This window comes from Callorhinchus milii, unplaced genomic scaffold, assembly GCF_018977255.1.
Source record: "Callorhinchus milii isolate IMCB2004 unplaced genomic scaffold, IMCB_Cmil_1.0 Scaffold15, whole genome shotgun sequence".
NCBI classification, from domain to species: domain Eukaryota; kingdom Metazoa; phylum Chordata; class Chondrichthyes; order Chimaeriformes; family Callorhinchidae; genus Callorhinchus; species Callorhinchus milii.
This window is the reverse complement of record NW_024704756.1, coordinates 9,279,242-9,423,420: the sequence shown is the minus strand read 5'-3', so window position 1 is coordinate 9,423,420 and position 144,179 is coordinate 9,279,242. Positions and strand designations below refer to the sequence as shown.

Genomic DNA, 144,179 nt, shown 5'->3' with positions numbered 1-144,179 from the left:
AGCGTGAATGTTTGTGGAAAAGGGGAAAATCTATAGCCTGCATTTTACAGAGGTCTGTCACGCAATGCAAGATTCTGCAAGAAATTTTCACACTATTGTTAAACTTTGTGTTGGAATGAAAACAAAGTTTCATTCCCATCTGTGCGAACACCGGATTCTGGGTGTAATTTGTTAAGGTTTATTATTATCAACACGATCAGGGATCATATAGATGGAAAAGTTATTCCACTTGAATAAATGTTTTCTACCTTATTCTGAGATGTGACAGTCCTGACTGATAAGTGAAAACAAGTGAAAAGTGAATAGCATTTCAATGCTGCTTCAGCAGATACAATTTCATTTATTTAAGGACAAATTAGATATATTTCTGTTAAGAAATAATATCTCGGGATATAATATATAGTTTGGAACACATGTCATGCAACTGCCAGGAGGGTGGAAGACGAACTGGATGGACCTTGATCTTCTTTCAAAAGGCAAAATACTGCAGATGCTGGAAATCTGAAATAAAAACAGAAGTCGCTGGGAACACTCAGCAGGTTAGGAAGCAGCTACAGAGAGACAAAAGTGAGTTAACTTTTCAGGTCAATGACCTTTTGATCTCGAAAAGAAAAATGTGATTTGTTGGTCGACCATAATGGTTGGTGATCAATGGTCTAGGCTGACACTCCAATGCAGTGCTGGGTGTGTGCTGCCCTTTGGATGAGATGTTAAACCAAGTCTGCTTGTACAGATGGACATTAAAATCCTATGACACTATTCGAAAATAGAAGGGAGTTTCTCCCAGTATCCTGGCCAACAATCCCCCAAATAAAATTGGTCACTCATTCCAGGCTGTTGTGGGACATTGCTGTATGCAAATTGGGTGCTGTATTCGCCCACAAAACACAGTCATTGCACTTTACAGTATATCCTGTGACGTCCTCCTGACTTGAAAGGAACGGTACCAAATGTAAGGATTATTATTAATCCAGGGCGAAACCTTGGGCAAGTTTCCTTACTCCACATGCTTGATAATAATCCGTCAAGAAAAAAACAATAATAATTTGGTCATTTAATCTACAACTATTTGTGGGACACTGCTGTGCGCAATTGGCTGCCATGTTTCACCCATAAAAATATAGAGTCAATTCACTTTAAATTATATTCTGTGAAGCGCTTTGAGATATCTAGAAGACATTAAAAATGCTATATCAAATGCAAGGATTATTATTATACTTCTCATTATTATCTTGCAGTAGACAGCTTCATGTCATCTGCAAAACATACAAATGAGTAAAATGAAGAGATTTAAGCAAAAACTCAAAGATTTCTAAAACAATGAAAAGCAAGCTCAAAAAAATTAATTAATCTGAAAACTCCAATCCCTCCGCGCCTTCTTAACACGATTCAGCTTCATGCTTGTGAACAAAAAGCAAACAATTCTGATAGAAATGCAGAGTGGAAGTTTGACATATTGAAAAGCCTTGCTCAGATCACAAAAAAGTGTTTAAACTGTGGTTATGTGTAAGAAAGCGAGCAAGCAAGTAAATTAACTGTATGTCCAGTTGTTGAGGACTAAGCCTTTGCGCACTTGTTGTGTTAAAGTCTTGGTTGGACAGATTGTGTTCAATAGAACTAGGTACTGCAGCAGCAGATATTTATCTCTCTGTAATTTCCTGGGCTTAGAATACCTACAACAATCGGTCACCATCTCTGTGGCGCAGCTGTTCATAGATGAAATAAATAATTGTGTAATAGTTTTATTTAGGGAATATAAGTGTATTTATCACGTGAGCAGTGGCAGACTGGCTCCCTGAAAGGTCTTTGAATTTTCAGTTAAAATGGGGGCACCGATTTGGCATAAAACCTCCGTACGTTCAAAAACTTTGTTGAGGCTTAAACAGGATGGCAGTGAATGGCTATTGTAGCTGTCGCTGATTTAGGGAGGGCGATGATTGCCAGATCCAAGCTATCACACGCCGGGATGGAGGGCGTGGGGTGGTAAGTATCGCGAGCCAATCGGGGTGGGGGGGTATTTGGGAAACATCCCGATTTCCCACATAACAAGTCCACCCATGACAAACGCAAGCTTATTTTTGAAGGGAAGGGTTGGAACCAGCCCCACATTTCTGGGAATTAGAAATTGCAGGATAATTTATATGCATGCAAATCTCCTGTCCAATTCCAAGAATTTAATATATATTCCATTACCCAAACCAGAGCTATTCAATCAATCTCACTAAATCACCAAGAGCAAACAATGAAAATGGGAATCAGTTGAGATCTGTTTTGGGGGAGAAATTCCACCTACCTATATAGCTTTAACGACAACAACAAATCACATTTGCCTAGTGCCTTTCACGTCGGTAGGACATCCCAAGGCGCTGGACAGTCAGAGATTTGGACCCAAGCAGGGGGCTGGGATCAATCAATCAACCAATCAATACACTTATTCTACGTATCCAGCCTTTACTATCCAGAATTTGGCAAATATATACAGCTTTAATTTTTACATAAACTCTTTTAAAACTACAGGAAACCGACTTGAAAGCAAGACTGAATTTAACAATTTGTTAATTGCTCTGAATGCTCTGAAATGTTACATTAGAGAAAATCTTGAACCAGGTGGAATTCTCCTTACTTGATTATAACCCCAGAAGATGAAACTTTTTGCATTTCATAATGCATAATAATTATCACATCAAACACGTTATAAAACTCTGCAAATTTCATCCCAATTTGTCAGCTGTCAGAAAGGAGTTACAGCTCTTATGGAGTAATAAGAAAAATGTGAAGGCTTGCCTGCATTTTAATGTCATTTTTACTGTAGTTCTTCACCTTCTGGATTGTAATGCTCAGTCCTAATATCTACCTTTCACTGTATTGCAGTACACTGATGCCTACCTTTTGTACTATTGTTGCCAAGCCTGTTAGAACCTGCTCCATCTCACTCTAAGCACTTAGAGCTCCCCAACAATCTTCTTTCTGTTGAGCCTCATAATTCAAGCAATCATTCATTCAGGCTTAATTCAATAGAAAGGAAAATTGGAAGAAAAATGCAGGTACTTAGAATATTTCAATTTCTCTATAGATAAATAAGAAATACCAGATATAATGGAAAGTGAAGATCCAAACATTTAAAATAATTTTGTTCCTCTCATCCTTGATAAGTACTGTACTGGAACTCAGAAAATAGTTCAATTTCACCAATCCCTGCAATTTGTGGATGGAGGAGATTTAATGCTCGATGGGATCCATTTCCAAAATCGTTCATCAATCAATTCCTACCTGAACAGCATGGTGAGCAAAGGCAACTCAGCTCATGTATCAGGAAGCAGTTATGTATATCACTACTTAAAACTCCAATTCTGCTACGTACATAGGCTTTTTAATGTCATTTTTACTGTAGTTCTTCACCTTCTGGATTGTAATGCTCAGTCCTAATATCTACCTTTCACTGTATTGCAGTACACTGATGCCTACCTTTTGTATTATCGTTGCCAAGCCTGTTATAACAACTCCACTGATAAAGCAGGCAAGCCTTCACATTTTTGTATGTGCTTGCTTTGATTTGTGTAGAGTATTTGCTCTGAATGAAAGTTTGCTTTGTGAATGTAATCGTATAAATGAAATATTCCTATGTTTAGATATGCATTGTTGAAATGCCATTATTTCTCTTACAAGCTTATGGTATGACTACGGCGAATTAAAAAATTGACATTAGAGTAACAGGCACATTGAGATATGGTTTGACACACAAGGAGAATGACACTTAACAACAACAACAACAAAATTACATTTGTATAGCGCCTTTCACGTCGGGAAGACATCCCAAGAGACTGGACAGACAGAGTTTCGGACCCGAGCTGGGGGTCAGGGAGGGGGAGGGTGGAGGGCGGGGGGGGAAGCTGGGAGATCGAAAGCACAGTCGAAGAGGGGTTCTTGACTTGGGTCTTGAAGGTGGCAAGGAAGGGGGCGAGACGGAGGGACCGCGGGATGGAGTTCCAGAGGGTGGGTGCAGAGTGGCGGAAGGCCTGCCCACCAATAGTGGGTTGAGTAAGATGGTGGACGTGAAGCAGGCTGGAGCCCACTGAGCGGAGGGAGTGAACAGGGTGGTAGGGGATTAGGAGGTTGGAGAGGTAGGGGGGAGCAAGACCATGGAGGGATTTGAAGGTGAGGACCAGGATCTTGAACTGTATCCTCTGTGTGATGGGAAGCCAGTGGAGTTGGGCAAGGATGGGGGTGATAGGGTCATGGAGCCTGGTCCAGGAGAGGACAAGGACTACAGAGTTCTGGATGATCTGCAGCCTGTGGAGGGAGGAATTGGGGAGGCCGACAAGCAATGAATTTGAAAGCCTCGATGTAATGAAAGCATGTATGAGGGTTTCAGCAGCCTGCTTAAATCAATGAGCTGCAGGGAACAGCTAATTAACTTCATTGTATTCTCTTTGGAAAGAGGGCAAGTGGAGAGGAGGAACAGGGAGGGAATTTTCAAGATGGATATGGAGAACAGAGAAAGGGACACAATCATAGAGTAACAAAACCTTGAGGCAAATGTAACTAAAGAGCTCCAATAGTTGATTAATTGTACAACAGATTCACAGCTAGTGAATGTAAAATAAAACATTTCGGTTCAACAAGGAGTACAGCACCAGTACTTTTGCACCATGAAAAATGAGAGCAGTCTGTGCATCAACCCAAATGAGGCAAATAATAATAATAATAATAATAATCCTTGCATTTGATATAGCGCTTTTCACGTCGGGAGGACGTCCCAAAGCGCTTCACAGAACACACTGTGAGCCTCAGGTCTGTGCATAAATAACTCACCAAGACTGTAAGATAAATTAAAGTAAAATCAATGAACCTAAATCAATGGCCACAATTATGAGGTTTGCTAAATCTGGACGAGGAAACCAACTGCCTCAAATCAGTCCACTGTCACTGAAGTACAGAATCAATCAATGCGATTGCATTGGAAAGAGAATGATTACAATTACACTCTCAAATGATGTACTTATTCATTGGATTTTAGCTGAAGAATTTAACTAGTACTTTACTGACATTTTTTGAATCACCATCCATCACTCGCTGCTTCAAGCACTTTGCACTTAACCATAATGACCAGCTTCCCTCTCTGGAGAGGAGACGATTGAGAGCAAACCTGACAGGGGATTTAAAATTTTGAAAAGAGCATGATAGGGTGGACATTAAAAGGTTGTTTCCGCTTGTTGGTAAGTCCTAAACATGAAGGTATAAATATAAGATACTAACACTAACAGATTCTAAATGGAGTTAAGGGGGAATTTCTTAATATCTTATCTGGGACTTCTGCTCCGACAATGCAGTACTGCACCAGCATGGAATGCTAACATGTGGTAACTTGAGACTTGAATGATCAGCCTTCTGGTTCAAAGGCAGTCAAGTGAACCAGGTTGACATCTTTGAACAAATACATGAATGAACCTTTGTGTTCAACATTTATTGAGTGCAGCTTCGTAGTAAATCTAAAATTGAAGTAAGTTCCCCAACCCCCTTCTCCAAGTTTTGCACTTTTTTTTAATCCTCTCCGACCTCTTAAGGTATGCGATTATTACAATCTCAGAAACAGGAATGAACTGCTCGTGTTACAGAGCAGATGGTCAGAAAATAACAAAGGAATGCCAATTCTCAGGAGCAGCAATTTGGATAGTTATCCCCATCCATTATTTTTATCACAGTCAATATTTCCTGGAATTATTCTGAGGCAGCTTGATTTTCTATTAAGGAACCACACAATCATCACAAAAACTTTCAAAAGCTTTAGCTGACAGTCATGCTCAGTTGGTGACACTCTTTACCTCTGAGTCAGAAAGTTGAAGGTTCAATCTCCACATCAGAGCTTTGAAATCAATGTCTATTGTTTAGGCTGATAGTCCAGTGTAACTGAAGTTGCCCACATAAGTGAATTTCTTTCAGTACCTGACGAGGCCTCACTACCACACTGGACTTGTGAACTGTATGTGTCCTAGTGAAAAAAATACATTTCTAATCCATTGCAAAAACAATATTAAACATTATGTAGATCACATCCAACATTCAGTGAAATCAAGGGGGAGTGTCAGTTGATAGTGTAGATAAGACGTACGTTATAAAACACACATCTGTGATACAAATGCTCATTACTTGTAAGAAAAATCTTAGCTCCCATAGTCAAATACTTTTCTGGATGCAAAATGAAGATTGGGAATACTAAAGTGTAGAAAGGTTTATGAAACCTATGATGTCCTGCAGTATGGGAAGCAGATAACTACATGTACACGGTCACAACAGGGTGACATACAAGCTATTAATATTTGCATGAAGGGAAATGTCAAGGTGCATGCTGAGATGAATATTGAGGATATATAAAGAAGTGTAAAGCCTCGCGGGAATGAGCCATTTACTCCCCAAGGACTCCAGTAGCATTCCTCCATTTCACTCTCTATTTACATTTGTTTATTTAAATGTCATCTTACTACATTAATAATGTACAGCAATGTGTGCCCTTACTGACAGGTGGAAAATATGTGTGCATATTTCAAAATAGCAGCAGACATTCAGCAGCTAAATAACCAAAACAAAGTCCTGTATATATTTAGAATCAGAAGAAAATCTAATTCAGCAGGTGCAATTACTGAAAAAGTAGTCATTGTAAGAAGCTCAGAATTATGCGTTTATCTGGTTTGTACTTTTGTTGCTGGAAAAATACAACTCATTTATCAACTAATTGTTTGAAACTGGGTTTCGGTAGCATTTTGCATAATTTTAATACAAAAGTACATTTGCGGTACTTAACATATTTGTCCAGCTTCAAACACTGAGTTATCATTTTGGGAGGATGTTCAATGGGTGTTGCAGCCTATTATTCACATAAAACAATCTAAGGTTAACAAAGCAAGAGTCAGTTTCATAACATAGCTCAATGCTGAATATCAGACTTCTGACTCAGCCAAGTTGACACCCAATGATATAATTGGAAATTGATTTGGGAGAAATTAAAGCCAGATCTAAAATGCTGAACACCGCAAAACCACAGTATGTTGCCAAAAAAACTAAAATTCGCAATTGCATTCACATTTGATGCCAGTGATCTGCAGGCAACTGCTCAGCTATCAGCTATTCTTCAGTGCGTATCTTACAAAGTAGCTGTGCGGCCTAATAGAACAGAATTGTGCATGTTACTGTGACTGCTAAGCCTCAACTGGTCATACAATCTGACCCATACAGATTCGGAAGGTTACTGATCTATGCTGGCTGAGAGACTTAGCCAGACAACAGTCAGGTGCTTTACAATGACCTCAGTGTCTTTGAGAAAGAGAAAAAAATAAAAAGTTATATTCAGTTGCTATTCAGTATCTCGGCTGGAAGCGCCCCTGATCTACACATAAATGAGAAGACGAACCTCCTGCTACTCGCTGCCCAGGCTCATGAATGAAAAATGGCCCATACGCAATGGGCTATAGTACATTAACTGTCATCCAGCATGAATCACCACCTTCAAGAGCAGAATAATAATCCCTCCAAAACCAAAAACAATAATAAAATTGGTCATTTTCAATCTACGACTGTTTGTGGGACATTGCTGTGCGCAATCGGCTGCTGCGTTCGCCCACACATATACAGTCAATTCACTTTACAGTGTGTTCTGTGAAGCGCTTTGGGACGTCCTCCCGACGTGAAAAGCGCTATATCAAATGCAAGGATTATTATTATCATTATTATTATAAGGTTAAAAGCGGAACATTGGAGAGGAACAGGAGTTACATTATTTGCAAATTGTACTCACCATTAATAAACCTAAGTAAGTAGTGGTAATTATGTGATTAACAACCAATAAAATAATTAGACGTTAATTGTACACCTATAATTCCCTCCGTGCACGTGTTTAGCAGAACCTGTACATGAGATCCCACTATCACCAGTTCAGGTTACAAATCATACAGAGTCCTTTGGGTTTTCACATAATGAACACCATATTCTGATGAATCTGAACCTTAGTAGTATTTTGTTTTATAATCTAAAATATCTGCCTACTATAAAAATCTTTCTGCACTGACTCATGTGAGTATTTCATAGACCAGTATTTCATAGACCAGTGCAAATCCTGGATTACATCCAACATCAAAGATACGAAAACAATCAGACCTCTGAGTAAATAATGGAAAGGTGAACGAAGCTTTGCATTCAACCACACACTGTGTGCAGTCTCATAGTAAAGGTCATTATCTGACTAAAATCAGTGCGGTTTGGAGCACTTGCCAAGCAAGCGTGAGACCTGGGTTCGATTCCCAGCAGGGCAAAACGTTGGGCAAGTTTTCATACTCCACACGCCCAGCAGTTAGTAGGAAACCGGTTGTTAGTTGAATAGCAGATCACTTTTCTGTGGATAGTAATTCCTTAAAAAAATAATAAATTCGTAACTCCATCCACGACTGTTTGTGGGATACTGCTGTGCGCAATTGGCTGCTGCATTTCGCCCACAAAACATACAGTGAATTAATTTTACAGTATATTCTGTGAAGCGCTTTAAGATATCTCAAAGACGTGATAAGACGCTATATTAAATGCAAGGATTATTATTATATTAATAAGAAGAATAACGCAATAAAACATGAAAAGCAGGGATTTTTTGGTCTAGCGACAAATTCTCTCAAACCACTGCTATCCAAATTAGAATTTATAATGAATTACATCCAATATTTTATTAATATGATTTAGAGATTGTACTTTTGTGATTCAACTATTCCATTGCTCTTTAAAGAGTAAATTAAAACTAATGTATTTTTCATAATATTGATCTGACATCGTAAAAGAAGCAATGTATTATAATTAAAGCCAGGTGGTATTCACATCACAAAACCTCAATACGCACTGACCTGTACACTGATGTTTTCCCCAAATCTTTCAGAACTATGTTGTACACAACAACAAGAAATTACATTTATAGAGCGCCTTTCATGTCAGGAGGATGTCCCAAGGCGCTACATACCATCTAAAGACGGTCTTTATTCCAGAAAGACCAGAAAATATGAAATTACTTCCAAAAAATTCAAACCTCACAGAAGTTTTTGACGTTTTAGAATACAAGCTAAAGCGCAAGATGCATTCAAAATAATTATCAGGCTTGAACATGTTTTCACACTTCAATTATCTTTTTAAATGATTGCTATTCAAGTCAATATAAAAAGCACAACAAAGCCTAAATGCCTGGATCCAGGTGTTATAACTGCACTTCTTGGAAACATAGCTATACAGTAGTACGCAGGACTACATCTAAAGCAATGCCTTACCTGTCTATAAACTGTCTATATCTCTCAAACGATCCACAGGAAAAGCCTGCGTGAAGTGGTCACGTAGAGCAGTGAGATACAGTCAATTTATCATCTAGTAATCACCACAATGTGATAGTAGGTCAACTCCAGCAACACATTTCACTGACGACCGTGTTTAAATGTCTTCTGATTGAATGCACAAATCTCAGGCAAATTCGATTCGGGCCAGTCGAGAACAACTCATTACACCCTCACAAGCACTTGGTCATTGTTCACTGTGCCATTGACAATGAGATGTTCTTTCCAGTGAAACTTCCTTTATTATTAAAAAAGTTAATTTTTGAAATGTAGACATCAATCAATCTGGAAATATTTTACTAAAAAGATTGGATCATCAATAGAATGATTTCAGAATAAATGCATAGAATAAGAATTAAACTGTAACGATAGATTGCACTTGTGTTGTACTGGGGAATTAAAGACAGCCAGCTGATTGAAAGAATTAAACTGCAGTACAATCCTTCCTCCATCTGTCCTCTGTTCCCTGGTACAGCACAGAGAATCATCTGTTATTTCTGAATAATAATAATAATAATCCTTCCATTTGATAAAGCGCTTTTCACGTCTTTTAGATGTCTCAAAGCGCTTCACAGAATAGACTGTAAAGTGAATTGACTCTATATTTGTGTGCGAAATGCGGCAGCCAATTCCGCATAGCAGTGTCCCACAAACAGTCGTGGATTGAAGTGAGCAATTTTTTTTTTTTTCTTGAGAGATTATTTTCCCTCAAGAAAATGCAATAACACTGCTCTCACACCACTGTGCCTTTTGTTTCTGTTGGAAAAAACTATACTTTCAAACAGTGATGTTGCGCTTTGCTAAAATGCTAGCAACACATTACAAAGAGATTGAATTGTGCATGTGCTTCAACATTATCGATCAAAGAAGCATAACAAAGCCTAAATACCTAGATGCAGGCGTTATTTCTACACTACTCAGAAACCAAGCTGTACAGGAGTATGCAGGACTACAATTAAAACAATGATTTACCTGTCTATAAACTGTCTATAACACTCAAAGGACCACAGGAAAAGCTTGTGTGTCATGTAGAGCAGTGAGATACAGTCAATTTATCATCTAGTATTCATCACAATGTGATAGTAGGTCAACTCCAGCAACACATTTCATTGATGACCGTGCTTAAATGGTCTTCTGATTGAATGTACAACTCTCAGGCAAGTACTGAAATAGAATGAGCATTTAGGGCTGTCAGTCCAGCTAAAATATTGCTTTTTCTTGTCAAGCTGAAAACTGATCTTGCAAACATCGGTTTGTTAGCTATTTCATACAGTGTAAATCAATCTAGATGTATACAGCCTACAGGATTACAGGAAACAGAACTTCGTCTCTCCCCAGTCAGTCTCCAGATATCAAACACAATGTAATTCAAGCACAAGATAAAGTCACATTTTCCTTAACCAGTTGAGTAACTAAAACTCAATGAGATCAGTACCTGAAGACTGAGTATAGAGTCACTATTCTATCCACAGGGATTAATCTGAGATAATGAGTAATAGATTCCAAAGATTTATTTTAAGTAAACTTTAATCGGAAGCAGTTTAAACTGATACATTTTGAATCGTTTATTTTAAATATAGTCCAGCATTTGTTTTAGTTCTGTCATTCTGTATAGCTACTAGAAATTAAAAATAGAAATTAAGAGCTACACTGATTGTTCACCATTAGACAAGGTAGAGCTGGATGAGCAAACATTAGCTTGCTTTCTACACAGGCTTTAATATTGTGCTGGAATGTGAGATTTCATTTAAAAAGCTGGATTGGTAAAATCAGATTGGCAAAATGAAATTCAATAATTTGCCAAATTCTGAATATTTTGAAATGCTATGTTAATAGAGTAAATCTAGACCTAGGTGGATTTTTACCCCATGCGTGTCATGGTTAGTGTCACAACAAATGTGTGGAGAACCTGACATATTCACTGGAGAGCCGCAAAAATAGTACTTTTCTCATTTTCACGTGATTTCATTTGCTTCTCATGGCAAGCTGAAACATCTAATTGAAAGCTCACTGGAATCATTGCAAGTCTAATGATTTTTTTAACCAGAAAAAAAACACGTGACGTGTGCATGTGATAAAACAAGGAAAAATCTAGGAAATAGCATTGAAACCCAAAGTGGGTTGAAAGCTGTGTTTTAGTGGAAAGGATTTAGACAAATAATTCAAGAAATAACCAGTTAACAAGTCCATGTTGAACATCTTCCTAGACTTGTGTCAGACCCTGCATCCCCAGGTGAATCAACTGATCAGCAGTTGAGGAACACCAGCTAGTTTTTTCATTAACAATAGCCTCAAGGTTCAACTTCTGACTAAACTTGGACCAACAAAGGTTTTAGATCAAATAGTTTGATCACTGGAGAGGCACATTATCAATTTAAATGTAAAGAGAATGTGGGATTAGTTGTGTCCACTATGTAATACTCAATTAGGTTTATTCAAGGTGAATTGTCTAAGATTTATACAAATTTGAGATTCGGTTCCCGACAATAGTCTTATGCATTTACCTCTTGTAAAAAATGTGTGGCTGCCATTGTTTTATGCTGTTGACTGCCTTTTACGTCGTGTTTTTTTATTACTATGGAATATAATACTGTCATTCAGTGAAAACAATTCCATCGTGTACAGTTCAAAAATTGAAGGATTGCGATAAGGAGTTCCACAGATTTGGGGCACAGTTTTCACCCACAAAATATACAGTCAATTCACTTTACAGTATATTCTGTGAAACGCTTTGAGACGTGATAAGGCGCTATATCAAATGCAAGGATTATTATGTATTATTATAGTGGCTGAAAGCAAGGCCACCAATTGTGGAGCAGAGGGGACGAGTGACATTGGAGTCAGCATCATACTGAAACACCTAAAAGAAGGGCAACATTACTAGTGCATAATCTGCTGAAAATAATTTCACAATAAAATGAACAATTAAGTTTTTTTAAAAAAAATTTACACTGTATATTAGGTCAATATTGTGATTGAAGACTAAAATTGTAAATTAGAGTTTGTTGATTAAAATTAAAATTCAAAATCAATCTGGGATAATGGATGCGGGATTGACTGTTGCAAAATTATATGAAAGAAAATCCAGAGTATAATAAAGGACAATGACATTTGTCCACCCGTCATTACCAAGAACAGTCTGTGCACATTAAAAGGAAGTATCTCATAATTTTTCAGTGCCTTTAAGCCATGCAAACCAAGGTGTCTGCAATGCTTTATTGTGATACAAAGACAGTCAACAATGTATATAAGGGTAGAATAGTATAAAATATCCATTTACTTTATACTGAAACCCCACATTTTTTAACTTGCATTTATGATTACTCACATGTAGGTCAGAAGCTCATAATCTGAAAGTCAGTACTTCTGAGAATGCCGAGACTATGAGCTTCTTAAGGATCATGTGAAAAATTAGGATGCACTTTTCAAAAGCAAGTTCCAAAAAACAAGCATACAAAGATAAACATTTATTAATATCCTTCCAAATTTTGGGGGAATGGTCTTAGTTCAGATGTAAATTGTTATTACACAAGCGAGAGATCTGAGTTCGATTCCCGGCAGGGTGAAATCTTGGGCAAGTTTCCTTACTCCACTATGCCTGATAATAATCCCTTAACAAAAAAAAATATATAAATTGATCCCTTCAATCCACGGCTGTTTGTGGGACACTGCTGTGTGCAATTTGCTGCCACATTTCGCCCACAAATATGCAGTCAATTCACTTTACAGTATATTCTGTGAAGCACTTTGAGACGTCTAGAAGATGTCAAAAGCGCTATATCAAATACAAGGATTATTATTGTTACCTTTGTCTTAGATTTGCAAATGCATAATTGTATTCCAAGGATAGATCTGATTAAAAACAGTCAATTAGCATGCCAATATCAATATTTAACAATATTTTTTTCCTCTAGATAACAGCTGTATTTTCTCAATGCACTGTATATACACAGTATAAAGTGCAAAAGGTATTTTACATAATGCATAAATGTATTCACTGAAGAATATTACCAAATGAAAACCTCAATGTCAAGCATTTTTCACTGCCTCCTTGAGTAAAACTCTTGTCAATTGTGTTACCTGTGGGGGGGAAAAAAACAAAATCCTAATTATATGAATTTTAATTACATACAGCATGTGGAAGAACTATTCCAGCATAACAATGCTTTATATTTGTCCCAAGGTGGCAATGAATTTACATCTGATACAATGAGATTAAAATATTTTTTAGGAGAAACAAAATGATCTTAAGAGCAAATGCACATGCTTCTTTTTTTTAGAGTGGATCATAGGAATATTACAGATTATTTTATTTAACCAGCTCTCAAATTGGTAAGAGCTAGAGAGATCTAGTAAATAAAAAAAAATACAACATAGGCTTGGAATTAAAATAATAATAATAATACTTGCATTTGATATAGAACCTTATCACGTCTTCGAGACGTCTCAAAGCGCTTCACCGAATATACTGCAAAATCAATTGACTGTATATTTTATGGGCGAAACACGGCAGCCAATTGCACACAAATGTCAGTGAAATTGGTACGTTGGAAGGATAAAACCAATCCTTTGAAACAGTTGATCTCATCCAACATACCAACTCCACTGTCTTCGCATTACAGCAATAAATGGTTTATTAAGTGTCTTGGCTTCAACTATATTAGCCGGTGATATATATATGCATAAAAGTTGAAGATTTACTCAGACAGTGTGAGTGTAAATCCATCCTCCCTTATTATTAAACAAGTAGAATGCTTCCTCTGCATTTTATCCTTTTTATGTATTAATTCTACTTCTTCCCTCTATTTTAATCCAGTTTGCACAGATTGTTTCTATTTCAGTATTTTCCTGCAGGTCTGACTTCCATCCACCAAAGTAAAGACAGATGGGGGGGAAAGGAAAAGGACAGATGTGAAAGGAGCTAAACACTGGATTGCAGCAATTGTGGAGTCAACAATAAGAGGGAGAATGAGGCCATGAAAAGAAATGCTTTGAAAAAGATATTAAGCCATGGGGTAAAAATTATTTGATTTGTTTCACTTGAGTATATTTCTGGATGAGCTTTGGAGAAAAATAAATTACAGGGTTATGCAAAGTATTATAAGTTATATATGGTGATGCTTAAAAGTTGTGGATTCCTTACGCCTATGTAAAGAAAAGTAGCATTGCAATACCAGAGACACTGTGTCAAATTAACTACTTCAAACAACTGTGTGGTAGGTACAAAATACTGTGAAATTACAGCAATATCAGAATTGTCATTACCTTCCATTTCCTAACTTAGTTTTCAGCAAAAAAAACACTAAGCTGTTTGCAACTCAGTTTGCAGATGCACCATAGACTGGCAAAGAAATATTCAATGATCGCCCCCCCCCCCCATTCTGAAAGATCCCACAAAATACCTTTGACTATTATCTATTTACAGTCAAGAGGATCACACGGCACATTCAGACACTTTTACTATCCGTTACAAGAGGATGTCTGAGGAAACTGGTGGATTCCAGGCATCTGTTTATTGATGTTGCCAGTAACATGGCTGTCAGTTTTATTGATATAAATTCTGTAACAGGAGCATAGCTACAGGCTGTTGCAAAGGCGGCAATCTTGCACTAAAATATGTGCTTAAGTACACTTTAAAATAATTAAAAGAATAAATTTGCAAAGTAGGCTGTAGCTGAGGACAGTTTAACTGAAGAACCTGACTTGTGGTCTTTTAAACAAGCTGCTTATACTCAGTTACCTCATCTACTACAGTAATTTACACCATGTGTAATATTCCTTTATTCATAGAATATAGCAGTGCTCCAAGTGATGATTGTTTTTCAATCCACCACTCTGGAGAAAGCAAATATTTTTCTCTACTCATATTATCTTTTCCAGGCAGATTTTTTTGGGCGGGATTTTTGAAGTCTACAAGGTGGTACAGTATTTTCAACGGAATTCAGGAAGGGTTCTTAGGAAAACTGGAATGATGGGTGGGAACTCTGCTCTGAAGAGCCTGGAGGATTGTATTGGAGAAGTATTCCCGTGAGACAATTAGGCAAATTAGGATTGAACCAAATAGAATCAAATATGAGGAGAAGCAAGTTGATGGACCAAACTACGGCCCTCTGGCCAGTTCTGTGGCGTCGTCAAGAAGCAGCCCCAGAACAACCGCACTAGTCTGGGTAAATTGATCTAGATAAATCAAGAAAGATTCAATCAAGACACCTTATTTTTTTTGGCCACCACTGGACTACTCAATATCCAAGAATACAGTACTTGGTGAATGTACGGATACGGTCATAGAATTCAGCTTGAGATTATGCAATCTAAAGGCTGATTACAAAGCAGAAACTACAACAATGACAACAACAAAGGTACATTTGTATAGTGCCTTTCATGTCGGGAGTCCCAAGGTGCTGGACAGACAGAGTTACAGACCCAAACTGGGCGTCGGGGTGGGGAGGGTAGAGGACAGGGGTGAAGCAAGGAGATCGAAGGCAAGGTCGAAGAGGAGGGTCTTGAGGTGGGGCTTGAAGGTGGCAAGGGAGCAGGCCAGAGTCCGTTGAGAGGAGGGAGCGAGCAGGGTGGTAAGGGCTTAAGAGGTCGGAGAGGTAGGGGGGAGCAGGACCGTGGAGGGCTTTGAAGTTGAGCACTCAAAATAATTGAGCCATTACATTAAAAAGGTGAGCATCCAAATGACTGCTTTAGACCATTTCCAGTTTCTTTGAAAATACTGAATCTTACCCAATTTAAGCTATTTATTGTCTTGGCCCTTTTTTGAAGATACAAATAAGTAGATAATGTTCTCCTGTGTATTCGTTTATCATTCCTCCTGTTCGAATGGATGTTGAAGATTTCATGGCACTATTTGAAAAGAGAAGGAATTTTCTTCTGGGTCTTGGCCAACAATAACCCTTGATAAAATTGGTCATTCGTTCCCTTCTTGGTTGTTTGTGGGGCTTTGCTGTATAAATTGGCTGCCGTGTTCCCTCACAAATATAGAGTCACAACACTTTACAGTCAATCATGTCAAGCTCTTTGAGATGTTTGACAATGTTATAATGCACTATATCTAGTTTTATATCTGTTAGTTTAGGAAAGTATTCCATTGGCAGATATTTTTATTGGATTCATCCTCCTGACATGAAAGGAGCTATATGAAATGTGAGAATTATTATTAGTATTATTATTATTAGAAACCCAAAGGTAGGTGAGCTTGTGAATATTGCATTTGCAACTCATATGAAATATTTTAAACAGATCCCTTCATAATCATTATGTTGACAACTGGATAAATGTAATAATAAGTGAAACTTGGAGGTGAATATGTACCACTTTGTAGCTACATTGCTTGAGCATTGGATTGGATCAGTTTTGTTTCAACAGCCTCACTAAAGTCATTTGGAATGTATAAAGCAGACAAGCATGCTAACAGCTGGAAAATTGCATCTAAAATACATAGCACATTTGGCCATTTAAGTTAGGTGTTTTTGTTTAAAAGGCAGGTTGATCTATAGGGAAAGCTTATAAAAATATTTCTGTGAGCTGCCCTGGAGAACTCATTCGAAACCAATAAAAGACTGAAGCCTCAAAATCAAACCATGGATAGGAAACACTTTGCTAATCCCCATGAGCGTATAAATTAATGATTGGCAGCAGCAAGCTTGATCTGTGTATTTATCATAGATAATGAAAATAAAATAGTTTGGATAGTCATATCTGTACGGTACTTTTGGAGCTTCAAGATGTCTAAGCAATGAGGTTTCAATCTGTCCATTAAGTGCTTTCTTTAATATGGTGAAGCCAATATGATTTGCTTTGGACCAAACTAAAAGGCTGCTATTTTGTTTAATTTCATGGCTGTTTGTGGGATACTGTTATGGGCAAACTTGCTCCAGCATTCGCCTGCAAAATATACTGTCACTACACTTTACAGTATATCCCGTGAAGCTCTTTGAGATAGCTTCCTGCATGTATTTGCTATATCAAATACAAGGCTTATGATTTTTATTACATGAAAATCTGCTGAAAAATGCAAACTTTTAAGCAAGCCTACCTTTGACTAGATACCATTATACTGACTACATCAGTGTATTTTCGTCTAATCTCTTGTCTAATCAATAAGATAAAAGCTGTCAATGTGATCCATCATTCCATTACAGACTTAACACCAATTCTGTTGGGCTCATTAGACCAAACCACATAATGGTGACCTTAAGTAAGATTAGGTACACTTCATTCTCAATCTATCCAGTGCTGTAAGTGCACCTACATTTTCATTATCCACACTTAAAAGGCGCTTCGTGGCTGTACACAGAAAGTGGATAATAGAAAAGAAACTACCTTTATTCTGTTCATCAGAACATATTAAAAAGTCACAGGACACAAGCAATCATACGCTGGCCAAAAAAAAACTGCAGTGAAATGCACTAATATATGAAACATTTAGAGAAAACATTAGCACTTCCTTTCTACTCTGTCAGATCTATGGAGAGAATTTGTTGATGTGGATTAAATACTACTTTGCTCAGATTGATGTTTAGCAAATGAGTCCCTGGATGCTTATAAAGAACTTTAAAGCAATTTTGAAAATATAATTTGATTTTACAGTATAATCGCATGCTATAATTTTAAAATTGCATTGACTTATAAACACACTTGAGATAAATCCACAAAGCTTCTCAAATGATGCTTATTCCACACCCATAAATTTGGTCCATGGAGTACGGGAAGCAGAATCAGGCATCAGGTAAGGTTTTTCCTTTTGTCTGCATTGTTTCTGACATAGAATTTCAAACACTCTGTGTGTAGCACTGATAGAACATTTTGTTGCAACGTCATAGGACAAAGAAATGTACAATTGTAGAAATGACAAGAGAATATTTTTAGAAAGGGAAAGTTGCACTTCCTAGGAAAAGCTGGATGCAAATGTGAAATCGTTTTATAAAACAATAGCATACAGGCTGACCATAAAATAAACTGTCTGCTCATGCAGAATGCCTCCCATTCTGGTTAGCTGGAATTAAACATCCAGCAGTATTTTTAGATTAGACTACGATGATCTATTTATCATGGAGCTGCATTTTTTAATTCAACGTTATTTTACTTCGCAGACTGTGAGATGTGTGAAACTGCAAAACTTTCAAAAGATGAGAAAATACTCAGAGAACAGTACTCCACACTTCATTTGAAATGACGACCTCTGCAATTCTGTAGAGGTCCATTTCGATTTCTTATAACTCAGTTGCTGATGCAAAGCTATAAACCATCAATGTTGGCTAAATGTTACAGAGGTTTTGAGGATGTGATACTTAATAAGTTTTAACTTGAAGCATTTACCTGAAATTTGCTGAAAGCAGGGCATTTGCGTCCAAAACGTTTCCCCTCTTCCTTTCTTCAGTAGAATTCCAGAGAATCCAACTGGAATTCTCTGCTGTCTCTTTAATCCCTTTACAAGACTTCCTCTCAGTGGAGTGCAATGATGAAGCCAGAAGCTACCAGGTATCCAGCCCCCATGCATTACTGTTTTCTTGCAGAACATCTTTAACACACAGGGGGCTCTGTGGCAAAATATGAAGTGGACTTCAGCTTCTGAAACAGGATTGAGATTTCAATAGATTTACTGCTTTACTGTTATCCCTGCAGAAGACTTTCTAACCAATGAAGAAGATCTATCCGTTATTTCAGAAACCAAGTACAGAATATTTACAGATTTGAATGATCTAGATAGGAACAGTTGCGTAAACAGTTCCATTTATTACGCTCTCTCTTTTATGCACAACAACAACAAGATTACATTTGTATAGCTCCTTTCACGTCGGGAGGACGTCCCAAGGCACTGGACAGAGTACAGCATTTCAGACCCGAGTTGGGGTCAGGGAGGGAGAAGGGAGGGGAGGGGAAGGGGTTTGGCCGATGGCATGGTCAAAGAGGAGGGTCTTGAGGCGGGACTTGAAGGAGGCTAAGGAGGGGTCGAGGCAGAGTGATTGGGGGATGGAATTCCAGAGGTTGGGGGCAGAGTGGCTGAAGGCTCTCCCGCCAATGGTGGGGCGGGGGACGTGGAGCAGGCCAGAGCCAGCTGAGTGGGTGGAGCAGGCGGGTTGGTAGGGGTTTAGAAAGTCGCCGAGGTAGGGTGGGGCGAGGCCATAGAGAGCTTTGTACGTGAGGACCAGTATCTTGAACTGGATCCTCTGAAGGATAGGGAGCCAATGGAGTCGGGCGAGAATGGGGGCGATGGGCTCGTGGAGTTTGGTGCGGGAGAGGTCACGGGTTGCAGAGTTCTGGATTATCTGCAACCTGAGGAGGGAGGAGTTGGGAAGGCCGACAAGCACGGAGTTTGCATAGTCGAGCCTGGAGGTGCTGAAGGCATGAACAATAGTTTCAGTGGCCTGAGGGGTGAGGTAGTGGCGGAGTCGGGCGATGTTACGGAGGTGAGGGAAGGCAGAGCGGGTCATGGCTTGAATGTGGGGAGAAGACAGTGGAGGGTCGAACAAGACACCGAGGCTCCTGACTGGCTGGTGAGTTGTAGTGTGCAACCATGGAGGTTGATGTTGCCGGAGCCTGAGGTGCTGAGGCGCTGGCGCGAGCCAATCAGGAGGGCCTCAGTCTTGTTCACATTCAACTGTAGGAAATTTGCCCTCATCCAAGACTTGATGTCTAACAGACAGTCTGTCAGGATAGCAGTGGTCCTGGAGTTGAGGGTGGAGGCAGAAAGATAGAGTTGGGTGTCATCCGCATACATGTGGAAGTTGACCCCATGTTTGCGGATCATATAACACTGCACTCAAAGTATCATTTTATTATAACAATTTATTTCAAGGATCAAGCAGTATTTTGAATTTTCTTTGCTCCTGCAGATGTTCTTGATTCTCATCATTTTTCTTTTGTGAGGCTATTTAAGTGTGAGTGTCAATAACGCACTCCTGTGCCAAATGCTCTGCAGCTGTGTGTGTAATATTAGCACTTTGAGATGTCTTCGCGACATGAACTGCAATACAAATTGTATTGTATTACGTTACACATTCTTTCACCACCTGTCATTACATGTTCCTTCTTTGACTTGTGAAGTCGGGCATTGTTAGTAAATGGCAATGAGGTCAGAGGTGACTCTGGCCTCACCTCCCCCGCAACACTGCCCGACTCCGCCACGCATTCGTCCCCTCAAGGCTCAACTACGGAAACTCCCTCCTTGTCGGCTTCCCCAACTCTTCCCTCCACAAGCTGCATATGATCCAGAACTCTGCAGCTCCTGTCCTCTCCTACACCAGGCTCCGTGACTCCATCACCCCCATCCTCGCCACTGGCTCCCCATCCCTCAGAGGATAGAATTCAAAATCCTCGTCCTCACTTTCAAGGCCCTCCACGGTCTTGGCCCCTCCTACCTCTCTAATCTCTGACCCCCTATTAACCCTTCCCGCCTTCAAGGCATGACTCAAGACCCTCCTTTTCGACCACGCCTTCAGTTGCCCTCCTACCTCTCTGTTCTCCCTGATCCCAACCCTGCCGCCCACGCTCGGGTCCTGATCCCTGACTGTTCAGTGCCTTGGGACGTCCTCCCAACGTAAAAGACGCTTTAGAAATGTCATTTTGTTCTTGTCACTGGAGGCAACAGAGATGTCTTACAACAACAACAACAAAATTACATGTATAGAGCGCCTTTCACGTCGGGAGGATGTCCCAAAGCGCTGAACAGTCAGGTGTCGGGGCCTGAGCATGGGGGAGGGGTGGTATAGCGGTGAGGGAAGGCAGAGAGGTGGGAGGGAGACCAAGGTCACGCTCGAAGAGAAAGGTCTTGAGACCGGCCTTGAAGGAGGCAAGGGAGGAAGTGAGACGAAGGGACCGAGTTCCAGAGTGTGGGGGCAGAGAGGCTGAAAGCCCAGCCATCAATGGTAGGGCGGGTCGGGCAGTAGACATGGAGCAGGCTGGAGCCTGTTAAACGGAGGGAGCGGGCAGGTTGGTAGGGAGTCAGCAGATTCAGAGAGGTCCAAAATTGACACCTGCATATTGCTAAGAGCGTAGGGAAAAAATTATTGGATTATCTTTACAGTAAAATTATAATGAATGCTTGTTCTTACGCCTGGTTTGATTTCATGCAGACATTGCAAACTTATAGAGATGAATAATCATAACATAGATTAAGTTGCCAGAGCTGGACAATCTTTTTCTTGTCTATTGCACAATTTTGTGTTTTTTTTTTCCAAGTTGTTCTTAGGAATTTACAGGCTCAATTTTGTAAGGATCTGTGTGTTTGTCCCAGTTGCCTCTAGCTGCAATCCATCGTCATTCATGAGCAAAAAGAATCAGGACACATCAGTTTGTGATGGACTCAGATAAAAACTCACCTTTGGATTTAACACAGTTTTTTTTAAAGTAAGATTTTTTAAAAAAAAACTAACATAAATCACCAAAAAGCACACTTTGCTTTATTTCAATATAAACATTTAAATAAAACATTTAAATTAGGAAGTCATCAGTTCAGTGCTGCAAAACTGCTTTGTGTAAACTGGAATACATCTTACACATGGAAACACATTTTATACCAGATTGGCATCAATGAACATTTGAAAATTTAGTACAGCCTAAAGTGCCTGAATTGTGCAACATTCAGATCTTCTTTGGGTCAGTTTTGATTTGGAATTTGGCTCACACATCCATATTAAACTCTCACCGAGTCTTTTGGTGCACTTTTATGCTTTTGTTTCTCTGTTTGCGTATTGCATACTCTCCATTTCTCATGTATGTGACTGGTAATTATTTTTGCTGGACCATTCAATCTGTATGAGAAACAGTGCACAGTGAGAAAAGTTACTCTAAGTTATGTGGTAGAGACATTAAACTTAGCCTCAGCATCTCAGCTAGGGAATATGGACCAGGGAGTGAACAATCAGCTTTAGCTGCACACTTGATCACTATTATGTGGGAAATATATTTGAACGGAATTTGGGTGAAATGACAATATCTGTTCAGATACTTCCTGAGTATTTACACTACCAAATTTCCATTACAGTATCAAGCTGTATCTTAAATGATTCTAGGATCTTGGCCTCAACCACCCTTCTTTGTAACCCATTCTAAACACTGATTACCCTCTGTGTAAAGAAATGTTTCCTGGTGTCTGTCCAGAATTTACAACTTTAAATCTGTGACCTCTTGCCCTGCTATCTTGGAGTAACCAAGAGTGAGGCTCAGTTAGGTTGCTTCTTTTCTCCTTGTTCGAATAATTTGCTGACGAGTGCACCGCCAGGGCCAAGTCATCAATTACATTCACTCAAAAAATTGAGTAAGCTACCAGAGGGCTGCAATTGTCAATCAGTCAATGCCTTTCCCATGTAATTTGAAGGATTGCTGACATTTGCTGTTGCAGGCAATGACCTGGGCAAAATCCACAGATCCATAAGAACATAAGAATATAAGAATTAGGAGGAGTAGGCCATTCAGCCCCTCTAGCCTGCCCCTCCATTCAATAAGATCATGGCTGATCTATTCTAACTCCACCTACCCGCCTTATCCCCATATCCCTTTATCCCTTTAATCAAGCAATTTATTTTTGGCACTGAAAGGTGTCTAGATACGTACGTGCACATGTTCAAATTGTACAGGATTTATTCTAGTTTAACTACAATTATTCCAGACCAGTTAAATGTACTGGCAAGAGTATATTTTAAAATAAGGTTCAAAGGATTTTTCTTTCTGAATGTTGCTCTGAAAACTTGGGAAGAAAGTTTTAGTTTATGTTTTTGAGAAAACTGGAAACTTTTAGCATCTTACATTTATTAAACTCTACTATAAATGTAATAAATTACATTTACCTCGAGTGAATATAGTCAATAAGTGACTGCCAAGGGATTAAAGGGTACATTTGTACTTTTAAAAAAAAAGATTTCGGGAGTGATTTATTTCCGAGGACAATTCAGCCAAACAGACAGACGGTATTCATTTCTATTATCCCATATTTTAGGAAGAGTGCCTGGAAGATCAAACAACTTTGGAATTTATCTTTTGGCAATAATTTATGTCATAAGGTGGTCAGTGAATTTGAAAATTTTAAAGTTGAGTGGAACTCAATTCCATTAAAGTGAAAAAAATCCGAAAGGTACGGTATGTCCTATGCATTTCAGCAGTGCTCATGTCTACAATTTTGACTACGATTCAATAGTGAGGTTATTGAATTCATACTAATCTCAACACTTATGATCCCATTACACAATGCAACTATTTGCACAATTTCTCTTAAATAATTAATCAGTGGTTCACAGAATTTTATTAACCTTCACTAAAAAGCACCAAAAACAGTGATAATAAATATCTCTTGCATTGGTCTTAAATATTATAGTTTTCCCAAAATGTTTTACACAACTATTGTACATAATTTACAGGAAGATGGAAACTAGAGATTTCCATTGTTTTTAAGTGCTCTGAGACGCAACCCTGCATGGAGGGCGCTATATAGGTGCAAGTTGTTGTTGTTGTTTCTAGTCATACATTTTCCTCAAATGTTTGTCAAAATTTGTAGTTCCACAATGCTGGATATCCTTTTGAAATCTATGATTCTTTTTATATTTTTTGTTTGGTCAGACAAGTGTCTGACACATGCGGAAACCCATCACCATGCATAAAGAGTACCCAAACCAGAAAGAGTTCCACATGTGCATGCCACTTACACAAGGAAGTTTCCCTTTTATTAGCATATTTATACAGAGGATGAATAAGAGTTGGAACCGGTTGCTTGGAATTACGATGAAGTCAAGGACCTGTTTAATAAACAGCTTTCATGTTACTATAGGAAGATGATTGGTATTCTTGTAGGATGAAATTTATATTTTTAAGATAGGACAAGAAAGCATGGATTTTTGGCAGCAAGTCAAACTCAAACTAAAATTATCAAAGACAACTTAAAATGTATTTCTTCTTTAATATAATAAATTAACATTCTATGCATTCACAATTGAAAAAAAATCTTTCTCTTATATTTTTTGTCTCGAATATTTGCATATTTTTAATATCATTTTAAATGGAGCTTTTATGCTAAGTAGGACTGAATACGATAAATGAATGCTATGAAAATGGATCAAAGATCTGACAAAATTTAATTCTAAAAGTCTTCAATTTGATTTAGTTGAAGAGGAGTTAGTTATTGTTTCGATAATCTCATATTGACCAACTATCTGTCTTTATCCTTTAATCCCAAATCCAAACTGTTGCCTTCATGTCTAAATCAGCTCAAATAGTAACAAAAACAAATTAGCCCTATGATGAGGTATGGGAGGCCAATCCACACCTGTGAAACTGCCCCCTTGGAGAAAGAAACAAGTGCCTTAAGTGCCAACTTAAGGCACTTTGAGAAGAGAGGTGAGAAATTGGAGGAAAATAATTTGCTCAAAACAGAAGTGAAAATGCAATTCAGGTTTTGAGTAGACAAGAGGTAGTCTTTCTTCTAATGTACTGTTTTTAATGTGTCTTTGGTATTGAGGCTACTTCATCTTATTGACAATCAACACAATTATCAAACTCTTTCCCTTGAAAGATCTGTCAGTAATTGTGTAGCAGCTCTGGCATTTATCTATAAACGTAACAACAACTTGCATGACGGGATCTGAAAACAAGTGAGAGGAGTTTGAAATAGATCCATTCAGTAATTGGGAGCCAGTTGAGCTTGGCAAGCACTGTTGTGATGGGGGTGTGGAGTTTTATGCGAAGCAGCGGAGTTTTGAAATGCACATTTAACATTTAAACAATTAAAGGGTCCCAAGCTATAAACACAACACAGATAGCAAATCATGTTAGAAAAATGTATATTAAATCGATTGTCATAGTATTTAAACACTAAGACAATGCCAATACGTGGAGTCCTGTAGCTCAGTGGTTAGAGCACTCGCTTTGCAAGTGAGAGACTTGAGTTCAATTCCAGGCAGGGCGAAACCTTGGGCAAGTTTCCTTACTCCACACGCCTAATAATAATCCTTCCAAAACCAAAAACAGTACTAAAATTGGTAATTTTCAATCTACGGCTGTTTGTGGGACATTGCTGTGCGCAATTGGCTGCTGCGTTCGCCCACAAATATACAATCAATTCACTTTACAGTGTGTTCTGTGAAGCGCTTTGGGACGTCCTCCCGACGTGAAAAGCGCTATATCAAATGCAAGGATTATTATTATTATTATTACTTACCACTTTTTTGGGTCTAGGTCAAGCAAACATGCACTCAACTGCAACTCAGGAAAATGTGATCAGAGTGTACACCCCCTAATTGAGCTCGCACTCGCATAAGCTAATTCACGAGCATAATCAGTTATGAGACATCTGCAGGTTCATAAAATTTAAATGAGGGCAAGGGGGAGTCATTTTCTTATCTGAACAAGCAAGCTAATAGACACTTTGTGAATGATGTAGACTTAATATATTTGCATCTACATCAGTATTGGCACCTTAGGCGATGCGTAGCACTGCATATATGCTGCCGAGGAGAGGGATCCATAAGGTATTGCAAGCTTTTGAATTAACTGGAGTTACCTACCGTTCCAGTGAAAGGAAATGTAGACATATTCAATCACACTTCTCTCTACCCTCCTCGAAGTATTCACTGTAGAGGGAATATCAATTCATCTTGTAAGAGTATCGTTCAAGATTAATTAAACAATAAAATAAAAGGTAGATCACAACAAAGGCTGCAGTTGAAACAATTTTAATATCAAATACCAGGAGCAGCTTCAATAGTGCAAAATTAATCTTATACCAAGGTGAATATAAAAAAAATTAAACTCTTGTGATTCTAGTGGAATAGTTGGTACTTTGGTCAGACCGAGATCTGTGTGAGATGGTTATATACTTGGTAATAGCGAAAAGGTTGGCATAGGAACAGATAATTCAGTCAAAGCAGAATAGATACATCTGGATAAACATCTGGTTTATCCGCCAATGGGTAGAGCTCCTATAGAGCTGAAAACATTCTTTCCTCTGAGTCCGCTTTCAAGATGTTTAACATATATAATAACCGAGTCCCACTTTCCAGAGCTGCTTCTTCAATCTGAAAGTATGCTGTGTAATTCATCTCTTTTGTGTTCCTCGCTGACTATTCCACCAGAGTCAGAAGAGTTTAATATTTTTACTTTCAGCCCCAGATCCGGAATGCCAAGCCAATCATTTTATGAATTTACTAGTTTTAACTATGTTCCATTTTATGCATTTAATGCTTTTATCTACTGAGCTAACAAAAGCCAGTGTTCTGTGAAAATACATTATCTATTTTCTTTCCCTTTAAAGTGAAATCAATTTGATTCTGCCGAAAACATTGTTAGTTTTTCTTACTTTAATGCAACACAAATAAAATGTAGTAACTTGCTTTAATCTGCAAATTACTGATCTGTGCAATAACATCCTGCATTCAGAAAAAAAAATTTCTAGTGTGGCACATAAAAATTACATGTGGGGAATAATTGGTTTAGAATAAATTGTTAACCTCTTGGGGATGTACTGAGCAAGGGTAGAGATGTGTAAACAGATTCCAAGGTCACAGGGAATAATGATTCTGCTTCTAGCGATCTTTTCCAGTCAGTTTCGAACAGTGACAACACTTCAAAAAGCAGAAAATCATTCCAGTAAATTCATCCTGCTTGTACATCATACCAAAATCTGATAAATGATCTTGTGCTAACTCTGGAGAATTATTCAGTTCAATTCACAAAAAAAACACTAATGTGCTTAATCAAGGTTAATGTTGTGTTTAATATTCAAAATCCTGTGACAGTATCTTTCCAACACGTACTCAAATATTGACTGTTACTGGAAAAAGTTTATTATATTGAATTACAAACTAATGTAAAATCAAAAGGTCAGAGTATTATTTTTCTAAATCAAATGTTACTTTTTTTCTCTCACAACTGCTATTTTTATTGAAAACTCATTGGTTTTGACAGGAGTTGAATAAATCTTAATACTAAAATTCAATATGTAATGTAATATTTAATGTCTACAGAAAATGAGAAAAGGTTTCCAAATAGCAACGTGCAACTGGTTATTGGAAGAATGTTCTTTCATCTTGAACTGGAGATAGAGAGTCTCACTCACTTGCAATTTTTAGTTTCAATTGCAGCGTGGAATTGACAAGTTGTATCTATTATTCTGATGAGTACGAATGGAAAGATAAAGTAAAGAAACAATTTAGAACTGGTTACACACAACTTGTACTTTTTTAAATCTCCAAACTATGCTAAGTGATTGAAAATGTGCTTCTCACAAATAAACACATAAACTTAATGTTCTAATCCAACTCCACTGGCTCCCCATCCCTCAGAGGGTAGAATTCAAAATCCTCGTCCTCACTTTCAAGGCCCTCCATGGCCGTGCTCCCTCCTACATCTCTGACCTGCTGACCCCCTATCAACCTGTCCGCTTCTTCCGCTCAGCAGTCTCCGGTCTGCTCCCTGTCTCCCGCCTGACCCGCCCTACCATCGGCAGCCGGGCTTTCAGTCTCTCTGCCCCCACCCTTTGGAACTCCATCCCACAGTCCCTTCACCTTGCTCCATCTCTTGCCTCCTGCAAGGCATAACTCAAGACCCTCCTTTTTGACCGTGCCTTCAACTGCCCTCCTACCCCCCCCACGCTCGGGTCCTGATCCCTCACGTCCTCCCAACGTGAAGGCACTTTACAAATGTAATTTTGTTGTTGTTGTTGTAATCATTCATACAAAATACACCACAAGCTTCTAATGCAGGCAATGGGGCAAAATACCTTTGCTTATTTCTGCAGAGTGTTTTGAAGAATCCTCAAGTTGCATGTAAGCACTGATAACAATGTTAAAAAGGGGATAAAATGCGCAATTACTTGATTGTGCCAAAACTATCAAAATTATTATTCCCAACAGTACAAAGATTTATTCTGAGCTAGTAAGTGTTCAATAAAAGGCCCTTGCTAAAAGATGCATTTGCCTTTTGTTTTGAGTAGTTGCATGTTAATTTCTCCATGACCAAAGAGAGCATCTCTATGTAAGTGAGGCCAATGTTATTCAGCAAGTCTGACACATTCACATCAGTGATGTATCAAATATTTATGAACTTTAACTATTTATGCAGCACCTGGGACTCTGTGGCAGAATGGTAAAGACACGCAACCTTATTTGTTCTTCACAAAACAAAACTCACCATCCCTAAATCAGTAAGACAAAGAAATGTGTTTTAAAATGCACTGGAAGGGATTACCTTTGTGATTCATGTGTGCTATCAATTTAACTTTAGAGCAAACTTTGTAATCTATTTCAAATTGTGACACATTAACAATCACTGAAATTGTTATTCTATTATTTAATTCTAAATTAACTTTGGATAAAGCACTGTTCCTGACATCACATTCCTAGTGTTGATTACCCCTCTGTAAATACATATTTTGTGTTGTCTGTCAGAACAGGGATAGACTGAGGTTGTAAGGTTTTATCTTACAATAGAATTGTGAATGATCACAAATACGAATACTGTGAAATACATAGGAGCAAAAAACTAGGAGGCAAACACTTTGCTTGCCTATGTTCAGGTACTTAAGTGTCAGGTTGTCAGAAACCAAAACTGAAGTAGGGAACAATTCCAGTGAGTGTTACATAGCCTTTGGCAATACACGATTATGATAAAAAATCCAATTAGTAGCTGACATTGATAAAGATGATGTGGGTAACAATCACCGAAAGTTTTCCTCACAGGAATCTTCACATGTGCTGGGGTATCATTGGAATAGAACCAGCTCAAATTGCAGATTAATTTGCTATTTGGACCACCCTAACTATTTAGCTTCCAGGATTATTGAGAACTGAATGGGAAAAGTTCCAACTTCCAGTGATAATATTTATGTCTCATTGTTGAGTTAGGAAGGCTGGTCATAATGCCACTTTTGATTTGTATTTTATCCTTCTGCAAATACAATACATTACCATTTTGAATCCTTAATAATAATAATCTTTACATTTGGTAGAGTGCCTTATCACATTAGAAGGATGTCTCAAAGCACTTCACCGGATTTACTGTGAAATGGAGTGACTCTGTATTCGTAGGCAAACATGGCAGCCCAGTTGTGCACACAGTGTTCCACAAACAGCCAAGAAGCAAGTGATCATTCTTTTTATTTGAGAAGATTCTTGGCCAGGACACGCCAGGACACCAGGAGAAACTCCCTCCTCTTTACGAATAGTGCCATGAGATTTTTAACTGTCTGCTTGGACAGGTAGATGGGACCTAAATTTAACCTCTCATATGTAGGACGGCACTTCTGACATTCGACAATCCAACACACCTCTAGCACTGGGGGCTCATTGCATTGGAGTGTCATCTTAGACTATGTTAGCTCAAGTCCCAACATGGGTCTCAAACCCACAACCTTCTGATTTAGAGGCAAGTGTGCTACCCTAAGCCAGGCTGAAACTGACACCACTTCAGAGAACAGATCCATTCATCTGTCCGAACCAAAAATAGACTGTTAACAAGAATAGCCATGAGCGAACGACATTAAATTTTGTAGAGGTTAAAACAAAAATCTCTCAAAAATAGCTTTTCCTTTAAATTAATCAACTTCACCAGTGCTTCCCACGTACAAAAAGCCACAAGTTAAAATGTAACCTCATTATTGTGAGAAAAATTCAAGTCTTCTAATTTTAGCTAAATAACAATAATAATCCTTGCAGATTCACTGTAATGTGTAGCGACTGTGTAGTGCGTAAAAGACTATCTATTCAAGATTATGCTTAACTTATAATTTGTTAGAATCCCCAAGAAAGGATAAACCTGGAGCCTGACATATAATTAACTCAAGAGATATTTACTGTCTCGTACAATCATACTCTAGACAAAAGAGTATCACCAGTAATTTGATGACACCACTTTCTCCTTGTCTTCAGTCATCCTCTGCCTGGTGCACTTTATTTCTGCCTGCCCCCGCAGTTTTATATATGTATTCTTAGAAAATATGATGTTTCATAGATTAAAAAGCAAGCACCAAATATTCACCAACAGGCTATGACCAATTAAATAGTTTTTGATAAGCCCATCCAAAAAATTCACCCACAAAATACACTCAATCACACAATAAATTCTGTGAAGCGCTTTGAGATGTCGATGACACGATAAGGCAATATATCAAACACAAGGATTAAACACTCCAAGATGCAATCCAACATGAAGCTCACTATATAAATGCATAAATGCTGTTCTTGTTATTCAAAAAATGTTGCCAAGAACCATTAATACAACCACAATAATCACAGAATGATTACGCATTCCAGTTTCCCATACAAATTAAGCCAAATTAAGCTCCATTTAGCTTTAATCTGGAAAAGATTTCAATATTTGATGCAAGGAAACGAATAAGTGAAAGCATTTAAAGGGTACAGGGATGACATAGATCACCATTAAGTGTATAAATTTGTACTTTTACAGCTCCATGGACAAGACAAGGAATTTGCATAGTTTTATGTTTGTGAGATGCATCCTTCATTGATTTTCATGGCAGTTTATTGTGCAAGCAATTCACATAAATAAGAGTGGATTTCTTCCAATTTATTATGGGTGGTGGTGGTCGAAATGGGGCAGAGTGGCAAGGGGGGAGGTTGAAGGGGATTGTTTCATGAGGAAACAAACTGCTTTGTTGCAAGCGTAGCTGTGAATGTCCCTAATCACCATTTCTAGTACTGTACTCTGTAGTTTATGTGGATGGAATGTATAATTAAGTGACAGTATTACAATTGTTAGCATGTATGCTTTAGCTATGTAGCTATTTTAGTTGCCCAAATCAACCAGCTAATGAAAGGTCCTTAATTATGTTTCTATTTTATTCATATTCATTCTTATTATATTACTCAGAACTGCATAATATCTTTGCCTCGTCCTCACCTTTAAAGCCCTCCACAGTATTGCTCCTCCCTATCCTTGCAATCTACTAAAACCTTACCAATCAGTCCAATGCCTTGGGGCGTCCTCCTAATGTGAAAGGTTCTATACAAATGTGATTTGTTGTTGTTGTCTGCTCCCTCCACTCGTTGGGCACTGGCCTGCTTCTGTCCCCCGTCCTGCCTGCAACAGGGGATTTAATTTCTTCCAAGAATATGAAACACACCTGAACAAGACTATCAACTGACATAGGTATTGCTCATTGCTGCATTTTCTCTCTCTTATGTTTGGATGAAAATTTTCCAAGCAAGGGCAACTTTGTGAGTAACAACTAGCAGGGATTCAGAGGTTAGGTAACTGTGGCTAGTACAATCCTGTGAAACTAAATTTATTGTTACCGAGAAATCCAAATACAAACAATAAGCAAGATCTCCAATAACCTTCATCAAATTTGTGCACTAAATTAAAATTAAATATGAATACATTTGGCTTCCTTTGAAGAACAATGTTAGTTTATAAAATGCTTTGATTCCATGGATCGCTTTAACTCTACCTCATTAGAAATGTCTGGAAAATCAATATCAGATGTTTCACTCGATTAACAGGATATCTACTCCTGACTTTAAATAGTATATGATGAATGCTTAGTTGTTGAACCTATCATCAGCCGATTATAGTACAGTAATACAATCCCAGAGTGTTCTAGAATACATTAAGATTCACTCTTCAGAATACTGCTATTGCTGTACACAGGACTTGTCTTTCATAGGAGGTTAACCATCACAGGAGCTTTTATCTGCCTTCTGTAATTTTAAAAGCTTCAAATCTAGGTTAACAATGAGGCATAATTGAAATGGCTCTTATTTGTGCCTTGAAGGAGAGCATAATTAAATCGTAAAGTAGTACCAAGTTGAAAATTAAATTACTGGAAGTGTCTTATAGAGCGCCTTTCACATCGGGAGGACGTCCCAAAGCGCTGAACAGTCAGCTGTTGGGGCCCAAACATGGAGGAGGGGTGGTGTAGGCGTGAGGGAAGGCAGAGAGGTGGGAGGGAGACCAAAGGCATGGGCGAAGAAGGGTCTTGAGACCGGCCTTGAAGGATGCCTCCCACCTCTCTGAGCTGCTGATTCCTATCAACCTGCCCGCTCCCTCCATTCAGCAGGCTCCATGTCTCCCACCCGACACACCCTACCATCAGTGGCCGGGCTTTCAGCCTCTCTGCCCCCACATTCTGGAACTCCAACCCACGGTCCCTTCGCCTCACTTCCACCCTTGCATCCTTCAAGGTCGGTCTCAAGACCCTTCTCTTCGACCGTGCCTTTGGTCTCCCTCCCACCTCTCTGCTTTCCCTCGCCCCTACACCATCCCTCCCCCATGCTCGGGCCCCAACAGCTGACTGTTCAGCGCTTCGGGATGTTCTCCCGATGTGAAAGGCGCTCTATAAATGTAATTTTGTTGTTGTTGTTATTGAAAAGTGGGGGGAGGGGGAACTGTGAGTGAATATATCAGCCTATGTTCCTTCGATGATATATATTCCATTTCATAATCATATGAAAGTTTTAGGTGAGTGGATTGCACTAATGTAGCACATCATAATGTATAATGCGAAAAAGCTATTTTTTTAATAGTCTATCAAGACAGCATCTTCCACAGCAATGAAACCATTTGTGCCCACCCTATTAAACAGGATGACTTTGCAATGAAAATGAACCATGGCTCATCTATTCTCCAGGCAAAACATCTGCTCATGTAGTCTATTGAGGAAGCTTTCTGAACTCCAAAGATAAATGAAGGAAATGCTCCACCTTTTTGATGAACCCCACTTCTTCCCCATTCTTCCCACTATTCAACCCCATTCTTCCAACCATAGGTATTTCCCACCCCAACCCATTAACAGTTCAGCTGATGACCAAGACCATGAAAGTGAAGTCAAGCAATTTAGAAAATGTTCGGATCCCTGAGATTGAGCTAGATTTTATTTCATTTCTGGTTTTATATTTAATGTTGACCACATATAGGATCCACTGGAATTCACTTATAGGACTTATGAGATGTCATTACAAGAAAATGCTTTGCAGCAGATTTCAAAGAAGCTCCAGATACAGCATTTGTCACTTTCAATATTCCTATGACTTATTCTTCCATTCTTCATCTCAAATAGTCTGAGAAAACTTTCAATTTTTAACTACATATAGAACTTCACCCATTATGTTTCTGTGATTACATGCCTCTATAAAAAAGGAATCCAATATATTATATATTTCTAAATATAACAAAAATATTCCAATCCCAAATTACTGTTTTTATTATACATGCCTTCAATTTCAGATATATGTAAAGAACAAGATCTTTCTGATAATGGCAATTGAATATTTTTCCATAATTCACTCCCTGTTTTATTCTCTCAATCAAGTTATCTGAGGAAAATTAGTAAGTTTAGAAGTCTGGATTTGGTAGAATTGAATGAACTGACAAATTTTTAGTCTGCCAAGGAGTTGCAATATAAAGATAATGCTACCAGCTGGATAGAAGCCAATTCAATTTGACAATAACAAACTCTGCACCTTATTTGTAAGGTGTTCTTGTTTAAAAAACGCACCTGTTCACTTTCTTATCAATGCTATTAATTTGAAAATGCGGCTGTTCAGTTTAAATTGATCAGTGGGAGGAAACAAGTTCAATTAAAAAACTTAAACACAAACCAAAGAAGCATTAGTTATGATTTAACTTTCTACCTGCATAGGTCTCTTTGCTTTTGTCAGTGATTGAACTACAATCAATTGTGGAGTCCTGTAGCTCAGTAGTTAGAGCACTCGCTTTGCAAGCGAGAGTCATGAGTTCAATTCCAGGCAGAGGGCGAAACCTTGGGCAAGTTTCCTTACTCCACACGCCTAATAATAATCCCTCCAAAACCAAAATCAATAATAAATTGGTCATTTTCAATCCACGACTGTTTGTGGGACATTGCTGTGCGCAATTGGCTGCCGCGTTCGCCCACAAATATACAGTCAATTCACTTTACAGTGTGTTCTGTGAAGCGCTTTGGGATGTCCTCCCGACGTGAAAAGCGCTATATCAAATTCAAGGATTATTATTATTATTACAAGACAATTCTTGAATGACTGCATTATGCTAGTAGAGATGGCTTATGGATTCAGTCATATTTGACTTAATCATATATAAAGCATATACAATATATGTGTATAATATATAAATATACCTAGAAGATCATAAGATCCTCTGAGTCTTCAGAATTCATTTTGAACATTAGCAACTATCCAAATAGCAAGCGTTCAACAGCAGTTTCAAAGATTTTGATCTGTGTAGACTGATTTGGGAAATAATGTCTTGGCAAGTATTCAGAGAAGGTAACTCAGTGATGATCAGATCTTTGCAACAAATGAATAGTTACATCATTGATTTTACATTCACATCACTTGTGTTAAAATACAATGAGCCACTGTCGGTCTGCATATTGTCAGAGATTGTGTATGATTAATCACAGAGACAATCAACAAGGCAGAACAAATTTGTTTTGCAATACTTTTTGAAAGCAGATGAAAGCAGAAACATCAATTGGTTTAATCAGCAAGCCCTCTAAGGGCAAAGATTCCGAAAGTTTGGTGTGCCACTTCATCAGAGATTGACTTTGGTATTGATTGGACTATAAAATGTAATATCTATTTGCTGCAATTCGATGAATTCTAACAGTATTAGGCTGAAGTGGCAGATCTGATATGTATAACATTTTCTAGATACATCAGTGTTGGTAATCATCTGAAACTTTCACACGATAAAATAATAATAATAATCCTTGCATTTGATATAGCGCTTTTCACGTCAGGAGGACGTCCCAAAGCGCTTCACAGAACACACTGTAAAGTGAATTGACTGTATATTTGTGGGCGAACGCGGCAGCCAATTGCGCACAGCAATGTCCCACAAACAGTCGTAGATTGAAAATGACCAATTTATTATTGTTTTTTTGGTTTTTTGGAGGGATTATTATTAGGCGTGTGGAGTAAGGAAACTTGCCCAAGGTTTCGCTCTGCCTGGAATTGAACTCAGGTCTCTCACTTGCAAAGCGAGTGCTCTAACCACTGAGCTACAGAACTCCACAAAGAAGCCTCTTCTTCAAAAAAAAATAGCCTGTAATAGACTTATCTTCACTCTAGCTTATTGAATCAACTGTTGAGACTTGGTAATGGGGCGGAGAGAGGATTGAGGGATTTACTCTTACAAGTGTAAATTTGTTGGTATTTATTACAATCTGCTACAGATTAGGGCCATGGAACCATCTGGAATGCCCTCCGATACCACTCTTCTGCTGCTTAAGTTTATGATTTTTGATGGGCATTGCTTACTGTAACTGTTGAAAGCATTAAAAATAGAATATCCCACTTCATTTAACTCACAATACAATATATAAATTTACATTCATAGAGCGCCTTTCACATCAGGAGGACACCCCAAAAATATCACATGTTTACGTTTAATAACCATTAATAGTCAGTACACAAGTGTGTTCTATTTTGAAGGTGATTTGAACAAACAGTTAGTTTAATAATAAGCTTCTTTTCATACTCTGGGGGCAAATATGAGGATTTCTCAGACAGTATTAATTTATAGGCTCTAAAATAATGTTGAAAGCTTTGGACATAATCTTCAACCAAACTACAACCATCAAAATTAGTTTTCTTCATTTCAGATGCTAGAAAGCCAACTCTATTCAGTTATCCATTGAGATATGGCTGTTTTTTCCATCCATTTTACAAACTTAACCAATGGCATATGGCAAGAATAACCTTTCATCTGACTCTTGATCTCAAGATTTGAGGTTTCTGCACAGTGCGTGCATTACAAGACAAGTTGAAATGGGGATGCTCCTTTTTGAAAGTCAAAATGTATTCAGAAGCCCAAGGACTTGAATTTACATCCTAAGAATTTAGAAAGGTCTTGATACAAGACTTATATTCCGCACAATTTCTATAAATTTGTTTATGGCACCCAGAACCGATGCTTGATTCTCCCATCTCCCCTTAATCCCAGCAGAACGAGACTTTCTAGGACACAGCTAATACAGCTAAAGTGGGGCTGCTCCCCTCACAACCCTCCACCCTCAATACATAGGAACATAGGAACAGGAGTAGGCCATTCAGTCTCTTGAGTCTGTTCTGCCATTCAATTAGATCATGGCTGATCTGTACCTCAACTCCATTTACCCATCTTTATTCCATTGTCCAAGATACCCTTACCAACCTCTGTGTTGAAAATTTTGATCCAGCAAAGGTACAGGCTAAGGCTCCTTTATGGGGGGAACAGCAGATCATACATCAGAAATGTACATGCCAGTCCCAAAATCTGTTGAACTATTATAAGTACAGCATGTGGGAGATAGTAAAAAAATATATGTTTCTCTTCTTTTGGAGTGTAAAAGGGTTTATCCTGTTGGGAAACAATGTACAAAATAACATCTTGAGGTGAATATGGTCACATTCAATGCAATAATTCACCAAGGATACAAAACAAAACACTGGGTATCCAGTAATGAAAGGCACAAAAATTATAACTTCCAGTCCACTAAGGTGATTAAAAGCTTGATTTTGTTTAAAACAAACCTCAAATAGTGTAATATAAACAGGGACCAATATAAAAAGCCTTTCCTTCTGCACCACATTGAGTTGATTTTCCAAACATGACTGCCAGCAATGCCTCTGGCAATGAAAATAAAAGTAACGCCCATTATAAAAAGAAATGGCAAACAATTTTGTCTTCTGTATATGTTATGGTTAATAAAAATGCATGAGAGGTGTTGAAGAGCTCACACTCTTGGACTTCAAATAACATTTATAAACTCCCTGAGTTTCATTCTTTTACACTTCAATCACAGCCATCAGTTATTCTCCACCGAACATGTTTAATCATTATGCTTCTGTCCTTTGCAAACCGAAGTCAACTTTTGAATAATCAACTTGGGAAAGCACTTAAATGCACTTTAGAAACTCCATTATGTAGAAAGGTTGCATATTCTCTAGGAGTCCAAATTGATTCAACGCAGCTCTTTCTTTCCAGTCACTTGATTTGAAAAACTGTCTTGCTATTTTTAATGTCAGTGTAATTTTGTTCTGCAACTGCTATTTCAGCTATTTATCTTTCTTCCTTTCTTTGCTTCATTAAATTCTTTGCTAAAAGCTCGTACTGTCTGGAAGTTTATAAAATGATTGAACCCCATTGGGCCGACTGGATTCTGATCGGACAATCAGCATTGCATATTTTCCATTCATTAGTAAATTCTGCAGACTTTATCAGTCCAATTGTCACTTGTTCGAGTCATTGACTTCAATGACTCAAAGTCACTTTTGCTCAACCGTACACCAAATATCATTTTTAATAATGTTTCATAAGTAGCCGTAGTGAAAGTCCCAGGTGTATACGAAATTAAGCTTTACAGAAGAAACCCGGCTTTACTGAAAGTTTACTCAGGTGACAGATTTCTGTTATGGCATCATGTTCAGTGCATGAAATGGATTTTTGCAGCTTCAACAGGTTTAAGGTTCACAGGTTATACTTGATTGCCAGACAAATGATACATATAGTTGATGGTGAACAGATGAAGGAATGTTGGACAAATATTTTAATTTATTTTTAATTTATTTTCATACAACAACATACATGTGGGGTAAATTTCCAACTCTACCTCTCTGCCTCCGCCCTGAACTCCAGGACTACTGGCATCCTGACCGACTGCCTGTCCGACATCAATTCCTGGACGAGGGCCACCTTTCTCCAACTCGACGTCAGCAACACCGAGGCCCTCCTGATTGGCTCACGCCAGCGCCTCCGCATCTCAGGCGCTGGCAGCATTAGCCTCCTCGGCTGCACACTCAACCTCATTAAACCAGTCAGGAACCTGGGTGTCTTGTTTGACCCTGAACTGTCCTTTCTCCCCCACATCCGCGCCATGAGCGGCACTGTCTACCACCTCCGCAACATTGCCAGACTCCGCCACTGCCTCACCCCTCAGGCTGCCGAAACCCTCACCCAAGCATTCGTCACCTCAAGGCTTGATTATAGGAACTCCCTCCTCATCGGCCTTCCCAACTCTTCCCTTCACAAGCTGCAGATCATCCAAAATTCTGCAGCTCATGTACTCTCACGCACCAGGCTCTGTGACTCCCACCCTCGCCCGACTCCACTGGCTTCCCATCTCCCAGAGGATCAAATTCAAGATCCTCATCCTCACCTTTAAGACCATCCATGGCCTTGCCTCCTCCTACCTCTCTACCTGCTGACTCCCTACCAACCTGCCCGCTCCCTCCGTTCACTAGGCTCTGGCCTGCTTCATGTCTCCTGCCCGACCCACCCTACCATCGGTGGCCGGGCTTTCAGCTTCTCTGCCCCCACACTCTGAAACTCCATCCCACAGTCCCTTCGCCTCGCTTCTCCCTTGCCTCCTTCAAGGCCGGTCTCAAGACCCTTCTCTTCAAGCGTGCATTTGGTCTCCCTCCCATCTCTCTGCTTTCTGACTCCCCTACACCACCCCTCCCCTATGCTCGGGCCCCAACACCTGACTGTTCAGCGCTTTGCGACGTCCTCCCGACGTGAAAGGCGCTCTATAAATGTAATTTTGTTGTTGTTGTTGATTGGTTTTCTCCACTGCTACTGCCTATTGCAACAGGAGAATTCCATCTGAAATCACATTGGTCTTTTGGAAACACATCAAAAAGGTGTAATCTGTGAACACATTTGAATGAATTAATCATATGCTTGTTATATAGTGGATTAATGGTGATTTTGACTGGGAGTAGTGTAGACAGACAGAAGGCCAGCATTTGAGTAATAGGGAGAGTTAAAGTGGCAAGTCAAAGTGACATCAGCATCAAAATGAACTGACTGATGGAAAGGAGATATCTGCAAAAGAATCACCTAAATTTACGTTCATTGTGCTGTGAATGATGGTAGATGAAGAGGCTGGTGGGAAAGAAGGAGAGGACAAGAACTTTGTCACTGTTGTGAGACAGGAGAATGAGAGTTGAGGCAAGGGGAAAAAGTGGACAAAATTAAGGAGCTTCTCAAAAATAGAAGAAGAAACCATTTAACAATATCTGGGTCGGAAAGTAACAGATACTAAGAGATGAAAGGACTGGAGAGTTTTGCAGCAGGAGAATGTGAAGATTATTAAAGGATGTTGGGAGGTAGCAGAAAAATAGGATTAGACTGGGTGATTTATGTGAAGAAAAGTATGAGTGAAAAGTTGATGGGCTGAATGGTCAATTTTTGTGTTGTAACCTTCTACAATCCTACAATAATTGAAAATTGTAATAGGTGGATCTCATATCACCTCATATTGCAGCATTATCAAACACCATGTGTATCGCTTAATAGAGCCATAAACAGATTTAACTTCCATTACATTATCAGTTATTAAATAGCTTTCTAATGTTCATTAATTACCCAAGCATATATCTTGTCTGATTGAAGTTATGCAGCTGTAATGAAGTTATTATGGAACCTTTATATTGATCTTTACCAGACCTTTGCATTATTCTTTTATGTACATTGAACCGAACGCAGAAAACTGTAATGCAGTTTCATTTATTAGGTTATGTACATAAACTATTTAGAACATACAGGAATCGATAGTGCAGCATGGATTAAGATTGATGTTAATTAAACCAACACTGAATAATTAAACATTTCTTTGGTGCTCTCTTTTTGATGACTAGTTTTGGTAATGTCAGGCACGGGTTACAATCAATGAATGAGGATTGCAAATAAGCCCATCAAAAAAAAGCACTCGTTAAAAAATCCTTGCATTTGACATAGTGGAGTTTTACTTTCGGATGATATCTCAAGTCTCAAAGCGCTTCATAGGATATGCGATAAAGTTTAGTGCAATTAGTAGATGAATGCAGCAATATTTTGAACTTAGCAATGTCCACACAAACAGTGAAATAGTGAGTAACCAATTTTATTTATTGTATAGGTGATTTGATGTTAAAGAGCTACGGTTTCTGTGAAAGGAGTCTTAAAATATTGATTTCAGAGGGAGAAGAGGCATGTCCATCAGAAAAGCATTTTGCTGATTTCTGCTTATCCAGTTGGATGGTAAAGATCCCGTAGCAGTATTCAAAAAAATAAGTAAATTTCTCCCAGTGGCCAACAATCTCACTGTTTGTGGCACATTGCTGTGTGTAAATTGGCTCCCACATTTGCTTACAAAAATACACAGGCACTACACTTTATAGTGAACCCTGTGAAGTGCTTTGAGACATCCTGCCATTGTGAAATACATTGCATCAAATGCAAAGATTATTATTATTTATGCTATTCATTTTATAAGGTAACATTAACCCTGAGTTCTTCATCAATATTTACATTCAAGTGAAAACAGCTCACAACTGCACATCTGTATTCCCAAATGAATTACAGTTTGAAATCCTCAGTTAAGATGAAAACATGAAGAATTTAGTTAAATTTAAAAAAACACATACATGTCAGATTAAAACAGAATCAGACATACTAGCCTGGAGGGGAAGAGGTTATTTTCCACTCACCTGTAAATTTACCAAAATTTGGCAGCGAGAAGTTTTCATTTGTCCGCTTGATATTGAATTTACTAACTTTGTTGCCAGCACTTAGAATGCAAAGTCTCAAACTGTTATTTGTCATATAAGAGAGGGACTAATTAATTAAATGAGTGGAATATCCTGGGAACTCAATTTGGTGACTGGGAGATGAATGGAGCATCTATTTCTTTCATGTAGCACAGACTAGATGGCTAAACAGCTGGACAAAATATTGTTTCATTAAAGATTTGACATCTAAAGTGTATTCATTCTGGGAAAGAAACATTCTGGTGGTGATCAGTTTCTGCCTTTACCCAGTTTCTTCCTTATATAAATGGTTTATGTATTGATTCAAGGTTTCCCATTTACAGTATATTATATGTAAAATCAGAATTTTACAAAAATAACAAAAAATAATCTACCACATATAAATGGAGTTTGGTTCTGAAGAGATATTGTAAATAATGCTCAAATGGCAAATGCTAAATTTGTTTCCTATTGACTGTGATTCCTTACTAAAAAATTGAATGTTCAAAAAATCTATTTGGGTAGTAACTTAACGTCATTAATTCGTTTTTTTGATTGACCCTGTATAGTTCCTTCAAATAGAATTCAGTGAGATACAAGAACTGTTCTCTCTATTTGGATTATGTGTAATGCTGAAAAGGGAACAGTAAATAATCAGTAAAAGATTTTGGAGACACTGAAAAAATAGTACCATACAATAGTCTTCAATCTTCATCATAAAATTAAAATTAGTTAAATAGTAATTCACTTTTCAAGAAGATAGTCATGTTCGTTGAAGTCTTCCCATCACCTATATTTTCATGAATCAAAATATTGTTTTTTATAACAGGCAAACAGAGCTGACTATAATGAGGTTACATTGGATACTACTTGCTGGAAAAGCTGTGGCTGAGTTAAAATTGGGAAGATTAGAAGGTAAATGCTTAAAGCCCAGAATAACAATAATAATTGCTCAGCATTGCTGCAGCAAGGACCTTTGTATGTGCCACTCTGGTGCCAATTATACAGTACAACCTTTGTACTTTCATAGTGGTGAAAATGATACTGACATCACAATCTACACAAGAGATTTCTCCATAAATCTCTTAGCCGGGGATGTTATTAATAAGCAAACTTTAAAATGCTCAACATTAAACTATGTATAATTGCATTTACAGCTCAGCGATCAGGGGACTAGCAGTTGTTTTTACCAAACCCCCCCCTGTTAGAGATGTTGAAAGACCTAAAGTATGAGGAGTAAAATAAAACAGTAATACAAATAATACAGTACATGTGTGGATATTGACATCTGGAATGACTATAAATTAAACATGATGCTGGGTGAACTCAACTAGGTTCAGCACATTCTCTTACAGTATACTATATTTTATTTTGACACATTAAGTAAATACATTCACAATTGGAAAATATATAAAACGTATACCCCATTCTGAAGAGATCATTGAACACCTATGAGGGACGATAGATAAGGAAGAATTCCATCTGGGTCTAGATTTACTTCATGTAGAATTTCAGAGCCATTCTAATTAGTACTCTCTCTGCACCCCTTTCCCCCCCACCCAACCCAACACTCCAGTGCAGTGCTGGGGTTGCACTGCATTATTGGAGTTTCCGCTTTCGGATGAGGTGTTAAACTGTATCTCTGTTCGGGTGAACATTAAAGATTTTGCTACTCAAAAATAGAAAGAAGTTTCTCCCAGTGTTCTGGCTTAACAAGCGCTTACATAAAGTGGTCAATCACTTCATGGCTGCTTGTAGGCCACTCTGCACAAATTGGCTGCCGCAGTCGCCTACAAAGTGCACAGTCACTACACTTTACGTAAATCCTCTGAAGTGCTTTGAGATGTCCCAGTTTACTTTATCACAAGATTAAAATCAATCAAGAAAATATTGAACAAACAAACTACATCAATATCCACATAGAAAGTTTGCTGTTAAGTACTCAGGCCCATTTGGCAACTAGTTAAGGAAAACACTGTGGTTTTAATTGACTGTAATTTTCAATGTGCTAGGTTTAATGTCTGGTGCTATTGAACTGGACTAAACTACAATGCCTGTTGCCTTTCCATCAACCTCTCAAACACTGAAACTGTTAAATATATGCATTAGACAGCATCTATACTTGAAATTGATCTCAATAAAAGTTTACAGGTTAATATAAAAAAGAAATGGTCAATACAAACTGAAATTGCCCATCAAAATTGGAAAATAAAAACTATAATAAACATTTCAATTTGTCAAGAAACCTCCCCACAACTTCCGTACATCTGACATACTCTGGCAGCTTGCACAATCCTTAAATAATTTGAGAACTGACAGTACAGTAAATCCTCTTATAAGGGAGAAACTTCTTTCTATTTTTGATGAATAATCACAAGAAGATTTAGATGCAGATAAATCTGTTTGGAGATTAATTGAAGGATTTCACCTTGGATACTATCCAAAATGCTGGAGATTAATATTCAAAACAAGGGATGTCCAGTTAGATTAAAACATCAAAGTGAAATCAGATTACAGTATCTCAAAGTTCATTTCTTTTGTTATTAATCCAAACATAGTGTTCCTGAATTGCTTGAATTAAAACATGTCAAGTAGCATTATGTAGAGTGATTGCAGAATAGGATAGAAATTTTTGAGTTCAAAACTTAAGGGGTATTCTTTTGTGGTTTTTAATCTTCAGAGTTTGTGAATAACAAATTCAGAAGGTATTTTGTTGCTTCTTTTATATTTGTAGTTTCAATGTTGGTTATTTAAAAATGTAGCAAATGAAAATCCTCTCGAGTGTTATCAAATCAAGATTTAAACAATGACCCATCACTAGTTATCCCAGTGTCTGGAAAAACATGAGGAATTCAGCTGAATGATCAGCACGCCACATCTTGACAGCCCCATGGGACCACTTTCACCCATGGGTTGGTCACCACAGCTCTGATCGTATTTTACTCAGTTCATATTCACGAATATCTAATAATTTTAAAGAGGGAAATTAGTAAATTACATATTATACATTGAAGAAAAGAAGGCTAAGAAGAGACATATCCCAGGGTATTATAATGTGGATAAGATGGATGTAAGCAGGTTAAAGTAGTCTGAGATAATTGAATTAGATGGCATAAGTAGAACAAACATTGGCAAGGCTCAAATAGGACAACAAAATAGAAAGAGTGGATATGTGGAACAGAACTAGCACCAATGCTTTAAATGAAGAGCTGAATACATATCCGTTCAAGATTGAAGGTTCAAAAGATAAGGATACATACATAGTCATTGAACATAATTCTTTGTGTGCTGAATATTGGTAAAATTCCTGCCTTGCCATATAGTTATCAAAATAACACAAAAAGGATACAACAGTGTTTGAAGGACTAAAACACACCTCTCTCTGGTGCCACATTATGCTTATTGCACCATGTGCTTGATCCATTTCACAGGACAGCCTGAGCTTCAAGTGCAGAGGATATGCTAAGCCAAAGTTGTTGATTTGTGGACCAATGAGCCACATGTGATTTGTGAAGGATCTCAGTGTGGCTCACAGACACCTCAGCTTCAGCAGAAAGCATGTGTCTCGCATAAACCCACTGACATCTGCTTACAGAACATGAGTATCTCATCCGGCTTTTCGAACATTCAATCGAAATAGTCACGTAAAAATAATACTCATGTGAATAATCGAACAATACGATACATGATGCATGTTTCACACACAATTCCCACAAACTATTTTCCATTTATTCAATTGAATATAACTTGCACCTTATGATATCACTACTCTCTTCATTCTACATGTTGACTGATATGTTGTTTGATGCATGTTGAATGCTCAAGGGTGCGATAAGGCCAAACATGGCCAAGATGCTTTTACCACATACATTACAAAACAAGCGATTAGAATCTTTATGTGGTGTGCCCGCACCCAATTAGGGTGTTGGTTAGCAACAAATAATAACATTTGATGCTAGAACGCATGAGAATTCCAAGGAAACTGCAGCTTACATTGTTGTTGATGAGCCATGTGCAAATCAGGATTTGACAGCACTTATGTGGTAAAAAAATAAATTTCTTTCATCAGGAGGAACAAAAACAGTCAGGGTGGTTTAACCCAGATAATAATCAAATAATCCATGCGTTAGATCATATTTTTATCCAGAAGTTACAGAGTAGGGTGTGGCTGAGTTATGGTTTGTGTCTAAAATATTTGTTTGAAAGCAGCAACCAACACTACAGAAAGTTTTCCATGATACAAGGTTTGAGTAGTTGTTGCTTCCAACAAGATATTCAGTTAAGTAGAACAATTAAGTAGAACAATCACAATGGGGATACCTCTTTGAGGCAGTAATATTAAGGGATAGATAAATGCACAGCAAAAAGCCAGCAGCTGCAATTTTGGTCGTGTCAGTTTTTTTTTAAAATCCTAAATCTGAAATCACATACATCTCTTCTTGAAAAAGAATCACTTTTAATTGGGATGATAAAATAAGAGCGACACTTTCAATTATTGCTACAACTACTGAAATTAAAACTCTAATGGACAGGATTTAAACTGCTTGTGTGCAATTGACCAGACGGATTGGTTATAGTAAGCTTCAGATCTACCATAATAGAGGAAACTGCTTGAGAAGACAGTGTCTTAAAAGCCAATTAATTTTCACCTGACAGCGATCATCAGGACATCAAATAATCATCTTCATGCATTGAATGTTAGCAGTGTAGGTGTGCAGTTCAGAACATTTTCAATAATAATTTGAGATTCATTCACACTAAGACTTCAATACACATTGAAACAGGAGCTTATTAACCATTTTCTGCAGAAACATAATTGTTTAAATTGATAAATCGGTGGATGAACTTTTACCTGCAAGAATAACATCTGCCTAAAAACTGCTCCCATTCTTGGATATAACCAAACCAAGTGCGATTTAAATATTGCAGTCATCAGATTAATAGAACAGTAGAAACAGTTGGGTATTGGTAGAAAGATGCACATCGGGAGAATATGATTTGTTAATGTGTTCTTTGATTGCACCAAAAATCAGGTCATCAACAGTGCAAGGCTAGGACTGAGATTATTCTGTGCATCAGAGCATTAGCTTGTTGTGTTGGCACCGATAGAATTGAGGTGCAGGTTTCTTTAATATAAATAGGATTCCTCTGGACAATTAATATATTTTTACTTTACTTCATTTTGATAGCTGAATTGGAAAACCACAGCTAAGGGCAGCAATGATTATGTTTTTATTACAGTTTATTTGAGACCTGCTGTGATGTGGATTGGCATCCTATGCTGGTAAAGAATAAAGTTGGATTGTTGATTTCTAACTTTGAAAATGTAATTTCTTGGAGCTCCTTAGGGTTAGCAAGCTCAGCTACATCTTTTTATATATAACTGGCTCCATAGATTACAAAGAACTATTCCCTAAATAGAAAGAGGTTTGAAACAGCAGGTACAAATGTTGTGCTAATTTGTTTTCGCTGGTCAGCTCAGATTCCTGGATACTGTGTGCAACTCTTACACTGAGGAGAAATTGCCCCTAGCAGTTGATTATACACATTATACTCATGATCAATTTCCATCTCTCCCCAGGCAAACATCATTCTTATTACAGTGCTACTTTTATTACCAAACCAATTGTCACCCCCCATGTACTCAACATATACAGGCTCAGCCAGATGATCACTGCTAAAACTCTTATTATATATGCTACAATTGAGGGTCTTCTGTTTTACAGCCGTATTTTACAGGTACTATAACTAGTAGCTGAATTCACAATCCTTGCCATACTTAAAAAGCACAAAACTTTGTAGATGGCTAAAAAGAGTCCTGATCTCTCACTAGTTGGTCAGAAGTTTGATATCATCTATTCCCAGTAATTATTTCACTAGAACATTAGAAGATGGCAAAGCAAGAACATTTTCTACCCCTCCCCACAGATTGAAAACAATCTCATTGGGGAATGGAGCAAGATTGATACAGATAGTAACCGATAATATAATACTGTATAATAACATAATTATGTTCACCTTTAACATAATAATCCTTTCATTTGATATAGCACTTTTCATGTTGTTGAGACGTCTCAAAGCACTTCACAGGATACACTGTAAAGTGGATTGACTGTACATTTTGTGGATGCAACGCAGCAGCCAATTGCGCACAGCAGTGTTCCACAAACAGTCCTGGATTGAGTGACCAAATTATCATTTTTTTCTTGAGAGATTATTATTATCAGGCGTGTGGAGTAAGGAAACTTGTCCAAGGTTTCGCCCTGCCGGGAATCGAACCCAGATCTCTTGCTCGCGAGGCGAGTGCTCTAACAACAATTACATTTGTAAAGCGCGTTTCACATTGAGAGGATGTCCCAAGGAACTAAACAGTCAGGGATCAGGACCTGAGCGTGGGGGCAGGGTTGGGATGAAGGAGGGCAGGGAGGGTGGTTGAAGGCACGGTCAAAAAGGATGGTCTTGAATCATGCCTTGAAGGAGGCAAGAGAGGGAGCAAGGCGAAAGGATTGTGGAATGGAGTGGGGGCAGAGGCTGAGAGCCCGGTTGCTGATGGTAGGGCAGGTCAAGCGGGAGACCTGGAGCTCGCTGGAGCCTGCTGAGTGGAGGGAGTGGACAGGTTGATAGGAAGTCAGCAGGACCGAGATGTAGTAGGGGGAAAAGCCGTGGAGGGCCTTGAAAGTGAGGACAAGGATTTTGAATTCTATCCTCTGAGGAATGGGAAGTCAGTGGAGCTGGGCAAGGGTGGGGGTGAGGGGGCCACAGAGCCTGGTGCGGGAGAAGTCTGGATGATCTGCAGTTTGTGGAAGGAAGAGTTGGGCAGGCTGACAGGGAGGGAGTTTCCGTAGTCGAGACTTGAAGTTTCAGCTGTCTGAGGGGTGAGGCAGTGACGGAGTTGGGCAATATTGCGGTGGTGGGGGGAAGGCAGAGCAGGTCAGGGTATGGATATGTGGGGAGAAAGAAACAGTTGAGGGTTGAACAAAATGCACAGGTTCCTAACTGGTTTGGTGAGGTGGAGTGTGCAACGGTGGACACTGATGCTGCTAGTGCCTGAGGTGCTAAGGTGCTGGCGCAAGGCAATCACGTGGGCCTCAGTCTTGCTGACATTCAGCTGTAGAAAGTTGACTCTCATCCAAGACTCGATGTCACAGTCAGTCTTTCGGGACGTCAGTTGTCCTGGAATCGAGGGTGGGGGCAGAAAGATAGAGTTGGGTGTCATCTGTGTCCATATAGAGGTTGACCCCGTGTCTGCAGATGATGTCACCAAGGGGGAGCATGTAGAGGTTGAAGACGAGGGGACCGAGGACAGAGCCCTGAGGAACACCACACAAGACTATGCAGGGGCTGGAAGAGAAACTGTTGGCAGAGACAAATTGGGAGACGGTGTGAGAGATAAGACCTGAAACATTCAAGGACAGAACCTTGAAGGTTGAGGTGAGAGGAGAGGCGGTGGAGGATAGAATGGTCCATGGTATTGAAGGCAACAGAGAGGTCAAGGAGGATGAGGAGGCAGAGGGAACCCTGGTCACAGATGGACAAAATGTCGTTTGTCACCTTGACCAGAGCAGTTTCGGAAACCCGATTGGAGAGGCTCGTGAAAGGAGTGGTAGGAGGGGAATGAGTGAAGCTGGGAAGCAACGACTCTTTCAAGAACCTTCAAAAATAAAGGGAGGTTGCAGATGGGCCAGTAGTTAGAGGGCAGGGATGGGTTCCAGGGAAGGTTTTTTCAGGATGGGTGTGACTGTAGCTGTTTGTAGTGGAATGTGAACGATGCCGACCACTGAGTTACAGGATTTGCCTGTACATGTACCGGCAAAAATATTGACTGATGCAATCTTTCCAGTGTTATCTTTCACTTTGTAAATGTATTGTGTAACAAAAAAGTCCTTAGTTGTAAGCTTAATATGTAAATAAACATAAAACATATACAGAATGATAAAATGCAATTGTGCCCTGACATCACTTTTTGAAGTTTATAAAATAGTATGCATTAACATACATGAGGGTCACGTGAAGCAAATCCAAGGCAATTGTTTGCATTTGCAGCACCTAAACAACAACAAGATTTCATTTATAGAGCGCCTTTCACGTCGGGAGGACTTCCCAAGGCACTGGACAGTTGGGTCAGGACCCGAGCAGGGGGGAAATGGTCAGGGTGAGGGGAGGTAAGGGAGGGAGTGAGGAGGGGGTAGAGAGTCGAGAGGGGAGCTGAAGGCACGGTCAAAGAGAAAGGTCTTGAGACCGGCCTTGAAGGAGGAAAGGGAGGAAGCGGCGAAGGCACTGGGGGATAGAGTTCCAGAACCTCGGGGCTGTGAGGCTGAAGGCCCGGCCACTGATGGTAGGGCAGTTGGGGCGGGGGATGTGGAGCAGACCGTAGCCAGAGGAACGGAGGGTACGGGCGGGTAAGTAGGGGGATAGTAGATCGGAGAGGTAAGGGGGAGCAAGGCCGTGAATGGCCTTGTAGGTGAGGATGAGGATCTTGAATTCGATCCTCTGGGGGATGGGGAGCCAGTGGAGGCGAGCGAGGGTGGGAGTGATGTGGTCGCGAAGCCTGGTGCGGGACAGTACACGAGCTGCAGAGTTCTGAATGACCTGCAGCTTGTGGAGGGAGGTACCGGGAAGGCCGGCGAAGAGAGAGTTCCCGTAGTCCAACCTTGCTACCGTGCAGAGACTGTGTTCTAGGCTGATGTAGCAGATAATTTACAAGTAGCAATATCCCACAAACATCCTTGAAATGAATGGTCTTTATGCAGGCAATTCTTGCCTGGGACACCAGAAAGAACTCTTGCTAGCTATGGATTTTTAAAACATCCAGCTGAATGCAGGCTGGTGTCACCTCAGTTTAATGTCTCATCCAAAGAACTGTATCGCAGTTACTGCACTGAAATGTCAACCAATTATGTGTGCCCAAAGTCCCAGCATTTCCTCCACAAAATATACAGTCAATTCATTTTACAGTATATTCTGTGAAGCTCTTTGAGACGTCTCGAAGACTTGATAAGGCACTATATCAAATGCAATTATTATTAGTGATACCGCAATCTTCTGACCCAGTTGGAAGTGTGCCACAAATTGAGCAAAGCTGACACATAGAAAATGTATAATGAAAAAATAACTCTTCAGGTTGAGTATGTGGGAGGAAACCTAGCCTTCTATTAACATTCAGACTCAATAATTATGACTTTTGAACAAAATTGAAACAATAATCCTCCCAATTTGTAATCCCTGCACGAAATGAAGTTAATATGCTGATTGTTTTCCTCAGGTGGTAATGCTACTCCAAGGAATGCAAATAAAAACCTGGTAATTCCCCTTGTTGCACATTCCACCTTGTTAAGCCCACCCGCAACCTTGGGGTCTTGTTTGACCTTCAACTAACTTTTCTACCCCACATCTGCGCCATGACCCGCTCTGCCATCCCCCATCTCCGCAACATCGTCCGGCTCCGACACTGTCTCAGACTGCAGGCCGCCGAAACCCTCATGCACGCCTTCATTACATCGAGCCTCGACTACGCAAACTCACTGCTTGTCGGCCTCCGCAAATCCTCCCTCCACAGGCTGCAGATCATCCAAAACTCTGCAGCCCGTGTCCTCTCCCGCACTAGGATCCGCGACCCTATCACCCCCATCCTTGCCCAACTCCACTGGCTTCCCATCACAGATACAGTTCAAGATGCTGGTCCTCACCTTCAAAGCCCTCCACGGCCTTGCTCCCCCCTATCTCTCCGACCTCCTAACCCCCTACCATCCTGTTCGTTCCCTCCACTCAGCAGGCTCCGGCTTGCTTCACATCCGCTGCCTTGCTCGCCCCACTATCAGTGGGTGGGCCTTTTGCCACTCTGCACCCACCCACAGGAACTCCATCCCACAGTCCCTCCGTCGTGCCCCCTCCTTCACCACCCTCAAGACCCTCCTCTTCGATCGTGCTTTCAATCTCCCTGTTTCCCCTCCCCTCCCCACCCCGACCTTCAGCTCGGGTCCGAAACTCTGTCTGTCCAGCGCCTTAGGACATCCTCCCGAAGTGAAAGGCACTTTACAAATGTAATTTTGTTGTTGTTCATTCTTTGATGTGATCTCATCAAAGTCAAATCTATAACTGATCTCAGTGCCCCTAGATTAGGTATAGTAAAATCACCCAGAGTTCCTGACCTCTGCTGGTACATGTCTGGAAATTGGTTGCGACAAAGCCAGTTGGATAACCTGCCAAAATACGTGAATTCCCGTGGCACATGAAGAAATGCCACTTGTGCAAGGTACATAAAGGCAGCGAATGCTAACAAATCTGCAGGACAACATGGGTCAGCCCTCGAATACAAATTCAGCCTACTCGTTCTCTAATGAATGCAAGCAGCGAGTTGACTGAGCATTGTGGACGTGTGTATTGGATAAAATCCAAGCTTCGTTTTAGAACTCATCATGAATATATTAATAAAACAAAAATAAACTGTGTTACGATAATGAAAGATGACAGTTCAAATCATTCACATTCCCAAGAGAACATGTCAAACTAAAAGTGAGTCACAGAAAAGGCATAAGCTGTCTCGGTTGTGAAACAAATTCAAGAGGCTTGGAGACCTTTTGAAGACGTGATAAGGCACTATATCAAATGCAAGGATTCTTATTATAAATAGTCAAGTGTCTTAGCATCAATCTTGTAATAATTAAATAATAAAAGTACAAACAATTCCAACGATTATTACATCAACAACCATTTTTATGGTGTTCAGTTGATATAAGTGTGGCCAAGAATGGGTCTCCACTAATCTATGTGTGATTTAAAAAGGACATTCTGGAGGAAGGCCAACAACAAGAATTTACAAGCCATAAAGTAATATTTTTGGAAGTGAAACAAACAATTTTGGGAAATCTCACCCTATCCTATCTATCTCCAGCAAGGAACTTTTGCAGACAAATAAGGCAGTTCCTTTAACAAGATAGCAAAGAAACAAAGCTTAGAGTCACAAAGATTAAATTATTTTATTTTGGAAACTGCTTTAAAGAGTGACCTTCAGAGGAATGGTTACACAGTTGAAACAAGATGATATTGAGCCCATCACTGAATTCAGACTTCTATTAAAGGCAAATGGCAGCACCTTTGAAACCTGATTTTTTTTTAAAAAAATCATTCAAGACTCATCAGTATTTCTAAGTATTATTCTCAATAATATGTTGACAAAAAAGATCAAAATCTATGCTATCAAAAGAAATGACATGAACACCAATTCCTGGTGCAAAACAGCCCAATTATTACAAAACCAACAACAACCAAATACATTTGTATAGAGCCTTTCATATCGGGATGATGTCCTAAGGCCCTGGACTGTAAGGGATTTGGACACGAGCAGGGGATTGGGACAGTGAGGGTAGGGGTAGCAGGATGGCCAAGGGCACGGTTGAAGAGTAGAGTCCGGGGAAGAACATCACCAACAGAGCAACCTTTGAAGGAGGACCTAATGTATGAACACTACTGTGTTTCACAAAAAAGTGAAATACATTAAAGCCATGCCCTCATACCCTCCACACATCACATACAATATCTAGTTCATCAGGGACACAACAGAATTAAAGTCTTAACACAGAACTTGTGCAGAAATGTCTCTGTGCTCCTCTAGATACTACAGGTATATTTTGGTGTCTGCGAAGTTGAGATGCTTATTTGTGCTATTCCTTGCAACATAGTACACTTTAATTATGTCCGAGTACAGTACCTGCACAGCAAATGCATTTGAGACATCCAAGTAGATCTGTAAAAGTAACATTACAGTATATCCCCATGTAAAGGCAACATTTACAATGTTTGCAACTGGAAAAATATAGATTTAAAATAGATTAAAAACGTACATCAGCAATAATATAGTGACTCACTTGAATACTAAAGTACTCCAGAGTAGAATGTTATCTTAGTAGCTAACTAACATGTTATGCCAACATTATACAAGGTTACAAGTGGTTATGGATACTCAAAATAACTAAATCAGCAGTCCTGTTCTTGTGACAGCTAATGCCATTGTGCTACTAAAAAACCGTATATATAGTTGCGATTATGTAAATATTAAACGTTTAGATATTATTACTAATGTTATTCATTTCACTATGCTCTTAAGATTGTAGTTTGACATAATGTCCAGTTTTTTTTAATATTCAGTTGCTATGAAAACAAATCATATGATGGCATTGTCATATCTGAAAAGCATATAATTGCCCTTTGGTAAAAGAACTTTCTTCAATATTCAAGGTTATAATTTTGAATTTGCATTCTGTAAGATCTGCTCCATCTCACTCTATATTGTGACATTTGACTGAAGTACTCAACCCTTCAGCTTTTACTAAAAAGTAATATAGTTCATTTCTGTATTTGTAAAAAATACTTATTTCACTCTGAATAATTACATCTTACTGTTAAGTGTAGGCACTAGTTATAAGTGCATTCAAACTTAATTACAACATGATTCAAGCAATTTACACCCAAAATTCATACAGATACGAGAACATATACTACTACAAGCTTTTGCTTTGCTGTGCACATTAACTATAAATCTAAGATAAAACTTGAAATGGAAAGGTAGTTTTCAAAACAGCATGACTTACCAGAAAATCATTTGGGTAAAACAATGGCCATAATAGAAGCCCACAAAATACAACAACAACTTTCACTTATATAGTGCCCCTCATATAGGGTAGCGTCCCAGAACACTTAAAACTTTACAGTATATCCTGCAAAGTGTTTGGGATGACTATCCGATGTGAAAGGTGCTACATCAAATGTACGATTATTAAGAGAAAGCTGAGAAGGGAAAGGAAAGCACAAAGCGACAAGGGGTAGAGAAGGAACTTTTGGATGGAATTCCAAAGAGCAAGGGCTGAGCAACTGAAGACTTGCCCAATGGCGGTGGGCGGAGGAAAGTGATGGAGGCCAGTGTTTGCTGGGCACATAACCAGGGCAGTATGGAGCAAAGGAGGTTTTGTGGGGTAAGGAGTTATTTGAATGGTGAAACCCTCTTATTCACATCTCATGGCAATGAACCTAATTTTTACTGTTAAAATTTTTGAATAAAATGTAAATTCTTAATATAATTGAATTTCTAAAAAATAGTATTTAAAAGTCAAATATCCTATGCTACTTTTCTTGTCTTTCCTTAAATAATACTAATCTGTTTTTAACTGTTATGAGAACAGAATTAGACTATATTCTTATACTGAATGTGTAATTTGATACTTCTTTTAAAATCCAGTTATTTTAGTGATAAGCGAAGAGTTCATGGCATCCTGCATTAATATATGCTTTACAAAATGCATTTTTTAAAATATTCCTATTATTCTGCAACATTATTATATTTAGTCTATGCTGGTCATGAATAAGGACAGTTGTTTCCTTCAGTGTACTTTTTCTTCATAACAAACGTTTCAAGTAATATCTGAGCTGTTAAACATGCTTCTTTTATTCAGAAACTACGTGAAGAAACAAAAGTACGTGAAAAATAAATTAGCTGTTTTGTAATTGTTGGAAGACTTTTGTTAAATTGGCAGTTGGAAGTTCACATTGATGTGTGCCTCTTTTGCCAGCGAAACAATTTCTGAAAGTTTTACAACCTGAAAGAAAATAATAGAATATAAACACAGATGTTAACCAAATTCATATGGTACAAACTAAAATGGCAGAAACAAATCGGTTGAAAACAAGAATATTCAATTCAATTGCACAATAGTTCTATCTTCAGACCAAGCATTTTATTCTGTAAACACAGGGGAACAATTTACATTATAGAAATATAAATTACTTCATGATTCTATGTTACAAAAAACCCACTGACCTTTTGTGCGAATACATTATGCAGTAAAACTAAGTTCCCCTAAGCCTCTTCATAAAGATGAATGTTTATTCTCTTCTCTATGCAGCATATTTTAAAGTGTAATCAGATAGTGTAGTGAATGCATTTACCATTCGAGCAGCATCTCCCAAATCATCACAGGCAAGGATCTTCAGGCTGCTTGAAGCAATCAATGCCTTTGCATCATCAACACGTGTGCCTGAATCAAACAAATTTGAGAAATGAACATAAATTTATAAAAATATTTATAAAAGCTAGACATCGTGGGCTATATATGTAAGGGCCTACTTTTAATGTTACTAAAGAACCGTTTAAAAAGATTAAAATTGGAGAGCGGAACTCTACAGTAAACCCTGTGAAGCATTTTGATAAGGCCGAATAGTGAACGTGCTATATCAAATTCAAGGCTTATTAGTATTATTATTATTATTTGTGCATCCACAAAGCTTTGTGAGAATAGGGCCTGGGAAATGAAACCCACTACCCACTCATTTGACTACTAACTCCTGTTAGCACAGATGACTAGCTGCAAATCAGGACACAATAAAAATGAACAGTCAATGATCCTACCTTGTAACCGGACAACAATGGGAATTTTCAGATGCAGATCTGAAACAGCAGCAATGATTCCTTTAGCAATTATATCACAACGCATAATGCCACCAAATATGTTCACCAGAATCGCCTGAACCTATGAATGAGTAATAAAAATCAAGTAATCATAATCGATCATGGGCATTACATGGGCAAAGAAACATGTGGCCTTCTTCCTGTGACGGCTCATCGCCAGAATGGTTGAGAATGGAGAGAGATCTGAAATAGTAGGTTTCAATTAGGCTTCAAATTCAGTTTGTGTTCAAGTGTGTATTCTTTTCCACAGATTGGGGGAATACTTAACAGAAAGTTAAATACCACTCTCGTTGGCCAGTGCCACCAAGAGGAGTGAGCGGCCAGGTTGATTTGGTTTTAATAGGTTGCAGTTAGGGAGGAGCAGAGGTTCATGCCATACACTCTTTTATGTCCAACATCCATACCTGTGTTCAAAAGCTCTCTCTCTCATATAGTCCATCATGTTTCCACTTAAAAAGTGCCAAAATGCTACATAAATAAAAGATCACATCTGACATACACACAAGTACGAACATTTAGGAAACGTTATGTTCACTTATTTCATGCCAACATTCCTAAAGTTTACAACTGCAGCAGGTGTGCCTAGGCTGTTATTCGAGCAGCCTGTGCAATCTCAAAGTAAAGATTAAGACTCCACGAAACAGATCACCTATGTAAACTTTGTTTTCATTGCTATCCTTCCCCAATCAACAACCATACATCTGTGAACTGAACATTCACATCCTAAATGAGCATTCATATCCTTTGATAAGGCTTCTTTTCCCTTGTACAAAATTACAAGTTGACAGATAAAATATATCCGATCTTACAAGAATACAAAATACTACAATATGTAATTATCAATAACTTTTTAAAAAAATATTTAAATAACGTTTAAGTAAAAAATACTTTTGGATAGTTATACTGCATATTAGACCCTTAAATCTGTCACGAAAACTTTTACAGTATTTCAAGATACAAGATCTGAAAAACTAATAGATTCTAAGAACCTTATTTTTAATTGAAAGTAGGTGAAGGAAGAAAACTATAGTAATAATAATCTACGTATTTCATACAGTGCCTTTCGTGTTTGGAGAATGTCCCAAGCGCTTCAGGAGATTTTACTGTGTATTTTATATATATTTTATATATGACTGTGTATTTTATAGGCAAATGAGTATTATCTTTCAAGTTTAATGATACTTGGCACTATAAAAGCGGTTCAGATTTGCTGTTATGTTTCACGATCATTGCTGGTTTTAAACATACTCAAATAAAGGGCAAGGTGCTCATGGCTCTTCCAATTAAAACACATGCTACTATAATTTATAAATTAGAGACAGATTTGCAAGCAAAGACTATATTGACTTCCATATTCTACTACGAAGTTTGCTTTGCAAATAGGCATTGGCATTTTTTTCCACATCCTTTGGCTTTCTCTTAAAAAAATCCATGTTCCTTTACAAAAAAGACATACCTGACATGTTAACATGCCACCTCGATAACTTGCCCACTAAGACAAGCAGGGCAGTTAATGAACAACCAAGGGGACATATATTCCGATATTAGGGGAAAATTGGATTTTAGAGGAATGGCACTATGTCCTGTGACCTCTGAGGAGGGCTTTCTTTAAATCCCAGTGGAAAATCTACCGCTTTGACCACACCTCCTCCTCGCTTACAACAACAACAACAACAACAAGATTCCATTTATAAAGCGCCTTTCACGTCAGGAGGACGTCCCAAGGCGCTGCACAGTTGGGTCATGACCCGAGCAGGGGGGAAATGGTCAGGGTGAGGGGAGGGAAGGGAGGGAGGGAGCGAGGAGGGGGAAGAGAGTCGAGAGGGGAGCTGAAGGCACGGTCAAAGAGAAAGGTTTTGAGACCGGCCTTGAAGGAGGAAAGGGAGGAAGCGGCGAAGGCACTGGGGGATGGAGTTCCAGAGCCTGGGGGCTGAGAGGCTGAAGGCCCGACCACCGATGGTAGGGCGGTTGGGGCGGGGGACGTGGAGCAGACCGGAGCCAGAGGAACGGAGGGTACGGGCAGGTAGGTAGGGGGATAGTAGGTTGGAGAGGTAGGAGGGAGCAAGGCCGTGAATGGCCTTGTAGGTGAGGATGAGGATCTTGAAATCAATCCTCTGGGGGATGGGGAGCCAGTGGAGGCGAGCGAGGGTGGGAGTGATGTGGTCGCGAAGCCTGGTGCGGGACAGTACACGAGCTGCAGAGTTCTGAATGACCTGCAGCTTGTGGAGGGAGGTGGCGGGAAGGCCGGCGAGGAGAGAGTTCCCATAGTCCAGCCTTGAGGTGACAAAGGCGTGGACCAGGGTTTCAGCAGCGTGAGGGGTGAGGTAATGCCGTAGTCTGGCGATGTTCCGGAGGTGATGGAAGGCGGTGCCAGTTGTGGTGCGGATGTGAGGGAGAAAGGACAGCTCAGGGTCGAACAAAACGCCGAGGTTCCTGACTGGCTTTGAGAGGTGGAGAGTGCAGCCTTGGATGCTGATGGTGTCAGCGCCTGAGGTGCGGAGGCGCTGACGTGAGCCAATCAGGAGGGCCTCGGTTTTTCGCACGTTGAGCTGAAGAAAGTTGTCTCTCGTCCAGGACTCGATGTCGGACAGGCAGGCTGTCAGGACATCGGTGGTCGTGGAGTTGAGAGTAGAGGAGGAAAGGTAGAGTTGGGTGTCATCCGCATACATGTGGAAGTTAACTCCATGTCTGCGGATGATGTCACCAAGGGGGAGCATATAGAGGGTGAAGAGGAGGGGACCGAGGACAGAGCCCTGAGGGACACCACATGAGACAGTACGGGGGGTGGAGGAGAAGCCATTCGTCGAGACAAAGTGAAGACGGTGAGAAAGGTACGACCTAAACCATTCAAGGACAGTGCCTTGAAGGTTGAGGTGGGAGGACAAGCGGTGGAGTAGGATAGCGTGGTCGACCGTATCGAATGCTGCCGATAGGTCGAGGAGGACGAGGAGACAGAGGGAGCCCTGGTCACAGATGGTCAGGATATCATTGGTGACCTTGACCAGGGCAGTTTCTGTGCTATGGGCAGCACGGAAACCTGACTGAAGGGGTTCGAAAAGAGAATGGGTGGAAAGGAAAGAGCGCAGTTGGGAGGCGACAACTCTTTCCAAGACCTTGGAGAGAAAGGGGAGGTTGGAGATGGGCCGGTAGCTTGATAGCTGCGACGCATCAAGGGAGGGTTTTTTCAGGGTGGGCGTGATGGTGGCAGTTTTTAATGGAATGGGGACAGAGCCAGAGGAGAGGGACAGGTTGATGATGTCAGTGATATGTGGGGCAAGAAAGTGGAGCTGGGAGATAAGGAGTGGAGTGGGGATGGGGTCAAGGGAGCAGGTGGTTGGTTTTAGGGATAGGATGAGTTCAGTGACAGAGGGTGGGGAAACGGGTACGAAGGTGTGTAGGGGAGGATGGGTAGGAGTCGGAGTGTGGGAGGGACGGGGTGGGTGGTGGTGGCTTAGCCCAAATCCCACCACCGTATAGACATCCAGGCGTTATCCTATGTGAAGGGCGCTATGGAAATGCAACTTGGTGTAATTTTATTGTCTTGCAGTTGTTGTTCATCCTCACTGGGGCCAGAGTTCAAATCCAATGGAGAATGAAATAATTATTCTGAAAACCACTGGTTCTATACTCAACGTGCAAATGTTGAATATTAAAATGCATGGCTGAGGTAGGAAAAAGGCATTTAATTCCCTAGCAACAACATCCCTCATCATAAGAAGCAGAAAAAAAACATTTCATTTTGCTTGTTCACATTTGATTACCAAGCCTGGGATTGTGCCAATAAGTTTCAGTATTAGCAGAGAATAATAATTATGACCTGAGGGCAAAATAGCACAATATTGGCAAGTCTCTTTGTTGGGACCTTTTTCAGTCCTGCAGCTAGGTTCAGGCATAAAAGTCATACTCTATAGTCCAACCACTTTAATATTCTTGAAATTCAGTCAATCTAGAGGCCATGGTATTCACATTGGAATAATTCTATTCTTTTCAAAAGTCCTTATTAGTTTGATGAGCACAGAGGTAGAAATAAATTAAAAGAGAACCTGTATCTGGGCTCAATTAAAGGCATCTTTCAAAGCAATCACAATATCCCTGAAGGACCCCAGTTTTCATATTAATTTAATTCCAAATATAGTTTGATAGTTTATTTTAATTTTAATTATCCAGACTTTTACCATTTTGCTATGTATCACTTTCTATCATTTTCCTGATCACTCCTGTATTCAACAATTTTTATTTTTTCCTTCTCTGAATAGTTCTTTCCTAAAGGTAGTTTCTTAATTAAGGTTACCATTATCTTAGAATTAATTCACGTATGTGGTTTTGTTTCCAGTACACCAGTTATTTAAATGCTTTAATGATAATATTTGTGAAATGTAAAGATTCATTGCCTCACAATTTGGCTTCAATATCTCTAATTTGGCTTCAACAATTCATGTTCATACTTCAGTGATGCCCGTTAGAAATTGTCCATATATGTAGATGTGAATATCTGGTTAGGATGGGACAAATCTTGGATCTGATACCTTTCTTCTGGTGGAAGAGCCTGCCAATATTCACTGCCTAGGCTCACACTTCAACAATCATTACGCATGCAAGGCACAGTTGAGGTGCTAGTATCTATGAAACTGTACTCCTATATATGAATCAGTGCCTTCAGGAGAGGATGGGGTAAAAAGGAGAGAAAAAAAGTAAAACTGCTACCAATTTTACTACCAAAATATTTCATCATATTTAATCCTGACCTTTATACTTACTTTGTTGTCAGAAGTTATAAGTTTGAAGGCCTCTGTGACTTGCTGGGCTGTTGCTCCACCACCAACATCCAAAAAATTCGCTGGAGTACCCCCATGGAGTTTTATAATATCCATGGTTGCCATAGCCAACCCTGCACCATTCACTATATTTAGAATAGATTATATTTAAACCATTTAAAAAAAGACACTAGAATTAACAATCACAGATAGATAGACACAAGGTGGACAGAGTAAGTGTTAAGAATTAAGAGAATGAATTATCCTGACGTACAGAAAAGGGGAGGGAATTTAGCCAAAGAAAATCTGCAGTAAAAGTACAGTACACATACACAACAAAATTACATTTGTATAGTGCCTTTCACGACAGGAGGACGTCCCAAGGCGTTGGACAGTTAAGAGTTTCGGACTTGAGCTGAGGGTCGGGATTGGGAGGGTGGAGGGCAGGGGGGGAAAGCAGGGCGATTGAAAGCACGGTTGAAGTGGAGGATCTTGAGATGGGTCCCTCACCTCCGTAGCATCACCCGACTCCGCCACTACCTCACTCCTCAGGCCGCTGAAACTCTTGTTCATGCCTTCATCACCTCCAGGCTCAACTATGCAAACTCCGTGCTTGTCGGCCTTCCCAACTCCTCCCTCCACAGGCTGCAGATAATCCAGAACTCTGCAGCCCGTGTCCTCTCCCGCACCAAACTCCGTGACCCCATCTCCCTCATTCTCGCCCAACTCCACTGGCTCCCTATCCTTCAGAGGATCCAGTTCAAGATCCTGGTCCTCACATACAAAGCTCTCCATGGCCTCGCCCCACTCTACCTCTGCGACCTCCTAACCCCCTACCAACCCACCCGTTACCTCCGCTCAGCCGGCTCTGACCTGCTCCATGTACCCCGACCCACCCGCCCACCATTGGCAGGAGAGCCTTCAGCCACTCTACCCCAACCTTTGGAATTCCATCCCCAGTCACTCCGCCTCGCCCCCACCTTAGCCTCCTTCAAGTCCCGCCTCAAGACCCTCCTCTTCAACCCTGCCATCGGTCACCCCCCTTCCCCTCCTGCCCTCCCCGCACCTCCGCCCCCCAAACCCCAGCTCAGGTCTGAAATGCTGTACTCTGTCCAGTGCCTTGGAACGTCCTCCTGACGTGAAAGGCGCTATACAACTGTAATCTTGTTGTTGAAGGAGGCAAGGGAGGGGGTGAGGCAGAGGGACTGCGGGATGGAGTTCCAGAGAGTGGGAGCAGAGTGGCAGAAGGCCTGCCAGCCAATGGTGGGCTTGGCTTGGTGGGGGACGTGAAGCAGGCGAAAGCCCACTGAGTGGAGGGAGCGGGCAGGATGGTAGTGGGTGAGGATACAATTTAATAATAGTTTTGTAAGTTAGGGGGTTAATATACCAGGAGACCGCGAATGTTCTGTGTTCCCAGACATCTGTTAGTTCTTGTAGAAATAAAAATCAAGCTACGACAACCTCGATGATAAAGAGGTTACAGCAAATAGCAAAGCTACTTCTCCCCCAAATGTTCCTACCCAAACAGCCGATGTTGCCATCTAATCCAATGTAGTTAAGGTCTGCTCTTGCTGCCTCTCTGTCCCTTTCATCTTCTTGGCTCCAGTCTTGCAAGTCAAATACTTTCTTTTGACGGAATGCAGCATTGGAATCAAATGTTATCTTTGCGTCCATGCACATTACTGAAAAGAAAATCGTGGAATTTAAAATACCAGATATTAAGCAGTAATTCCCACCCACACCCCCGGTTCAAAATATTAAAAGTTACTTTACCTACTCCTGCCGAATCCTCCACCATAGGGTTTATCTCAATCAGGGTGGCATCGTATTTCATGAAGATTTCATACAGCCGCATAACAACGTTAGCAGCATCCTCTATCAGGACAGCTGGGAAATCCATCTTTTGGGCAACCTTAACACACGTGTATATAATTGAATACGAAAGTCATAATCACGCTGAAAATGTTACCCCAGACTAGTAATTATGCAAGAAAAGGTCGCAATACAATACAATTCTCTATGTTTAAACCATAAAGTTTGGAACATTTGAAAAAACATAACCGCTCTGCAAAATGTATTACTCCTGCCAGAAGCACCTTTCATCAATGCCATTGCCATGATTGTGGATGATGTAATTTCTGTGAAAGTCTGTGCTTAATTTCAATGTTAATTACCTAGTGACATATTTTAAAATGTTTTCAAGCAATAGTGGGGTCTAACACAAAGTTTTTTTTAAATAGAGAAAAACAGAAGTACGTCACTGACTGAAAGTTACCTCCACGGACCCCCATCTACTCTCAGAACTGAATCAGCATGTCATACTTCTTGTTACTGGAAGGAATTGCTGCTCAATTCCGAATTAAAGAATCCAGTTCAAATCAACATTATATTAGACCACAGTTGAGAAATACAAAGCAAATTCTCCTAATACCCAATATTATTTCAAAGATATTTGATCCTGACTTCACATTTCTTGGACATTAATATACATGAAAATCCATCATATATAGCTCTATCCTATAATTGAGGGTAGTGTTACTGTGGAAATATCTCGAAGATAATAATAATTCTTGCATTTGATATAGTGCTTTTCATGTCTTCTAGATGTCTCAAAGCGCTTCACAGAATATACTGCAAAGTGAATTGACTGTATGTTTGTAGGCGAAATGCAGCAGCCAAATTGCACACAGCAATGTCCCACAAACAGTCGTGGATTGAATTGACTAATTTATTATTATTTAATATATACTGTAAAGTGAATTAACTGTATATTTTGTGGTATATATATATATATGATGATGAGCTTGAAAATTATGGCCAAAATCTGTTGATTTAATAAAGAAAAAATGCTAACAATTTACTCGGTAAAACATATGCAATAGTACCTTGATTGCCTGTTCCTTTTTAATTCCCTCCATAATGTCAACTGGTTCTTTGATAATAGCATCTGGGTTATCTGCTGCCACATCTTCAATGTTAACTCCTCCTTGACTGCTACCAATAAGAACAGGACCCTTGGAGAAAAATGTTAATGAACACACAACATTCAAAAACATTTCTCAATCACGTTACTCCCTTATGTCTGGTTAGGTTGCAGCTAAAATTATTACATACAATTTTGGTCCCTGCAGAATAATGGGATCCAAGAAAAGGTCGCAATACAATTGCACAAAGGAAAGCAAAGCAATGTTCAGTTCTTGAGGGAGTAAAATGTTTTGGAAAACCATTTTACTCTAACTTCGACAAGACATGTGTCACAGGGGGTCTGCACGGAGAATTAATAACATGCTTTACAAATAGCCAAAGCAAACCTGGAACAATATTTTCAGGCATGCAAAGGCACCGATACAAACGTCATAAGTTCAGGGTTATGGAGGGCATGTTTAAGGCAAACAGAAATGTCTATACAACAGCTGGTTTATATTGTGAACTTTGCTTTAAGATTTAATTTACTCTGCAGCTGCAGCCAGTCCTGTACCAGGCTCTGTGAGCCTAACCCCCTCCATCCCTGCTAGGCTCCATTGGTTCCCCATTCCCCAGAAGGATCAAATGCTAAATTCTCATTCTTGCCTTCAAATCTCGCCAGAGTCTCATCCTACCCTACCTCTGTAACCTCCTTCAACCCCACTGATTCAGCAAACATCAGCCTGCTTCATGCCCCTCGATCTATCCATTCCAAATTGGCAGGCTTTCAATAATTCACCCCACCCCCAGACCCCCTCCTCGGCTACGACCCCCACATTTAAAATTATAACCCTTATAAAATTCCAGTCAAATTCTAATTTGAAACTATTGGAACAATCAAGGTATCCGTTGTAATTACTGATCTCATATGCTTGGTTTTCTAGACTTTTTCCCACCCTAATACACTCCAAGAACTGTTCATTTATTTAAATATTATATCAATTAAAAACCATTGTAATATTTGCAACAAAGTTGGAATTTTGCAATTCACTACTGGGTTCATTAAACAAAGCAACACAAATTGTCAGGCTCTCATACGTTTTAAAAAAAACTTTTAGTCAAAACAAAATATGATTACATATAAAGGCAGGAAATATTTGCTTACTTGATGTGATCTGTCCATGGTGATAGCAAAATAGTATTCTCTTCTAGGATATCTGCGCTCACAGATAAACACCTGGTTACACATCCTCCCTTTTTTTCCAGTTTGTTTGGTAAATAATTTTTTTCCAATCATCTGTGAAGCAATTTCCTGGACTTCCTCTGGGCTGCAAAACAATTTAATGAAGAATTTTCACTTTGCGTGTGTGTATATACGTAAATACTCCTTGCATTTCTATAATAATTACTACTTTTTCTGAACTATCAAAAGGACAACATTCAATGGCTCATCTCCACCCCTTATTTATGCAAACAAATGCTTTATACGCACAAAATAACAATGCTTTGTTCAGTTACATTAGCAAATTTCATAACTCAAATGCATACTAAATGAATTTACAACCCAGACAATTTCACACACTTCTGTTTTTCAGATGGATAAAATCAAATGAAAACATTCACTGAGTTCAGCTTGCAACCGATACTTTACATTTTGAATAGGTCAGAACGAGTTGTACAAAAGGCTATATATCCTAATACTATATCAACCACAGCTATCTAATTCGTTCCCTCTTTTACGCATTTCAGTATCTTTTTTTTTAAAAGTTCCTACTTTTTTAAAAGAAGTTTATTTTATACAATGTTGTGTTGCAAAGGAGACATTGAAAACTTGCCACCTATTTTGTAAATGGATCCTGGCAATCTAAAAACTGCCCCAGACCCCAACATTAACCAGACAAAAACAGGCATTGAATTCAGCCAACATCTTCTACCTATCTTCTATACTAATAACATTTTAAGTTGTATATACGCCAATCTTGCAAGGATTATTATAAAATGACAATGTCTGTCTATGCTTCAAGGATTTCAATAACCGACTGACGTACAATCATGATTTATACCTCATCGAAAAGGTCTTGCACTTGGGATTGACATGGGCATATTTGTTTTCTGGTATCTTCTATCATTCATGAGTTACAACTTAAAATGTATTTCAGTTTTACGTTTTTCGCCGCAGTTACACCTGGTGTCCGCTGAGTCAAAGTGGGGCTGTGGCATCATGCATCACAGAGCACGCACACAGCCAACCCAATAAAGAGCACAGATAAAGCTAAGCCGTGGCAACAACAAATTATTACATTTTTAAAGTGCCAAGTCCTCCCATTGACTCCTCCCAAAAGGAGACCTCCCAGTTGAGTAAAGATAAAGATGAAATGTCTGTCTGTGTGTCAATCTACATTCCATATTGGATCCTTTGGTTGCAAGCGTAGCTGCAACAGGTACAGTTAGTTTACTATAAAAGCAAATAGGCTTTTGCCAGATGTTGCCGCTATAATTCTGATCAACACCACGCCATAGTAGGAATTGGGTACTACAGTATAACTTTTAATTTTAAACATTTGTATTAACCTGGTCTTGAGAGAAGAACAGATATTACTGTAAGCTAAAAGCACTCTGCAGCCAGTGCCCTTACTAGGTTCCCCAAGTCAACGACTTCCAACCTCATTTGGCTCCATTGGGTCACCATTCCCCAGTAGATTGAATTCAGGATGCCACATTCAAATCCCTCCATGGCTTTACCCCTCCCTACCTCTGCCCTGGATGCCTTATCTGCTCACTGAACACCAGTCTGCTTTTGTTCTCAATCCACTCCACCAATGGTAGGCAAGCTGTCAAGTCATTCTGCCCCAATTCTCCGGAACTCCACCTTCTGTGAAGGCCCTTTACCTCGAGACCTATCTTTGACCATGCTTTCGCTCCCCCTTCCCCACTGCCAGTTTGGGCTTCCAGTCATTTATGTGAAGGGCTTTGAGATATCTTCCTGACACAAAAATCATGTAAATATAAATTGTTGCTGTACCTATTTTACAACAAGAATATTTAATTTTGTTAGTCTGAATTAAAAACAAACAGCAGATTCCAGGACACATTGGCATGAAATGCCATACCAATGTAGTTACAAGTTGTCAGAGAAGTAATTTATTTATATCTTCTGGAAAGTGAGCCAACAAAAATACATCTCAAAGACCTTTAAGGTACATTTATAAATAGTAGCTGCTGACAGTACCATGTCAATACAAACATTAAAAACTCAGTATATTCCTTCACTACAAACCAGAGTATTGATGTTTCGTATTGAGCTGTCTCTTTTCCATGAAAACTCTATTCAGTATATGACAAAATTAAACAATGGGCACAGTAAACTATAGTAGTTAACTGTATTTTAATTAAGTAGCCAGTCTGTGTAACAAAAGCTGAAATTGAAATACAGCTGCAGCAGCTTAAGTCATCATGATATATTTTTATCTTGTTCACAAGGTTATAGGGTCTTATAAAGCTGTGTAGTCAGGAACTGTACAACACATTCATAAGTGTGCACATCTAGAATTTGGAGTTGCTCCAAGCAGACTAAAAATGGCTTTACTTCAATATTTGTTTTGTTTAGGCATGTTGACATTACATGTAGTGCTGCTAAGTTCCATCCAGGATTTAACTCCTCAGAGAACTAGCCCTGTGAAAGAAATATACTGAAATCAGCTGTTTGCTTACAAAGTATATAGTTATTATACTTTGCCCCCTCCCTTATACATGCCTTCATTACATCGAGGCTCGACTATGCAAACTCACTGCTTGTTGGCCTCCCCACATTCGACCTCCATAAGCTGCAGATCATCCAGAACTCTGCAGCCCGTGTCCTCTTCCGCACTAGGCTCCGTGACCCTATCACCCGCATCCTTACCCAACTCCAATGGCTTCCCATCACACAGAGGATACAGTTCAAGATCCTGGTCCTCACCTTCAAAGCCCTCCACGGATTTGCTCCCCCCTATCTCTGCGACCTTCTAACCTCCTACCATCCTGTTCGCTCCCTCTGCTCAGCGGGCTCCGGCCTGCTTCACACCCCCCACCTTGCTCGCCCCACTATCGGTGGGTGGGCCTTCTGCCACTCTGCACCCAGCCTCTGGAACTTTTCCGTCTTATCCCCACCCTCGCCACCTTCAAGACCTTCCCATTTGATTATGCTTTCGATCTCCCTGCTTCCGCCCCTGCCCTCCCCCTCAGGTCAGATCCATAACTCTTGTCTGTCCAGCGCCTTGGGACGTCCTCCCGACATGAAAGGCGCTATATAAATGTAATTTTGTTGTTGTTGTTTGCAATAAATTCTGTGAAGTACTTTGAGACATCCTTCCCATAACGGCACTGTATCAAAAGCAACACTGATTAAAGACACTTGTCCCTCTTGAAACTCTCTTGATCAACGTATGATATTGGCAACTATAAAAGGTTACTTGTTACTGACAAATAGCTATAAAGATCACGTCACAAGAGCTCTAGAGAGAAGCAAAGTTTTCAAACATCCAATAGTGCCTTGCTGAAAAGAGATTCAGACAATCAAATAACTTTGAGCATGAGCATCTAAAACTGATAAAGGTAATTTTGTTTCTCAACTTACAACAGTGACAAAGTGATTAGTTTGTTTTAATGTGTATATTCAAATGCTGATGCATGTTGCAGCTCTCAATATTATATTTTTAGTATAATATATGGCGTAAGAATTCAAAATAATTCACTTTGAGCTGACAACACTATATCTTTTAACTCTGACATTCTGTAGCCTTTACTGCCACCTAGTGAAGAATTTATGCAGGGCAACAGTGCAAAAACTGACAATATATTTTTTATAGAAAACTGACAACTCTTTGGAGTCAATGAAAAATTTTGCATACAAAGCCTTATAGAAATAAAAATGTATTTACATTGCGCCTTTCACATCGGGAGGATGTCTCAAAGTGCTGGACAGTCTAAGGTTTGCACCTGAGCTGGGAATTGGGGGTCTTATTTAAGAACAATCCTTGTACTCAAGAACAAGATGCTTAAGAAATCCTTGTACTCACTAATATTAGCCTTTAAAATCATAATAGTTAAATGAAGTATTTTGCCAATGCTCTGTCTAGTATTTAAAATTTAGCTTACATTTATTTTATTTGTAAAAAATCAACAGTGCAATTTATAAAATCATCTACACTTAAAACAAGAACTAAAAACTTTACATCAAGAATTAAATTTGTGTAATTCCAGAGTTCTTCCTACCTATCTAGAGAATTGGTTTAGTTGTTGTTATCTAAACAATAGCCACTTCCTTCATTTTGTCTCCAATAACCAGATTCTTAGCTGGCTGATATGTCCTGTATGGAAGATCTTGCTGGGTCAGGAGAGGAACCAAACGTTTGTGATAAACGTTGTACTGTCTTAAATACTGCTGGGAAGTCCTGCCTTCCGGGATGCAGTCAAGATGGATGAAAGCTTAAGTCAACCAGATGCCTAGAAGTTAGAGACTGATATTAGCAAGGTAAAATTCAAATCTATAGTAAACATGAAGACTATTACCTACTGCTACAATCCAGAATTTTTTTTTATATAAATTGTATGACTAGCAAAATTACCTCTGTGATGAATGACATCTTATGAGTTTTATTGGGCATACTCTTTGTCTGTTTGATTTATTATCCATCCATAATAGCAAGTCTTCCTAGCTAAATACTAAGTGTCAAGGATTAGATTTCTATAAGTTCAGTGTTCTTCCTACCAATCCAGAGAATTAACCTTTTGCTGTTATCCTACCCTGTAGCGATCTTTGCCTCCAACAAACCAACTCTAAGCTGGCTAAAACATTCCGTGATGATGATTTTGCAGAATCAGGAAAGTTGCTGAGTCAGGAAGATGACTATGTTGCAGGTTGCAATACCTAACAACCAAATGTGAAAACAGGGAGAACGTAACATCCAGACATTCAAATTGAGTCATAAAGCAGTGGTTAGCGGTTGGGATTAAGAGAGAACTAAGATCAGCATGAAAATGTATGATTTTCATACTTACGAATAAACTATTTTCACGCCCCCTTTCAGGCCACTTTCAAATTCTCCTTTGCCTCTGCCTCCTGCAAGAACCTGAGCTTTCACCACCAGATCATTTGACCCTATTGGAAAGAAATATAAATATTTGGTCTGCTGTGTAACTATTTGGGTTGATTTTCTTTGGTGGGGAGGCAGAGACTAAAACAAAAGAAACCAATTTAGATGCTGACAGCTAATATACTATTGAAATATTACACATTTTATAATGAGAAATCTACATTTTACACTGGTACCTAGATCTATGAAATACCATCACAAAAAGGTGAAATTACTTCAAGATAAATTATGACTTTGATATGATTACATAAGAGCAATTGAGGGTTCCAACAGCTTTTTCGGAGATTGCACTGACAACTCCAACTGGTGGAAAAATAGCTTGTAAAAAAAACAGACAGAAATCTTTAATCTGCAACTCTGTGGTGTAGTATGTTGGTGCACGAATGATGGCGGGTCAAAGTTAACACTTATTGTGTGTCAAAGTCCTACAATTTTACTTATAAATCTAAGAATGGAGATGTAATATGCCGAAAATAGCAAAGTCCTTAAAAAAATGTGTTTGTACAAGTTTGGTTATATTTGTGGCACATGTTTTCACTGAACTTCCATTTGAAATATGGATACTGCTGGAAGTTGGTGGACAATTCCACCTAAAAGAAAAAGCCATGTTAACATTCTGGTGTGATCCTTTTTATGCTGTCATTTATAAACCAAACATAGTTTGGCAAAGTACAACATTGTTAAATTTCACAAACAGTACAAAGACTACAATTTTCAAATTCTCAAACATTTAACTCTTCATCTAAATCAAACAATCAACACAAGTTCCACTTTTCAGAATGTTCAGTTTGCTAAGAATCAAAAGATTGTGGAAATGTGCAGCCTCAAGATGGTGAAAATCACAACAGTTTTCATTCTAAGTGTACCATTTTCTACTTTATTTCTTCAAAATGCAGGAAGAAAATGTATACCTATTGTTTTGGCAACACTGAAAGCTTCATCAGCACTACTGGCAACTTGCCCTTTTGGGATAAAAATTCCTGCATCCTTCAATAAACCCATACTCAGGTATTCATGAAGGGACAGATTTCTTTGGTGTTGCTGCTGGACTTCATTCCCAACATTTAACGACGCCCCAAATACCTAGAAGGAAAAATAACACACAGCATTTCAAAAATCTAATGTGGATGCAAATAAAAGCAATACTCTACCACAAGCTAAACATAGATTGTTATGCCAAGATTAAATAAAGGTGGAACAAGACTATGGTGAAACACTCTAAATCTGATCTCTCAAAAGCAGTACATCTTCAACCAGATATTGGCTCAATTTAATTGAGATGTTTACCCTGAATCTTCCAACTTCAGTCTCATTGATAACTGATATTTAAATGCTTGCCCCCATTGTGAATTAGCTTTCATTTCTGGTATTGTCAACCAAGAACAACATTTTTCAACATGTCTTCACTAATTTCTAAAAACAAACTACACACCTCACATCAATACCATATTGCTTCAAACTTCAATTAATCAACTAAAATGTTTACTTTGTAATATACTTGGTTAAAACAAATTAAAGATCAACAATACCTTATCATGTGTCCTAAATATTTATTCCTTTGTGATTATCTGTTCAACAATATGAAAGTGTCATGTGTGATATTTTTTCTACCTGAAAGTTCAGTTAAGCACATAGCAAAACTTCCTGGAAGTAGGTATAATGCATATTATTATGTACTAAGTAATCCCAAATTACTTCTTATAATAATTCTTGTATTTGATATGGCACCTTATCACATCTTTGAGACGTTTCAAAGCGCTTCACAGAATATACTGTAAAGTGAATTGACTGTATTTTTCTGGGTAACTTACAATGCAATTGTCACAATATATTAAACTATAATATAACACTTATTGCAAACTTTAGTTTGGTTCAAAGCAAAGAGTACTGCCCATAAAATAGACATTGTTTCTAATAAGACTTCTACTATAAAAGCAATGGCATCGATAACAGGTTTATTTACAATATTACGCCTTCTAAAAATCTGTCATATTCACACCCAAAAGTCACTATATGTAATGATGCTCTCATTGCAGTAATAATTCTAATTCTTGATTTTTTTGTGAGCAGTTTCATGTCAAAGCACTTTGCAGAATTTTCTGTAATGTAGACCGATTGTATATTTGTAGGTGACTAAGCAGATTACAGTAAAAGAGCATGTAAAAGAACATTGGTCATTTTCAATCTAGGACTGTTTGTGGGACATTGATGTGCGCAATTGGCTGCCGCGTTCGCCCACAAATATACAGTCAATTCACTTTACAGTGTGTGTTCTGTGAAGCGCTTTGGGACGTCCTCCCGACGTGAAAAGTGCTATATCAAATGCAAGGATTATTATTATTATGTTCCTGAAAGCAATGCAGTGCCATCAAAAATCAAAATTCCAAATAGGTTAAAAAAGAACTTGCATTTAACAACAACTTGCATTTATGTAGCGCCCTTCACGCGGGGTTGCGTTCCGGAGCTCCAATGTTATAATTGAACATTACTTTAATTTTATTTCAGCTGCTAATGAGACTTGATTACAAACTGCAGTACATAATATTTACGCTCAGTTTCATTTCAGAACGACTTGTTATTTCACTGTCATAATATTTATACACTTGAGGGTTAGGTGGGGCTCGTCCTCAGCTGGAGCGGAGGAGTGCGAGTGCTGAGCAGTAGAGCGCTTTTGTTTTCCAGTTCGGACAGGAGTGCGGTGTCAGCATCAGGCTCTGGCACTCTCACCCCATCCGTCATCCGTTCGTTGTTTGAATCCAGCAAATCGGTTCGCTTCGACCCACGGCTGTTTTGTGGGGACACCGCCGCGCGCAATGGGCCGCCGCCTTTCGCCCACAAAAATATACAGTCAATTCGCTGCGCGGTATAGCCTGTGAAGCGCTTTGAGACGTCTCGGAGACGCGACGAGGCGCTGTATCGAATGCCACGATCGTCGTCCTCGTTCTTACTATTTGGTGCAGGTTTCAATTAAAAGGCAATCAGCCCCTCGGCTCAAAGCGCCTCCAGGCCACAGGGCAGCGCCCAGCAATGGTGGAGCACACACTCGGGGGGCGGGGACGTGGGTGGGGCGTGTGGGAGGGGGGGAATTTGGTGACCCTAAAACGAAATGCAAACCCTATCAGTCACGGCCTCCTGTCCAACGGTCCCCGAGTCTCTCCCAACGTCCTCACCTCCCGCGGGAAGAGGCCGCCGCGACCCCGGGCCTCAGCTCAGCTGTTGCCCGACAACGGGAGTCAAGCGCGCACCGGGGTTCCCGACCGCCAGTTAGTAACGAGGAACTTCCTTCCCCCACCACAAGCTCGACTCTCGGCTTCGTACCTACCCTGGAGGCCGCGGTCCTGCCGGTCGACCCCAATGTTATCCTGGAGAGGAGAGACGCCGCCATGACAGCCCCGAGCAGCCACCCCCCGACACTGCGCAGGCGCACCCGCTGAACTCTGGGTAGCGACAGCACAGACCAGACAGCAGCCCCACAGCACAGACCAGACAGCAGCCCCACAGCACAGCCAGCAGCCCCACAGCACAGACCAGACAGCAGCCCCACAGCACAGACAGCAGCCCCACAGCACAGACCAGACCAGACAGCAGCCCCACAGCACAGACCAGACCAGACAGCAGCCCCACAGCACAGACCAGACAGCAGCCCCACAGCATAACACAGACCAGACAGCAGCCCCACAGCATAGCACAGCCCAGACAGCAGCCCCACAGCACAGCCCAGACAGCAGCCCCACAGCACAACACAGACCAGACAGCAGCCCCACAGCACAGCCCAGACAGCAGCCCCACAGCACAACACAGACCAGACAGCAGCCCCACAGCATAGCACAGACCAGACAGCAGCCCCACAGCACAGCCCAGACAGCAGCCCCACAGCAGAGCACAGACCAGACAGCAGCCCCACAGCACAGACCAGACAGCAGCCCCACAGCACAGACCAGACAGCAGCCCCACAGCACAGACCAGACAGCAGCCCCACAGCACAGCCCAGACAGCAGCCCCACAGCACAGACAGCAGCAGCACAGACCAGACAGCAGCCCCACAGCACAGACAGCAGCCCCACAGCACAGCCCAGACAGCAGCCCCACAGCACAGACCAGACAGCAGCCCCACAGCACACCCCAGACCAGACAGCAACCCCACAGACCAGACAGCAGCAGCACAGACCAGACAGCAGCCCCACAGCCCAGACCAGACAGCAGCCCCACAGCACACCCCAGACCAGACAGCAACCCCACAGACCAGACAGCAGCAGCACAGACCAGACAGCAGCCCCACAGCCCAGACCAGACAACAACCTCAAAGCACGGACCCAATCAGACAGCAGCCTCATAGCACAGACCTGACCAGACAGCAGCCCCACAGCACAGACCCGACCAGACAGCAGCCTCACAGCAGACCTGACCAGACAGCAGCCTCACAGCACAGACGTGGCCAGACAGGGAGATAAGCAGGGTCTCCATAGAGCTGAACTGGTACCAAAGTGATAATAACTGGCAACGGAATGTGGGAATCGAGCCAGCCCCCTGTGGCGGTCTTGGTAGTCCGGTACCTGATCCAGGGCAGGGTCCGCAGTACTCCAGGGCACTACAGATGACAACACTGCCCAACTTGGCTCATCGGAAGGTCACTGGGGGAAGGGAATCCTTCCACTAAGCTCCTGTTAACCCGGCAAGCCAAAGCCCTAATGGATAGGGTGATCCTAGTTGGACAAGCAGCGGGAAAGTTTGCCGGTTAGCAGTAATGATGCTAAAAATGTAAAAATGGTTTTAGCTGGTACTCCAGCAGTACCATAACGCACACTCTGGGGTCCCCAACTTGCGCCTAGTACTTTCTGGAATGAGGTAAGCAGGATGCATACCTTGAGGGAGAGAGTGCGTATTCCATTCCAACAATCTCTCTGAAATTTCCATTTGTAGGTGGGTCCACAGAAATCTCAGTTTAGTTTGGATACTCTTAAACACGATGATTGGTTTCCACACTTGTCAGGCACAAAAGAAAATTCATCTTGATGTACATTTAAAAGACTTATAACTACAAATCAGTTTGGATAGATTTGAGATCTCACAAATAAAGATTTTCTATTTAGAATAAAACCTATTGAAAAAGCAGCACCGAATTGCACAAATCTCCTATTTGTTTAAACATTCTACAATAAAACACAACTCTTCTAAGTAACAAGAAGTGTTTGTTTCCATGCTGTATTGAATGTAGCTTTTGCAGAGACATAACTAAGGTTAAATGACTTTTCCCCCCAAACTTGGTCTCATCTCATTGTACAAAAATTTATTAAAATACAACTGGTTCACATTTTGAATAACTTTTGTAAAACCGTATCTCCAAATGCAAATTTATTTTACATAATAACTAACAAAAAAATGTGTAAGTTTCAACACACGTAACTTTCACATTTTCATGAGGAATAAAAGCCTGTCTCAATACCAATTATTCACATGAATTAAATGTGGAAAACAATAAAAAACGACAACAATGTAGCAAATACTTGAAACTCCCCAAATCAACTCTTAAAATCCAATAATTCTGCACACCTCAAAACATATTTTAAATTGAATTCAGGCTACTTCAAAAAACAAATAAACATGTGGCAAGAAGAAATCCAGCGTTTTGAATGGCACATTTCTTTAATCTCCAACGTCTGATGTTCACAATTTGAACTGGCCATAGAGTGCTAGCATTTTTATAAATTAGTTTCACATTCCTGGATGTAATTAATGCCCAGCTTGTCCAAACAGATGACCTGCAAACCATCTGAGGATAATGAGGTGACATTTAGTAAACTTCTGTCAATGGTGTCTGCAAAAGAACATGATTCATAATCTGGGTGTCTCATTCTGTAGTATGTTTTCTGGAAAGCACAATAGCTTTACAAAACAATGTTCCGGTTTACTTTTATGAAGCATCAAAGTCATCATCATCTTCATGTTTCCGTTTCAAAGAATTTCCATCACTGGTGGTACTTGGGGTTGAGACCATGTTAGTCGTGATGAGGATATTTTTTGAACCAATGAGAGATGGGTTAATCAGGACATTTTGAACCGCAGTTGTTGATTGTATGCCTGTTGCTGTATGGAAACAAAAACAGATTTCTCTGATAAATAGTAAGCTAATGGTTAAATCTGATAACAGCCAAACTTTGTTTTTTTGAATAAAACAACTAATTTCTATGACATTGTAGCATTTATAAAAATATAGATATATAGTTAATATAATGTAGTTCTTCCAATTAAAAGAGAATTCTACGAGTTATGTCAAGTACCTGAGGAACTGAAATTCACCCCAATCTCTTGACAGTGTGTAACATTCCACTATTCCACCCATTTTGGAATCGCGGACCAGAAAACAAATGGTTTTGGTTGATTGTTACAGTAAATTGAGTTTGAAACTTCAACCTCACAGGGAATAAAGTTTCAACTCCAAAAGGCATCTAAATATGTAAATTACAAAGTCAAACTGTACCTGATTTGACAGACGTTTGCGAGGAAGGAATTTGCACAGTGAATCTTTGTCCTGCGAGTGAGACAGGAGTTCCCACTTTTGTAGTAACAGCCACCGTTTGTGATGAAGGGGTACCTTTAAAGACAAATTATACTTTTCAGATATGTTTCAAATATGTAGAATCTAACTCGGTACATTTTGAAAATGCTATTAAAACTAGCATCTCCATATTGTTAACTTACTGGACATACGTTTCATTTTTTTTAGTTGGGGAAAAATTGTGAGATGCTATTCTATGAAACAAAAGGAAATTGGGATCACAAACATGATGCAAATTTATATTCATTAAAGCTAGATTCCTAATGCAATTGATTCTACATTTCTAATTTAATATTGTCAAGTATGAAACTAAATCATCAGTAGAAATTAACATTTTAAATAAACTGAACAGCGATAATAATAAAGTGGGCTCCACTGCAACACTGAAATTAAGTTTATAAGATATGGCAAGAAGCATTTCATGATTCCACATTATATAAATAGTGGATTAAATACTATGAAATTAAATTATCTAGCATTATACACATAGGCATCAGTACTCAACAACAGTGAAGATATTGTTTTCTAACCAAATAAGCTGTCTTTATTACAATTATTTAGTGTAATTTTAGGAGTCACTGGGATTCAAATAATGATTCGAATAATAACTGTACTGAATTAAGACGCAAAAGCCTGCACCAAATTTGGATTACGTGATTATAAATTGAATAGCAATCAAAATTTAAGGTCAATCTTCATGAATCATTTTCTGACTCATGTGGTAAAACATTGTTTTGTGTTAAAAGGAAAGGGTTGTAAAAGTTACTGCATTATCAAAGAACTATTGATGGCTGCATTTAAAACTAAACAAATACAAAAGTTAGCTTCACCTTCCTATAAAAAAGAGAGATTTTCACTTACCCAGTGTTGGTGTACTGGGGCGACTTGTAACACATGTTCCAACACTTAGTCTTGGTACAGTTATTCTTCCGCTGGATGGTGTCATCTTTAAAGTTGAGTGAAAAAAGCATTTTTTTAAAAAAATACAAACTCAACAAAAAGTTCTGAACAGCTCAATCAACTGTACTCAATCAACATTGAATCAAACAATAAAATGTTGACAAATACCTTCTTATGTAGTGACTTCAGTCTGTAGTTCGGAGCTGTTAAGCAATATCTGTCTGGTGGTAGCCTGGGCCCAGAATACGGTTTTATTAAAGGTAATGGGTTTTGATTCTTCTGCCGAGCAATCTCCAAAAGAAACTGGGGAGATGGTACAGAATATTTGTTCAGTGTTTTAAAATGACTGACTGATGAATGCTGATTGTAAACACACTTTTCACTGAGCAATACTTACATCTCTAGGAGGAGGCGATGTAAACGAATGGTCCATTCGACACTGAATAGCCAGTCTTACATCATCAGCATCAACACTTGATTTTTTAGCATGACTAGAATATATTTTAGCATCTTCCAGTATTGTTGTTATGTATCCTGAAAGATGCAACAGACATCAATATTTCTGCTGATTTAAGTGTTGTAAAACGTCATTATGTATTGACCTTACTTACGATAAGTAAATTCCAACATCTGATTAATAACTCTTGGTTCATATTCTGCGATGCCCATATCCTTCAAAATCTGCGCCATAACCTATAGAAAAAGTAAAGATGTTAAGATGTATGGAACATTTCCAGACAAAATAACAGTGCTCGCTTTAAAAGTTAAAAATCAGTTACTGCAGCAATGTGAAATGAAAGAACTTATGCGTCACAGGCGAGAAATCAAATCAAATCTAGTCATTTCACAAACCTTTCTTTGCCACTATTGCATTTGTATTCAATCAACTATTAAACCTGCTTTTACCCGACCACTCTTGAGCACGGGCAACAGTGCAAACGAAAGACAGGGGAGAACATCATTTAAAATTCAACTGCCTTAAAAGATTAAAACAAGAGAGAAAGTCGTCTCGGACGACTTGCCCAGGTTACAATCTAACCAGGTGACATCGAGAGTACTGACTGGACATTCAGAGAGAGGAGACTGGGGGACCTGGATCAAGAGAAACTCCTCTGTGTGGGTGGGGTGTGTGTGTGTGGAGGGGGTGGGTGTGTGTGGGGGGTGTGTGTGTGTGGGGTGTGTGTGTGGGGTGGTGTGTGTGTGGGTGGTGTGTGTGTGTGTGGGGTGTGTGTGTGGGTGTGTGTGTGTGTGTGGGGGGGTGTGTGTGGGTGGGTGGTGGGGTGTGGGTGGGTGGTGGGGTGTGTGTGTGTGGGTGGTGTGTGTGTGGGTGTGTGTGGGTGGTGTGTGGGTGGGGTGTGTGTGGGTGGTGGGTGTGGGGGAGGTGGGGTGTGTGTGTGTGGGGGGTGTGGGTGTGTGTGTGGGTTGTGTGTGAGGTGTGTGTGTGGGGGGTGTGTGTGTGTGTGGGGAGGGGTGTGTGTGGGTGGGTGTGGGGTGTGTGTGTGTGGGTGGGTGTGGGGTGTGTGTGTGTGGGGGGGGTGTGTGTGGGGTGTGTGTGTGTGGGTGGGTGTGGGGTGTGTGTGTGGGGTGTGTGTGTGTGTGGGGTGTGTGTGTGTGTGTGTGTGGGGGGGGGGTGTGTGTGTGTGGGTGGGTGTGGGGTGTGTGTGTGTGGGGTGTGTGGGGTGTGTGTGTGGGTGGGGTGTGTGTGTGTGGGGTGTGTGTGTGTGTGGGTGGGGTGTGTGTGTGGGGGTGTGTGTGTGTGTGTGTGTATGTGTCTGGTGGGGTGGGGGCGGGGGGTGAGAACACTCTCGTTACAGTCAGGAGAATTGGTTTGTCTCGATATTTATCAATAACAGCCGACGTTTGTAACTGCCGCTTGAATCAAACGCGCGCCGGGCGTTTCGTAGCCGATTCGTTGTGTGCTCTTTACGCGTCGAGAGCACAACACGACAAGAGGGGGGAGTTGGATCCCTGTGACAGTTGGAACCGGGTTCGCGCTGCACCTTCAACGCCTGGAGCGCGAGCCGCAGCGTGGACCGGCATCGGGGTGGGGGGGGGGGGGATAGTTCCAGGTGTGACAGGCCGCGCGGGGGTGGGGTGAGTGGGTGGGGGGTTTGTTTTAATTCCCCTCCCTCCCACCCACCCACCCATCCACCCACGCGCTGCTGCCACCACCTTCGCCGCCGTGAATCGGCTGAAACTCAAACCCGTACCTGAGCGTCTCTCGGCGCGATCTTCGGAGCCGCCATCTTGTCCTGGAGGCTGACTTCCGCCGCTGTGGGTGTGTGTGTGTGGGGGGGGGGGGGGTTGAGGCGTCACTTCCGGAGGAGCCCGGCGCGTCACGTGACGCCCGTGACGCGTCACCGTCCTCCCAGGGGTTCCCACCGCACTGAGCATCTCGAGAGGCACTCAAAAGCCTTTCAAAAATCATCTGTTTTTTTTTAAAAAGCAAATACACAATAAAGATCGTTTTTATACGAACCAGACTTGGGTCACCGGCGTTTTTACGACGTGTCGCAGTTTTTATTTTTTTAAAAAGAAAAAAACACACACACACAAAAGAGAGCACTAACTCAGGTTTTTCTAACGTTGCAAATTGCACGTCTTTTACAATGAGATGTGTTCACGAGTACACAGTGCAATTGCAAACAAAAATTTACTTTCCGCTCATGTGATTTCGCCGCCGCCGTCGTCGCCGTCGTCTTCAAATAGATCCAACTCAAAAAAACATGCTCAGCGTCCAGAGTGGGGCTGACGTCAGTGCTGGGCTCGTCTCGAGTAGTTGGGACGCTACCCCCAATTCGTTCGCCCACAAATATACAGTCAATTCACTTTACAGTGTGTTCTGTGAAGCGCTTTGGGACGTCCTCCCGACGTGAAAAGCGCTATATCAAATGCAAGGATTATTATTATTACTCCTTTCCCCACCGCCACCCACTTTGAAGATGCCGGATCTTATTTCGTCCAGTTTATGTCCGGAGTTGTACATCTATTGTGCTCTTTAATGTTTGGCCCTTTCGCCTTGGTTGAAAAATAAAGAGCCTTTTGCTTTATCGATAGCTCTCGCCTTGGGTCAGAGATCTTCGTAGACAAAACAATAATAAATTGGGTCATTTTCGATCCACGACTGTTTGTGGGACGCTTCTGTGCGCAATTGGCTGCCGCGTTTCGCCCACAAATACGCAGTCAATTCACTTTACAGCATGTTCTGTGAAGCGCTTTGAGACATCGAGAAGACGTGAAAAGCACTATATCAAATGCAAGGATTATTATTATATTCATTAAAGTCAGTGTCCAGGCCGATGCTCTCAGTGCATCCTTAAGATGAGACACTGAACTGAGGTCTGTTTCTGGGTGGATGTTGCAGAATCCATGACACTATTTAAATAATAGAGAAGGGAGTTTCTCTCAGGATTCTGGCCAATAAAGCTCCAAACCTAATTCGTCCTTCACCTCATGATTGTTTGTGGAGTATTTGCGTGTGCAAACAGCTGCTGCATTTACCGACAAATACACTCACTGCACTTAACAGTCATTACTGTTTTGAGACATATTACCACAATATCAAATACACTGATTACAATGTAATATCGTGAAAGATGGATTTAGCTGGAGTTTGTGATGGATTCTGAAGATGGCTGATGTAAGCACCCCTTTGTATTTTATCTAAAGTTTGAATTGATGATACATTGAAAAAGCAAATTGTACAGATTTATGGCAAATATTTATTTTCACTAAGGATGTTTTCCTGTGCTCCTTGCCAACAATCTCCCAGCTACTATTCATCATTCATTTGTTAGTGGTTTGTGGGACACTGCCAGAAATAGTTTAAACAATTCCTGTGAAATGCTTATAGTGCTTTGAAAATTATAAGTACCATTTGTATTTTTAGCGCCTTATCACGTCATTGAGACACCTCAAAGCACGTCCCAGAATGTACTGTAAAGTAATGTGACTGTTTGTATTTGATTTATTATAAACGATATTTAAAAAAAACTGAAGGGTCAACTCCCCTCCTCAATTTCCAAGGAAAAAATCCTTCCATCGTTACACAGAATCTATGAAACCAAATCAAAACAGGTCATTCAAACCAACGCGTCCATATTTATACTCTGCATGAGCCTTCACCAATCCTAATCCCCTTCCCTAGCCTCCCCTCACACCTTTCTGTTCACTTCAATCTTGTATTCTTTATTTAACCTCTAAGTATTAAGAGTAAATCGTAATCAATTATATCCATTTTCTGCTCATATTGTAAGAAACAGTATTTTTTTTAAATTATAGGTTTGTAATACAATTAAGTGCAATCTGAACTGTATGTATTTTTCAACCAAAATTAAATTTAGTTAATATTGAAGTGGATGCAGTTAGCACATTAGCATTATAGGACACATGAAATACATTGCAAATACCTGAAATACATTACAGAAGTACAAAATCATTACTCTTATGTAATTAATTTACATTTTATTGGCCGTTATTAAATATATTATCTATTTGATAGTTACAGTTTAGTCATACATATGAATGGCAGCATTAACATGAATTTGTGAAATGGCTCCATATAGTACAATACATAAAGTTGAAAGCGGTATATTTAGTACATTAATGCATCTAAGGTATGTTTTGGAATGTATATTTAATATTAAAAACTATGCAACATAAAATACTAATGTACCCAGTTAATTCATTGAAATAAGTAATCAACTTACTGCTAATGGTGGAAGCAATCATATAATTTGTATTTTTAATGTACTAAACACATCCAGAATTAGGCACCGTAAGTTTCTTAAGAAAATACTCCAGTCTAGAAATCCAACAGCTTGAATACTTCTCCACTACTTCCTCAAGTAGTTCGTCCACACCTCAAAGTGACATCATTTCAAACCAATACAAAACCGCCTATCATCAATGTGGGATATTCTATTTAAAAAGCTGAAATCAAAAGATGTCACCTTTGGCAAAATAGACAATACACTTTTATGACAGTCTTTAAACTGCATGCCACAATTCATTTAAAGAAATAAAAGTAAATGGAATTTAGAACATCAAAAAGATCAATGTAAACCATTCTACAGGAATATTAAGACACTTTCAACGTTTGTCCCCTTATAATTATCTAAATGTGAAATACATTTTCCAATAACAGGGCAAATGCAAGGCTTCCAACTACATTGAAAAATTTACTTAAGTTATGACTTGCTACAAGTATAATACATTCATACATAGATTTCCTGGACTTCTTAATTATAATAAATAAAATATAAAATGGAAGATATATATTTGGAAAGGTTATTCTAGAATTGCACCATAAATGAAACTCCTAAGAAAAAAATAAAAAGGATCACTACTTCACAATACAGAACGACTCACTTCCTGCAAAAGAACAGTCATCAGAAAGTGAAAAACATATAAAAATGCAGGTTTCTTCCACATACAAATCAATTAAAACTGTATGGCACCACCTCAGGTGCAAAGTAGTGGAATGTAAATTTTGACAATCAATAAACTGGCATCTAGTATGGCAAGTTGGACATTCTGAAACACTTTTTAACTCGTTCTCAGAACTATAATGTAATTGTATTCTGAAACTGCAACCTAGGTTATATGAGATGTACAATATCCAGGTAACATGGACTTTAAAGGCTCTATGCTCTTTCCTCTAAATAGAAAAAAGGGAAACTTATATATAAAAAAAATCAGTTAACTGGGTATTTGAGATTTAGACAATGTATTCAGATTTTTTTTTTTACAAAACTTTGCTCAGTTTGAGCCAAATAGTGAAACGTTTATAACAATTCTTTATAACAAATGCAGTTCAAAACTGCACTGTTAGAATCACAGACACATTATTAAAATCTGTGCTTTGCTGAAAAGAGCTGTAATATGTGCAAGCACAATAGCATTTAATTACCTTCATGGACCGCTAGAAAAGAAAATTTAAATGCAAATCTGTGCCCAACAATATTACCTGCAAGTATTCATGGTCCTGTAATATAATTTACAGTACATTTGTTTTCAAACTAACTTCACTCGACAAACCATTGCTGAAATGTATGAAAAAAACGTCTCTTACTTGTATTCAAGAGTGGCTATGCTACTCTGAAAGCATATGCCCAGCAAACTGTTGCACAACAGTTCATTGCTCATCTAACATCATGACTGCCAATGAAGCTTGCTCCAGGCCATATAAACCGCTACTAGTCTGCAGTACTTTCCAGACTATGGAAAGGTTTTTGTCTATTTCTCCTTGCTTGGATATTTCATAAGGGCTACTTTTACAAATTCCTTAAATAAATGACTCCTGGCTGGACAGTACTGGCTAAGGGTCTAAAGGTTAAGGCAGTCCTAGCTGTCCTGAAACAGCCAGCATTGGACATATAGGCCTCAGGAATACACCTTTTTGAATAAGTGTGTTTTGTTTGTGCACAGAATTCTGCTAACACTGCCTCACATTTGTCAGCAGTAAAGACGGAAATGTATGCACTCAGCATACAATCATTTCCAGCTATCAGTTTAATTTGAATGGTCAAAGAGAAAAAAGCTAGAGTTTTATCTTGGATGATACAAACATAACCATAAATGAATCAATCAATCTCTACTTAATTACAAAGTACTGAATAATGAAAGCAAACAAAATGGAGACTACAGCAAAGCCAACAACAATCAGGGCAGCAAACTGCTCGTCACTTAATGATTTCCTCTTGACCTTTGTGAGCTCTACTGCAGTTTCAGCACTTGGTGCTGATTCTTGTCTCTGAGATGAGAATGCTACAGTGGGACTGTAAGGTCCACATAGTTCTTGCACTCCAACAGAATCACGATACTGTCGCCCAGCACAGACCCGGAACCTGTATTCACAGTTTGCTTGAACGTTTGTGAAAAGGAAGGAAGTTTCTGGTCCCCTGTATACCTGTATTTTGAAAAAGGAACACAAGTTATTCACTTCTTAACCACTAAGTGAAATTTATATATTCAATTTCTGGTTTATTGCTCACTCCTCACTCCACTATTGGTGGCCAAACCCTTTTTGCTACGGTTTAGATGCAAATTTGTGCCCAACAATATTAAATTGATTTCATCAATGGAAATCCCTCCCTCAACTCTTCCATCTTAACCCCTTGTCTATATGTCATTAAATCCCACCTTAAAACCATACTTCCTCAACTGTGCCTATGCTTACCTCCACCTTCTCCCCCTCCCCCGATGTCTGACACCATCACTGTAAAGCGCTCATAGACCTATCCTACATGAATATAAATGCAACGTAAATTTATGATTGCCACAATTCCAGGAATCAGTTAATTATTTTGGTTTAGAAAATTCAGTTATAGATTTCCCCAATGGCCTACTGGGTAACGGCACAGCCTGGTGTAATACTAAGCCAGATAGCGTTGGAGAGTTACTGCTCCAATTCTTGGTATGTGCCGAATAGGCTGATTCCAACTATTATGGGGGGGGGGGGGGGGAAGGGGGTGCAGTTAACAGACCCTACAGGGTCATTGCTGATCTACCAAAATGTAACATGTACTGTATGCTGCTAATTCAGGTTTAGGTTAAAATAGCAATATATTTAACTTTACCTGTTCAGAATCTCTCCCGATAATGTTCTGAAGTATGTAAACAATTGCATCGCCTTTCATTGGCTGCACTGCATCCCAAATGATTTCACAAGCATTTTGTTCAAGCATTTGTATCCTTGGCGCTGCAAAATGATAAATGCACAGAGTTGTAAACATGAAATCATAATACCTTCAAAATTCACGGCACAAAGTCCTCCTGCCTATCTACCAATTTGCTTTTATTTCAGCTTTGCAATCCTCTCCTATATTTATATTGAATTACAACAGTAGTGGAGTCCTGTAGCTCAGTGGTTAGAGCACCTGCCTTGCAAGCGAGACACCTGGGTTCAATTCCAGGCAGGGCAAAACCTTGGGCAAGTTTCCTTACTCCACACGCCTGATAATAATCCCTCAAAAAAAATTGGTAATTTTCAATCCACGACTATTTGTGGGACACTGCTGTGCGCAATTGGCTACCACATTTTGCCCACAAATATACGGTCAATTCACTTTACAGTATATTCTGTGAATAGCTTTGAGACGTCTAGAAGACGTAAAAAGCGCTTGAAAATCGCAAATGCAACGATTATTATTATTATTATTATATTCAATGTGCCATGCAATACACTTTAAAACAAGGTGGATGTACATTCTGCCTTCAGAGGCAATGGTGTCTGACGGCGGGAAGAAACAGCCCCCCAGCTGCCTCTGGGCACAATAAGCTTTTCTTGGCTGTTTTAGTGCCCTAAAATGTCTTCCCTAGTTATTAGAGCGTGATCCATGGATAGAAAATTAAAGTCATTTCAAGTTGTTTAATTGTTGCCAATGGCACTTTGTGATTTCCGAAGATACACAATAGAAGAAAATCAGAGAAATGTTTCACCTAGGACTAAAACTGAGTCATAATTTAGCATTCTATTTAAAGCAACTCTGAAGTGCCCTGATATACAATAGTGACATTAATGTCTTAGCTCAACTATTTCTGATTTTCTTCCAATATATTATTGGGCGAATCCTTCAATTATGTTATGCGAAGGCAAATATAATGAGGAAAAAGTTCTTACAGTACCAAGATTGGTGTGGGCAATATGTGAGCGACTCAGCAGAGCATTGGTGCGTGTCAGGAGTCAGGCGGGAGTCTAGACACGGGCCTACAGAAGTTTATGAGACCGTTATTCAGAGGCCACTTTCATCCAGTCTCCTGAGTGATTGTTGAGAACAGTTTTGACTTTATTTAACAACATTTACTTGGTACCTACCTTTAAGTAGAGGAGGAGGAGATTTGGTTGTAGTGAAAGTGTAAACTTCAGAAAATGCTCCTTCCCCAGCATCATTATATGCCTGAATTCTAAATTTGTAAGCCGAGGACTCAATCAATCTCTGCACTTTGTATGTGTGACAAGGTCCACTATATAATGCAACAAACCTAAAAGGTATGCAAAAGGTAACATCATATTCTAAGTCAAGAAGTAAAAATGGAAAGTAAATTCTATCGCTTCACAATGATAAGCAAATCAATTAACTGGACTATACACAATGAACAAGTTTCAGCAAGAATTTACATTTATATAGTAACTTTCACTTAGAGCGGATGTCTCAAAGTGAGTTCACAATGCTGAATGGGCACCTGAGCTGGGGGTGGGAGCCAAGTTCAACAGAAACTAATTCATATGTAGAGTAAGGAAATTCAAACTTTTGCAATGTCAGAGGTTGCATTTTGTGAGGTCACTTATATGGATTTTCTGTGTGGCCGTAGGAGATAAAAGGGTTAAAACTCTACATACTCAATTATTGATCAATTGTGCAACCAAATATCTATGCATCTTATTTCTATTTTGATTTAATTCGTTCATTCTTTATCCCAAACAAAAGTCTAATTTTGAGTATTAAGCTCTACTTACCGTCCAAATTTGTCCTCGATTTGCAAGTTGAATTGTGTTGAACTTGCGGTTAAAACTTTGTTGGGCCCATCCCCCCACTTAAGCTTAAGGCTCTGGTAACTGAAAACTGCACACTCGAGGTGTGGAGGCTCAGGAGGTAGTGGTTTTGTTTTGGCTTTAATGGAATGACTGAGGGGGCCTGCTCCAATGCTGCTGACTGCTTGTATTCGAATCCTAAAAACATAGGCACATATTATGTTTATAATATAATCTTAATAATATTATTAACATTCACAATTTGGTTAATTTGTTTTTCACTGATAACATATCACAATATAATTTGATTATTTAGTCCCCAAATGCATTGGAAAATATTTAGAGTAGAACCTCACTAATCCGGTCACTCAAGTGACTGGGCAAAAGTGACCTACTTAGTGAGGTGACAGCAATTACCAAGAATTAGCCGCAGGAGCTCAGGTTAGGCTGCGGGTGCCGGGCGAAGTCGATTTTCCGCTGACGCCACTTCCGCAATCCCAACACTTCCCGCGCCACACAAGCATGACCGGAGCCCACTCCGCCCGCAGTAATAGCGTCGAGGAAACAGCGCGAGAAGCCCGAGGCCTAGCGCACTGTGTACTGTACAGGTTAGTAATGGAGGGGGGTGTTTGTATGGCGTTTGAAGCAGAGAAGGGCATTGTAGCAGCAGTAATCAATGACCGTTGTCCTGAATAGTGAGGTGCCCAGTTTACTGAAGCAGACAGCCTATCTTTTAACATTGCCAATGAAAGAGATTGTGAAAATGTGCCCGTAATCATGAGGTGGCTGGATTACCGAGGTGAGCACAAACCGGGTTTCTACTATATATTACCTGTATGTTGTGTCTGGTTGCAAGTTTTCTATGATACAACTTGTATCTCTGTTGATGGCTAAAATCTGTTTATCTCCATAATCTATGTTATAACCAGTGATTTCAGACCCATGGCAGCACGGCTCCTTCCACTGAATAGCAAGGCACGTTGATGGTGATGGAAGAACAAATTCAAGTTGGTCTTCATCGATCACTTGCAGTACACTCACTGCAGCTGGTACAGAAGCAGGTGTTACACACGTGGCAGTATCACTGAAGTGTCCGGCACCAGCACAATTCACAGCCTGAAAATATAATAATAATAAATTATTGAAAAAGCAAAGCGGACATCATTCACTTCAACAACATGGGAATGGGATAATGTGATAATTGCTATTAGATCTAAAAACAGAAGCTTTGTCCAATTGCTTTAAGTTCCATTGTGAAGTATTGATAGGCAGGATCTGGTTCCTTACCTGTACTCTGCAATAGTACGCTGTTGCAGGAGTGAGGCCTTTCACTTCATAATTAAGGGCAGGTCCAGAGTAAAATACCTGCATGGAACCTTCCATACCTCCGAATTCTAGCCTGAATTCTGTGACCTCAGAACCATTAGATTCAGGACACTAAAGGGAAAAACACGATTACTAGATATAGTGTGATGAAACAAAGTAATTTTAGTTTCTCACATTGGACATTTATTGAATATACAATGCTCAAATTTGGTGCAGCTTCTAGTTTTCAAATTGCCGGAAAACCCCAGCTTATTGGACTCTGGGTACCTGGAATTGGAACCTCGGTCCGAAACGTAAAATTTGAACAAAAATCTGGCTTCATTTTCAATTGGACTAAATATGCAGTTCTATCGCTCTTTCCTCTTGCCTTTTTGATCACCCGTGAGAGTGCCACCTAGTGGTGAGCGACCGGTTGGAGACCCCTGAATTAGAATATGCAATATTTTTAGTTGAATTCCCCTTGACTGACATACATAACAATCCAAAATCAAATTATAAGGAAAAAGAAAAATAAGGCTCACCTCCCAATCCATGTGCACACAAGTGGCCGACTTACACGAGACAACGGGCATGTTGCATTGCTCAGGCGGTCCTGCTGCTGTCAGGATATCAGACCTCTCAGACTGTGGGCCATACTACAGAAGAAAGCAAATTACACAACATCCTTTACACTGTTAAGCAAAACACTAATGGGACAGCAAATACAGTCAAATTTGTTATTACACAACTGAGCATTCAATCTTAAATTTTGGTTTAAAACAGAATCTAATAAAACAAGATTGCTTTGATATGAGGTATTAACCTAGCATTCTCATCGGAGTCAGAAGTATGTGGGTTCAAGCCCCAATTTGGGATTTTGAACTTGCATAGTCTAGGCAGATAATCCTACATGCTGCATTGTCGGAGGTGCTGTCCTTCAGATGAAATGTTAAACTGAGGTCCCATCTGTCTGTTCAGGTGGACATTAGTGCCAATAATAATTCTTACATTTAATATGAAACCCTTCACCTCAAGATGACTTAAAAAGTGTTTCACAGGATTTACGTAAAATGTAGTGATTATATTTGTAGACAATGTGAGTAGTAGGTCAAGCTAGTGAGTAGTGCCAAGATCCCATAAGAGTGAGATGAGGGAAACAGCCCAATGAGATCACCCATTTACATCTTCCACTTCCTGATTTGATATAATAATAATCCTTTCATTTGATATAGCGCTTTTCACGTCTGGAGGACGTCCCAAAGCGCTTCACAGAACACACTGTAAAGTGAATTGACTGTATATTTGTGGGCGAACCCGGCAGCCAATTACGCACAGCAATGTCCCACAAACAGTCGTAGATTGAAAATGACCAATTTATTATTTTGGGGGGTTTTGGAGGGATTATTATTTGGAGGGATGTAATGCTTGAGTCCGGGATAGGTTGTCATATTATATCGTCAATCATCCCATGAATATTGTTACCAGAATGAAGAAACTATAGGACATCCCGCATTATTATAATTTTGGGTCCAAATATATTACATTCTAAGGCAGCAGTGGCCAATCGATGTCAGTGATTGACTGGGTTAATGTGAAAGAAGCTGACTGGTCAGCCATGACTGCTCGAGTGTTTCTAGCTGTCATGGCTAACTAACTGGCTTGAAAAGTTTTCAATTCAACATAGCACAACAATTCTGTTGGCACTTGAATACATTCCTTACCCCAACTTTATTTGCAGCTTTCACCCAGAAGCAATACATCTTCCCTGGTAATAGGTCCGTCACTGTACATTCCTGTTCTGAACCCTGATAAAGAGTCCTTTGCTTATCCTTTTCTGACTGTGCCATCTCTACAGTGTATTCTACGATCGTGGAACCGCCATCTACAATAGGTGGTGCTACAGATAATCAACAATTAGGTTTAGACTTAGAAATTTTACATGGCATTGTTCAAAAGTTAATTTTCAGGAAGTTGCCCATACCAAGAACAAAGTCCTTACCCCATCGTATCAGTATTTCTCTTGCTCTAGCTTTACCAGCAAGCCGAGGAGGTTGGCAGGGTCCAGGAGGAACAGCTGCAGTTTGCACTGACAAAATTTCAGACACCTATTTATTTGGGTGGAAAATGGTTATTGTAGTATCTTTTTTCCTTAGACTACCTAAGCCGCAGTTCAAGAATCTTATAAATGATTCCTTTAAAAGTTTTCTGAGCATCCAAATCTAGGTGTTTCTCAATCAGATTTAACAAACGTCAGATACAAAGTATGATTCTAGTATCTCTGTCCCAACCTCAGAAGAGCAACTGTTTAAAACATTTGTGATACGTTTCATAATTTCCCATACTGTATTTTTTCTGAGCGAGTTTGCCAAATTATTACCAAATGATGTTGCATCGTTCATGTGAAATTTTAGAATCAAACATGTTTAAGATTCTTAAAGAATCACTGTCCTTTATTCTCATTCATAATGTAAGCTAAACCACTATTGGTAACAAAATTCAATCTCCGTAACACTCTTAACCCATTGCTCTTGAAAGCATGGAACACAGACTAATGAATAAGGTCAGAGCATGTGGAATCAGGAAAAATAGCAGAATGGATCGCAAGCTGGTTACAAAACAGAGAGTTGGGGTAAAGGGTAGCTACTCATACTGGCAGGATGGGGTAGTGGTGTTCCACAAGGATCGGGATTGGGACCACAGCTGTTCACAATGTACTTTAATGATTTGGACTCGGAAATCAATTTCAAAATTTGCAGATGACACTAAATTGGGGGAAGTAGTTAATACAGAGGAGAACTGCAACAAAGTACAGCAAGACATTAATAAACTTGCTGAATAGGCATTTAAATGGCAAATGCATTTCAATGTAGAAATGTGTGAGGTGGAACATTTTGGTAGAGGGAATAAGGAAGTCACATACATCCTGAAAAATAAAAACCTAAATGGGGTAGAGGAGCAAAGGGATCTAGGGGTTATACATACAAAATTCTCTAAAAGTAGCAATGCAGGTTAACAAGGCTATAAAAAAGGCAAACCAGGAATTGAGGTTCATTTCTAGAGGGATAGAAATGAAAAGCAGGGAAGTTATGGAAACTTCTATAGAACCTTGGTTAGACCACACTTAGAATAATGTGTGCAGTTCTGGTCCCCACATTATTGAAGGGGTGTAGAGGCACTGGAGAGGGTACAAGGGAGATTCGCAAGGATGATTCCAGAACTGAGAGGTTATACCTATCAGGAAAGGCTGAACATGCTTGGACTTTCTTCTCTTGAAAAGAGAAAGGTAAGGAGTGACCTGATAGAGGTCTTTAAAATGATGAAAGATTTTGATAGGGTAGACATAGGGAAGATGTTTCCACTTATGGGAGAGGCCAAAACCAGGGGCCGTCAATATAATCGTCACAAATAGATCAAATAGGGAAGTAATAAGAAATGTCTTTACACAGAGTAGTGGGAATATGGAACATGCTACCACAAGGAGTTGGTGAGGCAAATGTCATAGATATGTTTAAGGGGAAGCTAGATAGGTACATGAGGAAGAAAGGAATAGGCGGTTATGCTTGAAGGCTTAGTTGAGGAAGGGCAGGAGGCGGCTAATGTGGAGCATAAACACCGGCATAGACCAGTTGGGCTGAATGGCCCGTTTCTGTCTGTATATTCTAATGTATTATAATGTATAGAAATATCACATTTGTATGGGAAACTCTCTTCAGATTTTGAAGTCCAGGAATTTGTTTTACCTGGCTTTGTCCTCCAGCACTAATGGAGTACACCCTCAATCTATACCATGTACCGGGTTTTAGATGATCACAGACATGCTCTCTGACAAGTCCATTATACATCAAGTCCCACTTGTTCCCTGAAAAATACAAATCAATGTTAGCAAATTGTGCAATTTCCAATTAAGAAATAAGCACGCACATCTCCATTAAACCGTGATTACATTTTCATCAGCTAGTCCGCAATATTCATAAATTCACAAATAGTGTTACTAATAATTCTGAACACACCTTTAGGGTTTAATCCCCACTGCTGGTCTCTCAGTTGAGTGAATTAATTCTGGTCTTTACCAAAAATAATTATTTTGAAAAATCTCCCAGATTAAGTTATCCCAAACTAAAAGACAACATGCATATTTTTCCCATTCTGTGGCGAACGAAGTAGACCAGCTTTATACTATAAGACATTTGGAGACATTTAGCAATTATTTTAGGAAAACAATTCAATATACTTGCCGTTCAAGCCTTCTGACATTTCCAGGACATACTTGGTAATCTCAGACCCTCCGTTATCTTTGGGTGGATCTGCAAACAAAAGGACAAAATTTGTTGATTTATGCACACTGAACATTTTTCAACAATCATGTACGTTTCCCCCTCCCCTGATAAACAGCAAAATGTAATATAAAATTATAGATTAATTCTATGTCCAGCAAAGAATTATGGATTATTCCATAATCCAGTAAAATTAAGCAGTTCAAATGAATAGAATTTGAGTACTAAACATTACACAATTTGCGACAAAAACTGATCACAAAGTTCACCTGCTGCATTAAAACAGCAGATGGCGCTTACCCCATGTTGCTTTTAAATTGTAGGCATGACTTTTTCCCTTTATGCTTAGTTTACTGGGTGGTCCAGGCTTATCAGGACATGTGCTGAACTCCACTACCTCACTCGGGTTACTTTTGCCTTCGCTATTGCAGGCAAAGACCTGGAAATTTTTATAAAAAAGTTAAACATGTAAGATCTTACTTATGCAGGCTTAAACCAAACAAGCAAGCAACCACACACAACTGTGCTAAATTAATTTATTCCCAAAGTGCCAGGACCAATATTTTGATGCTTTCAATGAGATATTGCAAGGTGCTACTTCTAATTCCAATTCAACACTTACCTTCTTCTCAAGGAACATAGGAACCGCTCATTAGCATCTCACTTGATCTGCAAGGTCTATGTATTGTGAGTTTTAGTAAGCTATTCAGTTCTTAGTTTCCAGAGTTTTCAGCAGAGGCCAGCAGTCAGTGGAACCCTCATTCCTCATAGCGCGAATCTTGTAACTTAATTCAAAGAGCACGCACCAGCCGTATTTCAGTAAGAGAAATAAAATGAGTCGTACACAGCACTTACCCTATATTTATAGGATGTACTCCGTCTCAGGTTTTTTAAAGTGCAAGAGAGCTCATCTCCATTATGTTTTACCTTAAAGCCATATCCCTGTAGTTAAAAAAACAAATTAGACTGTTGTTTGCTCATTATATAATAATTCACAAACGAACACAGAAAATTTGTAATCAAGTCTTTTTTTTTAGAATACAGTATTATTCTAGAGCTTATTGCCACAGTTATTTTTATTCTATTGGATTAGGAAGGTAAGCCCAAAAGAATTTTGACTAAACAAATTGGAAACGAGAACCTGTACACCTTCTCCCCTGGGATACCCGTTTCACTACAGTATGTTTTCTCAATACGCATATCTGGACTGAGGTAAACTAGATAATCTATTAATTCCCCACTTAGCACCTGTGGCAAATTGTTTGAAATTGCTTTTTTTTTTAAAAATCTAACTTACAGAAGACTCATCTTCCATTTCCAGGATGTATGTAAGGGGTTCATCAGATGAAACCCCAGTTGGTTTGCTCCACTCCAAGGATAACCACGTGATACCCGTCCGAGTTAGCTGAGGAGCAGCTGGGGCAGGTGGAACACTTCCCGCTGTGTAATACTGTACAGTTTCACTGAAGTCACTGGCAAATTAAGCAGAAACAAAATATTAATAATTAATTCAATATAAAATTGTAGTTTTAACATTTCACCTGTCAGAACAGCCTAAAATGTCACGTTAGTCCTGGTTGTTTCAAGGAGAGGTAAATAGGGGGCAAATACAGAACTGAAAAAACGAAGTACAGTTGTGAGTAGGACAGTCATTGGTAGTTTGGCCAGCATTTCAAATGACTTCAAGTTGGACTAGCCTTTTCAAGTTTGTTCACTGATGATTACTTACCCCTAAAATCTCTAGTTTTAGAATGGAAGTATTTCCACATACCACTGATGGCAAGCTTAGGTAAGCAAACTCACTGCTTGGATCATATTTTAGGCAATAAATAATTGGGGAAATTTTCTAAAAGGTTTGGCACCCTTTGCCTCAAAGCAAGGTGACACAGCAGCAAAGCAGCATGTTATTCTTGATAATAGTAAAAACTAACGTGCATGTATCGCTTGTATGTGCTTATATCGTGCACAGGTTGGGAGAATCACATGGGACAATACCTGACTTTGCAATATCTTAAAGCAATACAATTTCTATTACTCTACCCATTCTTTAAATCAGTAGCATATTGTTGCAAAACTTACTGTGTTACACTGTATACATTTAGATACATCTCTTTTCTAAATAAATACCCTTACAGCTCAATAGGATTAGATTTACTTACCTCATTCCAATATCGTTTTTAGCTGCTAGCCTGAATGTGTATCCTACAGATGGGGATAATTTGGTCAGCTTGTATTGCTTCTGGTGCCCAAAGTAACATTCCTTGAATAAATTTTGCATTCCCTGTATTTATAAAGAGTGTTCAGCAATTATTCTTATAAACAAGGACCATTAAAGTAAATTTCTGACCCCCAAAAACTTGTACAAATAAGCAACTAACTCCTGTCATAAGACCAGCACTCACCTCATCCCATTCCAAAGAGTAATTCGTGATTTTAGAGCCATTGTCATTGGATGCCTGTTTAGAACAAAACAAAAGATGATAATGCAGTTCTGGATTTCTTTCGATTCAGTCATCACCTTTAAAGAATAGCACAAAAGGGCACGCACAATTAAAAACAGATAAGAAAATAAAATTAGGAGGAATCCAGGGTAAGGAGAACTGATCCATCATCCACACAACTGTTAATTTAAACCATAAATTTACTATACTATATACACCACTATATTGCATCCCTTGAATCAGAAGAGTCCCTGATAACTTGGCCAGTAAGTACCTTCCACTGAAAATTCAGTGTGTTTTTGGTCCTGTTAATAAGTTTTGGTGGAGCTGGAGGATCTGGTTCACTGATTTCCGTTGTAAAACTTGCCAGCTCGGAGGGAGATCCTTTCACAGAACTGTACGTTCCTGAAACTCTAGATTAGAGAAAAATGTCCACATCAGTCATTCAATATGGAAAATATAAAAAGTTCCCATGAAATTAAACCCAATATTCAACTATAGCAAATTCATTAATATTTAACCTGAAGATTTAAATTGAACAAAATTTACAAGATTTCCTGAAATTGTACCTTTAGTTAAATTCAACTTGTGGTCACCCACAAAAAGCAGTTTTTCTGGATATACAAATATCCTGTGGGGCATTGTGACACAGCTTCTTGAGGTGAAAGGCTCTATCAAATGTAAGGATTGTTATTAATTATAAACAATTAAACAGATCTGTACCTAACATGATATTCTGTTGCTGGTCGCAGTTCAGGTATTGTTACTGTTGTTTCTTCTCCACTGAAATTAAGAACCATTTCACAATTAGTACTTCAAAACTATTTATTTCACCATACACAGAAATTCAACTCTCTGAAACACATTCCTCCCTAGCATCAAATATAAGAATCTTGTTCTGTGAAATATTTGTATGTTTCAGACCACACCTATTACTAACGCTTCTAATACTGATCTCAAGAAGGTATTTATTGTTAATTGTAGTTAACTGGATGCAGCATTAACTATTTTTGTTCAGTCTGTTCCACATATATACTATACTGATAAGGTATTTTCTTTAAACTCATGTTCTGACTGACTAGTCTGTTTCAGCAACCTTCAACTCCTGCCAAAAACACCCTTTTTTAAAAAAAAGTACAGAATAATTATGTTTGAATCACAATAATATTGTTTTTAAATGTTCACCTATCTTTACAATCCATGCCTTATCCAAGAGTTTCTGTCCTGCTCATGATAAATAGCAGCAAAGGTCCTAATAGAGAAGGGACCCGGACTGAAAGCTGTAAATCAGGGTACATATGACTAAGTTAGAAATTTACAGCACAGAAAAATGCCAATCAGCCCACCATGTCATGTGTGTAGGATAACTTTCATCGACTTCTATCGACTATTCGTTTTGACCGTGATTTATTATATGACTCCCTGGCACTTCCGGAGGTCACGATTTCCTGGAAGTTGCTCGGTGGGTCATGGGAATAATGCACCGGATCGTTAGTCAGCATCGTTTATGGTTGGAGCTATGATGCTATCAGACTGTCTTCAAGCCTCCGACTTTTGTTCTTGATTAAAACATTCTTAGCACATGCTTTTGCTCTCATTCGTCTTGCGGCTGTCCAAGAAATTCACCTCTTGCGGCAACACGAATGCCCCGTTTAAAAAAGACAATAGACCCAAAGTCCTATGCCATTATTCCTAGCTGGAATATTTAAGCAACACAGAAATCAAATACTTACATATAAACAGTCTTGAATTTCCCATTTTTTCCACTGTTTGACAATGAAACTTCATAATTACAGCCTACTGGTATATGATAAGCATCATCTTCACCACTCACTGAAATGGATGGTAGACTCCAAGACAAGACAGCTGACTTGGGTTTTATGTCAGATATCTATAATTATAAGCATAATTTATTAGAGCAATACGCACAATGTGCAAAGTTAAGCAAACTATTATGCAAGTTTCCAAGATTAATTCAGACAAAGTATACAGTCTCAAAATTGCTGTGATTTTTAGTTAAGTTTCACTTTCTTTTGGGTCAGTGTGTAATTATTGAAATTTCTATTGTAAATGGATATCCAAGTTTTACAGTATGGTTCTACAAATACATTTCTATGAAGGCAGCCCAACATACTACTGTAAAAAAATACTTACTATAGGCTTAGCAATGCCAGAGAGAAGTTCTTGTAACTGCTTTGATTCAAAATAGGAGTCTGAAAATTGAACCAAAAAAAACTAGGTCAATTCAATGAGTGACAATAATTTGCTTTCATGTAAAATAAACATTAATTAGAAATGATTTGAAGGTTATGATGGAAAAAAATAGCAGCCAATCACCTAATTTTGAATTTGGGGCTAAATAATAAAGCAAGAGAAACATATTTCTGAATCATTTGTGGAGTCCTGTAGCTCAGGACTCCACTTGCATCACAAGCGAGAGACCGGGTTCAACTCCCAGCAGGGCAAAACTTTGGACAAGTTTCCTTACTCCACATGCCTCTGTTTACCTAGCAGTAAGTAGGAACAAAGCTATTAGTCGATTAGCAAATTGCTTTTCTGGGGGGTAAAATTTATTTTAAAAAAATAAATTGATCACTCAATCCACGACTGTTTGTTGGATTATTATTTGAAGCTCAAGGTTCTGAGGAAAGAAATTTGTCTGTGAAAATGGGTTTTTGAAAGGTGCACAGTGGGAGAGAGGACAGAAGAATGATAAAGCTGATCAACATTTTGTTGTCAAACATTGCTGTAGAAATCAGAAATCAGTAAAACAGTGTTTATGTTCATTGTACTCCAAGTTCTAAACTGACCTTATGAATCAACTAACCCAATAAATGAAAGAACCTTTCTCCATCTGAACTATCTTACTCAAGTGTAGTGTCTAACCAGTTGAGGGATTAGATCAACAAGAACTCATCATGGTTTGGAATCACACAGTCTAAGCTGTCACTCCAATGCAGTGTTTGTGGGAAATTGCCGGGCAAACCTGGCTGCCGCGTTTCGCCCAAAAAAGTACAGTCAATCCACTTTCCGTATCCTGTGTATCCTGCGAAGCACTGAGACGCCTCAACGATTCGATAAGGCGATGTACCAACTGCGAGGATTATTATCATTTATTGTTGGTCCTGCAGCTTGACTATTGCATTTAAGTTTGCTGAGGATCTCTTTCAACTCACTGCTGAATGTGTAGTCAGCATGAAACAAACCATTCCAACAACACTATCTCACATCTTATTGGCCTATGTAAACCTGGCAGCGTTTGAGGCAAGCTCATACAATTCCATCTGAGTTAGGCCAAGTTTGATTCTTTTGTTTGTAAGCATTAGGTTCTACATTCTGCAGTTGTGAAGGTAAATGCGAGGAAGGAAGATTTTGTCAAGACTGAACCAATTATTGATTTCTGTGGCCAAAGTCCAACAAGTATAGATCCTCACATAAAGAGAATATCTTCAAATAGAGTTACTGCAATATAGGATCTGATATATTTGAGTACCATATACAATACAGCATCTGTAGAGACATATTGCTGCATTCCTTACACCTACTTTNAAAAAAATGTAACATTTCCAAAATTTCTCAACAGTTGAAAGTCTGTCATCAATGTGATTTTGGAAATCATTTCAAATTGCAGCCTAAATTGTTAAGAAGAATGTACATTCAGATAAACAGTCCTCAAATTAAAAGTCTTCTCAATTCACTTCTATATTTCTTCTTCCTTGCTGAACAAAAAATTTACCCTTGGCCCCGAAGAACAAGAGTAAAACATACCTAGCATTTGTGTGTGGTATTGAAAGATTTTAAAATGATGTGTTGTAAAGCAATATAAACAGCGCATAGAAAGATTCAAGGCCTTTAAAGCTACAGGAGAAATATTGCGGGGATTGCAATCTATGGAGATTTCAGCTGCCCCTTTCAGGGGTTAGGTCATTGCAGATTCACGCTATTGTTTATGCATTAGTTAAAGCTGTTCCGTCTCCAAGTAACGATTTCAGGAAGTCTACTTACAAGAGCAAGGCTGAAGTTTAACTTCTGAATATAAAAGGAGAGTATAAAACATGAGTATAAAACATCCATGTCTAGTGTAAATAGGAGATACTTGCTAAGTCGAGCTATAAAGAAGTTTTGTTACTGACATGAAAAATCCTGCGCTTGAACACACTTTGGCGGAGGGAGGGAAGGAAAGAGAAAGAGAACGGAGACAGAGAATTCTACTATTGCATAAAGTTAGGGACTTGTAATGAAAAATCCCCTTGAAGGATCAGTGAAATTACAACCTCTAGATTTATCTGCAATTTCCTCATGCTGATTTTTGAGAGTAGTTAGGGGTTTGTTTTCAGCGCCTTGGGATGTCCTCCTGACTGAAAGGTGCTATACAAATGTAATCTTGTTGTTGTTTGTAGAACAAAGACTATTTAAATGTCTTCACTGTTCTGTGCTTTACTTCTTTAATACATTTGGTGATTCTCAAAATTCTAATTGAGATTTTGTTTAAAAAATTACAAAATGGTGAGAATATTTCCGATTGCCAAATACAAGAGATTCGATAATGTATAACAGAAATGTTGTTGATTGCATGACGACAGAGATTTTACAACTGTAGTGCGATTCTACATTTGCTCTGCCACCCTCAGAGAGAGAACTTCACTGGGCAGACAATTAGTTATTTTGTCAGCTGCTGTGACCTTGTCCAAAGAAGCCATCAAAGTTTGACATTCTTGTTAATGGTGCAACCAAGTCAATCTTTAATAATGTCTCTTGACCAGCCAGAAGCTGGCTTCAAGAAGTAACTTTAAGCAAATAGATTTTGCAGTGTGAAAGCAATTTTGCTATGACAATTGTCATATGTTAATACAGCTCCCTCACAGAGCTGGCCCAAATAAGTCAAAGCCAGTTTCCATTCACACACTCAAATAAAACAGTTACAAGTACTTACCCCCAGTCTCTGCATCATCCTGTAGGCTGCTTCTTGCTTTTACAGATTGCCTCGGTTTCACTGGCCCTGAAGCAATCCCCGTGACACCACTTGTATTCTGTCCCTTTCCATATCCATTTTGAACGTTTGTTGGGGAATTCGAATGACTTTTGTGTGGAGAAGAGGGAGGGCTATTAGGTTTATCTTTTGGTCCACCAACTTGTCTGTCTTTAAGTCTTTTTTGCAAACGTTCATGTACTTTAATAGTCCTTTCATCTCTGTGGTTCACATTCAATCTTCCATGTGGTGAACGCGCATCTGAAGGGTGAAAGGTTACAGAAAATAGTAAACACTGTGAAAAATTCATGTTTTGACTATAATTTTGTAAACTACACAGTTTGCCCTGTGTCTGTAGTAACCAGTACATTAAAAAAAATGTTTTTGCTTGGTTTACATCCCTATTTTTTGCATAGCAGCTGCTGATCTTCACAACACTCTTCATTTGTGATAGCAAGAGAGCCTAGGCAAGAGGTACAGTTGCAGTGAAGAGAATGATATGCTAATTTCTCCAAGGATTGGGCATTCAATCTAGTGGCAAAGCTTAAGATAGATCCCTTAATTTGACAGCTCAAAATGGGTGACAGATTCCTGAACTGAGAAAATCCCCAAGAATGTGAAAACGGTCATTTCTAGTACTGTACAATCACCACCAGTTTCAGCAAGCAGTTTAAATTAAGAGGAAAAAATAATTTGATGCAGATTTCTTCTAATTCACCACCATATTTGTTTTATTCTAGCTGTGACTGCTGTTCCTCACTCTGCTTTACAAATTTCAATCCTAATTTATTCAGCAGGGTTATTGGAGAAATTAAGAAGCAGCAGCAGGCTTGTGGTGGCACTCAGAAAGAAAATCAAAAGATGAAGTAACCGCTAAGTGAAAGAAAAAAATGACAGAAAGCTGAATGAGCTGAATTGAACTTGCAGTAGGACTGTAAGGAATCGGGAAGATGAAGTGGAAAGCACAAAAATCAAGACATCAGATTCAGGGCTGGTCTCAATGCTATGAAAAGGGTTCATTACAATTTTAAAGCACCGATTAAAAAAATTAGCCATTTGAAACTAATTATTCTATTATACAGAAATGAGAACAAAAAATTCTCACACTATAATGTAAAAATGTTTTTACTTCTAGTATTTTCAATTCTTATCTACCATAATACAGCATTCTTTCCTAGGGTATATTGACAGTTGAATAAAATTGTTTATTTTGACCTTCCTTGAACCATGGTTTGTTGCTGAAGAAATGTACATACGAACCCCAAACAAAAAGGGAGAACAGACAAAACTGATTACACCATGCTAGAAATGAAGCTTTGTTTAACAGGAATGTTGATGCATACAGAATTCAACACTGCCGCTTGTGGTGCATCTGCTTACCTTGATCTGCAAAAACGTGAGGCAGAGGAGTGTGCTGAGGCATGAACTGTGGAGACATGTCCCCTGTTCCGGTCACTGGAGAGTAAACTGGATGAGGATGGGCTATTAAACCAGGATGATGGTGCATGTAGTGTGAAACATGAGGAGGCGGAGGGTGCATAGAGGGATGGCTGCCCGGGTGGAATTCTCTTGAGTGTGGTAACACAACAACCCTTCGAACACCATTTTCTTCTATTACCTGTAAAACAGAAATTATTTTCTCTTTTTTAAAATGAATAAAAGTTATTGCCCACTTTTTCTCAAACTGTAATTTTTATAATAATGATCCTTCCATTAAATGGCACCTTTCACATCAGGATGTCTCAAAGGACTTTGCAGGTTATAAACCACGATGACTGTAATTTGTAGGCAAACTCCCTTCTCTTTTTGAAGAGTACCATGGGATTTTTAACGACCCCACCTGAACAGTGGCCGTTTAACATCTCATCTGAAGGATGGCACCTCCAGCAATGCAGCACACCCTAACATTGCATTGGAATGTCAGCCTAGAGCCTCAAATCCCAATATGGGGTGTGAACCCACAACCCTCCGACTCAGAGGTGGGAATTCCTACCAACTGAGCCAGGCTGCAGTTCTTGCATTCCTTTTTGAAGTACTATAGTTCAAACAAAAATGCTGAGTGTTGAGCACAAGTCCAAGCTTACCCAACTTCAATGCAGCAAAGCCCTAAGTTAACTTGGCAACTTTCCTTTGTTATGTAAACAGCCACAAAACTTGCATGAGAGAACCTAGTCAGGCAGCACCTGTAGCCTCAAGGCCGAAGGTTCGATAGATATTAAGTCTGTTTGCACATTCTGTTGCTGTTTTTCCAGTTGCATTTCATGTGTAAATAAACTATGCTTTTGAAACTTTTTCCCATAAAGTTCCATCTACAATAACTGCACCTTAAGATCCAGAAATCCTTCATCTCAAAATTATCAATAGACAATGCTTCAGATTGTCCAGGAGTTTAATAGTATGCAATTTCAAACCAGACCAAAAACAATCCCACAGAAAACATCAGAGTTCAATGAATAGTAGTCTCCAATCTAAACTACTGAGAGTTCCACATATATGTGGTTTTCATTAGTCTGGTACGAAACATGCATTCTGTCTCTGAGGGTACACATCTTGTTTACCTAATTTGGGATAGCCTGGGCATAGGCTAAAATGGGTTGGGTGTACTGATGGTACTCAATGAGTTAAAATTATGCAGCTTACCATTGTGAACACTAGCAAACATTCACTGCTGTTTGTTCAGCTAAGACTTCCCTACCCATAAATGCTTTGCTTTACAACAACAACAATATTAAATTTGTATAGCACCTTTCATGTCGGGAGGACATACCAGGATTTAACAGGAGTCAAGTGGGAGGAGTCCCATCCCCCAAGTAACTGGAGGATGAAAGAATGAGGAAGAATAAATACGCTTTTTGTGACCCTTTTCAAAGTATTCCTTTCATCGGTGATTTAAGAGTAAGTATTGCTATTGAAAACAAGTTACATAAAATGCTTTCAATTTTAATACCTTCCACTTTAATAAGTGTTCCATATATTCAGTATATTTTTCAGGTAAGTGTTAATAATAAGTTTCAGCAAAATTAAGTTTGTTTGGTCACTCCTTTATACAACACAGAGTGCTTCCAAGTCTTTAACGAGATGTATCAAGGAGGTTGAAACAGAACCAATCTACCATCTATCACTAGTTTGAATATAGTTAGTGACTTTCATCATAATGATGGCTGATAGTAAGAAAGATTATTTCCATTTTTGAAAGATACTTACTGCGTTATCCAAAAGAAAATACTGCTTCAGTTATCTTGACTTTTCAATACCTATATCTGTTTTACATTTTAAAAGTACGGATGAACAAAATACTATATCCCAGAGCAAATTAAAATCTATTATTACAAAAGACTAATATAAGCCTTGGGTACTTTTCCACAACCTCCCCACCCCACGAAAAAAAACATTTATGGTTTTATTCATTAACTAGTCTACCATAATCATTATATCTCTTTTTTGCCTAAACAACAGACCTGAATTAACATGGCAATTTCTTAGATATATAAAATTGAAATGAGAACAATTACAGTACCTGTGAGATATAACCAGGAGGCACATAAATAGGAGGCATGGAGCCATTTGGTGACATCATGGGGACATGAGCAGGACCTGCACACACATTAAATAACAACAACAAAATTACATTTATATAGTACCTTTCATGTCGGGAAAAGGTTTTCAAGATGCTGGACAGACAGAGCAAAAAAAAAGCAAAAGACCCAGACTCAGTTTTATACACTGCAACTTTTTAAAAACGTTTTAACCCTTACACATGGCATTCAAGTTACTGCACAATAAGTAAAACGTTTTTAATTCGTTGGCAAGGTTAGTCACCCTTCACATCTTTGTGGTAAACGTTATTGTATTCTGAACCAGAGATTCTATAATACTGGCACTTCAGACTTTAATACAATCTCACTGATCAACATTGGTCTACAAATCATTCCAGTAAGCTAGAGTGGCCATACTGAATCTGGTGCAAGAGGAGAGCGGGTTGGGGTTAAAATATACAAGATATTAACAGCTTCAAAATGTTTCAGGCTATATACAAAGGAGAAAAAAAAGACATGAAAACATGGATTACATTATTCATAATTCAAAAAACATAATATAATAATTCTTGAATTTGATACAGTGCCTTATCACGTCATTGAGACATCTCAAAACGCTTCACAGAATATACTGTAAAGTGTAGTGATTGTGTGTTTTGTGGGTGAAACATGCAAAATTAACTTAAATGTTCAATTACCAATATATTGTTAGATACAAAATAGGTTTCAGAGAAATTATTAAGGATATTGGAACCATTGTGGAAAGCATTCAAGGATTTGTTTCTTGAGGAACATGCACGCTACAGGGATCTATATCACACTGCCAAGCAATAAAAAAACGGATTGAATTATTGCGTACATTTCTCTTTGAAGCTAGTCAGTATTTCCGCTAATTATGACCCAACATAAAACTCAGTTTACAATGTTGATATTGTCCACTTTTCACTTCAAACAATTTAATTTTAACTTTTTTAAAAAAATGTGTACAATATAGAGTATATACTAAATTCTCCAGTATTGTAAATATAAACATTAATTCTTCATATAAACTATCATGAATAATAAGGAAATTGTAATTTACTTGTACTTACCCTGAATACACTGGATGTGACCATCTTCTGTTCTGATTGTAAATGTCTCCCCAGGATTGACCTGCACCAATATAACCTGAAAAAATGAGAAACAGAAATGAAATCTCCTATTTTTCCTGAACTCTTTTATGCAATTAAGAAAAATTGCTTTTTATATTCAACAAAACTAGTTTCTTCGTGTCCCAATGCTAAGCTTTCTTCAATGATGCTGTTCCATGTACGCATTTCTTTAATGATTTAAAAAAATATAATTTTTGTATATAATTAGCTAAGTAATTTTCAGGGATGCTGGAAGAAGCAAGCAATGATACACACAACACTTTCTATCAAATCATTCCATTTGAAATTGCTTCCTACTAATGTCGCCATGACAACTAGGTCAACATTCAAAAGCCTGCAGACTCAACATACAGGAGTCATGAATATAAATTATACAACAGATGTAGCTGCTGTCCACAGTATTATACACAGTCTAATTTGGTACTGCACTGGACAGATTTAGAATCCAACATGTAGCTAAGATATCACAAATCAAACTATTAATTAAGTTTCTCCCAAAACAGTAGCACAACACAAATCCAAATCATCCATAATGGAGACAAGTGGGCCTCCACACTATATCATACTACTATTGGCAAATATCACCTCCAATCTTTCTTGAAATTTGAATGATCATTTAATCAAATCTTTTAATTTAGCTCTCACCTGCTGTGAACTGTCCCCATTCACTATATGAGGTAGAAGTGGAACTTCATTCATCAGGGCTGAAGTTTCAGGTGGAGGCTGCTCTGCCATTATCACTGGAATATTCATTCATTGACAGCAGTTCCTTCTTTCTCCCTATAAAAGAAACACAATGCTTAATACATAAATGATCATTATACTTAATAAACTCAATTCAGAGATAAATATGACAGAAGTTAGCGAGCTTTTGCAGACTATTGGATTCTAAGGAGATTGCAGCTGCATACAATCAACCACAATATCTACACTACATTGTTTCTCAATATTAAGCACTGTAGCGATCAAAAGTGGAATCACTGAGTTCAGAATATTTCCTGATTCCACCTGTGCCACCTGGATGATGAGCTCAATCATGTAATTCACAGACTCACACCTCCCATATAAAAACTATCAGAACTCATTATAGATTTTTTAAGATAATTCACAAGGAATAAAATTAGATCACTAACCAACACTTAAATGTGGAATATAGAAATTATGCACAGGCGGCTCTTTGGCCTGTCCAGTTTATGCAGCAGCTTTCTCAATCACCTAGGTAGAGCTGAACAACACAAAGATTCCAGGTCTTTATGCACAAGTTCATCTCAACCATCGTGGTGCTTCACTTAAGCTAATAAATGGAAATCAGACAAGTTCTCACAGAACCAAAGAAGGCAGCCATTTCGCTCATTAGGTCTGTGGTGCCAGCTCCCTCAAGGGCAATCCTGTCAGTCCCATTTAGTTGCCCTTTCCCCACATCCCTGCAGCTGACTATTTTTTAAAGGTACTACATTTGTAGAGCTCCCTCTTGATCCTTTTCCAGGTTCCTTTGAACATGCAGGTAAGGCCTTATCATTTGCAGTAGATACTGCTGCTACTATATTTAAATGTGTGTTAAACAATTATTGGGAATCCAGTAATATTAATAGATTTTTAGGCCTAAAATTAAATAACATTGTTAAGTTCAAAGTTTTTTTCTGAAATTAGTAACCATCACGATCACAGAGTTCAAGAGAAACGAGCACATTTTTACGAAAACAAAAATGATACATGTTTGACAGATAGCTAATGTGTAACTTTGTGTTCAAAGTTGCATCATACACATCGATATTTCAGTGGACAATAATAAAGTGAAGTTCGACCAAAATACTAAATGTTAGAAAATAGTTACTTCTACTTCAATGCACAATTACCATTCAGTGAATATATCAATTCAGAATCAATAATTTCTAAACCTAAAACACATTAAAAAGTGAGTGATCTCAATATGAAATCTCAAAAAGATCTTACTCCATGTCCTATGTCACATTGAACTTTGTATCCCGTTAAATCGAAACAAACTCAACTCAAACAGCATTTAGAGCCCTTGCCAAAGAACTAAGCAACAATCTAAATTTACTGTGTTTTAAATAACATTGTGTACTTGTTATTTTCTTGGGAACAAATACTAAGATCACCTTGAAAACTAAACATTCCAGAGAACACCAAATTAAATGTTGATCCCCTTTCTCAAACAAAGTTTGTCTAAGCTGTTAAACCAAACCCCAAACAGTTTGGCAGAACTGTACAGAGGTCCTTCTCAACTCTTAGTGAAATACAGCTGCCAAAACTTTTGGTTAATATTTTAATATGAAGTTGATTTTAGTGGATGTACGTCAGTCACATTTACACTGAATTGTCTGTTCCACCACTACAGCAATCAACCTTTACAAATTTCAACATAAATAGCATTAAGTATTCAATGATGCAAATCAGCTACAAAAATTTTTTTGGGGGCCTGACATAAGAGATTGTATAATAATAATAATCCTTGCATTTGATATAATGCCTTATCACATCATTGAGACATCTCAAAGCGCTTCACAGAATACACTGTAAAGTGGATTGACTGTGTATTATGTGGGCGACACACAGCAGGCAACAGTGTTCCACAAACAGTCATGAATTGAGTGATCAAATTATTATTTATTTATTATTATTAATTATGTATCTTGCAAACAGACCATTATTGGTAACAGCCAATCAGAATTGCAGCAAAATACTTCAAAATCATCAAGATAGTTATTGTGATAACAAGTCAAAATACAAGTCATAACTAAATACATCTCCAGCCTCAAGTGATATTTTTTCATCTGTATAAATTAATTTACGGATTATTTGATAAACATCCATAACTGTTACCTTAGAGTAAATGAGTTTTCAGCAAATATGGTTCACATCTGGAGTAAATTGGAAACTGAGCAGCTGCATATACACTACTAGCATAAATAAGCCTCAAGAATGTAGGAAGAACAGAATTGTGTGGGTACAAATTCCATTGGTAACATTAGATTTGACAGGGTGCATTATTTTAAAAATTATTGCATCCAAGTGAGATATACACCAAAAAATATTGTTAATGAATTAAAAGAATAATATATATATATAGGCGTGTCCTGAAGGAAAAAAGGAGCAAAAACTTTCATTAAAAAAATGGCAAAGCACAGGCCCACAGATACACTCGCCAAAATGTAAGTATTTAGATCATTGTACAGATGTGCATAGCTGAGCTAGAAAATGCAGTAATTTAACAAACTTTCTGAAGCAGTCTGCCAGCACAGCTGTTCATTCAGCATAACTAAAGCTGAATGTTCTTAACACATCTTTCCAAATGTGTGCTTTTGAAAAGATAGGGCAAAAAAAAGCACACTGACAATTTGTTGGTAAAACACAGTCCTGTCATAAGTAAGCTATTAATTACCATGCAGAGTAGCCATTTCTGGCTTCTGTTTGTAAAACATAATGGCAATTGTAACAAGTTACCACAATTAAAACACACTTTTTTTTCTTTCCCTAGATATGAATGTTTGTGAAAATGATAAATTTAAGTTCTTAGATTTAGGTTCCTAGATTCTAAATTTAGGACAAAATAATACAGGTCAAGTGCCTATCCATAAACAACCATCATTTAACTTGATTCAGGCAAATCTTCTACAAAGTTCATCAACAGCATTCTACATCTGCTTACCTGTACAATGTCATTATCACCGCAGGCGGGTCTTGGAAAGGGGTTTCAACTATTCACAAATGCTACTAATCTAACATTTCCAATACCTAGGTCTCCTGCAGGTTGAGAATATTGCAAAACATAATGACATATTAGCTGTTCCGTACTGGCTAATTTAGAACTCTTCAGTTTAAAATCCTGTGTTACCTCTTTGCTGTTGATACAAACAATCCTTTTCACATGTTTTGACAATGTAATAGAATATTTTAATGCATAAATATATAGCGATTAGGATTCTCTGTCTGATGCTGTGAACACATTGCAAGGCATTGCAGTCAACCTCACATACGTCATATCAATTGGGACCATACATTTAATATAACTTGTGCAAAATATGAGTTATGTTAAACTTGCATAGAATATAAACTCTTGAACGGATTTGGGCAGATATACAACTTACACAATTACGATTTATACAGATCAGACTTATGCGAGTTTTACTGTAGAATAATAAGCAATCCCTCGATAATCGAGTAAGATTGTTCCTCTGCATTTTTTTAAAAATGACAAGCAGCTTCAAATACATGCAGTTTGTTCCGCATTACCATAAGGTACCTAGTGATGTGGGGCAGAAGCCACACAAGCAGTAACATTGTGACTTCTGCATCATGCAAACTTGTGCGAATTTATCAATTATAAGTTTATTCCACCTATTTTGTTTTGTGTCTTCTAATCTCCTTTAGAAAGCAACAGCAAATTGGGTTTGAGGAACAAATATGTGAGGTTAGGGATGAAATCCACAAAGGATTATGTTCATTCAGTGACTACCCCATGACATTAGGTGCTTAGCTCTGAACGTTCTTTAAAAAGTTGGAAAAACAGCCAGAACTCCACATGGGTATTTGAAAACCATTCAGAATTCCATCTGATGCTCCCTTCTTTAAAATAAAGAATACATACCTCAGAAATTAAAAATTCCACCAGCTATCACTCACTTGCTCAATGAAATAGTTGAGGAATGCACTCAAAGTGCCCTTATATGCAGGGTCACTTACGGTCAATTGTAAATCCTCTTAAGAAAACAAAACAGCATCCGCTCTTGCTGAGTTAGCTAATCTCAGCTGGGAATAAAGTTAGTCTCAGCATTTTAAAACCAGGGACGAGAGTGAGAAAAAAATAAGTCAAGGTCCCCAATCCTTATTCTATACCTCCAGAAGAGGTTGAAAATGTTCTATTAAAATTAGAATATTTTAATATTTGTATTTAAGTATTGGTTGGCTACTCATACAATTAAAAATGTACAAACTGTATTGCCACTAGATGCAAAAATAGAGAGCACATGAGACATGGGAATGCCTTGAAATAATTTTTTATTTAAAATTTTAAACATTAGAACTAGGTCACTTAGAAGTAAAATCAGGAGTATTTTTTCACACAAAGGCTAATGGAAATCTGGAACTCCCTCCACCAAAAGGCCTTGAATGCTGGATCCATTAAAATTTTCAAGACTGAGGTGGATAGATTTCTGTTAGATAAGGGTATCAAGAGATATGAGGCAAAGGAGTTGAGATACTGATCAACCATGATCTTATAGAATGGCGGAACAGATTCTAGGGGCTGAATGGGGTCTACTCCTGTTCCTATATATAAAACTTCTATTTCTCAAGAAGGCTTTAAATATGACTCTGTAAAATACCCATTTCAACCATTGTCCTTCCTCCAATTGGTGAGAGAGAATACAGGGAAATACCCAGCAGATATATATTCTTTTAAAAGTGGCTATTCAAGTTATTTCTTTCTAAGAATAACTCAATCTGAAACTTCTTGGTATTAATATTTGCCATACCACCTGCAGTCCTTAACAGTAATTGTTCAATACCCTCAATTCAATCTACTTTTACACAGCCCATTGTGATTTGCATTTGATTTTTATCCTCAATTCTGTAAAACATTATTTTCTTAAACTGATTCCATGCTACTTTTCTTCAAAATAGTCTAGAATTGCATACCATTTCGAAAAAGAGAATGCAATGATTCATGGATATTACTAGAGAGGCTGAGTAATAATTTTTCTCCAAACAGTTTTACTTCAATGTTTCAAACATTCCCTGTAGCATGTCCACAAAATACAGTATCTCGATAGTAACAATAAATGGTGATTCATTACTAGCCAATTGCTACTTGATTGAAAATATAAAGCTGTTGAGCAATGAAAAACTGAACCCATGAAATATGATCAAACCTTTGTGTCCTCGCGAGGAAAAGTGTAAAAAAACAAAAAAATTGCATCAAGTGACTATTTACCAGTCACTGCAACAAAACTTCAAGTACTCTGTGCTCAGTGTGATATAAAGTGGTGATCAGTTCTGAGGTACGTTACCAGGATTTTAAACCATCTTGGATTTAATATAATGATTCATCTTTTATAAAAGGCAATTATAGATCGAAAGTATTGGGTCAGTCAAGAAGTCATCAAATGTAATTGAATCCTCTTTAAGAAACAGACAACACATCTGTGAACTTTGAACTTAAAACAACAGGATTCTGGAGCATATCAAGGTATTAAAACTACCATACATATATTGCACCTGGTTGCTGTTATGTCCAACATTTCACACCTTCCTCCAAAAAAAATTAACCTTTGTACACAACAAAATGAGAAATTAATTGAAGAAGATAACTTCACAAATTTTCAATGTGTTTTCCAAAATCATTAACCCTCTGCTGTATAGCTCATTTCATCTAATTTCCTGCTATGACAGAACAACAACATTCATATTAGCAAAATTTTAATCAGACACCACCATAAATTCTCAAGTCACAATATATCTCAAACAGTACATATGACAACCTGTGCAGTGTTATATAGTGTCAGCAAACATATGGCTTCTTAAATTTTGAGTTAACCTGGAGCCAAGTTAACCAAACTGAAGTCTTTTGGGCAATGAAAATAATCAACAAAAGTGCCTCAAGAACTACAAACAACAATCTTACATATATATATGTAATCCTTGCATTTGATATAGCACTTTTCACGTATTCTAGACGTCTCAAAGTGCATCACAGAATATACTGTAAAGTGAATTGATTGTATATTTATGGGTGAAACAACAGTCGATTTATCTTGAACATACAATCCCCGAAGGCATAAATAACTACAATAGTTTCCAATCGACTAGTTTCTTGCATTATGTGGATGCAACAGTTGACAAACTTCAATTTCAAAGCAGAACGTGAAAGCTTAAGTTACAGCTGTAATGGTGGTAAAATCTGTTTTTTTATGGTTTGAATACACCTTCCTCCAAAAGTAAAATTTATGATCGCTACAGGTAATTTGAAAGCTCAGAATGAAAAGAGAACAAACACTCCACTCACCTAAAATCATGCAACACCATCAATTTTAAAGCTTTTGACACTGTTTCAGATGAGGTCATTGCATATCCCCAAGAACAGATTATCTAGACATTGATTCTATAATTTTGTCTGTTGCTCCATAAAATGACATCCAATCACTATGCTAGTAATTTGTAAACTGGACGCATTGTGTTCTCACAGAGAGTATGACCCTCAGAAATAGATTGTGCTCCAGATGTGAACCACCAATCCACTTAATGCAAATCTAATAAGCAAATCTTTACCCAGACACAATTTGTTTTGGATTTGGTCTGTACGAGTATATAACAGGAAAGACTTTACATACCTTCCTGTTACCAACTCACGCGCACTACAATCTACTTGATGGGATGCACTTCAAGGGCGGTACTAATTCATTTATGGGACCATTTTAATTTTAACAGCCTGGTAGGCTAGGCTACTTGAAAATATTAGCAAAGCAATCTTAAAAGCATAGTCCAAATTCTATCAGGATTGTACCACTGTTCTCAGCAACAGCAAACTGATGACTGGGTCAGCAAATCTGTAGGACAAATAAAGCAACCAAGTGCATCCTTCCTAACAGCGTGGCCACCACAGCAGAGTTCAATAGAAAGGACAGGCATTGATATCAAAGTTACTAACATGGCATGCTAGAGAACAAGATTGGAAATTCATGCAGACTGGCAAAGTAGTTCTTCTCAAAGATTTATTATATACAAAATGATGTGCTGTGCATTTCAAATGGGAATGCAGTGTTTGCACTTACATTTTAAAGATATGAAGTGCTTGTTATGAATGTGCTGCATTTTCCTCCCTCATCCAAATTCACCAAAAAGTCCCTAATCCAGTCTACTCCAGAAAGGTTGGCTGGGGTATTTACAGATTTTAAAAAAACAGAAAATATGAAAGAGCCAAGAAACAGCACAAGGTAATCAAAAATGTTTTGGTTATCTACATGGTTTACATTTTTTGGTTATCTACATGCCAGGAGCAAAGTAAATTTTGGTTATAAAATTGTCAGAATCAACTCATGGGAACGGTGCTTCCACAGGATAGAAGCAATACCACAAGTTCATTCCCCTCTTCCCTCACCCCACATTTTACACTCTAGTACTATGTAACAAGTCAGACCAACCAATTCACATCATCAAAGAAGCCAGCAAAATGTAAACAGGCCACTAAAATATCAAAGGTTTAAGGTTGCCCAGTACCTTCGGACATCCTCCCGATGTGAAAGGCGCTATATAAATGTAATTTTGTTGTTGTTGCAAATGTGGTCTTCACACAAATGTTTTAAGTTACTTTTGAAACTCTTATATACATAGCAAAACTTATGACGGTGCTACTTTCAATGACAAGTCATCCATTGTACTGAACAGATTCCATTGTCAATAAGCTGTTAGCACCACACTTTCCATCCAATTACCCTGTGGCAAAACTGAAACCAAACAAGCGATAAATCATGAATCTTTTAAGACGTCATCTTTATTCGTCCTTTTTTTGAAAGTTGGAAAAAAATGCTTCTTCTAAAGAGGGCTGAAAATTCCAAAAGGATAACATAAAATAAACAGATCATCTTCTGCATCTGAAATCTACTGCATTTGACTTTTTAAGATATTTTCTTAAAACACTGTCTCACAATATCTAAACATTAAACAATAACTTGATCCCTCCCACAATTTGAATTTACTGAAGCTTTTTTTCATTCAACACAATTATCAAATATACCAATATGCTGTGCAAGTGCTCATAACGTGTGTGTTATGGGTATTTTTGATCAATTACAAAGGACATGAAGGTCCAAAGTGCACCACGTTCACTTTGTCCGGCCTCCTGCTTTAAACACAAATCTCCACCATCTGGTATAGTACCTCTTATGTAACCAGGAGTGGAGGGTGGGTGTTGGAAGAGAGCACACAAGATTAAGCCAGAGTCAGCAGCAGTTTCCAGCAAATGACAACACTGATATCCTGTATACACAATTCAAATAAAGTGGCACTACGGCTAAAGAGTTTACACAGAGGTAAGCTAAATAAAATGTAAGTAATTTCCTTAGTCACCTTAGGCTAATATCTAAGCTCAAGCAAAATGTAATAAAAGATCAAACTGACAGTCACAGTGACATGCTGATTCATGTACACTCTGATGTATCACAAGAATGAAAATTGTAGTTACACGGTGACTTTTAGTTGTTTGCAAACATACTTGGCAAATTTGTTCTTCAGAATAGTAGGAACACTGATGAAATGTTAAACAGTTATTTGAAACCTAAAAACAGGTAGTAAGAAGTTAAAAGAAAAAAAACTTATGAACTACTGTAAAGGTCAATGCTATACTATGTTGGTGCCCAACAACTAAATAAGTTAGAGCACTATAGCCTCAACCCAAGAAGTATTTGATAGATTCGCTTTAATTTATTGTTCTATTTAACTATCACCAATACTGAATTTGAATAAATGTTGCCTCTCACTGTTACATTGCAGCTATATCTTTGACCTCATTCGATCTTTGACAACCACTATAACCGTCTAAACGGTTATCAAACCCACAACCTCTCTTCCAGTGAGATTCTTTGGAGGTGAAATTGGAATTTCACATCAACAGGAAGAAAAACGTGAAACTTATGTGGCTCACTATCTCTACAGTTTTTTGCATTAAAAAAGGACATATAATACACCAAAACAAGCCTGTACAAACATTTTTTTTTAGAAATTACATGTTATCTATAACAAAATAAAACACCAATCATGCTTAATTGGTAATTAAATACAGTGCCCTAAATTTTATATCAATAACTTTGCAGCTAAAGAAATAGTTTCATCAATAAAGCATTCCTTGAATTTGATGTATTGCAATTATGTATATGTGGCTGTTTGGGCTCAATTTTAAATGGTCCATTAAAGCGGTCAATTTACTCAGGTTAACATTTCAGCTCAATGAATCTAGCAACAAATGACTTGCATTAAGCCAAATTGCAAAAACAAAACACCAGTGAATTTCAAATGTGAATTATAAGTGACTGGATGCATCAGACAAGCAGTTTAAACAATGTCACACCTGCTATCATATTCCTGGTAAACTTCATTAAAAATTCAACAGGAGAAGTTAAAGGAATCAATAGAATAAGCTTGGAATAGATCTCACAAATGGATTGATCTATAAGCAGATACCAATAGGTGGACCAGAAAAGCATGAGTGACCACCCTCACTCTGCCAAAGAGCTAACCTGAGGTTACCTGGCTACGAGTTATGGGAAGAGATGCATAGGGGCAAGTTTACAAGCAACAACGCTATCAAGTTCCAAACATTGCCTCAGATGGTCATTCATTTCTTGTTTTTCCAAGCAAAATAAGCAAATACATTACAGATCATCTAATTTGGTATATGGACACCTAAGATAATCGAGTTATTGGTAACTTTTTTAGTTCCATTTTTTAAGCAATGTTACCATTATAAAACAAAGTCAAACACATCTGCTGTGTAATGATGCTCAGCAGTGTAATGATGTAGACTTGGGTGATTCATATTTCCTCCATCATATTACAGCTTTGGCCACAATATAAAAATACCTTTTGAAGTTCTATATATGAATCATTTGATGCTTTGCGCATTCTGTTTCAAATATTATTAAATAGTCACTTCAAAGACCTTTACCCATCCAACAGACTGTTTGAGTACCTTCAGCAAACCTTGGGGGAGAGGGGAGGTGAACAAAAGAAAGAGATAGAGAGAGAAGCACGGTACATGCCTGCCCAATGGGCCAATGGGATTTGCATCCAATTTGCACTACAGCGGATGAAAATCGCACCGCAGGTGGTGTCAAGTTGAGTAAAAACTCTGCTGGCTCAACCCATATTTATACACGTACGAAAATTGCAGCAGTTTATTGCCAAATGCATTGTGTAAACAAAATATCATCCTCCGCCTTGCTTCCTCCTTCCTCATTTTCAGGATCATCACGCCCCTCCTCATCATCATGCTACGCCACTGTCAACTGCTCTGGGATGCTACTCTGCATGAGGGGCTCTGTACAAATGCAAGTGTTGTTATTAATAACCTAACATTTGTGAAAATAGCATAGTATTTCTGTCATACTCTTGTGCACAACTAGACCAAAATTGAAACAAAGATTCAGACTTTTGAGAAAAGAATGGCTTTTTAACTCCATTGATTGTATGTCACAGAGGTGCCGAATATATAATGGGAAAAATTAAACATGTTTTCTCTTGCATCCATCAACAGTAACAAGCATTCCTGAGTCAAATTTAGTTTCACTTGACCAGTATTGTTTAAAGAGATTTCCTTTGAGTACTTTTGGATGAATTGAAATGTCAGTATTTCAACCCATTACATAAAGAGTCTTCACATTTTAACACATGATCTTGGTTGTCATTAAAATTTCAGCAAAGTAATCCATTTTATGAAGTTCTCATCTCGCATCCTTTTCATTTTCTTCATCTGGACTTTCTCTCTCAACAGATTGGAAAAGTGGAGCTCAGCAAGAGTGTAACTATTCCATAACATACTGATGATAGCAACTAACACACGTTTCTTACTGTAGGCTAATTCTGAAACAAGATAGAACTTACAGACACAACAATGTGCATATAAAGTGAAAACAAGCCTTCAGAAAACTTGTTTAAAGGATATGGTTTGATAATTTTAAGACATTTAACATTCCCAAACCTCAAACCAAAGGGCAAGGGGATGGGCAGCTTCTGCCTCTGTGGTTTTTAGTTGTTTGCCAGGGAGGTTCTCAAGGTCAATGTGGATTGAATTTTATTCTTTCCTTGAAAGAAGGGGTACTCATAGACTTTTCTGATTCATCACCAGAGACTCCATTTCAGACTACAACAGCAGATAATATGTATTCTTGACAAAAATCTCATGAATCAAACCACCGTCAGTGTCTACATCCATGGCGAATTGTGCTGTCAATTACAGCAGCCAACTTTCAAATGTTCAAGCATATCAAGTTACATGCATTATTGCCTGCAACTAGTCAAACCCAATATGTTTAAACCCCTCCACCACCCCCCCCACAGTACCGCATCCCAAGGGTCTCTTCTTAATCAGTGAACCTGAACAGTGTTGGCAAGCTATTTGATCGGGGCTGGAAAAGGATATCAGTGTCAAGTCGAATGTTGTCCTAATTTATATTCGTTGCCTATGTATTGTACAGCAGGTTATCACATCAAGTCAGTATCAGTAATTTAACTAGCAATTAAGAGGTTAACATTATTGTTCAACATTAAAAAAATAATACTGAGTTTTGGCATATGCTTTACTGAATGTAGTTAAGAAAAGGAAGTATAAATGAGCCTTCCAGCTCCTAATCACTATTGTACGAAGCGATATTACTTCATATCCAGCAGAATAAATAAGAGCATTAGCCTCTGGAACATGGCTTTATACCTCCAATGTCATTGACATTCACTATGTAAACAATAAAAAAAAACTGAACAAAAAGTACAATTTCTTTCCATCTGTTTTATAAACAGGATTGATCAGAGCCACGTTTGAACCATTTTTTTTTAAGATCCCACCTTTTCTACCTTCTTTTCTTGTCCCACCTGTCGCTGAATAGCATAACTGATCCATTAAGTAGGTGAGCTGGGGTTTCCATTGAAAGAACATTCCAAAAAGGTGACCTCACTTTTGGCAACCCAGTGGGAATATTAAACAAATCAACTCTTCACAGCATCCATTATTTGCTTCACACTTCATAACATCCAAAGATCGTGATCTACAACTTGCAAAACTCCACAGACAGCAACAGACTTGAGGCCAAATGTGCGTTAGGTTTCCATTTACCCTAAACTCCATTTGCCCAGGTTTACTTGGGGATATTAAAAACAAACCGTTCTTTTTTTAGACTAAATAGTCTCGCCAGCCAGTCCCCGAATTATTAGTCCTGCGGGCAAGTTTACTTTTTAGAATGATTCCCCCCAAAGATTGTCAAAACATTCTTGCTCAAAAAGCATTCAGCGAGGAACACCCATAACACAGTACATAAAGCAGTCAACATTTCCCCCCTTGGGCCTCGCTGGAAGCAGATTTTCCCTCAAACGTTACACGATTCCTCAAATAATGTTATATAAACTATTGCGCAACATGATTTTACAGGATTTTCTCCCCCCCCAGGCCAACCAGAACTCATTCTTTAACTGCGGCCACATCTGTAAGCAGCACGGCAAAGAGGGGTTTGTTTACTTAAAAAAAAACGAACAAAAATAATGATCTGAAAGGAACACAAATCTGAAAAAAAAACAAGTTTAAAAAAAATAGCAAAACACAGCGAAAGCAAATTTACAAATTGGACTCCCCCCACACCCCCACCCCACACCCCACACCCCACACCACCACCACCCCGACAAGTTACACTGGTACCTATTCTGCACCCAGTGCCACCTGGATCGAAAGTTTCCGTTCTCCTTATTAAAACTAAAACAAAAGCTTCAAAGTCAGGGGCAGCCTCTCCTGGAGCCGACTCTTGGCTGCGACCGAGCGAAGTGGTTGTGTCTCTCTTTTGTTTTGGGGAGGGGGAGGTCTGGCTTTGGTGCGAATGGTACAGACAGATAAACCGAACTAAAGTATACGTGGCATTTGTAGCCGACGTTACGGAATCCAATTCTCATGAATGAAAGCACAAAGAGAGAGAGAGAGAGAGAGGGAGGGATAGATAGAGCGGGGCGGAGGGATAGAGAGCGGGGGGGAGGAATAGAGAAGGTAGAGTGAAGGATAGATGTGGGAGGGGCATAGATGGGGGAGGGCATATATGGGAGAGGGGGGAGATAGATGGGGGGATAGATGGGGGAGGGATAAATGGGTTAGATGGGGAAGGGGGGTAGATGGGGAGGAGGGGATAGGTGTGGGAGGGGGGGGATGGATGGGGAGGGAGAGAGGAGATGGACGGAGAGGGAGAGAGGGGATGGATGGAGAGGGAGAGAAGGGATAGATGGAGAGTGAGGGAGGGGATGGATGGGGAGGGAGAGAGGATGGATGGCGAGGGAGAGAGGGAGTGGATGGAGAGGGAGAGAGGGGATGGATGGAGAGGGAAAGAGGGGATGGATGGAGAGGGAAGAGGGGAGGATGGAGAGGGAGGGAGGGAGGGAGGGAGGGAGGGAGGGGATGGATGGGGAGGCAGAGAGGGGATGGATGGAGAGGGAGAGAGGGGATGATGGGGAGGGAGTGAGGGAGGGGATGGAGAGGGAGAGAGGGGGTGGATGGAGTGGGAGAGAGGGGATGGATGGAGAGGGAGAGAGGGGATGGATGGGGAGGGAGAGAGGCGATGGATGGGGAGGGAGAGAGGCGATGGATGGAGAGTGAGAGGGGATGGATGGAGATGGAGGAAGGCGATGGATGGATGGGGAGAGAGAGGGAGAGAGGAGATGGATGGAGGGAGAGAGGGGATGGATGGAGAGGGAGAGAGGGGATGGATGGAGGGAGAGAGGGGATGGATGGGGAGGGAGAGGGAGAGAGGGTGAGGGGAGGGGTGGAGGGTGAGGGGATGGAGGGTGAGGGGAGGGGATGAGGGGTGAGGAGGAGGGGGTGAGGGGGTGAGGGGGTGAGGGGGTGAGGGTGAGTGTGAGGGGTGAGGGTGAGGGTGTGAGGGTGAGGGGGTGAGGGTGAGGGTGAGGGGGTGAGGGTGAGGGGGTGAGGGTGAGGGTGAGGGGTGTGAGGGGGTGAGGGGGTGTGAGGGTGAGGGGTGAGGGGGTGAGGGGTGAGGGTGTGAGGGTGAGGGTGTGAGGGGTGAGGGTGAGGGGTGAGGGGTGAGGGTGTGAGGGTGAGGGTGAGGGGTGAGGGGGTGAGGGGGTGAGTGAGGGTGTGAGGGTGAGGGTGTGAGTGAGGGTGAGGGAGTGAGGGTGAGGGTGAGGGGGTGAGGGGTGAGGGGTGAGGGTGAGGGTGAGGGGTGAGGGTGAGGGGTGAGGGTGAGGGGGTGAGGGGTGAGGGTGTGAGGGGTGAGTGTGAGGGTGAGGGGGTGTGAGGGTGAGGGTGAGGGGGTGAGGGTGAGGGGGTGAGGGTGAGGGGTGAGGGGGTGAGGGTGAGGGGTGAGGGGTGAGGGTGAGGGGGTGAGGGTGAGGGTGTGAGGGGGTGAGGGGGGGGTGAGGGGGTGAGGGTGAGGGGGTGAGGGTGAGGGGGTGAGGGTGTGAGGGTGAGGGTGTGAGGGTGAGGGTGTGAGGGTGAGAGTGAGGGGGTGAGGGTGAGGGGGTGAGGGTGAGGGGGTGAGGGTGAGGGTGTGAGGGTGAGAGGGTGAGGGGGTGAGGGTGAGGGTGTGAGGGTGAGGGTGTGAGGGTGAGGGGTGAGGGTGTGAGGGTGAGGGGGTGAGGTTGAGGGTGAGGGTGTGAGAGGGTGAGGGTGAGGGTGTGAGGGTGAGGGTGAGGGGGTGAGGGGGTGAGGGTGAGGGGGTGAGGGTGAGGGGGTGAGGGTGAGGTGACTACAGTAACCCTCTCCCTCTCAAACCGAAAGTTTGAGGGATTCTGCAAAGGTCTCACCCGCTTTTTCTCTCTCTCGCTCTCTCTCTCGAGATTGCTCTCTCTTCTTCTTCTTCTTCTTCTCCTTCTCCTCCTCCTTCACCACCACCCCTCCTTCTCCCTCCCTCCCTCCCTCTCTCCCTCCTCCTCCTCCTCCTCCACAGCGTCAGTCAGTGCGGAGGGAACCGAGCGGCCCAGACAGCCATGTTGGAATGCCCGGGCGCATGCGCGTTGCCTCCGCTGTTACCATCACTCGCCCGCCCTCCCTCCGCGTACACACACACACACACACCCACCCCCCGGAGGGAGGGAGGATAGTGGGAACAGCGCCTCCTGTAAACAAGGTCTTGGTCCTGGCAAAACCCATTCCTTTTTGCACTTCACCTCTCCACATGCAGCCCCCTGAAGGCTGGCTGTTGCTGGCTGGGCTTTCTGCCACTGAAACAAGTGTTTCGAGACACTTTGGAGTAGTTTTTGCCCTTGCAAATTTTGTTTTGTTTTCGCTCGCTTTCCTGACTTCGTCGTCGTCGTCATCATCATCATAATAATGATAATAATATTGGTCCCTGCATTTGATATGGCCCGTTATCGAGACCTCTCAAAGCGCTTCACGGGACGTACTGTAAAGTGAATTGACTGTGTATTTTGTCGGGCAAAACGCGGCGCATGGCAGTGTCCCGCAAACAGTCGCGGATTGAGTGACCGCATTTTTTTAAAGGAATTTATTCATTTATTATCATTTCAAGCGATACAAAAAATCTTTTATTGCCACAATTATTCATTTTAATAATATTGTGAGACATGGATTAAAAGAAACCAGCCACCTTGCATTGTAATTTTATACGTAAAGGATTGTATACCTTAGTTACATCCTGCTAAACCATAAAAATTACAAAGACTGTGGCAATTGCTAGGAATAAATGCGCAAGTCCCATTCCGATTTTACTATCAATTTGAAATTAATTGAAACATTTTTTAGAATGAATTAATATTGGCCCTTCACTCTATAGCTGTTTTGGGGAGCACTGCTGTGCACAAATTGGCTGCCGTGTTCAACAAAATACATTACGAGTCACACCACCCTCCTGTGAAGCGCTTTGAGAAATCTCGACGACACGAGAAAGCGTTATATCAAATGGAAGAATTATTATTATTATAAAAACTTGTTTATTATATGTGCAGTTTTGGTGTGACACGTTTCTTGGTACAACGTATCACCTGGGCCAACAGAAAAGTGCGGCCGCTATAAACAGTGCCTCCTCTATAAAGGTTTCTGGCCCCGGGGCTTCTGCCGGCTGTTTACCCGACGTCGCTATGAGCCGAGAGAATCCGGACAAGCGTGTGCGGTGCAATTGGGAAATGGGCTTCATTCCACTTGGAGGCCCCGCTGTTGTGATTGTTTGTGTGTCTGTGTGTGTGTGTTATTTATTGACTGTCTGTGTGCGTCTCTCTCTATGTGTTTGTGTGTGGGGGGGGTGTGGGGGACGGAGGGGAGTTTCTGTGTGAGTGCGTCTGTGTGTCCGTTTCTCTCCATTTGTTTGTGAATGTCTGTGCGAGTGCATCTCTTCTGCATGCGTGTGTGTTTATGACTGTCCTTTCTCCCCAATATCCATGCCACAGCCCACTCTGCCGTCTACCCACCTTCGCAACATTCTCTGACTTTGCCACTGTCTCACCCCTCAGGCCGCAGAAACCCTCATACACGCATACGTCAACTCACGGCTCGACTACAGAAACTCCCTCCTTGTCGGCCTCCCCAACTCTTCCCTCCACAAGCTGCAGATCATCCAGAATTCTGCAGCTCGTGTCCTCTCCTGCACAAGGCTCCGTTACTCCATCACCCGCACACTTGCCCGGCTCAACTGGCTCCCCATCCCTCAGAGGATAAAATTCAAAATCCTTGTCCTCACTTTCAAGGCACTCCATGGCTTTGCCCCGTCCTACCTCTCTGACCTGCTGACCCCCTATTAACCTGTCCACTCCCTCCATCCAGCAGGCCCAGGCCTGCTTCATGTCTCCCGCCCGACTCGCCCTACCATCTGCAGCCAAGCTTTCAGCCTCTCTGTCCCCACTCTTTGGAATTCCATCCCACAATCCCTTCACTTTGCTCCCTCCCTTCCTTCATTCAAGGCATGACTCAAGACCCCCCTTTTTTGACCGTGGCTTTAGCCATCCTCTCCGCCCTCCCTCATCCCAAACCCTGCATTCCCACTCTCGGGTCATGATTCCTGACTGTCCAGCACCTTGGGATGTCTTCCTGATGTGAAAGGAGCTTTACAAATGTAATTTTGTTGTTGGTGTTGTGGTGCTAGACCCTGAGAAGCAGGATGTGGTGAGTTTCTGTAGCCCCATAGTTAAGGACACTGGTCCTGAGCATGTTTTTTGGCTGATCTCCAGGACCTTCAGACCTGGGCTGGTGTCCTGTCTGCCCCTGTCCCCCAAATGGGCCACCCAGTTTTTGTTAAACAAGAAATTAATAAAAATGTTTTGCAACAATCTAGTATGTGTTATTTCCTCATGTTTAGTTTTTATTAATAAAATGAAAAAAGTAGGTTGACAAGAAAATGTACTTCAATAGCACCAATAAACTCCCTGCAATTTTCAGCAAAATTTGTCAAATTTCCCTGCAATTGTCTGCGTTTTTGTCAAATTTCTCCACAACGTTTGGCAAATATTTCCACACTTCTATTGGCACACCAATTTCTTAGGAAATCCTTTTCAAAACGCCCTTGTTTAATTCTGCTAAGTATTAGGGTCTTTGAGTTTACTATTGATATGGTTGTCCTGACTTTCAAATAGCCACATGGCATTATGAAATGGCACAGTATACAGTACTGCAATGCATTTCTGAAAATGTGGCAACATGTTTGTAAGAAAATAATAAACATAATATATTTTTATTCAGTGTTACACATAAAATTATTCAGTTAATAATCCCTGAATTTAAATAGTCTCGACTCCCTCCATCCAGGTGGAGTGAAAGATTTGATGGTGAACCTATTGAATTAGTTGTAGCTCTGCCCAAAGGTAAAGAAATTCTATTATTCAGCAAACCGCTGCAGTTTGTTCATGTTGCCTCCATGGAAAATGGTGGCATTGGTAAAGTAACAAGTCTGTAACTCAACTTTTAACTGAAATAAAGCAAGAGAAAATCTCCTTAATTGCATTTTTTCTTTGACAATGTTGGTGACCAGAATATTAACCATTCTAACGTAATGGTGGACAATTATTGCATATTGTCTCTTTACTACAGATGCCAACATGCTATTGCTTGTTAGTTGACTTGATTTTTTTTCCCAGTTACATTTGCTGTATTGCGTTAGTTTTGGCTGAGCTCCAATCTTCACTGATACAAATACTGAGACAACAACACTGAAGTAATTCTGTGAATTCTGGAAATGCATCTGGGAAAACAAACCAATACTCCAGAATTGCATTGCGTAGCTTCCTTTATGAGAAGAAACTGGCAGCTGATGCCAAGTAATTAAAAGGTCACTTAATTGTTTGCCTGTGGTGGACTCTTCATCATTTGAATGTAATTTATATTCCACATATGTTCGTGCAGATCCATTGTTAAGCAAGAGAAAACAGTAGGAATAGATCCTCTTCAAGAGCTCTGGTTTTGGTAGCCTCAGAAAAAGCCATGTGATTTCCATCCGTTCCCACATTGTAGACATTCGCCAGCCCAGATTAGTCTTCAGCTCTGTTTAGTGATAGAAGCCTGCAGGGTAAAAATAATAATCCTTGCATTTGTTATAGCGGCTTTCACATCGGGAGGACACCTTAAAGTGCTTTGCACGATTTTTTTGTAAATAAAACTCGCTGTGGATTTTATAGGCAAACTGCTCACAAGATCAGTTGGGATGAAAATGTCTCTTCAGCCTATTTGGTATAGTCTTCCAGTAAAGTTCTGTCTTCCTATTATCGTATTATATTATTTCTTAAATGAGTAAAACAACATGGATTCAACCAAATAAGTCCCACCAGCTGTTGATTAATCTCTTTGTAAAGAAATGCTTCCTGTCCCAAATTTACTCTTTGACTCACTGATGAAAAATAGTTTGCTAGTCTATTTCGGAAAGAACATTTTCTCAGTATATTTAATTTCAAAATAATTCAGCTTGTTTACCTTTGGTGGACCGCAGTTAAACACATGTTTGACTATTTGGTTTGTCATGTTGCATTCACTTGGTAGAACTGCACATTAAGTCTCTTCTAAAATGAAAATCAGTCTGTCTCATCAAAAAAAATCAGGCTGACATCTTGTAATTTTAGAGAAAAGAGGAAGCCTCAGGATTACATACCTAAAACTTGAAGAATGTACATTTATATATATTTGTTTGCTTTGAACTGCCTTTCACATCCCTTTATTCACTGTTAGTACCAGAAACCTTAAATCAAAAGAATACTGGAAATGTAATGTTGTTTATTGCACCTTTCCAAGCTAATATGAGGTGTAAATCCACTTGAAGGCAACTGAGCCCATCATATTCCACCTCCAACAGGCATTCTGGTTGGATTAGGGTTAGGGTAAAGAAACATTGCTAGGTCTTGAGCCAGTGATTTTCAGGTGTGAGGCAAACACCCTCCTGTTCTGCTGCAAGTTCACAAGGAGAACCTGAAATGGCAATGAATGAGGCACTTACTTATGTTACTTGACATAAAATCTATGACATAAGCTTCCTTTCCAAAAACCTTGGCTTCAACATTTTTTTAATGATCATTTATTTGTTAATGATTTCTGGGTTATGATGCCTGACATTATGAAATATCTCTGCTCAGTAACAACCTCATGCAGGCAGAGTGAATTGCATATTATTCTTGAAAAAATCATGAAATGAGTTTGCATCATGTTTATTTAATCCTCAAAGCAATTGTTGCAGTATTTATTCTGGTCATGTGGAGACCTCTTCAGGATTTTGTTAACCAAGAAAGGGTTGCATACAAAGTTCATTTTCCACTTAGCTGGTGAACGGAAATCTCCTGACCTATTTCTAAAAAACAGCACATTCACATAATCATATCTGAAAAAAAATCTGCCCCAGCCAATCAAACGAGGAACTTAATGATTGATTTTTGAAATAATTCTGTCTGGCAATTGTCCTCTGACACCTGGATGATGTGAAAATCATTCAGATTTGTAAAGTTTTCAGAATCATAAAATTTGGTCAAATGTTTCTTAATTTTTAAAAACATCCAGAAACTATCTAGTTTTTCCACAATGCCCACTATTTTCTAAAAGCTTGTCATTTCTAATAATTCAGTGTTGCTGTCCATGGTTTTTTGCACTGCAGCAGAAACTGATTGTTTGCATGATCTTCAGGACTTGTGGGTAGAGTGTGAAATCATTGGCAGCATTTTATTTGGCGTTCAACATTGTTGTTTACATGGAAGTATTGAAACCAATAGTCAATGAATGATTTGCAATATTGTAAACATGCAGTTAAAGAAGTATCAGTTTAAAGCAAGACGGTTAGCAGAGTCAAAGGAAATCACGACAACAACAGCAACTTGCATTTATATAGCACCCCTCATGCAGGGTAGCATCCCAGAGCACTTTATCTGCATCATCTCCATCACCGCATCACAAATCTTCCCTCACCATACAGGATTTTACACTGAAACATTTGATATTTTAATACAGTAGTGGGTGTGAAGCATGTAAGGGTTAAATTCTTTGGTCAGGACTACCAAGAAGTTCATTAAGGTTCCAAAACAAAAATCCAGTTCCTTTTTTTCTTAGCCTTGGGGAAATATACATGCCATAGATTCTAAAGCCCAGGAGATTTATCTCAGCTTTTCTCCCCCACCCCACCATCACTTTGATGTAGATAGTGTAAATTCACTTCACAGAGAAATTTGTATACTGTCAACAATGTCAGCTAGACAGACCCCTGAAAGAAAGTATTCAACACGAGCAAATGCCAGTTTTTCTGCTGAGAATGTGATTCAAGTAAGAAAGAACTTACATTTGTTTTATAAACGAAACTCTTGTATACTGTGGACCACTAAATGTTCATCAGTAAAAGGTAACTGTGAAGTAACACAACTGATTTGTAGCTTATTCTACACTTTAAAGTAATGTGTGTTTTCAGTATTTTTTTAAAGCTAGTTTTAGTTTAAAAGGCAATTTATATATATAGGTTGTAAAACTCTCTAAGTAATTACTTTAGTAATCAGTTGTTTAATATTTCTCACTAATCCTTTTTTCTAATAACACCTGATAAATTACTTGTATGATGAAATTCTACATAAGTTGTTGAATTCTACCTAAATTGTTGAATTTTTTGTAGGTTATAAAAGAACTTTTGAGGAAACCAAATTCAAAATTAAGAGTATTTAAGAGTTTGCCAAATTTTCTACTCTTTGAAATGCTAAAAATCATAGAGCAAACATAGACTCAGGTGGCAATTTTAGCCCCGATAATAAATATTACAAAGATATTATGCAGTTATTAGTGCAGGTACAGACTAATTATAACTTGGAAAATCATTTGTTTGTTGCATAATAGTTATGTTGTGGTTTACAAATGCAAACCTGTGACATCTTTTCCCACCTTATCACATTTAGTATTGCATTTAATTGTCATGATAAGGGCAAATCACAGAAAAAAGGTAGATTCTACTTCGAATTGTGCCATTCTGTCGTTCTTCTAAGGTTGGAGGTCAAATGTAGCATAAAGTTGCAGCAGCCTTATCTGTGTGTTTATGATTAGAATAGGGAGAACAAAACTCGTCCTCAAGATCACAAGATTGGTCTGGATGAAGAATACCTTTTGGCCCATTCTATCGCATTCCTCCAGAACACCCACCCTACCATCCCCTCATCAGGGGTAAATCAGTTGAGGCTGAAATCAACCTGGGAAATGAGCTGTTTCTTCAAGCTTTCTGAATTAAGGCAATTTCCAATCATGCACACAATATTAATTTGCAATAATGTTTTTCAGAGATGATACATATACGACCGAATCAATTTTTCCAGGTCAATTTTTAAAAATGATTTTAAAGTTTAATGTACTAGGGACCCAACACAATTAGTGTTTCATTAACATTCGTGTTCATGGTTGCACTGTTTCTAGCCTTACTCTACCTATCGTTCCGGGATTTGTAGAATAAAAGATTTCTACTCAAATTGTTTTTAACCCCTTTGATGTCATATTGAGGTTTAAGCTGCATATGATTACATCCTCCATTTGTACAGCGATTTTACCGGAATGCTCAACACACTAAAAAAAATAAAACTCTTTCACAAATGCTCTATTTTAAGTATTTTATTAATTTTAAAACAGATACTTACAAATAGCCATTAAGAGATTTGGCTTCCTTAGATATTTTACATTCACATGTAACAGTGGGTATTTCGAGCATTCTAAGCATTATTTGACAGCTGTATCTGTTCTAAACAATATTTTATTACCTATCACAAGGAGATTCGTGACAAACTAAGCTTAATAAACTACATCTGCATGCTTATTAAAAAAACATAGAATGCAACACTTTAAAAACAATTCTGTCGAACGTACCACTTAACAAAAACTTTCGTTTTACCACTGAGGTATCTGAGACTTCATACATGGAAATTGAAAATAAACTTTAAAATGTAATATTCAATGCTATACAATGATTATACTGTACTTCAGGATGCAAAACACTCAATCCCAGCGCTTGTACCTTTTTGCTAGTTAGCTATATTTCCTATTTGCTCATTATATAATGAATAAAAAGGGAATATTTGATTTCCACAATTAGGTTTTTGCTATGGAAGTATGATACAAATGCTTTTATTTTAAAAATGCAATGGAAATCAGAACACTGACACTGTACATACTGTAATATACAATGTATAGCAATGTGTGGTCCATGAAGGCTATTTCATTGATACATGATATTGGTACATTTATTTCACAACTAAATGAAAAATGATGACACCAGCACACTATTCTGATAATCCTAGCATCATTATTCTGATAGCATTGAAACAGTGTATGTGATGTGATATAGAATTCTAAGTGATAGCAACAGGAAGATTTTGAATAATTCATATGAGTGTTACTGCTGTATATTCTACACCCTGTGCCAACCAAGTGCCTGTTTATTTTTTCCCAAAAGAATTAATGCAATCATAATGATCCATCTAAAGCTTTGATTTGCTAATGATGAAAACAGATTTGTTTGACAAGAATTGTGTCTTTAACAGTTACTGTACTTGTAGGGACAGATTTCATCACATCAAATCAATACCTTCATAGTCCACAATGAAAGAAGTACCCCGTGAAAAATCACATTCAATTTCTTTTTCAATTAATACTTATAAAAATTGATGACAGCTTACTAGATCAACAAAAACAACTTGCATTTATATGTATGAGAGCCCAGACACACCTTTTCTCTCTCTGGTTTGCTTATTTTGTTGCAATTCCACCCCCCCCCCTTTGCATCATTAATACCTCTTTAACCCATCATCCCCTGTCCTCTACTCCATTTTCTCCTTTGTTTTCCTTGCCCTGCCTCCCCTTTTGTTAGCCCTTAAAAGCTTCTTCCTCCCAACATGCCCCAGGTCTGACAAAGAGTCGTGGACCCGAAACATTGACTCACTTTCCTTTCTCCATAGATGCTGCCTGAGCTGCTGAGTGTTCCTGGCGGTGGCGGAGTCCGACACCGAGCCAGGGAGAAGGGAAGGGGGAAGGTGTCCTTAAAGCATGATCAAAAAGGAAGGTTTTTAGGCAGAATGCTACAGATGCTGGAAATCATATTTTTAACACATGACAAAATTAAAACAACATAGCTATGTGGCAAGCAAGGCTGGCTTTGGCTCATACAAATAACTTTCCACATAAAGACAAAAAAACGCTGGTGCACAAAGGAACTCCTTTTGGGTTGTCACTTCTCTCTTTGATTTCCCTCCCCGCGCCCCCCCCACAATAAGGTAATAATAATAATCCTTGCATTTGATATAGCTCTTTTCATGTCTTCTAGACGTCTCAGAGTGCTTCACAGAATATGCTGCAAAGTGAATTGACCGTATATTTGTGGGTGAAATGTGGCAGCCAATTACTCACAGCAGTCAAACAGTCGTGGATTGAAAATGACCAATTTATTATTGTTTTGGAGGGATTATTATGTATTATTATACATTAAGGTAATGTATTGAAAAACACCTATTGAAAAGCGACAGTGATGGTTTGGAAAGTATTGCCCCATTTTTCTGTATTGCATAAAATAACAACTCATAATAATAAAGGAGATAGTAATAGAGGAGCCGAAACATCATTATTCTCACTGTAATGAAGCAAATGGATAAATGACATGCAATGCTCTTCAATCAGTTCCACAATGCGTTCACATCTCCCACAAATTCACTTTACAATATATTCTGTGAAGCGCTTTGAGATAGCTAGGAGAAGTGAATGGTGCTATAACAAACGCAAGGATTATTATTATTTATTATTATATAACCAGAAGGCATTCTCTAAATTTACTTCCTCTTCATGACATAATAAGAAAATTTTGCTCTAGCAAACTGCTGCATTTGGAAAAAATGTTAGGAATATGGTGAGAGATATCAGAATCTCAGAGATACATCAAGGTCCACGTAATGCACTGGAGCACTGGATTTAGTTGTCATCGCTGTTACGTTTCTTTGGCTGATCTGGAGTGGTGGCATCATCATTTTTTTCCTGTTCCATCAGGCGGCCGATTGACCGTTTATTGGACATCTGATTGCTTGAGACAGAACTCTTTCTACGGAAGGAGGACGCTAATCTTCTCCTGAAGTTCTCCCCAGAGAAGAAGTACAAGAGTGGGTCAAAGCAGGTATTGGCCGTTGCCAGACAGAGTGTGACCACCACAGACTTCTGCATATAAATAATTTCATCGCAATTCTCCCCCGCTTGGAAGAGGGAGTGGAGGTGCACTGTGCGTTGAATGTGATAAGGCATGAAACTGACCAGAAAGGCAGTCAGCACAATGATAATCAGATGTATTGCCTTTCGGCGTGATGCTTTCTTCTTGTTAATGGCTGCTGTGCTTTTCAACAAGGACTTTACAATAAACGCGTAACAAATAATAATGATCAGGAAAGGGATGATGAAGCCTAGAATTAGAGAAATGTAGTTCAGGGTCAAAAGGGTTTTAAGACCTTTAGACACAGCCTTTTTTGAAGAGTGTGAAGGAGGTTCGAAGCACTTTGTTTTATTCCCATCAATGTGAGAACCCTTCATCAGAAATGGGGTGCTTGTCAGCATGACAAAGATCCATATCACACTGCAGACAATTTTGGCTTTCTTAATGTTCACTATTTTCAGGTTCTGAACAGGAAACACAATGGCTATGAAACGAGTAAAACTCATTGCCGTCATGAAGTAAATGCTGCAGTACAAGTTGACATAAAAAGCATATGAACTGATTCTACACATGAAACTCCCAAAAATCCATCTGCCTTTGGAGGAATAGTAAGCCACACGCAAAGGCAAGGTACACACGCACAGCAGGTCTGATATTGCCAGATTCAGCATGTAGATATTGAACGCTGTTCTCTGTTTGAAGGTTTTCACAAGTACGTATAATGCAAAACTGTTTCCTGACAAACCCACAACAAAGATAAAAGAGTAGATGGTGGAATAGATCTGATTTCGGAACTCATCAATTGATGGACAAGTGTGCGATTCATTACTGGAACTGTTAGTATAGACTTCTGTCATTTTAGGTGATTTGCGTTGGAAGGAAAAGTCTTCAGATACTAGAAAATGAAACATAAGGATAAAAAACATTAGTTCAGTAGAAACTGTCTCACGAAGACATACATATTGAATCTCTCCAGGTTGTTAATAACTAATCTATTTTCACAAATCTCTCTAGAAAACCCTGTTTTGGACGAGGTTAAACCAACCTCTTGCGTATTTATCAGTTGGAGGTTAAAGGTCCCATGGCCTAATTCAAAAACGGAAGGCAGTTTCTCTTGGTATTCTGTCTAAGAGTCTCCCAGATTTCATTGGTGTGTTATTGCTATGGGCAAATTCTCTGCTGCATTTGTCTACAAATACACAAGTGTAGTGACTGTGTATTTGCAGACATTTGGATGTGATATGGCATTAAATCAAATGCAAGGAATATTATTATTAGTTCAATTATAGTCAAAACGAGCTTAAGCTGAATAAAAACAGCATGTTACATTTTGCAAAGTTAGCATAATGTATTGAATAATCCTTGCATCTGATATAGCAACGTTTGTGTCAGTACAACATCTCAAAGCACTTCACAGGACTTGCTATAAAATGTAGTAATTGGGTATTTGTAGCCAAACACTTTGCTCACAGCAATATGTCACAAACAGCCATGAGTAAATAACCAATTTTAAGTGGCCATGGCACCAGGACCCAATGTGAGTTGAAGTTTCGGTGCAGAGGACCGATCCTACCAATCCTAAAATATAAAGCTTTCTGTACTTTGGTAGATCAACCAAATATTTTTATATTGAAAACAATGGTCAGAAAGGCCTGAAAGGTCAATTTAATTCCTAAGTGTGTAGATGCTTTATATGAGAAACTTTTCATGTTGATTCAAATGAAAGGGAGCTTAAAACCATTCTATTAAATTTTGCTTTTAACATTTCCCTCTGAAAATCAAAACGTTGTTATTTCAATAATTAAACACACACACTGTACCATATAACACAATAACAGGCAGTAAATCTCACACAGTTAAAAATAAAATCTGAAAATATCAATGTAAAACTGTAAAAATCTACAATTAATGTAGAAAACTGTCCAAATCAACAGCAGCCTAATGGGCAACTGAAAGAGGAAACCAGGGTAGATTTGGGGACATGATTCTGTGTGATCTTTTACCAGGGAAAAGAAACATTCCGTTTTATTTCATTAAAACTTATCATTAGATATTATGATTTGATAAAACGTTCCTTATTCATACGGTTAATAGCCAAGGAGAGTCATGTGCCTATGGAATGGAATAGCAAAGTTACTAAATGGTTAACCAGTTACAAGTTTGTCCTGGGTCAGCCAGCAGAGGGAAGTCACAACACGTTACAGAGAAATGTATAAAATGGACCTCTTTAAATTTCATCGCAATGTAATTGAAACTACGAGACTTTACTAATAGTTCCTATTAAAATGGTCATTGCTTTAGTTCCGATTCAAATTTGGTTTTGCTCTCGCTAGTAGTTCAGGTGACTGGTTGATGCATGAAATTGAACATTGAACAATTGAATGCATGGTTTATGCATCATTTTACTTGTTGGTTCAAATAACTAATAATTAACAAGCACCATGAATCAACTTCACTTTGCATTCAGCATCAAACTCAAAAGCTATAACATTTAAGTGATCTAAAGACTGTCACATCTTTTCATACTAGGGACACCATTCTCAGCATCAACAGTGAGTGACTTTACTTCAGCTCACTATACAGTAAATATTTTTGAATATTTAAATACTTTCTTGATTTTTGGACTGCATCAGAAGAACAATTTTAGCCAGGATGGTTTTCAGTTGCCAGCTTGACTCCCAAGGACCAGCAAAGTAACTTCATTGTCAGAGTCAAAAGTCAAATTCTGGAGAAATGTATTTGTAGATTTCTGTACATAACTGAGTTCAGTCTCCAAGAGATGCTGTAGTTAACTGTCTTCAGTGTTTAACATTTAAGCCACAGCAGTTTACATTTCTGTGCTCTGGACACCAAAAAACATTTTAAAAAAAGCATCTCCTCCAAATCCCCTCACATACTGAAGACTGTTTTAAACCTTTTGATTTTTTTTGATAACATTTTATGAATTGAAGTAGTACAACCTAGGGAATTGCTTCCTAGTTGCACATAAAGAAATCACCTTAGTTGATCTGTCTATCAGGTAGACTCAGCTTACATTTATGTGAAGCCATCAATACATAACAACCTGACTGCTTGCACATCTAAATCTACTTAAGATCAATGAGTTTGGCTGGAGATTGTGCTGAATAAAGTTAATGAAAGAGGGAAGGTAAATTTCAAAGATCCTGAATTAACAAATCAATATCCTATTCAAACCATGATTTTGTATTTTGAGAGCACACAGACCTCCCCTTTCCCAGTTTCAAGAGCATGAGTCACTAGTCTGATCTATGTACAGTACTTTCTCACACCTCCTGGCCAGGTGCGAGAAAGTACTGTACATAGATCAGACTAGTGAGGATATGTGATCAGATTTACCCTCTCCCTGTACCTTCTTGCAGCAATCTACATAGCGTACAACATTGTGTATCTCATGACTCCCTCACCACAATGTCCTCTCCTAACTTGATATTCTAATAATACAGTGCAAAGATAAGAGAAGTTAGAAGTGAAGCAATGGGCCAGTGATAACAAGAACAGAATACATAATACTGTTTGCTCCAATGGAATTGTTATATTCTAATTCTGCTATGATTAAAAACAACTTAGAGCTTAGAGTGGGAGTCAAGCCAGAGGCACTGAGATATGCAAAATTGAGTTCCAGAGAATATTTGTGGGTGTTTGACCAACACATATACAGTCAATTCACTTTACAGTATATTCTGTGAAGTGCTTTGAGACGTCTAGAAGACATGAAAAGCGCTATATTAAATGCAAGGATTATTATTAATATAACTTATTATCATCTTATGTTGAGTCCTGTTGTTATGTCAAATACAACAAATAAGCAAAATATAATATTGGTTAAAAGTATTCTAAGTATCTAACATTTAAATCAACACTCATTTATTTGCATATAGCTGAGGGGAAATTTTGAAACAGGATCTGAAGTGTACAAAATAGCTGTGGTCAAATTTATCTAAATTTCTCAACTAATATAGACATTATAAACAGAGGAAACAAAATAAGCAAACAGCTTAATTAATTGCAAAAATTGCACATTTAGTTGAACCATATCCAATGTGTTTTGTAAACTAAAACGGAAACTGTCATATCAGCCGTATCCATTAATACCATTTATGGCATTGCAGCATGAATTTCCATTCCAATCATATAGTATCTTATAAGTAAATATCGCTCCCTTCTAAGCATTCTTTATGTTCTGAATCCAGTCATTTAGCATAATTTTGCTGAAAAACCTTTATTTCAGCAATAGAAGCTTTCCCGGTGCAGCGGTTTCCATTAATAATACTAATCCTTGCATTTGATATATTTCCAGACGTCTCAAAGCACTTCACAGAATATACTGTAAAGTGAGTTGACTGTATATTTTGTGGGCAAAACACAGCAGCCAATTGCAGAAAGTAGTGTCCCACAAACAGTCGCGGATTGAGTGACCACATTTATTTTTTAAGGGATCCGACAATCGACTAACAATCAGGTTCCTACTTACTGCTAGATGAACACAGGCAAGCGGAGTCAGGAAACTTGCCCAATGTAGAATAATTAATTATTCTAATTTTTAAGAATTCAAATACAAATTCAAATTCAAATTCAAATATGTATGTATATAATACATACAGTATATATATTTCACTCAATCATCAAATTTGCAAATCCATTTGCCTTTCTCTGACTCACAGTATAATTGAGCAATCTGGTCTCAGAACTAAAGTTTCTAACTAAGTATCCAGTAATTGGAATGGCTCATAATGTATTATTTGCTGATTCACCATTCTTGCCCAGCAAAAAAGCAATTGAATTCAATTGGTCGCACTCTCACCACTGATTGAGAAGGATGTGGGTTCAAGGCCCAAACTCATATTATTACATGCTGACACTTCAATGCAATTCTAGGAATTGCCAGGAATGACATATTTCAGATGTGACTTTAAAGTAAACTTAGCCTAATCAGAGTATGGGGATTGAAGCTGCTTCACTCCTAGCATACGTGAACATGAAATGGGAAGCTGTAGTGTAGCTGCTCCACATTGGTAGCACTATTTTGTTCGGGAACGTGGCAACAATTTGTGCACAGCAATGTCCCGAAAACAGCCTCAAAGTGAGCTTATCGATATTATCTGAAGGGTTGTTCACCAGGAAACTGGAAGAAACTCCTTTTACTTTTCAAACGGTACCAAGGGATCTTTAACGTCCACTTGAACAGGCAGACGGGACCTCGGTTTAATGTCCCATCCAAAGGACGGCATCTCCAACAATGAAGCACACTCCCAGCACACTATTGGCTATCAGCCTAAACTGTGAGATCTAATTGCAACCACTGATTCATGTGTGAAAGCGGTAACAACTAAAAAAAAAGGTGACAACTAAAAGATGCCTAAATGTAATGATTATTTATATATTAAATGCACCTTAAACTCATTGAACTCTCCAAAGAGATGACATGTCTTTCTTGTTTTATCACTTCGTTTTTTATTTTCTCCTCCTAGCACCATGGACAACTTTCACAGCTCGACAAAGCAAGTATGTAATCTGTTCCGAGAATTTAGAAACAACTATAGGCTGCAGTATGCTATACACCACCTAGTCACCACTCCGCATTCTGCAGCAGTACTTAGATTTTACTCACATGCTCACTTATTTCACCCTAAAATCAAGGATTCACAATGCATTAAGTCACAAGTACAAAGTCTTATGCTGTTATAGCCTTAAACATGTTACAGTGACCTGGTATACTGTCATCATTCAGTGTTTTCAATTACATTCATAATTCTGCTCTTCAAATTTAGAAACCTTGTACTTTCCATGAATAGGACAGAAAGTTAACACAATTTTTGAAACTAAATGTAGTGCTGAAAAAGGATAAGAATGATTCAGTTTGAAATGTATTTTCATATAATCCTTTTTTTTATTTTATCTGGATTACATTACCAGCTCTTGAATCACAATGCTCAAAGCACTGGAAAAGGAGCACTTAAGTGAAATAATCTTTCCTCACACACAGTTTACACAATTTAACAATAAGTAAAGTTAAAGTTGAAATTTAAAAGAGTTTAAACTTTGTAAAAAACGAATTGTTAACTAAGTACTTTCTTTTGTGTCTCAACTTTTGCAAAGTTGAGTTCTGTAGTTCATGACAATTTTCTGCTTTGTTATTACACAGATTTCAGAAGTGTTAGTAATCTCCTAAATTCTTTGTAGATTATGCTTTCTTTACAACTTCTTACCTTATAAGTTTACTTTTCACTTGATCTGTGTTCTTTTTATTATGTTCATAAGAATCCCCGAATGTAAAACTACAATACAAAGAGATCTTGCTGCTTAGTTCACTTTCTGCTTCACATAAGCAATAAATGGGTTGCTGAAGTAAAAGCAGGAAATCCTTTCAAATTGTTTGATTAAACTGTGTTTTGTCAAGGAGTATGAAGTACTAGAGTGATCCGCCCCATTTCACAATAATGAACAGGGTTGGCTACTGATTGCAAGCTTAATTAAGTACAGAGTACAACACAGTTCAGTGGCAATTCTCTAAACATGAAATGAATACTTTGGGTGCTAAGGCATTTCTAATTGAAATTGATTCCGTCACAAGCCTAATCTTGTTCTAAAGCAATTCCTGAAATGAACTAACCAAAATATCTCTCTCATCATACAGTCTAATTTTCATACAATTTCTCAGAATTTGTTTGTCAAAAGGAACAATCTTTACGCAATGTCTTTATGATATGAAATTTCACCATAAAAATGTAATGAAAGCTCGCTATTTAGCAATCATCTTATTGATAAGTCTTAATACATGTGACAAATTTTAAAACATTGTCAACTATTTCACTATTGATGAATCTTGATAAAGAATAACCTTTTCTTATGGTAAAATTAAAGTGTTTAACATTAATTTACGTGTTTAAATTTGACTCAATCTTACTTGGTATTTTAACAGATGGCATAATTATTCCTACCCTATTCCATATCATTAATTTTTAACTAGTTCTTGCCTTTGGCTGTATTCAGATCACAAGAGGTAGCAGTGACAAGAACATTAATTGTCCACTCCTTTCTTATACATAGAAACAGAAATTTACAGCACAGAAAGAAGCCAAGTAGGTTTATGCCACTGCTTCCCCTTGTGTGCATTTCCTTGCTGTTTAGATACTTCCTGTTCGTTCAGTGGATAAGCAATTGCTTAAAGTTGAGGAAGGAAGTGATTGCATTGAGGTTCCAACAGGGAGCATTGAGACAAAATAGCAAAAGAATGAACAAGCTCAGTTAAAGGTGGACTAGGTAAAAGAAAACCAAGACCAGGGTTCTGCTGTTAAGCACTAATAAGTGATTACTACTGAAAGCACTAGTTAGTGGATAATAATAATAGCACTAAGTAATAAGTAATAATACTTGCCTTTTATATGGTAAATCAAAATGTCTCAAGGTGCATTGTCACTGTGTATAGTGACAACTACTCAAATGCCCTCCTCCCCGGGCTCCCCTCCTTCATTATTCACAAAATTCGACTCATCCAAAACTCCGCCTTCCACATTGTTACGAAACTCCACACCCCAATTATCCCAGTCCTTGCCGTACTCCACTGACTCCCTGTCACTCTATTGTTTAAATCTCGCCGTTCCTCCTTTCTCCCTACAGCAGTACCCGCTGCCTCCACTCTATTGGTTCTGGCCTTCTCTTTGTCCCTTGAATCTTCTGTTCCACCATCGGGGGCCGTGCCTTCAGCCACTACGCCCCAAAGCTATGGAATTCCCTCCCTCAATCCCTTTGCCTCGCCTCCTCTTTCCCCATTTTCAGGTTGCGCCTGAAAATCTTCCTCTTCGATCGTGCCTACGGTCACCTTCCCCCTCCCCTGGCTTGGCATCGTGCTCCATCATTGTTAGGCGCTCTGAGATACTGCCCGGGGTGGACAGCACTGTATAAATGCAAGTTGTTGTTGTGTATTGTAGGTGAATGTCCCACAAAGAACCATGGCCATTTTTATTATCTGGGCCAAGACAATGGGTGAAGCTCCCTTCTCTTTTCAAAAAGTGTCATGGAATCATTAATGTTCACTTGAACATGCAGACACAACTTCAGTTTAATATCTTATGTGAAGGAAGACCCCTCTGATAATTCAGCAATCCATCAGCTCTGCAATTGGAGCCTGAACTTTGATCTCAAAGTCCCAATGTGAGACTTGAATCTGCAATCTCTGGTTCAAAGACGATATTGGTACCTCCTGAGCAGGATAGACCCTTGCATGCAGGTGAAGAGAGGTGAATGATCCAATTATCAAATAGCTGGTGGCTCTCACAGTTACAGCTCACGTGTGAAGAATAGCCACTTAGATAAGGTAACCAAGGACTGCCACTGTCTCTGAAATTATGCTTCAATGTAAGTCAATGTCTTCTAGAACAGGTGGCTAAGAAGGGAAAGTCGAAGGTCAGCAAAATATGGCAAAAGGATTCACAGAACATCTGATACCCTGTTTATGTTGCAGGATTGAACCATCTGAAAGACATGTACTCTGCTCCTTAGCCCCATTAAGATTACCATTCAAAGTACATTTCTTTTCTTTGTTCTACCTCTTAAAATGTACCTCTATATTTTGCATTTCTCCACATTACATTCCTTTCAGATAACTTGCCTGGGTCCTCGGTGACTTCTGCATTTCATCCTCATTCTTTGTTCTGTCCTTAATTTGCTAAGTGCGGAACCTTCAAACCGCCTGGAGCACCCCACTGACTTCACCCATCAAAAATTACTCTTCACCGCTACTCTTTGCTTCCTGTTATTAAGACATGCACTGCATTCATCAGATTACACTGTAAATTTTAGAAACCAGACAATGATCAGATAATGATTAACACTTAGCTAGAGATTTAATCTTAAAAACTTAATATAATAGGTCACATAATGTGAAAGAAAAACATGATTCAAATCTCACCCTTCATTTTGAATTTTTTCTTATGCTAAACAATATTTTTCTTAAAACATTTGTAGTTATAGGAAACTATGCAATAATCTAAATTTGGTAAACAAAGAAAATTTCAAACAACAACAACAAGATTCCATTTATTGAGCGCCTTTCACGTCGGGAGGACGTCCCAAGGCGCTGTACAGTTGGGTCAGGACCCGAGCAGGGGGTAAATGGTCAGGGTGAGGGGAGGGAAGGGAGGGAGCGAGGAGGGGGTAGAGAGTCGAGAGGGGAGCTGAAGGCACGGTCAAAGAGAAAGGTCTTGAGACCGGCCTTGAAGGAGGAAAGGGAGGAGGCGGCGAAGGCACTGGGGGATAGAGTTCCAGAGCCTAGGGGCTGAGGGGCTGAAGGCCCGGCCACCGATAGTAGGGCGGTTGGGGCGGGGGATGTGGAACAGACCGAAGGCAGAGGAACGGAGAGTACGGGCGGGTAGGTAGGGTGATAGTAGGTCGGAGAGGTAGGAGGGAGCAAGGCCGTGAATGGCCTTGTAGGTGAGGGTGAGGATCTTGAATTCGAGTCAACTTAGTATAACAGAATAACTTTAATCTTCAAGCTGATTTCTACATAAGAGTTGAATCCTTCTTTGGGCATTGGTGTTTTTCAATATGCGATCTATGTTTCCGGATGCTAATGTTGTGTGCAATAACAATTACGAATGAAACTTTACTTCTCTTTAAAGATGCCAGTTAACTTTCAGTACTGTTTCCTTTGCAACTAACAGCAATGTACATTTAGATGTTAAACGTAAGTCAAAAAGCCCATGAACCATTTTCTCGCTTATTCAAATGGAGAGAAAATTGAACCAAACTCTTTCTCTTTTGATAGATACTTTAAAGAAAAAAAACTTAAATAATGAGGAGAAAAATTGGGGTGAAATTTGTTGCATTTCATATTTGATATGCTGTACTCTGTCCAGCACCTTGGGACGTCCTCCTGACGTGAAAGGTGCTATACAAATGTAATCTTGTTGTTGTTGTTGGTGGTGGTGGTTATAATACATTTGGAGATTATAATACATTTTATGTTTCTAATGCACTGATGATAATTATCACGTTGAGTTATCACATTTGAAACGATGTCACCTCAATGTCACAATGGTATGAATATAATCAAACCTTTCTTTAGGTTGCCTCTGATCCTTACATCCAATCCACGCCGTAAAAAAATCATACAATGAATAAAACAGGAAACTTGCCTTCACATTTTCAAAAAATGAAGACAGTATAAAAATGGTATAGAGAGATAGGCATATATATTGTTCCAGTTTGCATAGTTATTGGTTAGGAAGGGAACAAAATGTTGATCCAGCCACTCCAAGAAAGATGTGTAACTTTTTTGAAGAAACTCTTGCTTCCGGTTATTTCACATCTCTTTATGTTCACGAGAATTCAATCATATTAGGTTTTGCCAGAGCTCTGCAAATGTAAATCACATTTATTCTAGAAGTCTTATATGGATACAAATAAGATTTTAAAAAATTGTCAGGTTCCCAGTGTAAATATCCCATAAAGAATTTTACAGAGGACCCAAGTTTGATATCAGATGAATAAGTGCATAGTGTAAACCAACAAAAACAGCCAGGAAATGGCCACCACAAATAATTTTAGCTGAAATAAGCAGGAAGTAGCATGTTTCACACATACTTTAACTTTTAGATTGATAATTGCTTGTATTCAGAGAAGTAGCTAAATTCATCCATGTAAAAAGGAGAACAAAATTGATGTCAGGGATAAAGGAATATAGGATCAGGAGCAAGCTGATTAGCTTGATGAGCCTATTCCACCAGTTTATTAGATCCTATTTCACCTCCTATTCTCCACATCCTAATATCCTTGCTTTTCAATTACATTTCTCACTGTTAAACATCAAAGTGTTTCTGACCTTGCTCAGATTCAGATCAGTCATTGGTGTCACAATAAATGTTGAAAAAGAAAGCATCTCAGAGTCTAAGCATGTTAATGTAATCCTTCAATACTTCCAGACCATAGATCGCTGCTGAATATGAAAGGAGTATGAGTCATGGCTTCATTAGTAAAGGCTTTGCAAAATTTCCAGTCTGTGCTGGAAAGGACTTCAGCTGTAGCAGAGCACTACAATTGGGTTTCATTACTGGGCCTCGGTGATCCCTCCTGAATTCTGATCACTTTTGTTCACCTACCTAACCAGATAACTTACACATTGCAACTTGTAATGGTTATATTATTTTTGTTTTTACATTGCAGCTTTGCTTAGGATTATCATGAATATTCTATTTTCGAAAAAACCTTGTAATTTTGCTCACCTACAACAACAACAGCAAAATTACATTTATAGAGCGCCTTTCAAGTCGGGAGGGCATCCCAAAGCGCTGAACAGTCAGGTGTCGGGCCCGAGCATGGGGGAGGGGTGGTGCAGGGGTGAGGGAAGGCAGAGAGGCGGGAGGGAGACCAAAGGCACGGTCAAAGAGAAGGGTCTTGAGGCCGGCCTTGAAGGAGGCAAGGGAGGAAGTGAGGCGAAGGGACCGTAGGATGGAGTTCTAGGGTGTGGGGGCAGAGAGGCTGAAAGCCCGGCCACCGATTGTAGGGCGGGAGACATAGAGCAGGCCAGAGCCCACTGAACGGAGGGAGCGGGCAGGTTGGTAGGGAGTCAGCAGGTCAGAGAGGTAGGAGGGGGTAAGGCTATGAATGGCCTTAAAGGTGAGGACAAGGATCTTGAATTCAATCCTCTGGGGGATGAGGAACCACTGGAGTTGGGCGAGGGTGGGAGTGATGGGGTCACGGAGGCTGGTGCGTGAGAGTATATGAGCTGCAGAGTTTTGGATGATCTGCAGCTTATGAAGGGAAGAGTTGGGAAGGCCGATGAGGAGGGACTTCCCACAGGTGAGCTTTGATGTGACGAACGTGTGGGTGAGGGTTTCGGCAGCCTGAGGGATGAGGCAGTGGCGGAGTCTGGCAATATTGCGGAGGTGGTGGTAGGCAGTGCCGGTCATGGCGCTGATGTGGGGGAGAAAGAACAGTTCGGGGTCGAACAAGACACCCAGGTTCCTGACTGGCTTAGTGAGGTTGAGTGTGCAGCCGTGAAGGCTGATGCTGGCAGCGCCTGAGATGTGGAGGCACTGGCACGAGCCAATCAGGAGTGTCTCGGTCTTGCTGAAGTTGAGTTGGAGAAAGTTGGCCATTGTCCAGGACTTGATGTCGGACAGGCAGTCGGTCAGGACGCCAGTGAAAATTTACCCCATGTCTGTGGATGATGTCACCAAGGGAGAACATGTAGAGGGTGAAGAGGAGGGGACCGAGGACGGAGCCCTGAGGAACACCACACAAGACAGTGCGGGGGCTGGAGGAGAAGCCGTTACACATGGTCAAGATGTCGTTTGTGACCTTGACCAGAGCAGTTTTGTGCAGAAAAAAGGACCTTGGATAGGAAAGGGAGATTTGAGATGGGCCGGTAGCTAATAGCTGTGATGGGTCAAGGGAAGGTTTCTTCAAGGTGGATGTTTTAAGATGGGAAGGAATAATGCCAGATGACAGGGAGAGGTGAATGATGTCGGCGAGTAGTGGGGCAAGGAGGTAGAGCAAGGAGAGGGGTGGGGATGGGGTTCAGGGTTAGGGTTATATACTTTGCAGTATATTCTGTGAAGCACTTTGAGACATCTTGAAGACCTGATAATGCGCTATATCATTATTATCGTCTCCAATGATCACTCCCTTTAAAAATATCAATTAGATTTAATAGAGGCAGAAGAAAAGTTTAGTGGATAGGTTGGGGGTTCGGGAGATAAATTAGTGAGAAAAAGCTTTTTGGATCATCAAACCACACTTTCTCTATAATTTGAAGAAATTCCTTGCCAATTATGGAAATGAAATGCCAGACTATCAAACCAGGCTCAGACCCACACTTGTAGTGCTCCAAGATACTACTCCGTATGAGCATTACGTTCCATAAAATGTTTGATCTTGTATATATCCTCATTATCTACAAACGCCTTATCTAAATATTTACCTTTTTTTAAAAGAAACTTTAGTTACTAAATTGACATATTAAACAAAATCTTTGGTTTGGCTGGTCCTTAAGAATTATGCGGTTTAAACCATTTTTTCTGCACTATGAATAGTCTTGTAACTTATTCTCACTTCTGACATGTACTAGCTTGCAAGAACTTCTAGGCCATCATCCAAAATGTTGAATTATGTCCTCACTTTATCTGAAGCAAGAAATACAGTATTTAGTGTTTTTCTAACAATTAGTATTATTGCTTTGCACTTTGAATAGAATGAATCCAGGCAAAGCTAAAGTCAGCAGCATGCTGAAACTTACGACGTTGGACAACCTTCTCAAGAGGAAGATTTTTCAAACTGCACTGCAGCCTATCACACACTGATCCCTAAGAATAGGGACCTCTTAGTATTGGTTCATAATGGTATTCCCTATGACTCGGAGAAAAATACCACAAGTTCACACAATTCTTCGTCACATTACTGATGACTAAGGGATTTTCCTACTAACATCCTAGCAGCCTTTGTAATCATTACCACATTGGAAGATTCTTATCTTTCACAAGAAATTACTTTGCTTTTCTTCCTTTTAATAATGTACGTTTCTATGCAAATCAAATTAGAGAAGAAACTTGAAGAGGAGGGTCTTGAGGTGGGACTTGAAGGAGACTAAGGAGGGGGCGAGGCAGAATGCCTGGGGGATGAAATTCCAGAGGTTGCCGACAGAGTGGCTGAAGGCTCTCCAGCCAATGGTGGGCGGGTGGGTCGGGTACGTGGAGCAGGCCAGAGCCGGCTGAGCGGAAGGAATGGGCGGGTTGGTAAGGGGTTAGGAGGTCGCAGAGGTAGGGTGGGGTGAGGTCATTGAGGGCTTTGTATGTGAGGACCAGGATCTTTGAACTGGATCCTCTGAAGAATAGGGAGCCAGTTGAGTCAGGCGAGAATGGGGGAGATGGGATCATGGAGTTTGGTGCGGGAGAGGACACGGGCTGCAGAGTTCTGGATTATCTGCAGCCTGTGGAGGGAGGAGTTGCGAAGGCCAACAAGCAGGGAGTTTGCATAGTCGAGCCTGGATGTCTTCCTGACGTGAAAGGCACTCTATAAATGGAATCTTGTTGTTGTTGATGTGATGAAGGCATGAACAAGAGTTTCAGCGGCCTGAGGAGTGAGGCAGTGGCGGAGTCGGGCGATATTACGGAAGTGAGGGAAGACAGAGCGCGTCATGGCTTGAATGTGGGGGAGAAAAGACAGTTGAGGGTTGAACAAGACACCTAGGTTTCTGACTGGCTTGGTGAGTTATAGTGTGCAACCATGGAGGTTGATGTTGCCGGAGCCTGAGGTGCTGAGGCAATCAGAGGAACTCTCACTTCTAGATGAGAAAGTTGTGTGCCGAATCCCTAGCTCAGGACATGAGCTCATAATCAAGGTTGACACTCTACTAGAATGTTGGAGGAGCTTTTGGAAGAGCCTTCCTTCAAATACAAACGTTAAACCAAGATCCCGTTTGCCTATTCAGGTGGACACTAAAGACACCATGATACTATTTGAAAAGAGAAAGGTAATAGCTCTCAGTGTCTCAGCCAGCATTCCTCCAAATGTTAGTTTTACACACTTTGGGGATTTTGTTGTGTACAAAACAGCAGCTGTATTTACTTTAAATGCACAGTCCCTAAACATGTGATGCACTTTGACATGTTTTTTATGTATTATAAAACCCCTATAAAAAGAACTTGCTATATTTTGCAACGTGTCATGCACTGATGATGATAATAATAATAATCGTTGGATTTGGTATTCTGCCATACCAAGTCAGAAGGATATCTCAAAGCACTTCACAGGATTTACTGTAAAAGTGGATTGATTGTGTATTTGTAGGCAAATATGACAGTGAATTGTTCCACAAATGAAACAAGTGACTAATTTTATTTGGGGGATTGTTGGCCAGGACACCGGGAGAAACTCCCTTCTCTTTAACGCACATGTGAACAGGCAGACAGGACAAAAGGATGACCCCTGCAACAATGCAACACACCCCTAGCCCTGCATTGAAGTGTCATCTTAGACAATACGAGTTCAGGTCTTCATGGTGAGTATTGGCTGTATTTTAAAGCAATAGAAGTTGAACCATAAATACTGAGGTTTTGCAGTTCTTTCATTATATTCTGGAAAGAACCAGTTTCAACATAAAAATAATAATATTAATAAGTAGTTAGTAAGAATATGCCAACTGGATGTGACAAAAATTATTATTCACTAT

The 144,179-nt window shown here is 39.3% G+C and overlaps 4 protein-coding genes across 5 annotated transcripts; all 4 read right to left on the bottom strand.

The window, feature by feature from the left end:
* Positions 1–54,212: 54,212 nt before the first annotated feature.
* LOC103177882 (succinate--CoA ligase [ADP-forming] subunit beta, mitochondrial) lies at positions 54,213–72,468 on the bottom strand. Its single transcript, XM_007892252.2, has 11 exons — positions 72,368–72,468; positions 69,957–70,128; positions 68,951–69,050; positions 64,077–64,239; positions 62,893–63,021; positions 61,781–61,919; positions 61,528–61,689; positions 60,011–60,153; positions 55,194–55,314; positions 54,734–54,822; positions 54,213–54,384 (listed from the first exon to the last, which is right to left on the bottom strand). The coding sequence occupies exons 1-11, from the start codon at positions 72,428–72,430 to the stop codon at positions 54,310–54,312; spliced, it is 1,356 nt and encodes a 451-aa protein (XP_007890443.1). The 5' UTR covers positions 72,431–72,468; the 3' UTR covers positions 54,213–54,309.
* A 1,749-nt stretch (positions 72,469–74,217) lies between these two features.
* Positions 74,218–78,781, bottom strand: taf9 (TAF9 RNA polymerase II, TATA box binding protein (TBP)-associated factor). The gene is made up of 7 exons (XM_007892241.2): positions 78,712–78,781; positions 77,113–77,194; positions 76,899–77,035; positions 76,670–76,804; positions 76,463–76,547; positions 75,524–75,637; positions 74,218–75,129 (listed from the first exon to the last, which is right to left on the bottom strand). The coding sequence occupies exons 1-7, from the start codon at positions 78,745–78,747 to the stop codon at positions 74,957–74,959; spliced, it is 762 nt and encodes a 253-aa protein (XP_007890432.1). The 5' UTR covers positions 78,748–78,781; the 3' UTR covers positions 74,218–74,956.
* Positions 78,782–80,953: 2,172 nt separating this feature from the next.
* Positions 80,954–119,202, bottom strand: LOC103177860 (fibronectin type-III domain-containing protein 3A). 2 transcript variants are annotated; one of them, XM_042340636.1, is made up of 26 exons: positions 119,172–119,202; positions 104,298–104,432; positions 103,593–103,668; positions 102,483–102,559; positions 100,346–100,583; positions 98,930–99,226; positions 96,151–96,209; positions 95,730–95,887; positions 94,720–94,779; positions 94,271–94,409; positions 93,958–94,011; positions 93,715–93,836; positions 92,853–93,027; positions 92,411–92,497; positions 91,856–91,994; positions 91,517–91,585; positions 91,022–91,140; positions 89,281–89,386; positions 89,003–89,178; positions 87,824–87,937; positions 87,264–87,413; positions 86,809–87,092; positions 85,962–86,174; positions 85,320–85,486; positions 84,082–84,203; positions 80,954–83,411 (listed from the first exon to the last, which is right to left on the bottom strand). In XM_042340636.1, exons 2-26 carry the CDS (start codon positions 104,403–104,405, stop codon positions 83,097–83,099), a joined length of 3,624 nt encoding a protein of 1,207 aa, XP_042196570.1. In that variant the 5' UTR covers positions 104,406–104,432; positions 119,172–119,202; the 3' UTR covers positions 80,954–83,096. The 2 variants fall into 2 exon arrangements, with proteins under 2 accessions (XP_042196570.1, XP_007890421.2); XM_007892230.2 differs by lacking the exon at positions 119,172–119,202 and adding an exon at positions 117,067–117,202.
* Positions 119,203–128,247: 9,045 nt separating this feature from the next.
* Positions 128,248–135,377, bottom strand: LOC103177853 (cysteinyl leukotriene receptor 1). The gene is made up of 2 exons (XM_007892221.2): positions 135,220–135,377; positions 128,248–129,887 (listed from the first exon to the last, which is right to left on the bottom strand). The coding sequence occupies exon 2, from the start codon at positions 129,847–129,849 to the stop codon at positions 128,764–128,766; it is 1,086 nt and encodes a 361-aa protein (XP_007890412.1). The 5' UTR covers positions 129,850–129,887; positions 135,220–135,377; the 3' UTR covers positions 128,248–128,763.
* Between the last annotated feature and the right edge of the window lie 8,802 nt (positions 135,378–144,179).

What these genes read in the sequence shown, in the direction of transcription:
- LOC103177860 (XM_042340636.1), bottom strand. Translation starts at nt 104,405, where the DNA reads ATGAATATTCCAGTGATAATGGCAGAGCAGCCTCCACCTGAAACTTCA. An exon ending in GTACATCCTATAAATATAGG is followed by an intron (nt 91,995 to 92,410) that starts GTAAGTGCTGTG and finishes AAAAATTTCCAG; the next exon opens with GTCTTTGCCTGCAATAGCGA. An exon ending in AAGCTGCAAATAAAGTTGGG is followed by an intron (nt 87,938 to 89,002) that starts GTAAGGAATGTA and finishes TTTCTTCTGTAG; the next exon opens with TATGGCCCACAGTCTGAGAG.
- taf9 (XM_007892241.2), bottom strand. Translation starts at nt 78,747, where the DNA reads ATGGCGGCTCCGAAGATCGCGCCGAGAGACGCTCAG. An exon ending in GATGTTGGAATTTACTTATC is followed by an intron (nt 77,036 to 77,112) that starts GTAAGTAAGGTC and finishes TGCATCTTTCAG; the next exon opens with GATACATAACAACAATACTG. An exon ending in CATCGCCTCCTCCTAGAGAT is followed by an intron (nt 76,805 to 76,898) that starts GTAAGTATTGCT and finishes CCATCTCCCCAG; the next exon opens with TTTCTTTTGGAGATTGCTCG.
- LOC103177882 (XM_007892252.2), bottom strand. Translation starts at nt 72,430, where the DNA reads ATGGCGGCGTCTCTCCTCTCCAGGATAACATTGGGGTCGACCGGCAGG. An exon ending in CCATGGACAGATCACATCAA is followed by an intron (nt 63,022 to 64,076) that starts GTAAGCAAATAT and finishes TTTTTCTCCAAG; the next exon opens with GGTCCTGTTCTTATTGGTAG. An exon ending in TTATAACTTCTGACAACAAA is followed by an intron (nt 55,315 to 60,010) that starts GTAAGTATAAAG and finishes ACTCATTCATAG; the next exon opens with GTTCAGGCGATTCTGGTGAA.
- LOC103177853 (XM_007892221.2), bottom strand. Translation starts at nt 129,849, where the DNA reads ATGACAGAAGTCTATACTAACAGTTCCAGTAATGAATCGCACACTTGT.